Genomic DNA, 128,924 nt, shown 5'->3' on the forward strand with positions numbered 1-128,924 from the left:
GCTCTCTGTCTCTCTCCCTTCCTCTCTGTAAAAATCAATAATTATATATATATATAAAAGATGGAACCCCAGAAGGAAGCTCTCAGACCCCTGCTGCCAGCGCCTAGAGTTCTCTAGCTCTGTGAGGCCTGGTCACAGGTGAATTCCCTTTCTAGGAGTTTCACAGACACGTCTTCCTCAGGGTAGCGGGTCCTTACAGAAAACCTTCCTCCTTTTGCGGACCTAACAGCACTTAAGTATCTTGCTTATTTACCCGAGAAAGGGGGTTAAGAAGAAAAGAACGAAGGAGGGAAGAAAAAAGGGAAGGAAAGTGTTCCCAGTATATTAAGTTTAAAAAAAGCTATCATTTAATAGCATTTACCATCCAGTTTTAAAATGTGTAATATAATGTAAAATCTGGAAGCATATACATTGCTACAGAAAAGAAAGCACTAGCAGAGCCAAACTAGACACTGAGCATTGCAATGGAGAAATACTGATTATTTTATTATGAATGGCAACCACCCAGGAGAAGGGGAAGCTAACGCTCAAAAGCCCAAGCTCCTGGGTGGAGTATAGGTTACAGATTCTATAGGACAAAAATCACAAGACACCATGGATTAGGTTTTAGAGCTGTGCTAGGAGCTGATTGGTTGGAAGGGCAAGAAATCATTTCTTGAGGTCTTGAGGGCAGTTCTGAGGTTTGTACTGGTGTCCCTTTATCAGGTTCATGGGGAAAGTAGCTGGGGGGGTCGTTCCACCTTAGGATTCAGGAGCTAAAATATAACTTGGCGCCTGCTGGAGGTCCAGACCTTGTGATCATTAGTCAGGTCTGGGCCTCCGAGGTTGCTGATTATGGAGCGGGAGAGAGAGGAGGAGTAGGGAGGGAGGAAGGGAGAGAGAGAGAAAAAAAGAGAGAGAGATGAATTCTAGAGAGTTGGGATTTAAAACTAAATTTAATCATAAGGACCCTTATTTGTTTGTTTTTTATAATATATTTTATTGATTTTTTTTTTTTTTTTTTTTACGGAGAGGAAGGGAGAGAGATAGAGAACTAGAAACATCGATGAGAAAGAAACATCGATCAGCTGCCTCCTGCACACCTCCCACTGGGGATGTGCCTGCAACCACGGTACATGCCCTTGACCGGAATCGAACCCTTGACCCCTCAGCCTGCAGGCCGACGCTCTATCCACTGAGCCAAACTGGCTTTGGCAGGTCCCTTGGTTTTGACATCAAGATATTAACAGCAGTTATAGCTGAGTGATGATATCATAAGCATATTTTTATTTGGCATCAGTATCCCCCCCCCAAAAAAAAACAACAAAAAACAAGAATACAGTTTGTTTAATGTTTTAAGTGCAGTTCTTATTAAAAAGAAATCGTTTTTAAAACCACTATGTATCTTTAAAGAGACTGTACAGGTTGTAGAATGTCTCCAGAGGGAGCATGTGATTTGGTTGGGCCCCTGAGGCCTTGGAAGGTACAGGTGTCCCAGGAGCTTCTCCACGGGGCCCCTGGGTAAAGTGCAGAGCCTGGTGCCTGCAAGGAATGCTGACAAACAGGAGCGGCTGACTGCTGAGGCAGAGGGGAGCCAGAGATTTCACTATGGCTATTTGGAATCTTTTGTGGGTTCATATTGATGTTTGAAATACTTGTCCTGGTTCTGTGAAATATAACATTGGTATATTGATAGGAATTGCATTGAATCTGTAGATTGCTTTGGGTAGTATGGACATGTTAATGATGTTAATTTTTCCTATCCATGAACACAGTAGATGCTTCCACTTATTTGTACCTTCCTCAACTTCTTTCTTCAGTGTTTTATAATTTTACTTACTTATTTTGTTAATTCTCACCTGAGGTAGCAGCTTTACTTTGATGCGGTGTCTAAGGCTGACACCACATTTCTGTGTGTCTGTTAAAATTCAGGCAGATCTCAAACTAGAAAGGTGATAGGTTTCATTCTCCACGCTTGCTCCACGGTTCTCTTAGGACTCTTCATTTTGGGGCAAGTGGTTCTTCTGGAGCACTTACCACAGGAGAAAGCTTTGTCAATATGAATAAATTCTTGTAACATCTCCAGTGCCGGAGGAAGTGGTTCCCAGCTGAAGTTCCCAGTGTTTGTTTTGTAGGACTGTGGTAACAAATCACCACAAACTGGGTGGCTGAGAACCACAGAAATGTATTCTGTCACAGTTGTGGAGGTCAGAAGCCCAGAATCACGATGTCAGCAGGAAGACTGCTCTGGAGACTGTGAGGGAGAATCCGTTCTGCATCTCCCTCCTTGCTCCCGGCAGCTGCCAGCAATCCTCGGTCTTCCTGGCTGTTGAATCACTGACTGTGTGTCTTCATGTGCGTGGCCCTCGGTCTGTGCATTTCTAGTTGGCCTTCTCCTAAGAGCATACTTGCCATTGCACTTAGGGTCCACCCTAACCCAGGATCATGTTATCTTGATAGTCTTACTTTTATTACACCTGCAAAGACCCTTTCTCCAAATAAGGCCACTGGCATGAGTTTGGGTAGATAGATCTTTTGGAAGGCCTCAATCGAACCCACTACAAGAGGCGACAGAAGACGCTGTGCACAGATGGTCAGAGGTTCTGCTCAGATCTCCCTTTTGCTGGGTGAGGTGAAAAACCTCATGCTGGGTGCTATAGATGAGATTTCTCCCTTTGTGTACGCTGAAAGTTAACACCTCTTCCTTGAAGAGAGAGGCTCAGTAGCTCACGTCTGCTCTCCCTGGAGGGATTGTCAAAGAGCCCGGCGGAGGGGAAGTGGTGCTAAGGTTTTCCTGGGGAGAATATAAAGGACTTGCTAAGGAGGGAGAACGTGCGTGCTGTGGGATGGACAGATTGAAAGATAATTTATCTTAATTGTCATTTATTTAATTTTTTTTCTTCCCCATCTTCATGCCTTTCCTAGAATCAAAACAAACAAAAAAACAAAAAACTTCCCCCAAACCCATTCTGTCCTGCTCTGTTTGTTTATGTAAAAAGTCAGAAGAATAACAAATGTTAACTTTTTTTATTCTTGGTGGGATTTTTGTTTTGGTGGTTTTATTTTTTTCTATATTTTTACAATTAAAAAGGTAATTTGATAAATTTTTATAATCAACAAGAGACATCATAGATGTGTTATTAAGGAATACTATTTGCTTCTGTAGATGTTTATTTTTCACTATGGGCCTAGATTTCTAAGCAGTTAGATAATTGTATTCCTGTCTAGTCTGCTTTAAAAAAAAAAAATTAAAGTGACATCATTCTAAGAAAAGAAGTGTGATTACCCCATTGTTCCATCTATTTAGAGAACAACGTAAGTAGCATGGAAAGAGCAACCATAGCGAGGCTAGCAGGTTTGGGTTTGAGTGTGGATGGTGCTGTGCTTACAGAACTAAAAATATCTTATCACAGAGAAAATACCTCTGTGAAAAAGATCTTACCGACCCCATCCTTCAAGGCCAAAAATATGCAATATTTCTATATATAAAAAAAAAAAAACTAATATAACTACACTGCTCTGTGGGCCACATTTGCATTTATATTTTTCTGTCTCCCTTTAACTTTAGGCCATCCTCTCTTATGGCCAAAGAGTAACTTTATTTTAGTGCCAGAGTTGTTTAAAAAGCTATCTATCTATCCATTCCATCATTCTCACTCCACAATTAGAAAATGGAAATTCTTGCCCTAGCTAGTTTGGCTCAGTGGATAGAGTGTCGGCCTGCGGACTGAAGGGTCCCAAGTTTGATTCCCGGTCAAGGGCATGTACCTTGGTTGCGGGTACATCCCTAGTGGGAAGTGTGCAGGAGGCAGTTGATGGATGTATCATCTCTCTCATCAATGTTTCTAGCTTTGCCCCTCTCCCTTCCTCTCTGCAAAACATCAATAAAATATATTTTTTTAAAAAAGAATATGTTAGAATTAAAGGTCAATTTCACCCACCATATCTTATTTAATTCTCACAACAACTCTGAGGAGGAATTTGACTCAAGGTCTCAGTTCTATATGACACATCAGCCTAATATTGGGAAGGGTATAAGTGAAACTGGACGGTCTCTACAACTTCTCTGTAACTCTAAAAGTATTACAGAGGTGGATGTGAGTGAGGGGAGGCATCTGTAATACTTTCAACAACAGCCAAAACCGGTTTGGCTCAGCCTGTGGATTGAAAGGTCCCGGGTTCGATTCTAGTCAAGGGCATGTACCTTGGTTGTGGGCACATCCCCAGTAGGGGGTGTGCAAGAGGCAGCTGACTGATGATTCGCCCTCATCGATGTTTCTAATTCTCTATCCTCTCCCTTCCTCTCTGTAAAAAATCAATAAAATATATTTAAAAAATACTTTCAACAACAAAAAAATACATTTTAAAAAAGTATTTCGAAATAGACTCAAAAAGGGGTCCTCTGTTCTCACAGTTTGCAGGTAGAATATAACCTTTCCTTTTGCAGCTGCAGATACCGATGCCCAAGCTGACACTTGTAATCTCAGACCAGACCAGAGGTCCCCAGTTACCGAGCTGGTTCTTTCGCAACCCTGGCTCTGATTTGCAGGAAGTGTGTAGGAATCTCATCCTTCTGTTTAAAAAAAAGAAGTTTATCAGGAAGCCCACAGATTGCATCTAACTTTGGGAGCACATTCAGGCCGATATGCACAATCTGCTGCAAGGCCTAAATTCATTGTCTCTGTGAAACAATTTTTCTACCACATGATTATTCAAGCACAGGCACCTGAGGCGGTCGCCAGCCGTTACTCCCATCTGGCCCGTTTTATGGGAAGACACATCCTCCCTTCCTCTTGTTCTTCTGTTGCTTTTCTTTGACACTGCAGCCTTTCTTCACCTTCACTTGTTTTCCCTCTGACCTTTCTTCTTGAGTCTGCTGAGGGAGGCGGTGAGGGTCACACTCAGAGCAGAATTGCCAAGATGTGTGCTCCCCCAGCCCCTATCCTCTGAGAGACAGGGGCATAAGTTACCTGGTGTGCTTGCCTCTCAGCCTTGAGCCCTGGGACCAGGGGGAAGCACATTTCTTCAGGATGCTGCTGGGTGACCCTTCCTAAGGCAGCTGCTTGATATCATCCTATACACCAGAGAAGGCTGCAGGCGGACAATTCCTTCCTCCTGCAGTGTTCGCCACCTCACTGAGGGGGATCGGATTCTGATCTTTTCCTACTTCCCCCTTCCTGGGCTGACTTTGAGTGCTGATTCTCTTCTCACCCAATCCTGACCTCTAGTTTCAGTTTCTGAAAACTGCTGCCCTTGGCTACTGCCGGGTGACCCTTCCTATATGCCACTGTTGCTACTGAACATATATTAAGGGAAAGAAAGAAAAGGAGAGAGGCACTTATTATTGCATTATTATTGCCAGTTTTCCTACCTTCTCACAAAGGCATGGAACTTCAAAACCATTTAGGAGAAGAGAGAAAAATTAATTTTAACAACCCTATTTTTATATTTTACATGTTCTCTTCCAGTCTTGGTTCACATGTGAGAGCGCCGAATCCTAACCACTAGACCACCAGGGAACTTCAGTCTTGGTTCACATGTGTAGACATCTTACACAATTACACTGTAGAGAGTATACTTTATATTTAGCTTTTCCCCTTTTAATGCCAAATCATGTTTTTCCCATTTTGCTACAGTCTTCATTATGTTCATTTTAGTAGATTCATCATAAGTGTACTTTATGGTGTTAACTATGTGCCAGGTGTTTAACATATTATTTTATTATTTCACTAGAGGCCCAGTGCACAACATCCATGCACTGGTAGGGTCCCTGGAAGCCACCAGCTGGGTACTCCCACCCTTCTTCCAGGTGCCCCAAACCCTGGTGGAACTCCCAGACGAACTCCCAGCTGAGGGGGCAATTTGCATACTATATAAGATTTTAGTATATAAGATTCCCATTAAACCATACAGTCCAGGTATTATTCTGCTCATTTCACAAGTCAAAAGTGCTGTTCAAGGGAGGTGAAGTAACTTGCTCAAAATCATTCATCCTAGTGAGAGGGTAAGCCAGGATTCAAACCAAGTTCTGCCAATTCCAATGTCTGTGCTGTTGACTTGTCAGAGAATGGGCCGAGGACCCTCAAACCCCAAGCCCAGACGTGTAGCTCAGTACTCTCCCGTAAACCAGTGGCTCAGTGGTTGAGTGTCGACCTATGAACCAGAAGGTCATGGTTTGATTTCAAGTCAGGGCACATGTCCAGGTTGCAGACTCGATTCTTAGTAGAGAGCGTGCAGGAGGCAGCCAATCAATTATTCTCTCTTATTATTGATGTTTCTCTCTCTCTCCCTCTATCCCTTTCTCTCTAAAATCAATAAAAGTATATTTAAAAAACAAACAAAATAAAAACATTTATATAAAAAATATTGCTGCCTTGGTTTCATCTCAGAGAATCTAATATTATTGGTCTGGGGTGCGGCCCCAGGCATCATGGTATTTAAAAACCTCCCCAAATATTTTAATTTCCAGTGAGAGTTGAGAGAACTGCTCTCTATGACAGCTTTACTGTAGAGACAACAAAAGAGGAGAAACACAGTTAAATCCTACCCAAAATGAACGAGAATCATTTAACCACAAAGGTTTTTAAAACATGCCACACCTGACAACTTAGGACACTGACCTTTTCCCCCTTAGTCTGTCAAATTAAAAAATGACAACAACCAACACAACAATAGCCGTTTGGTGTGAACGAATCAAAATTATACCTATTCTTTTCAGTCAGATCGGCAAAAGAAATAACATATTTTCTGGCAGGCTGCAGAATGTTAGTAATTAGCTTATGGGTGCCGTGAGATGGAAAACGTTGAATATCGCTGGCAGAGAGATATAAAAGGAAGCCATCGAGGTAGGTGAGGTGGTGAGAAGCATATGGTGAGGAGTCAGGGCTGAGAACAGAGCTCTGGGAGAGAAGGTGGGAGAGACGGGCAGGAGGAAGAGCAGCAGAGCTATAGCAACGGCTTTCCCCAGGATCTTAAAATCCCAAGTGCTGCCCAGAGGCCAGAAGGAGGAAGTCTGAAAAAGCGACCATTGGATTCCGCAGTCAGTCCTTCACTGGGACCCTCACAGGAGACCGTGGTGGAGCGGTGCTGCCTGGGTAACCCAGATTTCAGTGACTGAAGAAGAGGCTACAATCCATATGGACCTTTTCATACATATTTGGTGTGCCGTTAGAATCTATTAATAGTAAAGTCTCCCTCAGCATCTGCAGGGTATCAGGTCCACGCCCCTGCGGACACCCACATCCGAGGATGTTCAAGTCCCTTGTATAAAGTGGCATAGCATCAGCATATAACCTACGTATACCCTCGCTTGTTATATACATTTCGGCTTTAAAAACGTATTCATGTCTTTTCAGCTGTAAGCATGAGAATACCCAATAAGGGTGACTTACACAACAGAGACCCTCCCATTCAAAGTGTGAGTACACGAACACACACACACACACACACACACACACACACACACACATACGATATATAATAAGCAGCCCAGATGTGGGTGGCTCACAGGCTTAGACTCTCGTTGGCTTCTCTGGGGAAGCTTTTGGCTGCTCTTCGTGGTCAGAAGATGATAAAGCCTCTCCAAATACCCTGGCAGCCTCCAGAGCAGGTGTCTTCAAACTACGGCCGGCAGGCCACATGCGGCCTGCAGAGGAGTCTGATCCGGCCCGCCAGGTTTTTTGGGCAGTGAGCGCAGCCGAGGTGTTACAGTAGGAATTAGTAGTTCATATAGTCCGGCCCTCCAGCTCTCTGAGGGACCGTGATCTGGCCCCCACTTTAAAAAGTTTGAGGACGCCTGCTCCAGAGGGATAGAGCTCCTCAGTGCCTCTCTTCCTGTCATCGGGAAGCAAACCTTCCTGAAAGCTCCCAACAGGGATGCCCTAGTGACTCCCCGGCTGTAAAACTCACACTCCACCCTCAGCTGCCAGGAAGTTTCAGCCAGTGAACATCTGGAATTTCCCCTCCTTCATACTGGGAGGTAGATTCTGCTTTCAAGGAAGCAGGGGAAGAGAAAGATGGCTATACAGACCACCAAGGGAGTATGGAGAAAGCTTTTAACTTAAACAAACAAACAAACAAACAACACCACAGTTGAAACTGAGCATGCTTAAATGCTTTTTGTAGGAAAATATATAATCATAATAGTGTGACCCCTGAAATTGGGGGTTGCAATGGGGTGTGAAACATGAGAGATGGACAGGCATCTCTCCCATTCTAATTGTAGGGAGGGAGGAATGAATGAGGGTGGAAGGAGGTGAATGTGTAGGTTTGTTGGGAGGTGAGGGAATTCCCATTCGAAGGCTTCCCTTTCTTCCCCGTGAAGTCGGTGACTGAGTCACCTGAGGAGGGGAAGGGAGTGTTGCCCAAGCAACAGGATTTCCAGCTGGTTTTAAAGCACGGCTGAGGGTGGCTGCCCTGAATTTAAAATTAATCAGGCCCTGAATTTAAAATTAATCAGGAGTGTGAATGATTTTTCCCCTCCAGCTGCGCTAGATACCTTGTCACAAGTGTTGAGAAGGCAGATAGATTAATATCTCAGGGGACTTTCTTCACAAGTGTGATAGAATAAATGAACAAGGGAAGAGAATATTATAAAAAAAAAAGCACTTGCAGTGCTAGAACACAGAATCTAAGTTGGGAGAAGGTGAAAACAAGGGAGTAGATTCACAGTGAGCAAGTCAAGACAACAAAGGATCAGAGACCATGAAGTTGCTGAAGGACCCATGAGGGTGGGAGGAAGGACTGGAGGACAAGGCATACCGAATGGTCTCTCTGGACATATTTCCAACACGGTGCAGTTCTGAATCATGACCAAGGTCAGAATGTTGCATTGAAATGAGTGGCGGAAGCACAATTAAAAATAAAAAAAATACGAGGAGCTATGGTATTTGGGAGGGTCATCTATATGGCCTGTGGCCCAATTTACAAAAATAGAGATGTACAAAAGAAGTGCATACAAGTCCTCTGGAAGTTATATTAAAATACAGATCCTGATTCAGTAGATCTGGGGTAGGACTAAAGCTCTGCATTTCTAACAAGTTACCAGGCGATTCAATTTGGTCTTTTGGGAACCACACTTCCAGTGGCAAGACACTGGATAACCTGTCGCTGACTATCTCACATACTATGTGTTTTACTTAAATGTCCTCTATCCTGCTCTGCTGAAACGTGTGGGCCTTAGAATAGATATGTCCTGTTTGTCCCAGCTTTAGCTGGTTGGGTGTGGAGAACCTGATACCAGTAGAAACCAACCCATAATCTGGATTCATCGGACCAACGTTTCTCATGTGAACCTGAACTGAAAAAATAGAGATGGGAACACTAAAGCAGTGGTGGGCAGTGGAATTTCAAGATCCATTTTCCCCATTTGTTCCCCCAAATCAAACTAAAGTCTTATTTGAGTTAAAGTTTTGGTGAGCAGTCATCATGATGAAATCGGTGCTTGTGGGGGGAGGGGCGGGAGGAAGAGGGAATGGAGCAGAGGCACAAAATTGACATGAGACAAGAGACCAAGCAGCTCTAGGAAGAGAGGGTGGTTATCCCTGACACCACCTCTCCTCAAGTGTACCCTCCACTGGCATCTGGTCTCTCTGGCCAGCCTTCTTGACTCTCTTTACCATGGATAAATCACACTCTTTTTCTTGGGGGGTGTCTTGATTTAGAAGGCTCCTCCAGGAAGCTTCTCCTGTCACCTGAGACTGTGGTGCCCTACATACACCTATAGCATCTCATAGTGTCCAGATCATAGCATTCATCAATCACTATTTATGACAACCCTTTGGATACTTATGTGCCATGTATTTTATATATATATATATATATATATATATATATATATATATATGAAGTTAGATATTCTAGTTTCATTTATTGTTTTCAGTCTTCATTTTTTACTTAAAAAGGAGCTCAAAAGAAGCTAGATAACTTGCCCAAGACCACACATAGCCTGTGGAATTGAAGTTCTATGGTTGCCTATCTTCAAAGTGTTTGTCCTCTTAAGTATTTGTGAATGAATGTTGCTGAATCTGAGTAAAAGGAAGTTATCTGTTGGGCCAATTAACTTTCTAACAGAACTGGGTAAATAATTCTGGGTAAAAAGTCCTGTTATAACCAAAGTGTCCTGAACAAAGAGGCCATTTACATAACTGGTAGATGAGATGTGCACAATACCTGATTCTAGTCAGTATAGTGACTTCCAAACCTACGGCTAGGGGTCCATCTTGTCCTTATCCCTTGTTCTAAATGGTGAAGGGACCACCTGGACTCTTTTCTTGGACTCTCGATGCCAACATGGGCCCTCTGTGCACACATATATCCATAGAGCTTTCTTCAGTCTGGGAGTTGGTGTGTCCAGGGACAGGAGCCTGCCTGTGTTGGTGTCCTATTCTTATAAACGACCCACGTTGCACAGCGATGCTACGTTGCTTGCCTAGAAGTGTATGCACCTCCGGTTCTTTGTTTTCTGTGAAGTGAAGAGGTTGACAGGCACACGTTCCCTGAGGCTGCAAACACACTTAGTCAGCACCTGCTCTGGCTGGATGAGTAGACCAAGTACCCCGCACTCATCACTTCCCGACTGTTTCTATGAGCCGCACAGGACCCCTGTCACAGGCCAAACCAGACATCCAAACCCTCAACCACACGTATCTAGGACCCCACTCCGTCCCATTGTGCAAACACGGGGGTGGCTGTGTGCTTCAGATGCTTCTGGCCAAATGCACAGCCAGCTTCAGGGCCTTTCTGTGCTCCGGCGGCGGCTCGCGCAGACGCCGAGGACCTGGAGGCTCAGAACCGTCCCGCGGGCTCCACCGGCCGCTCCGAACTAACGCTCCGCCGGCGGCGCCCGGCGCGCGGATTGGCTGCCGCGGCCGTGACGTGAGCGGGGCGGGGCGGGACGGTTTGCGACAGCGGCGCGGGGTCCCGGCCCGAGGCTCCGAGCGAACCGCAGCGCGGCTCCCGGACCCGACCGGACCGCACCGGCCCGAGCGCTCTCTCGGCGGCTCCGCGCCGCAGCCTCGGCCCCAGCCCGCGCGGTGTGGACGCGGGACCCGCGGCCCCGGCGCGGCCGGCACTCTCCGGCGGGCGGGCGGGCGGGCGGCCCAGAGCCCAGAGCTCCGCGGAGCCTCCCGCCGGGCGGCCGCGGGTTCCCGGAAAGGGCGGCCGGTCGGCCGGTCGGCGCGGGGCCGCGGCGGGACTCCCCGCCCGGAGCGCGAGGAGAGCGGCGGCAGGTAACGCAGCCGCCGCGGGGTCCGAGGGCCCGGCCTGCGCCCGCCGCGCTGCGGGCGGCTCCGCGGAGCTCCCGGCTCTGATCGCCCCCAACTTCCCTTGTCCCGCCGCCGGGAGCGGGGGCGGCGCGGGAGGGGTGCGGGGAGGAGGGCGCCGGGCTCCTAACGAATTCTCCCCGGAAAACTTTGCCCCGCGCCGGGAGGTGTGCGCGCCCGCGGGGAGGGGGCGGGGAGCGGAGCCCGGCGCCGAGATTTGGGGAAGTGGCGCCCCGCGGGGGGAAGGGGGCGGGGGGCCCCCGCGGGGAGGCGCCCCAAGGTGTCCCTCTCGCTTCCCCCGGCAGCTGCGGACGATGCGGCGGCGAGCGGGGCTGCGGCGCAGCCGCCCGGCCCCCCGCGCCTGAGCGCCCGCCGCCGGGACCCCGGGCGCCCGGCCGGGCGATGCGCGGCCCCCGCTGAGCCGGCGGCGCGGGAGCCCGGAGCGCAGCCTTCGCGGCGGGCATGCCGGATCGGCGCCGAGTGTGACTCTGGGGGACAGTGAAGGAGCCCCAACATGGAGGACTTTTCTACCAGGACCTACGGCACCAGCGGGCTGGACAACCGGCCGCTGTTCGGAGAAACGTCGGCCAGGGTGAGCGCGGGCGGGGCTCCGGCCCGGGGCTGGGGGTCTGTCTGTCTGTCGGTCTGTCTGTGTGTCTGTGTCTGTCTAGGCAGGGTCCCGGCGCGGCCCCCGAGGGCGCTGAGAGGCAGAAGGCTGGCTCCCCCACCCGCTCCCCTCCCGGGGTGTTGGCCCCGCCGCTCGGCTCCCTCTCGGGGGCGGGGGTGGCCCGGCGCCCTGGCGGCGGGAAAGTTGGCCAAGTCCTGGGCTACTGGGGCCCTGGAGTGGCGGGCGGGGGCGGGAGGTGTTTGCACACCCGCCGGGGAGCTGGCCTTGGAGAGGCTTCCGTACCGGGGCCCCCACCTCTCCCTCCCCGGAGGCGCTTCTCTGATTGCTGTGCTTCCAGGGCCATTAACGGTTCGCCGCCGCCGCCTCCAGAAGTGAGAGTTTCTTGTTGGCTTTTCCTCGCAGGAAGCGGTCAAGGGTCTCCGGACCCACCCAGGCCCCGTGGTTATACGTTATTTCAGGCTTTCCCCGAGTCTGTTTTTCTCACCAGCCTCATCCTGGGCTGTCCTGGGCCGGGCCAGGGAGAGAGCGCCCTGCCCCGGCCTCGGCGTTCTTGTTCGGAGCGCTTTGGGCCAGAGGAGCTTGTTTTTGTGTTGGTGGTGGTGGTGGTGGTGGTGGTGTTGGTTTCACCTGGAAAGTGGCACGGGCGGCCTTGGATCCCTGATTGCTCTCAGGCTCTCAAAAAGTCGTGTGCATGGGAACCCACGTCCTCTTGGGTTTCTCAGCCTGGGCAGGGACAGGATAGGGACCTGTACACCCCAAAGTCTGGGACGGGGCCCCGAATCTGGAAGCTGCCAGCCTGCTACAAGACTACCACTTTATTTATTTACTTATTTAGTTAGTTTTTAAGTTGATAATCTTTTCATTTTATTTTTTAATTACTTTATTGATTAAGGTATCACATATTTGTCATCATCCCCCCATTCCCATCCCATAGCCTCCCCATGCATGCCCCCACCCCCCTGTTGTCGGTGACCACTGGTTAGGCTCATATGCATGCACACAAGTCCTTTGGTTGATCTCTCTCCCTTATTCCCATTCTCCCTTACCTTCCCTCTGAGGTCTGACAGTCTGATCGATGACGACCACTTGATTTAAAAAAAAACACACACACACAACTCCATGTGGATTTTGTTTTCTCTTAAAGTGTCTTAAGGAAAAAGTGTTTTAAGCCTGAAGTCGAGGAGGATGCTCCTTGTCTGTCTTGTGGCTTTGCATGATCGCAGGCACCTGGCTTGAGAAGTATGGCTCCAGTCCAGTAGAAGTTTCTCTGCTCACATTATTGAGATTGTGTGACAGGCCCCAGGGTCCAAGGAACCCAGCGAGGCGGAGGAGACGTGAACAGTGTGATACCGTTAGGTGTGCGCTATGGATGGGGCATAGAGGGCTCAGAGGAGAAGCTGGTCACTTTTATTTGGGAAGCTTGGGGGAGACCCTAGGATAGCTTCTCCAGTCAGTGTCTGCTAGTCATGAGCTTTAGTCGTGCGCTATGGATGGGGCATAGAGGGCTCAGAGGAGAAGCTGGTCACTTTTATTTGGGAAGCTTGGGGGAGACCCTAGGATAGCTTCTCCAGTCAGTGTCTGGTAGTCATGAGCTTTAGATATGAATGCCTCTAAACTGGAGTTTGAAGAGGATTTGGAGCCTGGAGAATGGAGGCAGCTTGTTGCTTGAAGGGATCAGACAAAAAGCATCTGGCTGCCCAGCAGTTTCGACAGCTGAGAGGTTCACCGTTTCTCCCATGGGCCTGGGCACACCGATTGGGGTTCTGAGGAATGCAGGTTCTGACCTCACTTAGCCCCATAGCCCTGGGCACTGAGGTAGGTGACTTGGTTGGTAATTGACTTGTTGATTATTTATCCTCATCCGAGGATATTTTTTTCCCATTGATTTTTTAGGGAGAGTGGAAGATAGGGAAAGACAGAGAGAAATATCAGTGCGAGAGAAACGCATCGATTGATTGCCTCCTGCATGAGCCTGGACCAGGGCCCTGACCCGGGAGGAGCCTGCAACCGAGGTGCTTCACAGTGACACTTAATATTCTGAACTACTTTTGATGAGAAAAATCTAGAAAGGGGAAATCCCACTTCTTATAGTGTGACAGATCTTCTGACTTCTTATATCTACCTTATAACAACTGACCAGACATACAGCCTCTCAATTCTATTATTTTAAAATTTATTTTTTAATTAGTTTACATATGATGCTGTTCTGTATTAGTTTCAGATGTACAGCAAAGTGGTTAGAAAATCATATTCTTTGCAGAGTGGTCCCCCAGCCTGGCCCCACACCTATTTATCTTGGTGTTATTGACTATATTCCTTAGGTTGTAATCTATATCTCTGTGGCTATTCTGCAACTACCAATTTGTACTGCTTAATTCCTCAGTTTTAAATCTAGAAAGGACTAGACCTTAACTTTTAGGCAAAGATGACTAAAGCTCACAGAGTAGTGTAGCCTAGAGGGAAACTGTTCTTGCTTAGTGCCAGCATCTGCTAGGATTCAGCTTTCTTCCCTTTGATACTCAGATTCCTTGGTAAGATGTGTGTTGTTATTGTTGTTAGAACCAAGGAAGCTGAACCACAAAGCAGGTTACCTTTTTCAGTCACACAACTAACTCTGGTTAGGATTTACCAACGCCCTTTCATGAGTTGACTGGTATAACACTTCAAAAGCACGGTGGACATTCACTGACCTATTACCCTTTCACAGGAAATCGGTGAAGTGGCCACCCATGGTCACGGAGTGAGTGAAAGGGAGTGAGAGCTACTAGGGCCGAGGTCAGCAAACTGCGGCTCGCAGGCCACATGCGGCTCTTTGGCCCCTTGAGTGTGGCTCTTCCACAAAATACCACGGTCTGGGCGAGTCTATTTTGAAGAAGTGATGTTAGAAGAAGTTTAAGTTTAAAAAACTTGGCTCTCAAAAGAAATTTCAATCGTTGTACTGTTGATATTTGGCTCTGTTGCCTAATGAGTTTGCCGACCACTGTACTAGGGAATAATTAATATATAACCACGGGGCCCTGAGCAGCGCCCTTCTGGGCAGTGCCTGAGGGAACTTCTGTCTTCCTCTGTCCTGGCTGCACACAGTGATATCAGGCATTGAACTCCAACTGTATTCACTCTTTAGCATGATATTTAGGAATAGCTTTACAGGTAGAGTCACGGAAAGAAAGGTAAAAGTAGCCGGTTCTCTATTATTACATAACTACCTAAGGGATAAGACAAGGGAGGAAAGCTGTTCAGTTTTTCTAAGAAGTAATTCCCTTATTTCTTGATACCTTTGGGATTACATAATACTAAATGGTCAGAATACATCCTGGTCAGAATGTCTCAATGCTTTTTTTGCCTTTTGTATCTGTTTCAAGTTCTGGGATAGATAACCTCTCTTTTAGAAAAAAGCAAACCTGGCACAAATGCCATGGCAATCCAGGATATCTGAGGTTCTTAATGTGCTGTAGCTTCGCTTTTTCTAAAGAAGCACTGTCCAGTAGAAATATAATGTGAGCCACGTACCTGATTTTACATGTCTCAGTAGCCATATTAAAAAGTATAAACAGCCCTAGTCAATTTGGCTCAGTGGATAGAACGTCAGCCTGCGGACTGAAGGGTCCCAGGTTCAATTCCAATCAAGGGCACATGCCCAAGTTGCCGGCTCTGTCCCCCCAGGAGGGGATGTGTAGGACGCGGCCAATTAATGATTCATCATTGATGTTTCTTACTAATGTTTCTATCCCTCCCTTCCTCTCTGAAGTCAATAAAAATATCTATTTTTAAAAAGTAAGTGGTTAAGAGCATCGGCCTATGCACAAAAGGGTCATTGGCTCAATTTCCAGGAAAGGGCATGTTCCTCGGTTGCAGGTTTGATCCCAGGTCTGGCTGGGGAGTGTGCAGGAGGCAACTAATCCATGTGTTTCTCCTATATTGGTGTTCCCCCTCCTCCTCCCCTCTCTAAAAATCAATGGAGGATTAACAACAACAAACATTTTTTAAAGTATAAACAGATGAAATTAGTTTTAAATCCATACATCCAAAAGATTTTAATATTTAATCAAAATACAGTTGTTTTATTATATAATCAATATAAATGGAAATATGTAGTTTTACATGTTTTTTTTTTTACAACTCCAGTGCATGTTTTTCACTTACAGCCTGTCGCAGTGTAGACCGGCCACATTTCAGTGCTCAGTAACCACATGTAGTCAGAGTACTATTGTATTGGACAGCCCAGTCTTAAATCAAGTGAATTATTAGTTAGGGTGGCTCCATAGTCTGTGGGACTTCTCAGAATATGTTAAAGTGCTAATTTTCATTGGGACTCTAGTTGGAGAATAGTGCTTTTTGTACTGTTTTGGTGGCCAAGTCTTTTAGCACTGGCACAATGCCCTACCCAATTCTCATCTCCCCCTCCTCCTACCCAGGAGTATTCAAGGGACCCTTTCTAGGGTTTGAAAGTGTTAATCAAGGAACCTCCATCCCTGCTCCTCCTTTCCCTCCCCTAGTGTGAACTAAAACCTGGAGGTGTTCCCCCCTCTCTTGGCCAGGGCTACCTTTAGAAGTTGCTTTAGGACAGCACATCCTTGGGGTAATCTTTCTATGTGATGGGTAGGCATTAAGTTATCCTCAGGGCCTGTAAGGCGGTCTTGATTTCTTGACTTGCTAGCTCACTGCCCAGTCATCAGAAATCATTTCAGCCAGTCTGACTGGTGAACCCAGCAGGGGAAGCTTCTGTCTGGGGGAGAAACCTAGTGCTGTTGGTGGGAGGTAGTGTAAACCAGTTTGCAGACCAGCTTATTGATTTTCACTAGCCACCAAGTAAGTGATTCATCCTTTAAGAAGGTGGCGGCAGTTCTTATCCCTGTATTCCTACTTGGATGTGATATGAGAAGAGTGAGTTACTTTGGAGGAAGGCACATCACTGGACTCAGGTAACACTGGAGGGGAACCTCTGAGTAAGGGGCAAGGAATTGGCCTCAATTCTCAGGTTTTTGGTTGCAAGGCAAACGTTCTATGTACCCTTTCCTCCTCTACTGTATTTTGTTTTTGTTTTTTTGGGTTTCTTTTAGGTGTAAAGGTTTTTTTCTGATGTGTAGTCCAATTCAAGCAATTCAAACTTGGGGCATTTGATTTCTGCAAATACTAGTGTAAGATTAGAGGGGCTCCTTCTCGCCTTTTTGAGGTGTGAAGGGCATGGGGGTTGCTTAATTAAGAACAAAGCTGTGGTTCATATGGTTGAGCCTGCCAGCTGCCTGTTTCCTTGCCCAGTGCCCCCAAGGCTGTCCTCCCAAGGTTCCCAGCATCTTTCCTTTGGCAGAACTTGGGGTGATCCTCAGAGGAGAGCTAGTCACCCAAGGGACCAGGTCATGGTCCCCTTTCCTCTCACTTTAGTTGCAGTTTCTTGGGCTGGAGAAACAGTTCGGGCAGATGGTTGGCCATGACTTTTTTTCTGCTCTAATAGTATTCTCTCCCCACCCCAGACCAGAGGACTCTCTGGGGTTTGGCTCAGGCATCTGTATTTTTAAAAAGCTCCTCAGAGGATACTGGTGCAGAGGGAGGGCTGACATCGCTGGTCTCCCCCAGGCTCCGTGGAAGCCCAGTCCAGCCTGGCACTTCTTGTGCACCTCTTTCCTTTAGCTGCCTCCCTGTCTTGGCAAATGTTGTTCTCCTTTCTGTAGGTCCCTGTCTTCTCCAAATTTCTGGATTCTGCTCAGTCTATTCCCCACCTCAGAACCTTCCTTACTACCAGCCTGCAGCCACACTTCACTCCTACAAGCCTGGCAGTCAGAGGCCCCCAACACTTGCTCCTTGTGCTTTGAGGGATTTATATATAGGTGGTCTCAGAGTATACACTCCTTGTGGGAGAGGCCGTGCCCTCATTTCTCCATAGCACTAGGCACAATGCTTTGCCTACTTCTTGATTTATGTATACTAAGTTTACAGTGAAGTGAGAATTTAGCATCACCAAAAAATAACCTGCATTCTTGGGAGATCGTGGAACATCTGTAACAGATGGAAACTGGTGTTCAGGAAGAAACCTGGAATGCTGATACCAAAACTAGAAGTGGTGCTTCAGGCTCTCCTGCAGTTTAGGTCCTCACTCTCCCCTCTCCTTGTTGAGCTTCCGCAAAAAGGCCCGTCGTAGGAATACACACAATATTGTGTAAAAAACACTTAAACTGAGGTCTGGCCTTTCATAAGTGGATGGTCTGCTGGGTTTTCTTCTCTGTAGATGGGTTTTCCAGGTCTGTGATAAGAGGCTGGATCTACCAAATTGAGTCTTTTATTTTCCCTTAGGGTCAATCCATAGGCCATGTATAGGTGACCATGTTTAGTGAACTGCCCTAGGGACATGTGTTTCTGTGGAAATTACGGAATGCATTTTAAATTGAGTCTAGGGCATAGCACACGTCCTGAGGAGCCTCATCCCATTGGGAGATGGGCATTGGATGTGGTGGAACTAACACTAACACTGTATTGACAACTACTTGCCAATCCTCTGTTAATGTCTGTTTCTCTGTTCTAGACACTTTATGTGTAGTATTTCCCAATCCTTACAGCAACCCTGCATATTTGGTCATGTGCAAATATGGGGATTTAGGCCTGAAGTTAAGTGACTTTTGCAAGGCAGGCATATGGTAGGAGAATAAGTCATGTGTTATCTCCTAACCTCAGGGTCCTTTACTATATACCATTCATTCTGAACAGTGGCACATAAAAATAGGGTACTTCCTTTGGTTACCAACTCTAGGGATCATTTGCCCCTTAAAGATGTAGAATAGGTTTGTTTCCTATGGTTGCTGTAATCTTTTTATTTATTTATTTTTACAGAGAGGAAGGGAGAGAGATAGAGAGTTAGAAACATTGATGAGAGAGAAACATCAATCAGCAGCCCCCTGTACACTCCCCACTGGGGATGTGCCCACAACCAAGGTATGTGCCCTTGACAGGAATCGAACCTGGGGCCTTTCAGTCCGCAGGCTGACGCTCTATCCACTGAGCCAAACCGGTTTTGGTAATTGTTGCTGTAATCTGATTTTCATAAATGGTGCTTTAGTGAAAAGAATATATTTCAATAGCATGTACCTGTGAGAAAGAGAATCTGGCAGAATGGGTATAACAAAAACATTCACAATGGAAAGATACTTCAAAATGTGAATCTGTGGTATAAGAGAAACATGTAAAAATGAATGTGTACTTACTGTGTCGAGAGAGAAGTGAGGGGAAAGTTGTTGTTCAGGGCTACACAAGGCCGTGGAGGATGTGGATGCACTGAGGTCAGAGCGTGAGACTGTCAGGTGTGGGCGGCCCTGCATTCTCGTAAATCCTTTCTCACGTGTCCACTGGCACCGCTCAGTCTGGCATTTCTTTGGCAAGCCTCCAAAGGATAGAACCTTTGATCAGAGAAAATGTGTCCCCTCACTCTCCACCCAGTGGGTGCTGTTCCTAGGGTTGTCCCTGGTGCCAGCGTGAGGGGAAGCTCCTGCTGAGTTAGAGCCAAGTACCGCTGTGGACCCAGGTTAAACCCACTGGCTCAGCTGGGCCCAAACCCTCCTCCCACACCCTCTCGGTGGGTGTGTTCCCAGAGGGCTGCCCTTTACGCGTGCCATCCGGCCATTTCCAGAGCTTTCCTGAAAGTTGATTTGGAAGAAGACAAGGAAAATCATTTCTGAGAATTGGCCTTTTATTTATGGTATGAGAACCCTTATGTTTGATTGGGAAATGAAGAAGTTTGGACCCAGAATTGCACAATTGTTGGATGTGGCTCAAGGGTGTGAATCACTCCTTGAAGGCTAACAAAGGTGGGAAGGAAGGTCATGCCCTTTGGAAGTGTCAAACATGCTGAATAGATTGCTTTCCTTCTCTCTCCCTCACAAGACGGTCACCGCATTAGTAACCCCAAGAACATGTGGGCTAGAGATAACAGGGGCTAGGGATAATAAGTACTGAATTTAAAGGGATGAACCCTTTAATAAAAGGATGAGCAAAGTGGCAGGGAGCACGAAGAAGGGAGTAATTCCCCAGGAGACATCAGATCAGAGGGCTTTTGAATTTTAGACCTAGAAGCAGAACATCAGACTTAATAAGAGGAGGTGACCAGAAGTCCCAAACAGGAGGTCCAGCTTGTGTCAAAGGGGTAGGGGCTGGAAAGTATAGCAAGTGGCCCGGGGTTGTGATGGTTCCATGTGACTGGACTGTTGAACTTGGGAGGCAAGGTCAGAGGAAGGGTGGGGCTGGGTGGAGAGCCTTGAATGCCTTGCTAAGGAGTATGATTTTCTTCTGGAGGCTTTAGGTTCAGTGTGCATGAACTTTTTTTTTATTCAATTATTCATCATTATGCATACTTCATCTCGGGAAATGTGCTATGTGCTGGATAGTGTATCTTTTCTCATGGAGCATAGATGTACTGCAGGGAAGATAGGCATTAAACAAGTCTTTGTTCTTTCTTTCTCTTATTAATAAGCATCAGTCATCCTGGCCTTTTTTTTAAAGTAGTATTTAAAAAAATCTTCCTTCCTCCCTCCCTCCCTCCCTCCCTCCCTCCCTCCCTCCCTCCCTCCCTCCCTCCCTCAGATAGAAAACATCTTAGATCGGCTGCCTCCTGCATGCTCCCTTCTGGGGATTGAGCATGCAATCTGTGCATGTGTCTGAGATTAGGAATTAAACCAGTGACCTCTTGGTGCAAGGGTCAGTGCTCAACCACTGAGCCATACCAGCTGAATCTGGCCTTTTTTTCTCATTTAATTCCCAAGCTCACTTCTGTCTCAGGGCCTTGGCACTGGCTTGTTTGCAATATTCTTCTCTAAGGTCATTGCATGTTTCATTTATTTTTCTTATAAAGGCTCCTGCTCAAAAGTCACATCATCAGAGGAGATTCTTTTGACTAAAACTAAGCCCTCAATTTCCACCCTGGTTACTCTTCTTTTACCCTGTTCTATTGTCTTCCTAACTTCCTAAAACTTAGCATGTGAAAAAAAGTAGAGAATGAATGCTTAACATCCAAGTTGGAAACAGAATGGATAGAAGGTTCTTCTAATATTGAGGGAGTTGAGGTTTTTGAGGCCAAAACACCATGAAGGAAGAAATTCAGTGTAGAGATGAGAACAGGCATAATTAATTGAGCCAGAGAATGGGTGCAGGATTGGCAGAGGAATTGATCACTTTCCGGTCCTCTGTAAGCCAGAAGAATGAAAACGGGAGTTTTCCTTTTTTGTGTGTGGCCTTTTTGTGTGTGTAAGAATTTCTGCTGCTGTATAGTCTTCAAGAGTGGTACCAGGAACCTGTTTGAGGTAGTGCTTCTAACTACTTTCTTGAAAGAGACAAAGAGTCAACCCAAATAAAGGCCATGGAAAAACAGTGAAAGCTCAGCCAAAAACATGAATTCATGGTAAACTCAGTTAGTTTGTTCTTTTAGCTAACTATTGGGCATCTAGTCTATGCTGGGCACTGTGATTGGCCGAGGGAAATGACCAGTGCCACTTTCCACCAATACGGTGACACCTTTGTACAACCAGAAGAACATTATCTGCACTCTGCTCCCGTGTCAGACATGGCCCTTAGCCTCCAGGACCCTATAGAGCAGAGGAGGAGGCTGACGAGTAAACTGGGAGTTAAGAAGTTAGGACCGTCTGAAGGTTTCACAGCAAGGCTTCACCTCAGCATAGAAGCAACTGGGGTGTTGAGGGTGACTCTGGGCTGGGTTTTCAAAGCATCCACAGCAGCTGAGCATATCCACCAGGAAGTCTTCTGTGCATTGCTGAAACTGCTGACTCCACCCACGGTCAAAGATTGGGAGGGAGGCCCTCCGGTCAGAGGTTGGGATGATATAGTCAGTGGATGTGGGTGAAGTCCAGTTTCAGGCAGTAGAGCAGAGGGTTGGAGGAAGAGGGATGTGGCAAAGCAGGTGCTGAAATAATTGAGGTAACTGAGAAGAAGGGAATGAGACTGCCAGGGTGCATATGTTTCAGAAACTTGAGGATGTTTTATTCCATAGACTAGTATTTCTCTCGTGTTCTGGATGCTGGAAGTCTAAGGTCAGTGCCTGCAGGGCTGGGTGAAGGCCCTCTTCTGGGTTGGAGACTTCTGAGTGTATTACCACGTGGCAGTAGGGGCCAGGGAGCTCTCCGGAGCCTTTTATTTTTTAAATAAGGGCACTAATCTCATTTATGAAGCCTCCACCCTCATGACCTAACCACTTCCCTCCTAATACAGTCTCATTGAGCCTTAATATGAATTTGGGAGAGGGGTGTGACACAAACATTCACACATAGCAGAGGATATTACTGAAATCACCCTGTCAGCCTGGCCTGGGGGGCAGGGAATGCCTTGCCCCCCACTTCTGGCCCCGTGAGTGTGGGATGGACTGTGGGTAGCAGAGCTCTGTTGGGGAGAATGTTCGGAGACAGCAGCAAGGGAAATCTAGCATGGGAGGATGCTATAGCCCCAGAGACAGGGTGCTCACATGGCAGACTTTCAGGGTTGGGGTGGGGTGTAAAGACTGACCCCGCAGGACTGAGAACACCTGGAGAGGCGATGTGGGTCTATAGAGCTACCTGTGGTGGTGTCTGACAGGAAGGACTTTTATGGAGTCCCGGAGAAAGACACACAGTAAAACCTTTGTATAAAGGACTCATTCAGTCAAGGGGGTTTCCATTAAAGCTGAAAGTCCCTTATATAATAAAGTAGGTTTTTCGAATGCCTATGTTCAAAATTTGACAAATTAGTTGTAGATATAGTTGTGTAATTAAAATTAGGTATTTATGGCAGTTTTAATTTCACAGGGTTTTCTCTATATATTCTTGTACTTTTAAATTTATACTGAATAAGTCTAGTAAATGTGTGCATTTACCAGTCACTGCAAGTAAACAAATGCCCACAGCTGGGGCATGGCTTAGTATCACGTGAGAACATCACCTGCACCTGTTAAACTGTTTCAGAAAGTCACACCGTGTGACCACAGAGCCCATGCAATGTGATCATGTGCTAATCATTCACTGAACATTGTTTACAAGTGGTGACTTTTGGATTTAAATATGGATATACCGTATTTTTCGGACCATAAGACACACTTTTTCCCCCCCAGAAGTGGGGGGAAAAAGTCCCTGCGTCTTATGGTCCAAATATAGCCTACACATATACTTTAAAAAAAAAGTTTACTTGCCTGGCTCTGTGTGCTTGCCCGGCTCTAAAATGGTTCTAAATGCTGCTGTTTACTTTACAGGGTTGATTACATGTGTTTATGACTGTGATGTTGGGTTTTAATGCACATAAAATATTTTAGGACACTATTTGTTTCAGAATCTTTTTTTCTTCATTTCCCTTCTCTAAAAACTGGTGCGTCTTATGGTCCGGAGCGTCTTATGGTCCGAAAAATACGGTAGTTGTAGATATGTAATATTTACGTCAGCAAAAACTAAGTGTTTTTTCAACATATGGCCTTTTTGTTAAAATATGTTAAAAATAACAGGGACTTAATATTAACAAAAAATACCCTGTTAATTTCATTATTAGGCACACCTTGGTTAAAAGCCTTTTAAAATTGACAGAGTGTTAATTTTCATATATGGCATATGGACTGGAAATTTTGTCCGTTAAATCTGAAGTCCTGTAACACCAAAAATGGAGCTCTCTTTGTTAACCCTGCCCCACCTTCTCTCTGGAGTGTGGAGGGAATGTCTTCGTGGTGTTGTCCATGCGGGCTTTTCTCTTCTGCGAGGGCTTTTCTGTTTTGCTCCGCTTCTCCCCGGGCGTGAAGGACGAGCCCCTCAGCAGGAGTGCCGTCATGCCTCTGACACCGTGCTGGTCCTGCTGTGCAGAGCCCTCGTCACTGGGCTTGTGCTCAGGCTGGTTCACTATGGGTAATGTCCATAGAGTCAGGGGAGCCTAGGCTGGAGCCTCCATTAGATGTGGGCCTTCCTGGCTGGCAAAGGCATGTCCTTTTGGGCAACAGGCCAGGCCCTAGCCTCTGTGCTGCTGGCTGTCCCTCATGGAGCAGCAAGGCCACTCACTGCTGAGGAAGATGCGGAGGAGAGCAGCCTGTGTTGTGAGAGGCACTGTAAGGAAAAAGCTGTCTGTAGCCTCTATTTAACCGCCTTCACAGCACGAATGCCAGCAGTGTGCCACTCTCTCGGAGGGAAAACAGTAGGCTGTCTTCCCCAACCTCAGTGAACCGCCAGCCCTCATTGAAGAGACAGGCAATACATTTTATTTTGGTGCAAGAAGTGTAACATGGGTAATGTGATCCTGGAGCCCTGAGACAGGAACATCTCACGTCCTGAGGGGAGGGACAGGGGATGGTGCCGGAGGTGATGTTTGAGTTGAGCTCTGAAGGATGAGCACACATTGGGACTGTGGCATGTCAGCCATCCCACCTCCCCCCCCACACCTTATTCCTTTGGGAACATTATGCCTTTGGCTTTTCTATGGGTCAATAGAAGAAATGATTACGGATGAAGTGGCTGCACGTTCTGTCCTTGTATTTGCATAGACCCAGGCAACAAACTCTGCGTAGACCCAGGGGAAGTCTGCCTCTTGTGACTCAACATGCTTGCTTTTGGTAGTGAGAACTTACAAACCTCCCTGAATTTCCCACTTGGCTGCCAGGAATCTCCCTACTAACATGTGAACTTAAGGCAGAAAAGTTTTTTTTAGTGAAATTCTTTCCTATAAACTTCATTTCCCAAACCCCTTTAGAAATTATTTCTTGCCCTCTTTATTGTTGCTTAAACGGATTAAGAGTTTTACTATAGTAGCACAAGTCCATTTGGAAGCAGGCAGAACATAAATTGCTGTGGAAATAGAAGGTCAAACATGATATGACTTTTCTTAGCATTTCAAACTGCTGTCTACTAAGATGTTCCCAAGTTGCTGAGGATAATTGCCAGGTTTGGTTATTTTGGATTTTTATTGCCCAGTTCCTTCCAGGGCCATCATTAAATAGCTGAGCATTTGAAATCAGTTTGGGGTTTGCTGTCTTGTAGCAAGATGCTGGCTAATGACTGACCAAGCAAGATTGGGTGGGGTGCTTCTATTTTTTGATTACTGGGGAGTTGGCATTCTACTCTGGTCCAAGTGGTGATTGATGATCCTGAGCTATAAGCAGGAAGGGACCAGAGATCATTTGACTTGATAGACCCAAATGGGTTAAGGGATCCTTTTAAAGTTACACAACTAGCCTGTGGCAGAACTCCATGAAAACCTTGTTTTTGACTCTAATTTCAGGGATCATTTGTATTAGTGTAAGGATTCTTAGACCTTTGAACTGCTCGCTAGGCCTGCATTTTGCATAAAGCATTGGATAGGAGACCTTACCATTACCTGTGTCATTGGATCTAGCTACCCATTGGTAAATGGAGGTAAGGTGTTCCTTACTGGCTTGACAGGTAGAAGCCATTTGCATGTATGTCCATTTTTTTCTTCCCCATTTCAAAGGAAGATGAAGATGTGGCTCCTTCTCTTCCTGCTCTTCCCTCCCTGATGGCCAAGAAACCTCACTTCCTTTCTCCTAAGTGCTCTCTGGCGCTCTGGATAGTGTAAACTTCCTGACTTTAGAGATGGTTTTATTCATTGTTGTGTGTTTGCATCTGGAATATAGGTGGATTTTTCTTTTATTGAAATATAATTGAGATAATGTTTAAATGAACAAATGACTTATGAGGTTATATATCAGAATCCTCCTCAAGAATATATATGTAAATTTTTATGTCCATGTGCTCATATCTGCATGTATAGGAGTTGACTATCTCTTAACCTCTTGTTGAGAATTTGTCTTTGGGAAGGACATCCTGATTACCTCTCCTCTCCTCTGCAGGTAAGGATCAAGGCTGGTTTTGATCCTGTCAACCAACCTTCCTTGGGGAGTGAAAATAAACAATAGTATCAAGTTTAAGGCTCTGGGAAGGGAGAATGGTTTTGGTAGATGGAAAAAGGTGATAAAACTTTTTTAGGAGATAGCGCTAGTTTCTGTGAGAAATTAAAATAATAGGAACTAGCTATACAGTGGAAATAATCTGAGTTTCAGTTAATTCCATAAACAGCAAAGATTAAATTCAGCAAGTACTCTATTTCTGATTTGGAGCTTATCAATTCTAAAACTCATGAAATACCAATTGGCTGTTTAATTGTTCTCTATTCTTTTATCTTTGGAGACTGGGAGCTGGGGGAGCTAATAAAGCCCTGAAAAACAATCTCTGGGCCCAGGGGAAGGTCTCTCACCTTTGACTTGGACTTAGTCAGTATTCAAAATGGTTTCATTTAGAATCTAAACTTCAGAGTCATGCTTCTTAAAATTTTAAATGTGCACAAAAGGCACCTGAGTGGTTGGTAAGATGCAGATTTTGATTCAGTGGGTCTGGAGTGAGACCCAGTATTCTGCATTTCTCACGGGCTCTCAGCAGGGGCCGGTGTTGCTGGCCCACAGTACACACTTTGTGTAGTAAGCATTTAAGAAGAAAGAGCCTAAGAGTGAGAAGCCTTCCAAAGTTAACTGTTTTGGGCCTGTACTCATGGTTACTTTGATAGCAGAAGGTCTGAATCTAAGGTCTTGGCTTGGAGAAAGAATAGCCTGGAAGAAACTGTCCTGCCCTTTGCCAAACAGTTCATCCCATCTTGGGAGTCCAGAGAGACTGTGTAGATGCCTCAGCGTTCCATTTGGTGAACTGTCTAGAAGGCAAGTAGGGTAGTAGTCATTAGTTTAGATATATTTTCATGAGAGATTAAAACTAGTTAGACCTACATGGATAAGTCTGACAATCTGAAAAAAAAAAAAAAAATCACTTACAAGGAACTCTTCATTCCTGGGAGATAAACACTTCATGGTAATATCTTGCCAATAGGCTTTTTGAGGTGTTAACTGCCACTTGGTATCTTTGTCTAGACCAGCAGTAGCATTCTAGGTTGCTCTTCCAGTGAGGAGGATAAATGGAATCTGCTCTGTTGGCATTGAATCTTGTCTCCATCACTCATTGGTATTGAGAACTTGGGCAAGTTTTCAATTTCTCTGAGCCTGTTTTATTCTCATGATACCATTTCATCCCAGAACTTTTAGAAAAGATATGCAAAACCTTTTGGCATAGTTACTATTCCTTACCATTATCTCCCCCCCCCCCCCCCCCCTAAACACACACACACTTTAATCCTGGTTGGCAACTTGCTGTTCGGAGATGAGTGATTCTTGGCTACCTCTCACTTGAACACCTGCACTGGCCTCTTTCTGTTGGAAAGAGGAATGTTGGCAGGTATGTAGACTTCCTTAAGCTTTTGCAAATCCCTGGAGATTATAAAGAGATGGGAGCAGAATCTCTTGACTTCTCAGCGTAGACCATAAGAGTTTAGATGAACCTTTTTCACAAGGTAGAGTGGTAATAGACTATATACACATTTATGTTAAACACACACACATTTAAAATTTTGTGTTGTGCAGGGACCGGTTTGGCTCGGTGGATAGAGCGTTGGCCTTCGGACTGAAAGGTCCTGGGTTCAATTCTGGTCAAGGGCATGTACCGTGGTTGCGGGCACATCCCCAGTAGGGGGTGTGCAAGAGGCAGCTGATCGATGATTCTCTCTTATCGATGTTTCTAACTCTCTATCCCTCTCTCTTTCTCTCTGTGAAAAATCAATAAAAAATATATTAAAAAATATATATATATCTATTTAAAATTTTGTGTTGTGCCGGAGTAATAGTGACCAGCAGTTAGCCCCTGGGTCTCTTCTCTAAGAATGGTCAGCATTCTAGGCTGCTATGTGCTGTCTAGGCTCCTCTAGCTGAGGCAGTGTAAGGTTTGGTCTGAGCCTTCCTAGGTTAGAACGGGTGTGGTCGGTATTCAGTATCTTTTGTACCATACCACAGGGACTCGCACTGGCCTTGGTCTGGACAGTGCTTTGTCCTTGGTTAGATTAGGCACATGCCATAGAACTCTTGGCTTTCTTTCATGCTTGCCTTCCAGACCTGCTTGCCTCTTAACTTTGGATTCTTATTTTTCAGTATGAAATGAGTGTTTAGTTGCTGTTCTGTGCTGGTTTCTACACCTTTCCCATCTCCGAGCTTTTGTTTATTCCATATCCTGCTGTTCTCTGCTAAAATTTTACGAAGACAACAGATTGATTACTCAGCTTTCTCAGAAATAAGACGGCTTGGTTTTATTGGCCTTCCAGTAGTGTTTGCTCATCAGGTCTTAAATCCTTGACCTTATTCTGTAAACTCTACAAATAACTTCTGTAACTTAATACATATCTATGGTCTGCATAATTAATATTAGTAATGTATGTATGTGAAGTATTTAACTTTTTTAAGTCCCTATAACTGAAGCTAAATCTAGTCAGAGGCCCTGATTTAGGAACTCCATTTCAAAGTTGCTTCTAACTTGCTGAGTGACTTTAGGCAATATTTAACCACACTCACTGGCCTAAATGTACCTTAATCTGTAAAATTAAGATTGGATTCGACCAGAAGGTTTTGAAACCATTGTGGTTTGTTGGGGTGAGGATGAGAGACAAGGCAGTCAGGGGGGTTATATATTGAAGACTTTGCTCCAATATATAAGTTGGAAAAAAACTCATGATGGTGCTTGACATCACTATAGTCTGGTTCTTTTCACCAAGGATCTGGGCTGGCCATCCCAGGGCTCCTATCTCTGTTCCTGCTCCTACTGTTCTAGCAGCACAGATTTTTTTGGAAGCCTAATGTTCCCCACTGAACCCTTCTCCATCTTCAAAAGAGTTGAGTGTAAAAAATGTCCTATCCTGTGGATGAAATGGGGCCATATGTTAAACGTGACAATCTCAGGAGGCCTGTGTGTGGTGGCCTTACAAACATAGGATGGTCTGAAATTAAAACTTAACAGAAAGCAGTTTATAGTGGGTAGACTTGTCCTAGGCTAAAAAACAATCTCCCCTGACAAAGGTCAGTTTTCACCTTTACAATAAACCTGTTGTTTTTTTGCATAATAATCTACCTTTGGAATGTCAAAGTAATTTCCTTTATCCAGACCCCTCAAAGCAGAGCACCACTCTGTGGAGACCACAAATCCCTCATTGTTATTTGTTGACTGTTAACCATCTGTCATTTTACTATATATATTAATATTATTGATTTTTCACAGAGAGGAAGAGAGAGGGATAGAGTTAGAAATATCGATGAGAGAGAATCATCGATCAGCTGCCTCTTGCATACACCCCACGGGGGATGTGCTAGCAACCAAGGTACATGCCCTTGCCTGGAATCGAACCCAGGACTTTTCAGTCCACAGGCTGATGCTCTATCCACTGAGCCAAACCGGTCCCGGCTGTCATTTTACTTTTTGTACAAACCCAGAAGTTTCCCTAATTTGCTTTCTCCTGCCTCCCTAATCTGTCACAAATAGATTTCATGTAACCCCCTTACAGCTTCTCTTTTGATTGTAATGTATAAATTAAGGTGCAAAACTGGCATTCTCTGGAGCAGTTTCTTAATCTGTTGAGATTTTGCTTCCTGGCAATTATCAATTTGGCTCAAATAAACTCACAAAAATTCTCTATAGGTTTGAATATTTCTCGTATTGACATCGTGTCTTCCCAGAGTACCTTCCCCACTTTGGTGGCAGAGTACACTCTGCCTTTCTGGCAATCATGTATGTGTAAAGAGTGGGGCAGGATCTTCGTTTCTTCATTCTAATCGTGCAGTGCCTAGTGCTGTACTTTTCTGACAGTGCCATAGATCTACCAAATGGCTCAAAAACTCTTTTCTCTTTTAGGACCGAATCATCAATTTAGTTGTTGGCATCTTAACATCCTTATTGATTCTAGTAAGTATCTTTATTTTGTGTCTCACCCTTTTAAAAACTTTAGTATTGTGGTTCAATGAACTCTTCAAAAAAAAAAAAAATACTTAAAAGGGGGCAGCATATCAGCACATGAAACATTCCAGTCATAATTACATTAAAACTTTTAAATTTTAATACCACTTAAAATTGCAATTAGTAACTCGAGTAGCTCAATTGGTTTCCACCTGCATATAGTTGAATATTTGAAATAGTACAAGTCAAATAACTTATTTTTCTGAGTTTGCCTAGTAAATAAGTAACGTGTCAGTGTCTACCACAAACTCCCTTCTGTACATCCTACCGGTCCTCACTTTTTTTTGATAATATCTTAAGTTTACTTTGTTCCTTAAAGCACATTCATCATATTTTGGGTTAAAACTATTTGGTCATATTATGCAGCCTGTATAATACAGGTTAGTGCTATCACAATAAAATAAAAAACAAAGCTATTTCCCATAGTCTGAGAGTGACATTTCTGTGGTGCATGTTCATTAAATGTAAGAAAACTTGAGGCAATTTGTTAACAAGGCTTCTTAAAAAAATAATAATAATAATAATAATAGGTATATTGCGGTATCTATGGTAGAAACAGCCCTCCATAGGGCATTAGAAATCCCTTTCAGTAATTTTTCATAATGTTAAGCAAAAACAGTTTTGTTATATTTTTTTGTTGGGAGTATTCAGATTAACAAAAAGGTTAGAACTTTTCTCAATGTAATTGTTAATCCTAGCAATGAGGCTAAAATTCTTTTTAATCTTTGTTAATGAAGATATTATTTTGTTAATGAAGATATTATAGCTAGTTATATTGCTCTTTTGTCACCTTTCACAAAGAAGGAAAAAGTTAGAAAGAGGAAGTGCTAAATGAAGTAACAGTCAAGCAAGTATTTTATTAAACATTACATTAAATTAACATTCCATAAGGCAAATCTGGTGATAAGTCACTTTACAATGTGAAGTATGTTATATTACATTGTCTTAACTAAATTACTCCTAAGGCCTAATTTCTCTTCATACAGGTAACGCTGATCAGTGCTTTTGTTTTCCCTCAACCACCTCCAAAACCATTGAATATATTTTTTGCTGTCTGCATCTCTTTGAATACTATTACTGCCTGCATACTTGTGAGTACTGTTTAGAACGGAAACTGAATATCCTGGAGGGCTGAAAGTTGCTGTACCCGGACAAATTCCCAGCTCTGTGTCTATATGAAAGGGTATCTCTAATTACAACCCCAGCCCAAGGACGCCAGAATTCTCAATATTACTTGCAGGGTTTTCTTTTTTAATCTGAATTTCTTTTCTTTTAAATCCCAAAGTTGTAACCTTAAAGGGAAACTTCCCTTGGTGCTAAAAAATGGAGAAAAAAAAAATATTTAAAAAGACTTAGGTGACCATAGATTTGTTGTGCTTAATTCATCTTTCTTCAAGAACTGCATACTGGGCTCAGCAGACTTTGGGAAAGGACATTACTGTTCTTATGGGAAGAGAGACAGCACTAGCGCTCTGGGTTTATTTCTAATAATTAAAAAGCCTGTTTTAATTTCTGTGCTTACCTCCCAAATGAAAGTAATTCTCCAGGGGAACCCAGAGCTGTAGTTGTACTTGTCACTTCAGTTTTGTTTTAAAATATATTTTATTGATTTTGTACAGAGAGGAAGGGAGAGAGATAGTGAGTTAGAAACATCGATGAGAGTCATCCATCAGCTGCCTCTTGCACATCCCCTACTGGGGATGTGCCTGCAACCAAGGTACATGCCATTGACCGGAATCGAGCCCAGGACCCTTCAGTCCCCAAGCCGATGCTCTATCCACTGAGCCAAACTGGTTTCGGCTGTCACTTTAGTTTTAATTTTACTACAAAGCTTTTATTTTAGGTTGAGAAATAAAGATGGTGGTAGGCCTCAGTTGGGTATTTGCCAAGTGTTCAGTCATTCATTAGTTGGTTATTGTTTCATTTCCTTTGATAAGAGGCAGAATCAACACAGTAAGCCCCTTATATTTGTTTTGACTCACATAGGGCTTAAAATCATAATAGCAATATGCTCATTTGACTTAAGATTAAACAGGATCTCCAAACTAATGCACTGATTCTGCTGTCCTGTGATCTGAGGGCAGGACTGGCCACCTCACTTTAGGAGCCTTTGAAACAAAGCGACCAGAGACGCTCTCCTTCCACTCCCAGCCTAGAGCCAGAAGTGACCGACAGTAATTTAGTTTGAACTAAACACATGCATATGTAAGCCCAATTTTGTACTGGCAGCCTGAATTGTATATAAATTAAGTTGTTGCCCCTTCCAGAACCTAAAGGAACTGTATTTTTTACTCAAATATGAAGGGGTGGGAAAGATAGGTTTAATTGTTTAGATGGAGAAATATACAAAAGAATAAACTCTGGCATACTCTTAACTGCAAACCTATTTTTGCCCACCCTGTATTTAAAACATCCAAAAGGTACACATTTTTGAATGCTTGCCAAATGATTGGTGGATGCTGTGGTTTGAGCATAGAACAATGTTAACTGAGCAAACAGGAACAGTATTATTTTGGATGCAGAGACTTAGTGGTATTACTTGAATGATAAAGAATAAGAATTGAATTCTGGCTGCATTAAGTCTCAGGAATGTATATTAATACAAAATCTGTCTCATCCAGGGGAAAAATAATTAGTTATATTTTAAATACTTGAACCAATGGTTATTACTTAAATTTTTAATTCTTCTTCTTTTAGATCTACTGGTATCGACAAGGAGACTTAGAACCGAAATTTAGAAACCTAATTTACTATAACTTATTTTCTATCACCATGTTATGTATATGTGCAAACCTGTACTTCCATGATGTGGGAAAGTGAGGCTGCCAAGGAGAAAATACTTACCAGGTCTCTTCAAAGCTATACATTAGGACTGTGAATAAAAGCTGGATAAGGTATGCTGAAGAATCTCCTGCACAAGTCTGATACATGATTTTCATGTTAATTGTAAATCTAAATCCCCTTTTGCAGGGGAGACATTATATAGATCACTTTGCTTTTTTAAGGAGCTGATGTTGCACTTAAACATTCCACATTCCAACCCTTAAAGCTCAAACAGCACAAATGATTTTCACTTTTGAAATTGAAATTTTTTATAATGTAACGCATGGCGAAAGGCTATGTAACAATCAATCTTGCATTTTAAGACAAATATTCTTTTATTTCTGTTAAACTGAATATACAATTATTGTTCCCTAGGCAACCAACTCTTGCTTAAAAGTACAATTTGTTTTCACATTAACAAAACAGACGGGTGAAAAGACAATTTGATTGTGAAGATCTAATTACAATAATAAATAAAATAATTTATACAAGGTTTTTTTTTTTTTTGTTTACTTTTCTATAGAGTCATATATGTTAAAGCTTTAAGAGGCTAGTTTTGGTTTAACCTTTTCTAGTACAGGAATGACTCTTAATTTGTTTCATTTCATTACAGAAGCAAATTTTGTTTTTTAAATTGCCCGAGAGGGAGAAATTTTATCACACCCTCACCAGCTAATGCACTAAGTGAACAGCAAACTCTGATACCCTCCTTAATTATTTTCGGGGTACTTTATATTGCAAAATACGTAAGAAATGGTCATAATATAGGACAGGGAACTTCCTTCCCATTTCATTTTACTTCAAAGTGCTAATTTTGTAAACTGATGACAATGGGTTCTGAAGAAGTGAAAACTGTGTTTTGACACAACCACTATCCATAGTTCCTTTAAAGTAATAATAATAAAAAAAATCCTGTAGTGAATATTTTTATCTCTTAATGCTTTCTTCTCTACCCAGCTTGACTCAGCTCCCAATGCCAGCAATCAGTAAAACCAAAGGAAACTGCAGCATAATCATCTCCTAGGTCCGTGTCCTTGTCTACTGGTCAGTCTCAAGCTAATGATTCTCTTTTTGAAGAAGGTCACTGGTAACTCCAGACCATGCTGATGAAATATAAAACAGGTTTACTTGGGACTAGTCAGAGATTCATATTTGATCATCAGAGATGAATATTACACCATTTTTAAAACATAGTAGTGAAACTTTGGTGATTCAAAACTCTTCTCAGTGGCTGAAGTGAATAAAATTCCCTGCTAATAGATGGCACTTACCACAGGGATCTATGGACTTAAGACCTCCCATACTATATTTCCATAAGACTAGACCTCAGATGACATATTTAAAGGAGGTAAAAAGTCATAGCAGCAACACTTCATGGCTTAAGCACTGTATGTATTTAAAAGCCAGAGGAATGGTAAATTAAGCCTCCTGGGGATTGCTCCTATTTCTTTGGGGATGTTGTAGTTAACAGTGTGGCTTCTTTGCCTGAACTACCTGTTTTTAAGAATTACCTAATGACAGTTTACCAAATCTTCAACATCCTTTGAGTCTTCTGAAATAGGACTGCCCAAAGATGACCCAATGATATTTGATTCTTCTCGATGATGTTGGAATATGGGATCTGTAATGAGTTAAATTTCAAATTAGTCTTAAATGTATATAACATATATATCCTAACCCATGTTAAGAATCTAGAGTAAGTATTCTACCAAAGTGCAAAATTTAACAAGAAGACTAATCTTTATTGTTGGACCAAGAAAGACTAAAACAATTGGATTAATTATCTGCCTGATTTTTCTTCTTAAGACTTATCAGGCACATGATGGAGATGTATTACAGTACCTGTTAGTGTTGTCAACGGCAAGACAGATTCCGTATCTATAACATCAGATGCCTGGATAAAGCCATGTGGTGAAGGAACAATAAGTATTGTTTCATCATCAATTGTTGTTTGATCAACTTGTTCTTCTATAGTAGGAGACTCTAAATCCTAAATAATTTAAAAAAAAAGAAAAAAAAAAGAGATTCTGACTCAGATTATTAGTTTTCCTTAAAATCCAAAACATGTTTAAGTTTGAAAGGACTTAACTTTCAAGTATCCCATCCTATATAATAAAAGCCTAATATGCTAAGTGTCTGGTGGTCTGTTCAACCAATCAAAGTGTAATATGTTAATGATATGCTAAGGCCACTCAGCTGCTCACTGTGATCACCAGGGGACTGACGCTCCAACTCATAGGTTAGCTTGCTGCTGTGGTCAGGCTGATCAGGACTGAGTGGGATGGGATGAACATGCCCTGGAGCCTTCCTTTGCCTTCCCCAACCCGTTGGGGGATGTTGGGAGAGCCAGTTTCAGCCTGATTCCAAAGGCCAGGCTGAGGACCCCACTGGTGCACAAATTAATGCACTGAGCCTCTAGTTTTAAAATTAAAATATAAAGAAATGAAAGTTAAGGTCTTAAAATGGACAAAAGAACCAATTCAGTTATAGGTCCCCTGATTATAGAATAATGCTCTTCTGTGGCATGAGGTTCCTAAGCTAAACCACAAAGATCTATATTAATCACCCTCAGGAAAATGCTTCCATGGGTTCCAGCAGATGTTTCCAAGGGAATGCTTTTAGTGCGGGACAGTGGTAAGACGGAGTAACACTGCTGGGCGACTGATACTTGTGCGGTCAGAGGTATGGGTTTGCACTTTATTTTGTGTCTAAAGAAAAGCCATATCACAGGATAACATATATATCCATAAATTATTTCTGAGCTCATTCCAAACTGCAGGTTTGAAGCTCAAGGCAAGAACCTATAGGCTGTTCACTTAAGTATAACTTACCTCAGTAACGTAAGTACAGGCCAAATGAGAGTGTGATTCTTCCTCTTGTTTAAGGTCTTCTGTTCTGACCATAACACTATTCATCAGTTCTGTGCTATTTTGGTCACTGAATTTGGATACACGAGCATCATTAAATGATGGCTCTACAGTCACCTTAGGCTGATGAATTTCATCTGGGAAAGTATCTGCTTCCAGGGCATCTGGAGGCTCAGGAAAATCGGATGAGTGAATATCATTATCTACTGTCAGTTCTGCTTGGGATATGGAAGAAGTGATGTCCTCTGAGGCAACTGTCTGAATGATGACTCTCGGTGTGTGACACTGCACTGTGACATTGTCACTTGTGTTCAACAAATGCTCTGGCTATAAAATGTTAAAAAAAGAGATCAATGACGAAATGAAAAAGTACCTTTCATATTCAAGTTATAGGCAACAAGTGACATTTATAGGTGCTAATATGAGCTACTGTTCCCTCCCACCTCTCATCTCTGGAACTGCAGTGTTCTTATCACAATTATTCTAGAAACCCTGTTCTCTGCCCACTTGGGCCTTTGCTCACCTAATATTCCTATTCCCCTAATACAAATCCATCACATGTAAAGATTCACAGGGAGAGAGGGATTTGTCCCAGTGAAGGCAGAATCAAGATGTAAAACATTGGTCCTGGGACAACAGTGATAGGGAGAATGGTTTAAATACCGGTAAACTAATCTTGGTCTCTTTTAACAGGTATTCAAATACTTGAACTGAACTCAAAATAAACCCCCCTCCCCTCAGAGAGCTTGTTATGGAAGGCACATGGGTTCTAGCATAGTGTTAAAAACTAGAAAAACATGGAGACACTTGTCAGCCAATCTTCTCTACAAAAACTAGAAAACCCAAAGAGTTTATGTAAGGCAACATACAGATAAAGCATGGACAATGATCTGTTCAGGAGAAGCAGGCGCAGCAGCCGTCAGGGTTACTGTGGGACTAGCAGTCAGAGTGAGGGGAAGGCCTTGGCTTGAGCTTGTCTGAAGCAGGTAGGTACCTGGAGTCCCAGTGGGCTGTAAATGGAAAGACTAAAAGAAAAAAAGCACATCAACACAGATACATAGACTACTGAGTTAGGTAAGTAGACTTACTAGTACTCATTAAGTCTAGCTTTGTATCCCAAACGGGGACTAATTCACTAGCCACAAAAGTACATACCAATTGTGTAGGTGTAAAATAAGTAATAAAATGAAGGTTATAATATCCTTTACTGTGTATCCCTCTTAAGTCATTACTTAGCCTAGAGTTAAAAACAGAGAGGCAAGGCCTTTATCCTGCTGTCTACTTTCTGATTTTCTGTGCTCTGCTCTTGTTTCATGGGACTAAGATGTGGTAACATGAGCCACTGTTTCCCTTGTTATTAGCACATAAAAACTATCATTCTCCCAATTTCAAAAGCTTTACATTTTTGAAAAGGCCAGTGTTACTTGAATAGGTTTTTTTTTTTTTTTTTTTTTTGGTTTTTTTTTGTCTAGAATGATTTTAGCAAATATTTTTTATATTAAGAGGAAATGTACAGATATAGCAATTAGCAGTGTTCTGCTAAAGAAAAAAGAAAATTCCCATTTGAAAAGCTGGTAAATGGACAACACATTTATTTTTTTGAGATTATAGAAAGATAATAAACTATTCAACACTCCTATACCTTTCATGACCATAAGCTTCTATATAATAATTTAGTTTATCCTAACACTCTAAAGTATTTGCATGTTCTTTAGTCTGATGGGATCTTGTGGACCTAAGCCACAACTGCTCTCCTGGGCACAGACCAATGTTCACAATTATTCTTTATCAATACACTATTGGCCTGATGCACACAATTCATGCACATTAAAAGGGAAGAGACCCAGACCCGGCTGGCCCCACCCGGCCGGCCGGCTGGGGACACAGCATCAAGTCGCTGCCCAACCGCGCCTGCCGCCTCCTGCCCTGCTGATCAGTCATTACGGCATGAGGGCATCATGACCATTAGCATATTAGCTCTATTATATAGGATTAGAACTATAAATATTTGATTTTAACCCGATGAGTAAAAACTTGAAACATACCCCAGATATATGTGTACACATTGTTTATTTAGTCAGGGGGAGTAAAAGGTAGCAAAAAAGAAGAGTTCTGTTTTATACTATGAAAAAAGATCTTTATCCCTATTTTATATTTATAGATTACTGGGTTAGGTTTAAATAAACTAACAGAAGTTTGTTCTCAAAGAGAACTTTTTGCTATGTTGGCAATTCTTGTGAGATTTGGCTGTGGAGCGTAAACTCTTGCACTAACAGTCCTTATGTTCACAATAAATAAATCTTAATTTAATTAAAATCTATTTTATATTTTCTTCATGAAAATTGAACGAATTCTGGCTTTACCCTATTTAAAAAACAGGGCAAGAAGTGCGAGTTTTTGTTTTGTTTTTTTAAATATATTTTTATTGATTTCAGAAAGGAAAGGAGAGGGGGAGAGAGAGAAACATCAATGATGAGAGAGAATCATGGACCAGCTGTTTTTTGCATGCCCTCTACTTGGGATCAAACCTGCAACCCAGGCATGTACTCTGACCAGGGAATCGAACTGTGACCTCTTGGTTCATAGGTCAACACTCAAACCAGTGGAGCCACACCAGCGGGGCGAGAAATGGGAGTTTTTAAATAAAACTTCCATTTCCCCAAAAGAAACTTCCAAATTAGCAGCCATAGGCTTTCCTATTGATATTTTGGAAGGCTCAAATAAATTGTAGTTAAACACTATATGGTATTTCCAGTCTAGTTTCTTTCACTTAATATGTATTCAAGGTTCATTCTGATTGTAGCATGTATATAAATACTTTGTTCTCTTTTACTGCCAAGCCGTTTGTAGGCTTTAGGACATTCCATTTACCCATTTATCAATGGATGGACATTTGGGTTGTTATTGGTTATTGTGATTATGAACATTCATGTACAGGTTTTTAGACATTTCTCTTAGGCACACCTGAAATTAGAATTGGGTTATTGGTTATTATGAATATGAACATTCATGTACAGGTTTTTAGACATTTCTCTTAGGCATACCTGAAATTAGAATTGGGTCACATGGTTTAACTATATTTTTAATCTTTTCAGAAACTACAAGATTCTTTTCCAATGCCATTTAGCACTGTGACTTTTAAATTCTGTATCCTCAAATGGTTAGTACAATGTTTACTGAATGAATGTTGTTAAGTAATTTATTCTACAAGCCTTTTCTCAAATAACTAATATGAACCTTTTGGTTATATATTTACTTATGACTCAATACAAAGTTACAGCATGCATGTGCCCTACTCGTTAGCACTGTCATTTTCATATATAAAAAGAACATAATGTTTGTTTACATACAGGTGGAGAAAAGACTAAAGTTAATTATAAAAGTGAAAGCTAATTTATGTTGTCTTCTAAATATCTGGCCTCAAAACCATGGACATAGTTGAACTTAATGCCAGTCATGTTTTCATACTTCATTTGCTTATATGTAGCATTTCCAAAACTGATACCGCTGACCTTTCTTATACATGAAAATGGCAAAATGTACTTTGTGAAATATTACTCACTGGAAGGATCTCAAACGTTTGTAGTGTCCCACTGTTTAGTGTTATTGTTTCCGAGTCAACTGGAGCAGCAGGGGAGTCTGTTGAAGCTGTGGTAAGAGCAAGGACAACTAAATACTTTGTAAATTTAAATTTTACTAGTGTACTTACTTAAGCCTGAATTCATTTAAATTTCTTTTGAGATATTGAGAAATGGATTTTTCTGGAATGTAGCATGTATATAGATCAGGGATTGGCAAACTGGCCCACAGTCAAATCCCTCTACCAGTTTTTGTAATCAAGTATTACAGGAACACAGCCACGAGTTTCTTTTCTATGGTTGCTTTTGCCCTACGATGTCAGAGTTCAGTAGCTTGAGAGAGACAATATTTACCAGCCCCTCGTATAGGTTGTAAAATATTTCTAGTGTTAGGAAGTAAGAGGAATACACTGAGGCTAACTTGTAAAGAAATAGGAAGTTGGAAAAAAGAAAATTTCCTAGACATTCTGATAAGCGGTACAGATGTCTAAAATGGTAGTCCCAAACACTAGGTTTTAGTTTTAGTGGCGTCACCTCCTAGCAGTGTAAACCTGGGAAAATACTTTAATTCATACTAAAGTCCAGAGACTTTTATCTGTCCTGCCTACTTCATAGTCATGAGGATTAAAAACATGAAATAAATATAGGCATTGTTTCAGAACAACCATGTTTGGGAGACTGATCAGCACTTTAGAGATTAGATAGTATAATCTCTTTAGGGGTGTATCAACTGAGACTCAGACTTCATCTACTGTCTGCTGAAGGTTTTAAAATATATATATATATTATTGATTTTTTTAAATAGAGGAAAAGAGAGAGAGACAGATAGCCAGAAACATCGATGAGAGAGAAACATCGATCAGCTGCCTCCTGCTCACATCCCACTGGGGATGTGCCCACAACCAGTACGTGCCCCTGACCGAAATCAAACCCGTGACGCCCCAGTCCGCAGGCTGATGCTCTATCCACTGAGCCAAACCAGTTTTGGCTATCTGCTGACGGTTTCACCTGGAACTAAAATTTTACTATAAGAAAGATCTCTTCTGATGCTTTCAGTTGCACCTGTAGGTAAATCCATCTGCAAAATGATTTGGAATTGACTCTTCGTGTGTAGTGTTTATTCTAAGTTTATTATATTCTGACTATAACACTTTTCAGTTTGAAAAAATACACTTCATTTGGGTTATTTCTCTTACTATTTGAAGTATTCTTAAAGATCATACCTAGAATAATTTGGAAATGATTCCTGATAAATAACGTAAATATACGGTCAGCAAACTGTGGCTTGCGAGCCACATGCGGCTCTTTGGCCTCTTGAGCGCGGCTCTTCCACAAAATACCACGGCCTGGGCAAATCTATTTTAAAGAAGTAGTATTAAAAGAAGTTTAAGTTTAAAAAATTTGGCTCTCAAAAGAAATTTCAATCATTGTACTGTTGATATTTGACTCTGTTGACTAATGAGTTTGCCAACCACTGACCTAAACCAAAGGAAAGCAAACTGACTATAGACAAATGTGCCTCAAGGCTAAGCTCTGCTGTGGATAAATATTAAGGTATCTATACTAATAAAAGATAAACATGCAAATTGACCATACCTCCATGACGCCCACCGGCCAATCAGGAGTATGCAAATTAACAAAGATGATGGGTTAATTTGCATATGCAGACCAGCTGGGGGCTGGGTGGCCGCTTGTGCATGCGCAGGCACCAAGCAGCCTGCACCCAGGGATAGGCATCCTGGGGACAGGCATCCGGGACCCAGGCTGCTCTGAGCTTATAGGCCTGGAGCAGCCAGGGTCTCAGCATGCTCTGTGACCTATGTAATTTGCGCTCTGGACCTAGGCGCTCGGGGGAGGGGAGCGGGAGCACACGGGAACGTCTTCTGCAGCAAGTGAGCAGACAGCAGGGCCTTGCTTGCCCCTGGCTGTGGCAGTGAGAGGCATGCAGTCCCCCGCAGGGCCCCCACAGAGAGCAGAAACCAGGGCCCTGCTTGTCCCTGTGGCGGCGAGCCAGAGAGCAGATAGCAGGGCCCTGCTTGCTCCTGACCCTGGTGGCTAAGGGCAAGCAGGTCCCCACAGAGAATAGACACCAGGGCCTGCGGTGGCATCAAGCAGGCAGGTCTGTAGAGAGCACAGAAACATGGGGAGCAGGCCTAAGCTGTCAGTAGGACATCTCCTGAGGGCTCCCAGATTGGAGAGGGTTGAGGGACCCTCCCCCCATTGCACAAATTCTGTACACTGGACTCCTAGTCATTTGTAAAATGCTATTTTCTAAAAAATTATTGCTAACACAATAGTCAATAAAAATTGTGACAATCTCCATGCCAAAAGTAGCTCTTGTATTTATTTATGGTAGACTATTAATTTCAGGTGCTTTGCAATTCTCAAGTATAAAAAGCAGCAGTGCCCAAGAAAAATTCTTCAAGCTTTATTACAGTGATAGAAAACTAAGGCAAATAACCAAATTTAAATTAGAACTTTAAGAATAAGACAGGAATGCTTAATTTAAATGTCTATCAGGCAACTTTGATAGTCATTGCATATACAAATATATAGTGTTAATTACATAGTGATTTTTAAACAGGATCGTAGGGTACATTTTCAAATGTAAATCTGTAGGGTGTTTTTTTTTCCCCCTTTAATGACTGGAAAGCACTACTTGCATTCCGTGGGTGAGGTCAAGGGACACTGATCATACTGCAGTATGTAGGGAGTCCTGCCAACAAAGAACTGCCCCATTCAAAATGCCAATAATCCCCTGGTTGGGAATGACACACAGTGACTGGTGTACTCTGGGCAACGACCTTTTCACAGTCAAGTTGCATTATGTAGGGGGAAAAGGTAATGTATAAGTAAAGAATAAAATGGTCCTGAGAATTTTATATTCATTGTTATGCTAATGGGAAGAAGGTAGATGATAATCTTGGCTTAGGTCTTAAGAAATATATTTTCCCTGCCTACAACAATTACTAGGGTTCTCATAATCTCTAAGCCCAAAAAATGTCAGGGGCTAAGGAAAAGATGGTTAAAACAAGAGTTCCCACATAAAAACTGGCTCTTTAGTCCCTGAAGAAAATCTTTTACAACTTCATCAAAATCCTTTCTTTTACATACCACTTCAAATCCATTCCTAATTTGTGACCTCCAAAGAATTACTACAAATGATATGCCACCTTATGGTCTCTGTTTCCTTGCTCAATTGACTACATGAGGTAGTTTTCTATTAATCATTAACTTCTTTATAACATCTAGAAAGATAATTTCATATTGTCTACAATGGCTGGCCAAAAATGGTTACCAGCACTTCCTATCACAGCCATCTTTTGTGCACGTATTCAGCTAACAAAATGCCGTAGGTCTCCTTTAATTCATCAACTTGGATAAATTTCAACATTCTGGAAGATTGAATAGTATCAGAGCCATTAGCCAAATTACATAGGTCACAGAGCAAGGAGTCTTGAGGTCCAAAACACTTACAGACATGGGTGATCTGGACAGGAATCTGCAAGGCTGCCATGGGGCTTGGAGAGAGAGCTGTATTGTCTTCCAAGCGGGCCACTCTGATCTGAACGTGCTGTACACTAGAACTGGAATTACTGTTTGGAACTCCAGATCCCGATTTGTTCTCCAAAAGCGGTGGGTTGTTTTTTTGATTCTCATGTAACTGTTTAAGACCTTTTATTAAGACTGAAGGGAGATGGGTAGACAAAAAGAACATTGATTCTCCGACAGACCACCATCTAAGCAGCAAGGGAGGTGGGGGGTAAGGAGGGAAAGTATTTGGAATAAATAATTGTATGCTGGATGTGAAATCTTACCAAAATAATAAAAATATTTTAAAACTACAGCCTGTCTGGGAATTTTCAGAAACGCCCTCCATCACAACAGACTTAAAAAATTCATGACATAATATTTATTGTCCTTGCCATTTAAGATGCATTGAAAATAGCCATTGTGAGGAACATGGAAATAAGACATTTTCTGTGTCCTAGGGTTTCTTCATAAAATTCTTACTGTTCAGTACAAGCATTGATAATGCTAAATAGCTTATTTTCATTTTTAAATGAAAGTGTACTCCCCCCCACCAAGGACTCAAGGGCACTTGAATATTTAGCCACTGCAAGAACATCAGCTCATCAATTCCAAACTAATACATGATAAACTACATCAATCCTCCAGGTGGTGCTGCAGTCTGGCTTGGTTCATGTTACATCAGTATTCATTCACTGTTCTGGGGTTTTATCAGATATATACATTTGTAACAGGGTATTTGTTTTAAAAAAACCACGTTTTCCTCTAGAAAAATAGATGTTGGAGAACTATATTAAGGGAAATAAATTTAATTACCTAATTAAGCACACTTAAAACTTAGTAATTAGTGCCTGAGTGCACAGCAGGTAATAAAAAGTATGCTATGCCTCACTTTTAAGCAACCCCAATATAACATTTCTAGGTTTATATAACAAATGATATTAAAAATTTACAGATCTATTTGGTACAAAATAAATTATCACAGAATTTCTCTACATAACAAAAGTTAAGATATATGAAATTATTCAACTCATAAAAGTCGATTACAATTCAGTTCCTCTTCATAGTTTGTGAAAACAAGTATGTGTGTAAATAAATGTGTGCCTTGAAAGTACAAATAACATCAACTCTTGTTTTCCAAGAAATAGGGCATCAGAGATTTAAGTGAAAATCTATAACTCATATCTTTTTAGCTGAGACAAAGAACTTCTAACCTCTAAGCCCAGAAGCAAATATGGTTAAGACAAGGGACTTAAGCAAAAAAATACATTACCAGGGAATGAAACATCTTTATGGTTTGCAATTTGCCTTTTGATGGTCCACCATTTACTTCGAAGCCACTGTGGTGAGCGGACACTGCTCCATCCCTCTGCTAACAGATCCCAGTTTATGTCATTTTCATCAGCTACATCAAGTTCTGCTATCCTATAGTTACAAAATAAGCACCAGTTAGATGTTAGTTTATTTCTCTATAATTTCCCTTCTCATAATGACACTGGTGGCAACAGGTATGGCAGGTTATGTCCTTGAGATGCTATTGTTAAGTTCACGGTATGGAATTCCAGGGGTGCAGAGCTGCTTCCAGAGGTAAAAGTTACAAAATGTCACCAGCAAGGGACTTGTTAATGGTACAACCAATGGGCAGAATTGTAAATGAACCAGATAAAGCACCGTGAAGGAGAGAGAGTAGCTAAAGGTCAGAATAGGGTAAAAACAGGTTTAGTTGTATAGTGTTCTGCAATGTTTTACATATAGTGTGTTACAGGAAGTTATTTCCAGGATCTGAGCTTTCTCATTTGTAAAATTAAAAAGTATGTAGAAATTAGCTATTTATAAAGACTAGTTAAAAAAACCACACATAACTATTAAAAACAAAACTCAAAACAAGAATGACAAGATAAAAACAAGATTCCAGCAACAACCCAACCTCCCTACAAACAACTAACCCTGGGGTTTTGATGGTTTGTTTTCTATTGGGTAGCTTTAACTGTCGGGCTGATTTTGATTTTCGGTAATAGTCACAATAGCTTCTATTAATTACTTCAGTGTCTCAAATATTTTCTTGTTTTTTGTGGGTTTTTTTTCTTCTTTTTTCCCCCTCCATTTGAGTCACTGACTCTTCATGGTTAAACCAACTAATTAAAACAATAAGCTTAGGATATTACCTTAGTTATTTTTGGATATGTATGAAATGCAAGTGCCTGATCTTGTCCAGTCTGAAGGTGTGTGGTAACTGCAGTCTGGGACCCCTCTTTGGCATTCCTACCACAGAGGCCAAAGATCGAGGGCATGGAGACTGAACAGCCCTCTCACCTGCAGTATGGCCACCCAGCCCAGGACTGAGGCACACTGGGGAGACAGTGGAAAAGCTGCACTGCCGTTGCCTGTGCCACACTGTTCTGTGGATATAGAGAACTTCAGTCTCCACGCCTTCAATCTGGTACTTTGCATAAGCACTAACCTCACTAAGAAGGAACAAAAAATAAAACAAAAAAGCGCTCAATATGGAATATGGGAAGGATGCTTTTCAGACATTAGGCATTTAGGCAAACCGAAAGAGGAAAATCAAGGCACCAACAGCAATTAAGGAGCTTTTGTCATTAAAAGATTTAGGACACAAACCTGAGGATGAGATTGATTTCATCTTCCTTGGTCCACTCAGTCCCTCCACTCTGCTTCCAGTTCAGGTAGTTGAGCCATTTAGAACGACACTGCTTTTCTGAGCGGGTACCTACTCGTTCTGCCACAGCTGCCCAAGACACACCCTGTGTGACAATGTCACCTGGCTCAGTGCTGGTCAATTCATGAACCACCTCTGCAAGTCTCTTTTCTTCTTCTTCGGTCCACTTCCCTGAAAAAAAGGAAATCATCCAGAATGCTGCTTCCTCCCCCCCTCCCCTCCAGATCAGACTCAGCCCTCTATTTGTAAGGACTGATGGGAAGTAGGCAGTCATACTAAAAGTATTTTTAATAACCCTCAGGTGTGAAACTGCTTATAATACCTACTAAGAGCTGCATTTTACTAGCCCAGTCAGGTTCTTAGTACAAAAAAAAAATACTACAGACTACAAATACAAAGTACACAGTGACTAAGAAAAGCTATTCAAAGCATAACTAGAAAGAATTATGTACTCTCCAGTTATACCTGGTCATAAATGGAAGGAGCTTCACTGATGGCCTGATGGACACAAAAACTCATAGTTTGAGTTTAAAACAAATACATACGAACTATTGGAACACAGCTTCTTCCTAAAGTGGGAACTGGTTAGAACTCAAGTTTTTCATAAACATGTTGATAAGCTGTTATTAACAAAAGTTCAACAGTTAGATGACCTTAAAATTACTTCCTGTATATATGCCTTAAAAATCCCTGTGTGTACTAGTAATCCTTAAAAATACTTTCCCAACTACAGCAGTTTTGGATTGCTACGAAATGGAAACACGCTTGACTTAAAACCTATGAAACTGAAATGTTGTGTCTCTGTGAGCAATGCCACTTTTACACAAAAGCACAATAATAAAGAACTAGTTGGGTCTATTAAGCCTGAAGAAAAAGACTAGGAAATAAAATTTCTGAACAAAAATCTCTTTCCAGAACAGAAGGGAAAGTGGACTCAGGCCAGGACGCTCAAATGTGACCAAAAATGAAAACAGAGAAGAAGCCCACCAGCAGCACTCACAGTACCTGTGTTGCAAGTATCCTTCATCAGCCGGCACCGATCTTTGACGGAAGATGCACTTCTTCCTAGCGCCGCCCCTATTGTTGCCCAGTCATTGCCATGCTTTATCCGGAGCCTAAAACAAGAGTCTGCCAATCAGCATTGGGTTCAACTGTTTTCTCCCTTTTAATTTCATCATTTATTCTTCATTCTTCTTCTTCCCATTTGACTGGTTTGGAAGTTGTGGGCAGCAACACTTTGAGAGTCAAAGTTTGAAAGTGTGGCCTTTTTTTGGGGTCCACAGTTGTCTGTGGGTGAAAAAAAAAAAAAAAAAACAGGCAGCAATTGCCTTTTTCCTGGGTCAGAGAAGAAATAAGTAACTTGGATATGTGTTCAAAAAAGACCAAAATTCCCCTCAGGTTATCAACACAATCTCCCAGATTTTTCCCTTTTGAATACTCCTAACAAGCTCTTTTCAGATATCTGAAAAAGTTTCATAAGTACTTATCATTATAAACAGGATCATCCTTCAATTTTTTCATTATATATATATATATAAAATATAGTACATTAATCCGTACTTTATGGTTCTAACTCAATGAAGCAAAATTGTATTTCCTGCGAAAGAACCCAGAATTTAAGTGAAACACTGCCAAGTCATATTCATATTCTAAACTAAGCATGTAGCACAACCTTGGTTTGATCCTGGTATATAAGTCCCCTAGATTTAGACTTCAGGTCACCAAGCATGGCCATCTGATCCCTTCTATAACCCCTAACAGTGGTCTAAGGATGCATTTCATTTGTTAATCAATGACAGGAGGAGACTAAATTTACGGGCATGGCTACTCTGTGCAGGTATAGATCTGATAAATTTTTATGGTCAATCATGCTTAACAGCAGGATTAAATTAGATCAGTCTACAAAAATCTCTTGATATTTCAAAGTATAACTTTTAAAATACAAGACAAAATAATAATAAAACCCAACTATCAGAATTAATGAATAAAAAATTTTAAACTTACTCCTTGAGCTTCTCAATTTCTTCAGGTGTATATCTAGAAATTTAAATAAAAAAAATCAATTAAAACAAAGAATGCTAGAAACCTTAATAAAAATCAGAATTTCACTTAAGGGGTCCAATGTTAAAATAGATAATATTTTCAAGGTAACCAATTTCAAGGTAGAATAATAAAAATTAATACTTCTACATTTAAAAAAAAACATTGATAATTTTAGCTATAATAAAAGTGAGCACTTTACAATTTTCTCTAGAAAATGCAATATTTAAAATATATTTGCTCCTATGCTGCCTAACTCTTCCTTTAAAAATTTGGTTAATGCCTGGCTGATGTTGCTCTGTGGTTGAGCATCAGCCTATGTCAAGGCACATGCCCAGGCTGCAGGCTCAATCCCCAGTATGGGGCATCTAGGAGAGAGCTCATCAATGATTCTCACTATTGAAGTTTCTATCTCCCTCTCCCTTCCTCTCTGAAATCAATAAAAATATGTTAAAAAAAAATTCAGTTCAGACACTCTAATGTCATAGCTATTCTGAAATACTTATCGATGACATTGTAAACCAGAGCTAGGAAGAAAATCTATGTCACAAGGCACTAAAAAGTTAAAATTATCTTCATTTTCTCTACCCATACATGTGCACTGATATACTCTAGCTCCAATGAAAGGCTCTTTTTTTTTTTTTTAGTGGGCAAGTATGCAATACAGTCAATGCAATACTCTTCTAAAAAACAGTATTCAGCCCTGGCTGGGTGGTTTAGTAGGTTGGAATGCCATCCCATACACAAAAAAACACAAAAAAAGTATCTGATAAGCCATATTATCACCACCTAAAATTCCCAAAGAGAAATAAAAATCATGTCAAAACACCATATAAATAATTGAATTGGAAATATGATGCCTTCCCATGTTACCTATAACAGAAACCTATGCATAGTATCCAAATATTTAGTTACTTAAAAAAAAAAAGTCACTGAACTAGGAAATGCTATAAACTATAAAAATTAATAGGAAAAAAAATGATACCAATGAATCTATAGAGTTCTCTTCATACTTCCTAAATCTTTAACCACTATTACAGTTTTTATGTTATTACAAAACAGACTTTGAGGTAATAAGTCAGCTAAGTTTTAAATCAAACTTATGTGAGGTAATATATGTTCTAATTTCCAAAAGAGTAATTAATTATAATGAGGTTTCACCATATTCAGAACATGGACCTGGAGAAACATAACCTAATAAATAGCTGTCTCCAATTAAGGCTATGATAATAATTCAATTTTTTAAAGTAGTTCTTTAATATTTCTCCTAATTACATGAAATAATGCAACAATGCAAGTTTCATACTTTCCCACATGGTTTCTGTCATCATACATGCGAAGCACTCTTCTATAAACTGCAAACAAAGGCCGGTTCAGACCCCATGCTATCGTCCTGTAGAAATCTTTTCTTTCATCTTTTGACATCTCAAAGATGATTTCTGTAGCATCTTTTATTCCGCGTGCCTAAATGGGTTACATTTCTTTGATTTAGGGATTTCTGATAAAATACATATGAATATACTATACTTTTAAATCATTAAAAAAAAAAAGATTAACAATGGCATTTTGAAAACTAATGTTGCTAATTCATTTAATGAGTATAAATTTAAAATGTTGCAAGGTAATAGTGATACTTAAATATTTTCAAAAATAAACTGTATAAAATTCAGAAAAGTCAGTTTCTGCCAACCTTTTAAAATGATAAAAAATTAAGATCTAAAGAAAGTAGATGGAAGAAAATAATAAGAACAAAATTAAGAGAATCAAAAATAGAAAGAAAAAGCAATGCTAAAAATTGATTCTTTGAAAAGATCTATTGAGACTAATAAAATATAAAAAGATAAACTTATGGCAAGAGTAGTGAAAAAAGACAAAACAGCAATATTAGAAATGAAAACTTGGGCCTTCAGAGAATAGACAAACATTATGAAAATTTTATGGTACTACATATAGAAACTTGCATAAAATAAATAAATTTCTAAAAATCTTACCAAAACTGATTCAGGAAGAGAAAAAAATATCTACCTAATAAGCACGCACCATCAAGAAAATTTAATCATTTATCAATAATGAAAACCATAATGAAATAATGAAAATCCCAGGCCCAGATGAATTTATAGATAAATTCTATCAAGCAAAAAAACAAAAAACAAAAAAACCCACAAAACATAATTCTGACTTTAAACTATTCTAGAGTAGATAAAAAAAAAAAAAAGGAGGAAACACTTCTCAGTTCATTCTATTAGGCTAGCATAGCCTTAATATAAAAAACAGACAAGGACGGTCTTAGAAATTAATTTCCAGGCCAACCTCATCCATTAACACAGATCCCCCAAATCCTTAAAATAGTTTAGCATGCTTATAAAAAGGTTAATAATTAATGGAAAAAGTGAGCTCATTCCAGGAACACAAGTAATCAGCTGAGTAGATTTATGGAAAAGAATATAAAAGCTTAGTAAGTGTGGATAGAGCATACAAAGAATAAAATATTCATATATGATAACACTCCTAGCAAGTTAGAAAGCATGAAGCTTGGAAAAGAAATAATTTGCAGATATCCCAAAAATCTATGAAAATTTTGATTTAAAACAGTAGGAAGTTAGGAAGGCTAGTGGTTATAAAACCAATAGATGGTCATTTGCATTTCTATACAATGCTCATAAAAAAGTCTTTAAAAGTTCTCATTTACAAAAGCACCACAATTAGAACTAAATCTTACGCAAGTTATACAAGGAAAATATGAAAGTATTGAAAGATTAAAGAGGAACTAAAATGGAGGGAGCTATACAATGCTCTTCAAAAGGAAGATGGAGTTGTAAAGATGTTAATTCCCCTGAAACTGATGCACAGATTCAATGCAGTCTCAATAAAAATTCCAAAAACTTTACATTCTCTGCAAGTTGATTCTAAATTTATAATGGAAGAGCAAAGTGCCAAGAACACTCATGAAGATTAATCTAGGTCAGAATGGACATTAATTTTGATATTGAAATAACACCTAAAGAAAAGATAGGCCACTAAATTGGACAAGAGCATCTGTAACACAACCAGAAAATCATTAGGATCTGACATACTTTAAGTACATCTAGAAAAAGGAAAATCCCACAGAAAAATTGCTGAAAGACAAACAGGAACCATAAATGTCCAAATATGCATATAAAAACATGTAACCAGAAATTAAATCATAATAAAATAGCATCTACACCTACTAGATTTGTACAAATTAACAGCAAAAAGAACCTGTTGAGGGACTGGATAAAAAAGATGAAGGGATTTGCCCTGCCTATTGTAGTTCAGTGGTTAGAGCATCAGCCCACACACCAAAGGGTCTTGGGTTCGGTTTCTAATCAAGGGCACACACCTGAGTTGCAGGTTTGACCCCCAGCCCTAGTCAGGGCACATGTGATCAGATCCCCAGTCCGGGCACATGTGGGTGGCAACCAATTCATGCCCATCCCCCCCACTCCGACTTTATGAAAAAAATGTCTTTGGATGAGGATTAACAAAACAACAACAACAAAAAAATAAAGGGATTAGTAGTACAAATTGGTAGTTACAAAATAGTCATAGGAGATGAAATACAGCATAAAGAATATAGTCAATAATCCTACCTAATAAAAGAGTAAAATGCAAATGGACCGCACCTTTGCTACTCCCAAGCCATGACCACCAGCCAATCAGGGTGAGTATGCAAATTAACCCAACCAAGATGGCATAGAAAGAAGCCAAGCTGCAGAGAAGCAAGCAAGTGGGGCAGGGGAGAGGGAAGACAAGTAGGCGGGTAGGTGAGAGTGCAGCAGGAAGCCCTATTGCAGTAATCTTCCTGCAACAGGCAACTAGTCATAATAATAAAGAGCCTTAATGTGTAACCACCCATTGCAGGAGGTGTTGCTCTGGAGATGGGGCGGAAGCCGGGAGGCTCCCAGAGGAGGTGGGACCAGCCTGAGGCAACTTGAGGGACTGAGGGTGGGGCTCGAGAAGGCCAGAGGGGAAGGGGCTGGGCCAGGCTAGTTGGAGCTCTGTGTGGAGAGGTTTGGGTGTCATGGCAGGGCGGTGGGTGGGCAGGGCCATGTGAGTTCACATGCTGGGCTCCTAGTATTACAATAACTATGTATGGTACCAAGTGGGTACCAGAGGTATGGGCTCAGGGGAGATGTAAGTATATGACTGTGATGTACATCTGAGGGATCCCGATTGGAGAAGATGCAGGCCAGGCTGAAGAACCCCCTGTCCCCCAAGCGCAAATTTTGTGCATCGGGCCTCTAGTAGTTAATATAATGGACCGAGGTAGTGTTGGGGATGAATCAACAGCTTGAGCTGGTACAACTAACCACCAGAGTGACTAAAAACACTGGCAGGGTAACCTCAGGGTATCACATAATTGGTTATGAATCTGTGCAGATCATGTAAAAATGTGTGGTTTCTTTCACTCATAGGTGCCACCCAGGGGCAGCACTGAGGCTGCTGATCTGCCTTCAATGGCAACTAAATCCTGCACCACGCCTGCCTCTCCCTGCCCTGAGCACCTCATTGCCCAAAGCCCTGTGGGGCTGTGGAGTGGAGAGGCTTTTGGTGCTGCCTGTTGGTAAAGGTGGGTGGACAGATACTGTCTTTGGTTGGTTGATTGTTGCAATCAATAAACAAGAATAGAAGGAGAGAATTTCAGGTTCTTCTACATCACTCAGTTCCTATTCCCAAAATTGTTTTCCATCTTTTTCAGGCAAGCAAAGAGGACCAACAACTGGTGGAATGTGAAAGTCAATAAAAGTAAAGTTTCAGAATGACAAAGATGCTCACAACTGGGCCCAGTTCAGGATATAAGCTACTTTAAAAAACAAGGTTTTAAGATTGTGAGAGACTATTAAGATTCTGTCTAAACTCCAGAGTGTTAACTAAAGCAAAAAAGCTATTTCAAACCGAGAATTCAAAATTGGTTTAAAAATATACTAAAATCATACACCTTCGAATCAAGTTACATTAGCCAGTCATCCATTACACAAATTATTAAAAAGCTTCTAAGTACATATTTTATGCTGCTTTGATGTTTCTGCAATTGGCAGTGAACAAAATTACTGAAACAAAAAAATATGCCATAAGATACCTTCAGGTAGCGTTCAATATTGTTCATCAAAATATCAATTTCTTCCTTGGACCACATCCCCTGCTTCCATTTATGTCCTTTGAAAGAAAACAAAAGTAATATTATAGAAAATGTTATTCCTTGAGAGGAGCACATTACTAAAGATTTGCTTTCTGAGTAAATATATTATCTATGAAAATAGAATGTAGCTAATCTAATTTCTCATTCGCCTGAAACGTGAAAGATCCCTAGGTAAAGTTGCTTTTGAAACCTCTGGTTTTTAAGAAAGAATATATTTGGCCCTACTAAATAAAGACAATGGTAAGGAAAAGATTTTTAAAATGTTACTTCCACTTAGTAACTTTTCTTACCCTTTCAGAATCTAGCACAGTGGTCGCCAACCGGTGGTGTGAGAACCACTGGTGGTCCGTGAGGTCCAAAAGGTTGGCGATCGCTGGTCTAGGACACTTAAAAAGACTTATAAGCATCAGAAAAGCCCAACTGTGCCAAAAATTTGACGAAAAATTTCTTCAATGAAAAATAAACTTTATGGGCAAAATAACATATACAAAGATTCTAAGTAAACATAATACACCGGATACCAAGTGATCAGTATATTCTAAATGTGTACTTACAGTGGTTAAAGACAATTTACTTACTTTGTTTTCTTTTCTTACAGTGGCACATTTACAACCCCCACTCTCTTGTAGCAGCTTCCTAGCAATTCTAATGAGCACCACGTGACCATGAGCCTCTAAGCCACTTATCAGACCACAGTAAGTAGATCTCTGAAAACTGATTTCCTAGTCCCAGAAGCAGTAACTGTACTGTACTGTCTTTTAAATGTAACCGTTGTCACCTGTCAGAATGATTACCATCAACAAATCAACAAATGACAAGTACTGGTAAGAATACAGAGAAAAAGGAACACTCCTGCACTGCTGGTGGGAATGCAGAATGGTGCAGCCACTGTGGAGAACAGTATGGAGTTTTCTCAAAAAAACTGAAAAAGGAACTCCCATTTGACCCAGCAATCCCACTGGTAGGACTATATCCCAAGAAATCAGAAACACCAATTGTAAAGGATATATGTACCCCTATGTTCATAGAAGCACAATTTATAATATCTAAGATTTGGAATCAGCCTAAGTGCCCATCAGCAGATGAATGGATTAGAAATCCATGGTATGTCTACAGAAGGAAATACTATGCTGCTGTAGAAAAAAATAAAATAAAAAAATTACCATATGTAACAGCATAGATAGACCTAGAGAGCATTATGCTAAGTAATATCATTCAGAGAAAGATAAATATCACATGATCTCACTCATTTATGGAATATAATAGATAACTTAAATTGATGAACAAAAATAGATCTAATGACATAGAAGCATGGAACAGACATCCAACCTCAGAGGGAAGGCAGAGAGGGTTTTGGTGGGGGGCGGTGTTGGGTAAGAATCAACCAAAGGACTTGTATGCATGCATATAAACATATCCAGTCAACACAGACATTAGTGGGGTGAGGGCATGTGCTCGGGGGTGGGAGCAGCTGGGGAGAGGTCACTGGGGGGAGGGGAAGGAGATATATGTAATATTTTCAACAATAAAGAATTTAAATTAAAAGAATAAATAAAAATAAATAAATAAATGTAACCATTATCCATTTGCTCAAAAATTAACAAGACAATATCTACTTCATTTAAGAAAAAATGATCGCCGAGACCGGTTTGGCTCAATGGATGGAGCGTCGGCTTGGGGACTGAGGGACCCGGGTTCGATTCCGGTCAAGGGCATGTACCTTGGCTGCGGGTGTATCCCCAGTAGGGGGTGTGCAAGAGGCAGCTGATCGATGACTCTCTCTCACCGATGTTTCTAGCTCTCTATCTCTCTCCCTTCCTCTCTGTACAAAATCAATAAAATATATTTAAAAAAAAAAAAAAAAAAAAAAAAAAAATAAGAAAAAATGATCAATTATTGAAAAATGGTTTCATTAGCTCATTCAGAGCCAAATTTAATTCAATGAGGAAAGTTCAAGTTTAATTCAATTAGAAATAAGCCAGTCAGAAAAGATTAAGAACCATAAGATTTCACTCATATGTAGAATATAAAACTGAACCTCATAGCCATAGACAACAGTATGATGGTTACCAGAGGGAAAGGATTGGGGTGGAGTAAAGGGAGAAATACATGGTGATGAAGAACAATCTGACTGTGCGTGGTGGGCACACAGTACAATATACAGATCACATATCACAGAAATGTAGACCTGAAAACTATATGATCTTATTAACCAATGTCTCCCCAATAAATTGAATAAAAATAAATAAATAAAAAGAAATGCTCAATTATTGTAATGGCTTAATCACAATTTTGAAGGTCCAACTCAGAATCCTAATGATTATAAGTTCTCAATTTTTTCCAGTGGACACTAAAATTCATAGTATATTTTACCTTTGTTAGTCAGAGAATCCTTATCTTCTTTAGTTGTAAACCATGCTTGGCTAACTGCTGAAACTTCCTCGTTACCCAAGGAAGATATTTCATCTAGTTGCTCATTCTGTAGAATCTTGAAAAGGTAAAAATATACATTTGTATATTTATATATTTAAGTTAGTTCATACATACAACAAAATGGAAATGCTGGGGTTGAGTTATGATTTTTAATGTCCTCACAGGTAGTTTGCTATCTAAATATTTAGTCATCTGTAATGTAATCTGTTAAATTTAAAGGATTAACAGGCTAAATCAAAAGACATTTTACAAAATTATGGTCTGCTTACTGTTCACTGACTACTTTATGGTAGCCAACATCTAGCGTGTCATAACTCCTACCTTCATAAATGTACCCCTTCTCCTCAAAGAATTGTATGATACTACTTTTTACTATTATCGCAGCTAAAACAGTCTTTATTGAGAAACATGGTCAAAAAATAATTCACACACCATAAAATTCACCCTTTAAAAAATATAATTCAGTGGCTTTTATTATATTTATGCAATTATCACTGGGCATATTTTCAATGACATACATACTTAATCTAGCAATATCTGCAGGAACAAAGCCACTTTTAAGAACTGGCCTTGAGCTAAAGAGAGCTTTAGTGTGAGGAAAATCTGACAACAGTTCTGCTACATGAGGTTTGACATTATCACAGGCAGACTAAAATAAGGGGAGAATTAGCTGTCTAGTGATCACTCAACCTTGTGCAGTCTCTGGATTGGATCAACTACTAAACTATGTCACTGGCTGGAGGTAAGTCCTAACAAAGACCGAACTATTTCTTCAATAAACAAAAAAATGAATTTCTAACTTCCACAGGAAACAAAACCCATCTCAAGTGGTAAGAGAGAAGCTGTCATTGAACCACCAAAACACAATATGGGGAAAAGCCACACCTTTATTGTTACTTTTTTTTTATGTTTGGTTATTAATATATTATATTCATAAAAGCAGTTTTTTAAAAATCCCTGGGCAAAAAGAAAAATAATCACTGGTCAAGTATGAAAAATTTTACAACTCTATGTAGCATACATTTTAGACTTTTTTCTTTTAAAGATCAAGAGACCTTTGTAAAGCTGAGAACAGAGACTAGACAGATGGTGTCTAAGGCGTCTTGTAATCTGAAGATCACATTATTGCTGAAACTTTTAACTATGCTGATTTTCACTAGCAGCTAATGTTAATCTTATTAAACATATATTAGAAATTATTAAAAGCTTTTCATTCACTAAAATGGTAATAACAAACCAAGACGCTAATATTAAATAACTCATTAACTCTTTGGAAATAATGCAAACAAAACAACCCTATAACTTGACTACTAACATTGCCACTGCTCAATCTTCTAGCTATGTTGTAAACAAAATTATACGTATGTATAATTATTTTTACTGCATTGAAAACAGAATGGAAGTGAAGACTACCTAGTCTTTCGTTTGTGATCTATTTTGTTCTGAACCTGAAATGAATTTGACAAGCCCCATTTTGAAGAAAGGATGTGCTCTATTGCTTCAGAAAGCTTGGAAAAAATTCCTGTCCAAATCACCAGTTGATACCCGAGGGCAAATTATGAGGAACTGCAGCCTATCTCAAAGCCATTTAAGCACTTCTCAGATGCATGCTTCTGGAAATCCTATTGTTGCGGAACCACTTTGAAGCACTCTATTGCAAAAGGTTCACAGTGCACCTAACATTAGATGTCCTTAGTCCTTGATGTTACCTATCAATTTACAACTCTTATACTTAACTTAACAAAGGTCACTGAGATGCTCCACATTAGAAAAATAATGGTATAATGTCTCTACTGTCTACTACTTCAAAATATTTTATTAAATGAAGAAACAAAAGGACAAGCTACTAAAAAGAAAGGCCAGGGATAAATTTATAAGTAAAATAGATTTAAGTTTTAGGCTAAGAAAGCAGAGAATTCTGATTACTTTTGGGAGAAATAACTTATGAGACAGAGAAGTTCACATTAAGAGGAAAACAATAAGACGGATTAAAATCCAACTTCCAAACACATGGTAAAATGTATTCAATCCTACAAGCACCAAAAGGAACTACCATAACTATAACTACCCTAACTAAAACCTATCCGTAATGACTAGTTTCCACTGACACAGAAGAGAGATCATATGCAGCCATTCTAAATCAGTCACTTCAGTTAACTGCTGGGTAAAACTACCTCAAAAAGCTTTTATATCCCAATTAATACCTTCTATAAGATAAAATTTAAAGTTATTTAACAGATCAAGTGAGATCACTCCATGTAGATAAGAATGTACAAGCATCACCTATTTCAATAGATGTGAATCACTCTACAGGGAATGAATTTTAAAATTTTACCTTTGCTTACAATTCTGAGATTCACATATATGTAGAGGCTTGGAAATCTGAATGAAGTAATGAATCTTACCCTCAATTTTGTGGTTGCTACTTTGTCAGACAAAATATGTTCACAATATTTCCACCTAAGGTATGTGTAAAGGATGATCCTCTTGTAGCCAATAAAAAGAGTCGGCCCTGGCTGGGTTGCTCAGTTGGTTAGTGTCATCCTGATACACCAAGATTGTAGGTTTGATCCCGGGTTAGGACACATACAAGAATCAACCAATGAATGCATAAATAAGTGAAACAACAAATCAGTGTTTATTTCTCTCTCTCTCTCTCATATCAATTATAAAAAAGTAAAAAAAGACTTACTATACCTGAATCTGTGTCACAGTTCCCTCAGTAATCTCATCATCTGCCACCTCTGTGGTTGCAGTCATGGTCACCTCAAAGCTCTGATCATTTTCTGAAACTTCAAGGAAAGGAATAATTCAATTCTAGAATAGCAATGGCAGGGCCTAATTAGTTTTTAAACATCCATGGAAAAAATGGGAACATCTAATTTAAACATCCATGGAAAAAATGGGAACATCACATTCCTTGCTCATATATATAAATATATGTATATTTTTATATCTATGCATTTAATCAATATTTATTGTGCATCTAGTACCACAGTGGGTATCGCTGTTATTGGAGATAGCAGTGACCAAAATCTGGCTTTTATGGTGCTTATATTCTAGTGGGTTAAACACAAAATGATATTATATTGTTAAACACAAACACGATATTATATTGGATGATGGTAAGTAATAAAAAAAAAAACATAATGTAGGAAAGGGAATGTATTGGAAGTGAGGAAGGGTATTTGAAATTTTAGATAGGAGGCCAGGAAAAGTAACTAAGACTTGGAACAAAGTAAGGAAGGGAACTAGTTACTTAGGTGTCTTGAGAAAGAGAAAGTGCATTTCAGGCAGCAAGAAAGCCGAGTGCAAAAGCTCTGAGATGGGGAGATGTCTGAATTTTCCCAGGAGTAGCAAGGAGGGCAGTATGGCCAAAGCAGATTGAACAAGAACAGTAAGATATGTGTGGTAACTTGTAGGCTGCTATAAAGACTTGCTTTAAATCTCTGATAGGAAACCAATGGAAGACCTAGAGGAATGATATAATCTTGTATTGTAATACTGGAGGCCCAGTGCACAGATTCGTGCACCAGAGAAATCCCTTGGCCTGGCCTGTGGGGATTGGGCCGAAACTGGCTCTCTTTTCCCCAAGGGTCCTGGATTATGAGAGGGCGGTTCTCGGGTGATGCACCCCAGAATCGGGCTCCCTCCTCAAGAACCGCAGCTGCCGAGACGCTCGGCAGCTCCTGCGTTGAGCACCTGTCCCCTGATGGTTATTATGCATCATAGCTACTGTTCGGATGGTTGGATGGTTGGCCAGTTGCTTAGGCTTTTATATATAAATGATCCCCCTGACTGTTATAGGGAAAATAGCCTAAAGGGCAGCAAGCTAATTCAATAATCATGATAAAAGGCCAGTGGCTTGGACCAGGGTGAAATCAAGTAAGGGTGATTGTAGTTCAAATTGTGGGTATTTTGATGGTGGAGCCAATAGAATTTGCGGATAAACCAAACATGAGAGAAAAGTCAAAGATGATATTACATGTGGGTTTTTTGTGTGTTTTTTTTTTTAATCTCAGCAAATGAAAAAAATGTACCTGCCAAAAATGAGATGGGGAAGATTGTAGAAGCAAATTTCAAAATTTATGAAGTTTCAGGAACTGAGTTTTAAACATATTAGTTTGAGATACCTACTAAACATTTAGAGTTAAAAGGAGAAGTCTCGAATAAATCTGGGAGACAACACAAGAGACAGAATTTAAAATCATCAGTTTTAGGGATGAAAACAGGAAACAGAAGCAGTCTAAGGACTCAGTCCTGGGGCAGGCCACATTTAGAGATTTGAGAGATGTGGACAAGTCAGCATAGGAGACTGAGAAGAACTTGGACAGCAATTTAGAGGAAAACTAGAGAAATGTGTTCCCTGGGACCCATGTGACAAAATGTTAAGCAGGGGAAGAGGGAGTGATAAATATTATCAAAAACTGTGCATAGATCAAGCAAGACAAAGACTGGAAGAAAGAAAAAAAAAAGATTATCATTGGATTTAGTAAAAGGAGGTTTCTGGAGACCTAGGAAGAACAGTTTTGGTGAAGCAAGACAGGTAAAAGCCTGACTGAAGGAAGAATGGAAGAAGAAATGGAGGCAATTATTTCAAGGTATTTTTCTCTTAAGGGAAGGAGAGAAACTGGATGGGAGCCAGAAGAGGGCTAATGGGATTTTTTAAATAATTATAATATGTTTACAATGCTAAAATGAACAATGTTAGAGAAGAAAAAAATTGATGTTTCAAGAGAGAACATCAAGAATTGTTGTAACAATGTCGGTGAGTAGGCAAAGGGATAGAATCTAATAAAATGAAGAGTTGGCTGGCCTTAGCTAAGAGAAAAAATAGAAAATATGGACATAGGTACTTATATGTGTGTATTTGTGGAAATGAAAACTTATAGCTACTTCAATTTTCTCAGTAAAGTAGTAAGCAAGATTATCAGTTGAGATTAAAGAAGATGGAGAAAGTATTAGAGGTTTTGAGATATAAGAAACAGTCATGTCAGACTGGGATAAAGAAAATTATAGTGAAGTATGTATGATGTGGCTGGCAGGCAACGTCATGAGCCCACTTTCAAGATAATGATGATCAGTTTCAAGTGGGACCAGTCAGTTTGCCTGAGCTGTTTTTCTCCCATCAGGTATAGACATAAGTGGGCAGATGAATTTAACCAAGGTTGTGGTTTCACCAAAGAATAAGTGAAGGAAGGAAAAAAAGACCTGACGGCAATTCAAGACAGTGATTACAATGACTAATCATGAAAATGAAATTGGGTAAGGAGGAAACAGGATACAAAGTGGAGAAGGAACAAAGAAGAGTGGTAAGATTAATGGGTGCCAGTGAGGCAAAGGATCATAGAAGTTTAAGAGAATTAGAGAAAGTAAGTTGGAAACATAGGAAGCAGTGGTAGCAAAACAAAATCTGAAACAGAAAACAGATGGACTCTAGTTAATAGGTAGTAACAAAAGTGGTAATGGTAGAGATAAGGCAATGTGAAGAACAAAAAGAATTGGAGGCCAAGATACTGCACTTATCTGAATGAGTAATCACCAAGAGCTATAACTATGAATAGGGACTGGAGTCAATGTGGTGGTAGATGATTGCAAAAACAAGTGGTCAATTAGTGGTCTAGATTGATTACTATGAAAGTTAAGAGGATTTTAAGTCTTAGAAGATAAATTTTATCAGTTTTATAAAACATGTAAAAATATGAATTTTAAAATTAAATTTTAAGTTAAATCTTTAAAAATTAATATTCGCCTCCACTAAGTCCAGCAAATGACTTGCTCATTCAATCAGTCCTAGATATATGGGACTTTATGCTTTTTTGTGAATTTTTTTTAAATATAGAAATTTTCCTAAGTTGATTTATCAACATACTTTTTACAAATGCAGAAAACATGTAAATACTTCAAGCCTGCTTTTCATGAATTCAGTCTTATTGTAAATACTAGCCTTCAGAATCCCCTGCGTACATGATATGCTATGATCCAATATCAAGTAGCTCATGTATTTTATAACGTTCAATTCAGACAAGCACCATAAAATAGAACAAAATATCATGTATAGTTTGAACCTACAATTATGATAAAGGCACGCTAATGAATTAATCAGTTAATAATAATATAATATATATTTGAAAGTTGTTAAAGAGAGCAGATCTTAAAAGCTCTCACTACAAGAAAAAAATTCTGTAACTATATTTGGTGATAGATGTTAACTAATCTTACTGTGATTATTTCAGAATATATAAATATACCAAAGCATTATGTTGTACAGTTATAACTAATATAATGTAATATCAATTATAGCTGAATAAAAATAACCTGTAGCTTAGAAAATATCCATATAGAATTTTGTCTGTAATACAGATAGGTTAATCAAGTTTTAAAGTGGAATCACAACATAATGACAGTCAAATTAGGAGTTTTGAAATATCATATGAATCATCATTAGGAGGAAAGATCACTTAATTAGGTCATTTAATTTAATTATAAATAGATTGTATTTGTACAGTCACAACTGGAAGCAATATTAGCAACATGAACATTAATGCTGTATTTATAAAGTTTCACAGCAAACTAACATAAAAGGATTTCTTTTCTGTAAATTTAACAAGCCATTAAACTCGAAATACAGAGTATTTACCTACTTGTGAAAACATAATTTTCCACAATGAAAACCCACTGGATAAAGATGTGATTTTGCTTGATGTGAGTGCAAAAGGAAAGTTCTGAGATATGGCAAGACTCTCCTTTATGTACAAGAGCCTTGTATCCCAACCCCATCAGCATGGACTAAGAAACCTATTTGACCTTTCTGGGGACACCACAGTTCAACAAGATTCCCTATTTTTTGCTAAACACGTTAGAAATATAATCTAACATTACAGTTGTTGTGTTGTAGTCTTTTGCCAACAATACCAGAAATATGATAGCTCCTTAGAATCCAGTATACTCTAAATGATCTTGAAATTTAAACATGTTAAAACTTTAGTGAGAAAAACTAATCAGACTCCTATATAACTTCCAGTTAGCTATTTACCATATGAAGAGGCAGTACAGCATTGGGATTAAGAGTATAAATTATAAGAACCAGAAATGGCTGGATATGATCATTGACAAGTTATCATACCTGTGCTTTAGTTTTGTCAACTATAAAATAGAGATAATAATAATCCTTACTCTAGTCTAGAGCATGCTTTCTCATTGAGTTGGGCAAGCGTGCTTCATGAGTGTTGTGCATGAAAAAAAATGTTATTCTCTTTATTAACAAAGCAAGACAGCACATTTAAAAAAGTTCCTGGGGGAAAGCGTGATCAGGGGAAAAAAATGTTTAAAAAGGCTCCTGGTAGCGGTGGCAGTGAGGGGGCAATAATAATAATAATAATAAAAGATTAAATTAGACAATATATGTAAAAGCATTTATAATCACTTGTGGCACATATCTAAGCACTTATTATGTATTAATTAAAAAGAGGGTTTATGATGAAATGAAGAGAAAAATAATCTTGCAACCTAAATTTTAATTTTAAAAGGAAACTCTGCTTTTAAACAGTGACTTACGTGGAAGTGCAACAACTGATATGCAAGGAGCAGAATCATCAATACTCTGATCATCCTCAGAAGACAGACAAAGCCTTTTATGCAGAGGTTCAGTACTATCTTCTGAGTCTATTTCATCAGCTTCTGATGAAACAAAACAAAACAAAAATCTCAAAACGTTCAAAACAATGAGGTAAACAAAATCTCTTCAAGTAATGACTGTAAAACAATCTTCTTCCTGATTTGCTCAGTTAACTAAGCCAAGTTGTTTAAGTGGGACTCCAAACAATACTGCTTTCTCAGTTTCTACTGCAGCACCTAAGCTTTTATTCTTATGGCAAGGGGAACTATGACAAAGGTGCCGCTTTTTTAAGGTGACAATTTTGTGCTGTCAACAATCTGGCTTTCCAAGTATTTCACATGCAAAGTCAATTCACTCACAAATACTGAGTGCCTTCTAGGTGTTAAGTGCTTGGAAAAGAACAATGAGAGAGACACTGTGACTGTCAAGGAGCACCCAGTGTGGAGGAGATGACTAAACTAACAATTTCAAAATAGTGTAATAAGAGCTATGAAACGGCTAATAGGAGCAAAGAGGAGAGGCATTTAATTTGGACTAGAAGTGGAGGGAGGTTTCCTGGAGAAGATGTTTCTAACTTGAACAGAGCCAAAGGAAAATGAGTATTATTGGCAGTAGGAGTAATGTAAGCAGTGACACTGAGGCATAAGGAGCTTGAGGTATATTAGGAAAGTAAAAACAGTCATTAACTGCTGGAACATGGCTAAGTGAAATGTGGTGAAAGTGAGTCTGAAAGGAAAGATGCGACGTTGGGAGGCTATGTGCCAAATTAAAGAACCGGATTACATTCTAAAAACCACGGCACCTTTAAACACCTTCGTATGCTGGTGGGTATCCTGACCAATGTCTTTGTAGTTTAAAAGATGAAATAGAGGTGGGGAACTGGTTAAGGGCTGTTAGAGCCACCCAGGTGAGAAACTGAAACAAGAAAGGAGAACTTGAGAAGAGAGAAGGGAATAGATTCAAGAAACAATTTTATCAATAAATCTTCGTAATAGAATGAATGTGGGAGATGAGAGGATTATTCCTATCTGGTTATATTATCTAGGATACTAAAACAAGTGGAATTGAATGAGAAAGTAAAAACTAGGTTGGGGGATTCTGTGAAATAATTCAGTTTGAGACATGTGACATTAAAGGTGCCTCTGAGAAATGGAGAATTCATAATAAAGTCAGAAGTTTGAATCATTTTAATACGTAGAGGGTAGTTAAAACAGCAAGTTTGAATGAAATAACCTGGAGATTAAGTATGGAGTGAAAAGAGAAGACAAAACTTAGGTTGAGCAAAGATGAACTTAAAGCAAAAGAAACAATAAATTGTACACAAGAAATAGGTTGAGAAAAATCACAAACCCCAAGAGTGTTGAATCTTGATCACAGTAAATCTTACTCAGTTACATAAAATTCTCTAACACAGGTTCTAGCAAAAAATGTTCATTTATTTGTATTGGCATGACTATATCTATATATTCTAATGTACTACATATACTCTGGTGAGGAAGTATATTGTGTATAGTTAATTGATCATTATCTTAGGATGCTCAACAGATTTTATTAATAAAACAGCTATTCATCAAAGGTTAATTAGAAAATTTAAGGTAAATTAGAAAATATACCAAGGGATATTTTTTAAATATAAAAATTAAGATTAATTCATGAACCAAAGAGATAACCTTTCCTACAGTCCTGGCCTAAACCGTCCAGATGGATAATAGAGATCAAAGGTGACATAAAATCGGGAAATCCAAAAAGATTCACAATTATGCCTATAGGTTCTCCTACCATTCTGAGGGCAATGAAGAATGAGGGTCCCGTCTGTGTCCCGAGTCAAAGTTACAGAGTTCACAGTTTCTACTGTTACTGTGTCAGAATCCTCTTCAACTGTGCTCATACTCAAATCTGTGCAAGAACATATTTTAGATTAGGATTAGAAAATTATTTCCAAATATGAACTTAAAGTAGCCCTCTAATTTTCCTACCTCCTCCTGCAAAACCCCCACAATGCGTATCTGCCTACAGCGTTCTTCTGTGTGAAACTGCGATGCCAATTCAGATTTTAAACACTGTTCTTCAAAAGTTTATAACCATTATTTAGAATTAGATATAGCTCTGGCTGGTGTGGTTCAGCTGGCTGGGCGTTGCCCTGAGCACTGAAAGGTAACGGGTTCAATTCCTGGTATTCAACATGCCTGGGTTGCAGGGTCGATCCCCAATTCTCAATAGGTGGTATGCAGGAGGCAGCCAATCAATGTTGCACTCTCATATTGATGTTTCTCTCTCTCTTCCCTCTTCTCTCTCCAAAATAATCAATTAAAAAGTAAAATTAGATATAACAATCTGTAAGAATTGACTGCTATGATTAAAAACCTACAGTTTTCACTTTTTAAAGAAATGTATTTTACCACATGCAATGAAAGTCATCATGTCAGCAAGTCTCACCGCTTTTTAATTATTTTATTGGCAGCTTTGTGATTTATTTAAATGTATTTAACTTTTGATTCTTTAGTAGAAAATTCATTAAAGCTTTTGTCTTAATCTAAGAATTACTTCTCCAAAACATTTTTACATGTATTAAGCTCTATTATCTGACAAAAACACTAAGTAGTTCTTTTAAAGTTTTTTTCATTAATATTAAACAAGTGCATACATCCATCATTGATAAAATTGTTTTTCTAATAGAGATCAAGCAATACCTTCTTCTGAAATAGAGAACCGTTTTTGTTTAAACTGATATTTTACACATATAATATTCTTCTTTTGTTCTGACAGACTGATCAACCTTAGAATATAGTATTCATGGTTAATAGGGGAAAATCTATTGAATTATAATTAACTAGAGGCCTGATGCATGAAATTCGTCTAAGAATAGGCCTTCCTTCCCCCAGCTGCCGGCATCGGCTTCCCACTGGCATCCAGAACCCAGCTTCCCTCACAGCTCCAGTATCATCCTGAAGGTCATCCAGGCTAATTAGCATATTACGCTTTTATTATTATAGACAGGCTGATTGAACTCTTCAGGCATACCTTATAATGTTCAATGAAGTTCTTGCCTCAATACTCAATTTTGGTCTCGTCCATGTACTTTTTACCAATTATCATAAGAAAGGGGACATAAGCCTTGGTGTATATTAAATTATTCACATATTATTTGGCTTTTACACACAAGATATTAGTGTGTTCATATATTTACCATTTACACATATGCACTTCCCCCGGCAGAACAACTTAGGATCTACTAAAATTTTACATGGTGAAGACCCAGAGAGACTCACTAAAGTTTCATTATACAAATTGCTATTTTAAAAGGACATCATTCATTTTACAATGGTAAAGATACCATTCCCAAATTAAAGATAAGTGGGAATCATGATCTAGTATGATTAAAATTTGCAGTTATTAAGTGAGGTCCGTGGAACAAGGCAGGCTTACCTAGAAAACAGGTGAATCAGCTGTATCCCTTCCCACAGAATCTAGTCGCCTTCCCGTAGCCACCAGCATCACTTTCATGTTATCCAGATTGTTTTCCCCCCATGATTCTATAGCTGCAACACTGAAAAAATAACAGCATTACACAGTAAGTCTTGTAACTACACTTGTGTGCTAGCAGTATGCTGAAGACACTCTAGCCTCCTGTGTCACGTCAACTAGAAAAATGACAAAACCAGAATTCTCAGACCTTTAGGAAACCAGCCTCTAAAAAGTATTCCGAGTGAAGGGCAGAAATGATGAGTTTCTGATGCCCACTGAGTTAATTCAAAGGCAGTCTCTCAATCCATTTGTCCCTCAACAGGCAGTCAAACATTCTTGGAAAAAACAGCTGGAGATGTTAGTGCTTCTATGAATTATAGACTAGGTATATATAACATGACCCATGATGAACCTCAACTAATTCAGTACCCTAAATCTGACCAGTATCTTTTCTTTATAACAATTACCACCAGGGAGCATTTGAGATCTCGCTCCCAGCATACGTTATAATTTTGGCTCAAATAAACTCTTATAGAAATTAAAAAAAATAGTAACTAATTCCACTCTTTCCCTAATACCTGTTTCATCTTGAAGCATTAAAAATACATATCTGTGAACAATCCTTTCAAGGGATCCGTGTATGGGTGGGTGGGGGAGAGGGGGGAGAATCCCAAATAATCAGGCTGGAAAAGGTAAATTTCAAGCAAGCTTTTGAAGGCAATATGAAACTTACAAAACCTGAAATAATTTTTAAACTTTTTTTCCAGAGTCTACAAAGACATTTAAGACAGCCATGACTTAGAACATTTGGAAGTTCTTCTGGGAATATGATTTGGGGAAAATGTGGTGAGAGGGTGAGACCCAGCAGCCCATGGGCAGGTTAAAAGATGTGCACCAACTCTCTGGGGTGAATCCTGCGCTGACGTTACGCCAAGATGTGTGCTTGGCAGCACCCTGAAGTCTGAGTGGCTGGAAGGCCCAAGGTTATTTACTTGGGGCCCTTCTTCTTTTTCACAGGTGCCTTATCTAGTGCTTCACTGCTGCCTCCACTTGCTTTTGTCACTTTTCCTTCTCTTTTTTGGGCTTTGGAGGTAAGTCCTGGTCATTAAGTGGCACACATAACCCTCTCCATCTCAGCAGAAGTGTCATAATTCCCATCCCAATAATGGTCTCTGCTGCTGCTCAATTTGGCCTTTTTTTTTTTTTTAGTTCTGAGTTGGGTATAATTTTCCACATTTATCTTTTGCCTTTTCTTTCCTTTCCCCTTTGGTCTCTGGAACATAATGCCCTGCAGCCATGACCTGTAACTTGTTCTTTAGCTCTGCCAGCTGCTTGGCAAAGCACTCCTGGATGGTGAAGGCACTTGTCATAGTGGAGGTTTCATTCCCATCTGGAGCAGCAGAACTGGAATCATCCTCAGGAATCTTCTTACTCTTTTCCCAAAAATGCAGTCAAGATCTGTTTTGCTTTAAGATGACAGATCCTTCCCTTTTGTGAATTTCTTATAATGAATGTGGGTTTTTGGAGATTCTGGATTTTTCTTCAAGGGTGAAAGATTTCTTTTCCTTGTTGTCTGAGGAGGAATCACCATGCTGTTTCCAGTCCATGGCAAGTGTTCAGTTCAGCCAGAAGCTGGTTAAAATCATCCTGATGGCAATCCAGGTGGTTATTTTTGACTTGAACTTTAATATGACCTGTGGCTCCTTACTCTTGATACCCTAAACTCTTTCCTTTGGGCCACATCATCTTTTTTAGCATGCTCTGGTCAAACGTGGAATCATTACTCCACATGGTGTTTCTCAGATCCATAGTCCACTTCTGTTTTCTCTGCCACTCAGCCATCACTGACATGTCACAGAGCCTGTGACGAGTGGCCCTCTGGACCTAATTAACAGAAGCTATGGAGCAGACAGCTAACAGAGAAGTTAGGGAAATGATTGGTTTTTAAAGGTTTCTTTCAATAGGCTTCTCATCTTTATCCCAAAGGGTCAACCAAAAGTTCAAAAAAGCACAGCAGGTGTTGAGGTTTAAGGGGGATAGTTATATATGAGAACTGCTATACATAAATAAAGCAGTGAAAAAGGTACAGATCCTGCTAGGGAAATCTTCAGTCAGCTATTATATTTCATGCTGTCCTTATTTCTGAACCCATTAAATGTTTTTTAAAGCTGGTTTGCAAGTAATACCTACTGTAGAAGATGGAAAAATAGAAATGTTTTTAAAAGCTAATATCTATAAACTTACCAAAACCAGAATTTAGTGTCTTTGGTGTGTGGGTGTGAGAGACAAGACTGTAGGGGATAAGCAATTTTATATCCTGCTACTTGGAGTTCATTCATATTGAAAAGTGAAGGAAACCATGGTTAAGTATTTAACTGAAGCTACCTGTATCATTTAAAACTTTTACTGGATAAAAAAATATATTTAATAATTACCCTATCACTGGACTTTTATGATGTTCCCAATTTTTCACTTCATTAAAACATACTAAAACATTTATTTTATACTCTATTTCCTTAAATAGTAATTAGTGAAAGTTATTAAGTAAAAAAAAAAAAAAAGAAAGAAATGAACACCTAAATCACCTTACAATCTATTTTCCAGAAAGGTTGCAAATTTATATTCCAATCTTTGAGATGTAAACTCTATTCCTGGTAACCTTGGCAGTATTTTTATTTAAAAAGGAACTACAAAGCAAAAAGAACACAACTGCTCATTTGATAGGTACAAAATGGTTATTGGCTGAGCATTTAATGAAAGTCATCTTGGGACCCAAGTTAATCTAAAGCTTAGGGAAAAAATAAAACAACAAAATAAAGACATGGTGAGAAAGTAGCACAAGAAAAAAGGAGTATTGGAAAGTAGAGGATTCCCATGAAACCTTTAGTAAGGTGAAATGGTTAAAGCATACCAATTACCTTCCATTAATTTACAGGAAAACATTTTTGAGCTTTCCCAGACCCAAAAAATAATCTACCAAATCATACCAGATACAGGCATACTTTATTTTATTGTGCTTTGCAGGCATTTTTTTTTTTTTTCAAGCAACTTAAGGTCTGTAGCAACTATGCTGAGCAATTTGATTGGTGCATACTTTTTGCAGTATACTGTAATATAAACATAACCTTTACAGTATACTCTGGGAAAATAAAATGTGTGACTTGCTGTGCTGCAGAGGTCTGAAACTAAATCTGCAATACCTCCAATGTATGCTTCTGCACTTAAGAATGTCCAGTTTTATACTAAGTGTCAAACAGCCTAACCAGCTCTTGGGCTTTTGAACACCCTGGGATACATCTTGCTAATGGATGCACAAAATAGAGATAATGCACAGATGCTCACAGTTTTACGCTATGGCAGGTTGATGTGGAGAAGTTACATTACTTGAAGAGACTTCACTTGCAAGTATGTGACTACAAGCCAGCCAACTAATAATAGCAAAGTTCTTAAGGTGGGACTTGATTTGGCAGAAATAAGAAAGAAGGTTAGACAGAAGATATAATTTGGAAGCAGTGTTGATAGAATTTGATGAATGAAGATAAAAATGATGGGAGCTATTAATAGTTTCAACAGTAAAGGATTTAAAAAAAAGAAGATTCTCAGGCTTTTGGCTTAAACAGCTGAGTGCATTTGGAGACACTAAGAATATATTTCATTAAATATTTTTATTACTGTTTGTGTTAAAGATATGAGGCATCCAAATGAAGATGTCAAGTTGATAGTTGGAAGCTGAAATTCAACAGGTGTGAATTAGACCTATAAATGTGAGTTAGAGGAATCCAAATTGTTTTAAAGATCACCTAGGGAGATTAGACAGTCTAGCTCCCAGTCCTGGAACATTCTAACACACGTGTCAAACACAAGGCCCGCGGGCCAAATCCGTCCCGCCAGGCCTTGCAATGTGGCCCACACCACGCTGTCATCACTGCACTCCGCTGCGTTTCCATCACAATGACAGTTTATGACTGTTCAGTAAACCATTCGGCCCGCGATTTAGGCTGGATTTTAGATTTTGGCCCCTTCTCTGATTGAGTTCGACACCCCTATTCTAACAGTTGGAAGTTAAGCGATACATAAACAAAGGAGTTGGAAAAGGACCAACAAGTAGTATAGGATGAAAACTAACAGGTGTGATGCCCTGGTCAAGGTGTCTCAGTTGGTTGGGTGACGTCCAAGGAACCAAAAGGTTGTTGATTTGATTCACATTGAGGGCACATGTCCGGGTATCAAGATTGGGGGCATAGGAGGCAGCTGCTCTCACACAACCATGTTTCCCCCTATCCCTTCCCTCTCTAAAAATCAACAAAATTCTTAAAATGAAAACTAAAAAACTAACAGGTGCTAACTAAGAGGCCCTCAGTGTTTTCAAGTGGTCAACTGTGTTAAATAGGACTGCTTTGAGGATGACTATCTGATTGGGCAATATGAAGAACATTGGTGACCTTAAGGGAAGCAGTTTCAGGGTAGCGGGGACAGAAGCCATACTGGAATACACAGAGAATTGGAAGTAGGGAAGTCAATACAAACAGGTCTTTTACGCGGTTGGGGTTTAGCTTTCAAGCTAAGGAGGCAAAGAGAATACTAGCTTCCATAGTGTCAAGACAGATGTTATTTAGAAGTGCATAGACGACCAGTGACTGAGAAATGTTGGGTGAATAAACTGACTTAAAGATAGTAAGATACAAAGTTGAATATTTTCATGTGTTGTATTCTAATTATACACGAAACTGGACTGTTACCCATTTGATTTATCAGAGAAATATGTCAGGAAGATCTCCAAATCTGTAAAATTTTGGTTCTCTTTGGGGCAAATAAGTACACACCACCAGTTCATTTAGATCTTCCTGTCTCTGTCACTGAGTTATAGTTATACCACATGTACTATTTTTACACTAACTAGAAATAAGTGAGAAAAAGGTAATAGACTTTTAACTGGTGAAATGGTAGTCATGTTTCTATCGTTCTGTGGTTATATTAAACAGAAAAAAATTACCCCAATGAAATATGGTACAAAACATTTACAATGGAGTATTTACATATATTCACATTTAAAGGAGAAATACAATTTTTATTTATAATGTCCAATGAACATGGTGACACTACCTACTGTAGAAAAAGAACTCTTGAATATGTGAACACAGAATTAAAGAAATGAATCCTTCATCCTACTCTATTACAGTATTGATGTAAAACTTTTATTCAATGGATTATTTTATGTATCTCCACCTATATTGTTACAATTTTCTAGGCCAGTGGTCAGCAAACTCATTAGTCAACAGAGCCAAATATCAACAGTATGATTGAAATTTATTTTGAGAGCCAAATTTTTTAAACTTAAACTTCTTCTAATGCCACTTCTTCAAAATAGACTCGCCCAGGCTGTGGTATTTTGTAAAAGAGCCACATTCAAGGGGCCAGAGCCACATGTGGCTCGCAAGCCACAGTTTGCCGACCACGGTTCTAGGCCAGTGTTTTCCAAAGTGTGGTACGCGTATCCCCAGGGGTACGGGAAGAGTTTGGTGGGGGTACGCGTTGTACCGGAGTTTGGTGGGGATATGCACTGCACTGTGCTTAGCTGCGTTAGGAAAATTATAGAAGGGATACAGTGTCAAAAGTTAGGGAACACTGTAAATCTAGGCAATTAAGTGACATGTATCTTCTAAAAACTAGAACCAAGTGACATTTCTTCCTACTTTTAGGATTAGTTCTGTAGATACATTTGTATCAATCAGTTCCCAAGCACAGTACAAGTACAAGGGTAGATTCTATTAGTGAAGATCATGAGCAGCACAGAAATTTTACTAACTCTAGGTGCTTGGAATTTATCCTACTTTGAAAAATGGGATAAGGCCACATAGTGTGAAAAAAATTCATTATAAGATACTTTTATAAGGGGAAATCAAGCAAGCTGCAGAATATACAAGTATAGCACCAGAATTTTACTGGATGAGGTAAGAATTAAAAACCACTAGCTAAGACACAGTTTTGGGCATATACTAGTAAAACAGTAAGGATATGTTTAATTTTCAGATGTTTTTCTGACCCAATATATTGGCAGAAAATTACTCTCTTTTGTAATGATCACCCAAGTCTTTTATTCGTGTATTAACATATCTTTTTTTAAAAAAATTTACAATGAGATCCCATTGTCACATTTTTTGTAACTTTTTTTGCATTAGGAACATTTTCCAATATTACTACTTACTCTGCCACAGCTTTTTAATGAATACATAGCATCTCAATTTACCTAACCATTAACCTATTACTGAACATTTTGTTTGAGGTCTTGCATTATAAAGATTCCCTATTGACCATCATACCTATCTTTGCATATACTAAACTAGAGGTCCCATGCACAAAATCTGTGCAAGGGGCTTGGCCCTGGCGGCCCCAGCTTCATCAGGAAGGTTGTCTGGAAGGTTGTTCAGCTGTGGGGTCTAATTAGCATATCTTGCTTTTATCATTATAGAATCCTTAAGAATTGTAAGGGGATTTCCTTAGTATTATCTAATAATATAAAAGATGTGTTTTAAGATATTTTTATTTTGAAAGAGAACAGATAAAAGCCTACATCCTGAACACAACTACATAGAGGGGTGTAAAAAAAAAAAGACAAGGCCACAAAATAAATCTTAAATATTGATTTTATTCAAGTTAGGAATAGGCAACATGTGATACTTGAAGTTGAATGCTTTGGGCTATGGTCTCGGGCCCCAAGGGATTTGCTCTTCTGTATACATTGTGGAAGTTTGAGAAGCAGAGCTATAAATGAACATAAAACATACCGAATTAAGGTACCTAATTAATGCTCATTATAGCTTGGTTTTAAGATGGCAAAATATGACTGTACACCATAAGAACTCAATAATGATGTTAATGGAGTTTATTATAATATACTTTACTTGCTTAAGATGTTGATTTCAATTATCGATTAAAAACGATACCATTATTTAAGAGAATTACTTGATAGTATTACAAGATGTAGCATTTTATATCAATGTTAAAAAAGCAGCCTCTCTATAGAATATTGAAAAAAGTGGAACTCTTCCTAAACTTTATTGCTGTTCTAAAGATTTGATGTCTTTGCAACACATACTTTCAAAACACTCCCAACCCCCTCAATATTTTAACATTTATGCGCTAGGATGTGAATCTCTAAGGACACTTATTTCACATCATCTTATTCATCCTCACAAGTGTTAAGTATTAAAAGGTGCAGGACAAAAAATAACAAGATGTTGTTTTCAGAAAAAATTTATTACATTAATAAAAATTAGGCCTGTAGACTTTGGAGAAATAGAGCAGAAAGATAAGCATTAGTCCTAGCTGGTTTGGCTCAGTGGATAGTGTTGGCCTGCGGACTGAAGGGTTCCGAGTTCGATTCCAGTCAAGGGCACATCCCCAGGTTTTGGGCTCAATCCCCAGTGGGGGACGTATAGGAGACAGCCAATAATTCTCTCTCATCATTGATGGTTCTATCTCTCCCTCTCCCTTCCTCTCTGAAAGCAATAAAGAAATATATTTTAAAAAATAGAAATAGTAAAATTTGCAACACAATGGAAAAATATGTTCTTACTTGGACCGGAACTTAAAAAGTTAAATCAAGCCGGGACCGGTTTGGCTCAATGGATAGAGCGTCGGCTTGGGAACTGAAGGGACCCGGGTTCGATTCCGGTCAAGGGCATGTACCTTGGTTGCGGGCATATCCCCAGTACGGGGTGTGCAAGAGGCAGCTGATCGATGACTCTCTCTCATCGATGTTTCTAACTCTCTATTTCTCTCCCTTCCTCTCTGTACAAAATCAATAAAATATATTTAAAAAAAAAAAAAAAAGTTAAATCAAGACTATAGTGATAATTTGCTGTATTAACTTTAAAGTGGTTAACTCTCCCTTCCTCTCTGAAATCAATAAAACTATATTTAAAAAAAAAAGAATTATATGGGAAGGTAAGGACTAGTTTTGCTGTTATTTCAATACTAAGTAGTATAGTTCTCTCTCCTGCTGCCTTGAAGTGAAACAAGGTAACCTTTCTCCATCTTAAAAAAAAAAAAAAAAAAAAAAAAAGTATGCAATGCCCAGAACTTACTGATTTAACTGTTGATGAAGACAGGGCAATAGCATTTTGGCTCCACCATCTAGTTCAACTGCAATCAATTAAAGAGATTCATGCTGAATATGCAGGTCTACATTAGTCATAAATCTCACATCGTGGGCTAGCCTAACAACTAAAATAGTAAAAAAAAAAAAAAGGGTTTGGTGGCAAATGAAAGCACCTAGTATATATGGGAGATAAAATAATGAGATAAAATCACCACAAAACATGAAATGTACTTTACCCAAAAAACCGTAACAAGTACTAGTAATGTCTTTTCAGGAAAAAAAAAAAAAAAAGGAAAAAGTTTATTCTCCCACCAGCCTGTTTTTATTCTTCCAAACATTCATTCAGTCTGACCATTCCCGTAACATTAAGAAACATAACTTTAATGTTTTCCCAAATCTTAACCTAACGTAACAAAATCTTATCCCTACTACACCATCATAGTAACGAGCTAAGCTTTCGTTGTATTATCACCAGGGTCTTTAACATTAAAGTGCTGGTAAATTATGCAAACTACTAAAAAAAATAATAATAGCAATACACAGTTATTTCGAAACACAAATTTAAAACCAGCTCAAAGAAAGCATCTCAAGTAATGAAAAAAAAAATATGGAAATCCTTAACTGAAAAAAGAAAAAAAATAGATTTTTGTTGGTAAAATGTGCAACACAATGGAAACAGAGGTTCTTACTTGGACCGGAACTTAAAAACAGTTGAAATCAAGACTACAGTGATAATTTGCTGTATTAACTTTAAAGATCTTCTGATGCTGCTTTGCATCAAGTGCTCAGTTTAAATGGTATGCTCAGTAACTTAAGGTATAATTACTAGTAAAAGACAAAAAAATTCCGCACGGGAAGAAGAAGAAGAAAAAAAATCCCAGTGGTCTTCTTATTCCACGCTTACAACACGGAGGCGGCGCGGGGCGATGGATCCAGTTAGGAAAACCGCCGGGACTGAATGTGAATCCCCAGATGCGATCGGGGAAAAGACAGGAGAGTCCTGACTCTCGTTTCATTGAATGCCCACCCTCTCGTTATCTACATCCAATGTGTCTACTATCAACACTCACACACGCTACAGTATCCCTCAGCGGCACCGAGAGGCGCCCGGACTCCTCTGCCACCTACGCCGGAGACTCGGCTGGAATCACTCCCTCCATGTCCCCGAAGAGATGATACTCCAAGTCCATGTTAAAGGACCCATAGCATAAAAAATAATAATGTACACGCTTCCTCGGGACTCGGCAGAGGTCGGCAATGTCTATTTGCCGAGGCGCTTTACGGTCCCCCGGCCGGTCGGGACGGTCTGTGCTCCCGGCGCCCAGCCCATGCCTCCCCTTTTCTATGAGACTCGGGCTGGGCCAGCAAGCCGATCCCCTCGGCCTGGGCATCCACGAATCGGTGAGCGGGAGGGAATCCAAAAGGTCGGGAAGAGACATCGAAGATACAAATAGGGTAAGAAAAGAAAAAGGGGGGGAAAAAAAAATCAGGGGGGGGGGGCGAGACCCCCTCTTCACCGAACCACCTACTACGAACGCCAAGGTAACCATCGCAACAAAGAGACAGAAAAAAAGAGTCAGGCTTCCCGGTTCTCCGTACCATCCCCGGGCCCAATTCTCCCCGCAGCTCCCGGCCACCCACCCCACCCCACCCCACCCCACCCCACCCCCAGGGGTCCCGGCGCCATTTAGCTCCTCCGAAGCCGCCGCCATTTTCCGCCCCTGCCGGGTCTCCGCGGTGCCTCGGCGGCTGCTGGCTCCTCTCCTCGGCAGCCCGAGAGGCCGCCGCCGCCAGCGGCCCGGCCCCGAGAGGGAGGCCCCGGCCGGAGCGTGCGGGGACGGCGGCTGCAGCGTCCCCGAGGCCCGGCTCGCACCCGCCCGCGGTGCCCGGGGGGCCGGCAGCGGGCGCCGGCCGGCGGCGGAGCGGGCTGGGCAGCGAGGGGGGCCGGACAGGCTCCGCTGGGCGGAGCGGCCCTGGCGGCGGTTGGGACCTGAAGGTTCCATCGCACTTACTTCCTGTTTTGGGTCCGGGCACTTTGGAAGAACCAGGATGAAGGCTCCAAAAAATACCAGGATGGAGGAAGCAGCCACGGGCAAGAGTGGCTACAGCTGGAGTAAGCGAGCGCGGCGAGCCACCGGAAGCGGAGCTACGGCCTCCACCCCGCCCCCACGCCCCCGCCCGCTCTCCCTTTCCCTCGGGCGGGCCCTGCGAGCCGGGCGCACGTCACTTCCGGGCCGAGTTGGAGCGCGAAAAAGGGTCTCTCTTTATTGCGCGAAAAAGGGTCCTCGGCTTGTTCGGGCTGCAGACCAGGTCTAGCTAGGGTCGGCTTGTTGTCTTCCTCTGCTCTTGCTAGGAAGGACTCCGTACACGGATTATCTCGCCGCTGCTGGTGTAATGGAGGCAATGGAGCTCTTTTATTTTTTATTTATTTATTTATTTTTCTATGCAACCGTGCGGCCCTTCTGGCTTGGCAGAAAGGTGGGCTCCGCGCGCAGGCCCCGTGTGCTAATAATGCTCTGGGGCTCGGAGCGGAGGAAGCCGCCGGTGGGAGCCGCTTGGAAGCGGGGTCTGAGTGCGGAAGAGAAGCTGACATGGTGTGTGTCTGGTCTTCCGCATTCGGTCGGCTCTGCTGTAGACGCTTTGCGGGCCTATTTGGACAATTGTAGGTTGCAATTAGTCACTAATTATTAGTTGGGGAAATGTATCTTGAGTGTGGGAAGATGCTCTCCTCTTAAAGCGCTTGAGACCCAGGCAAGGGTTTTGTTTTTTAGAGGTTCCCAGGCTTTGGAAATGGAAAGGTGGTGTGGTCTGAGCCCTGTTACTGCTCTGATGATTCTGACCTCATTTTGCTTGTTTATAAAACTAGATTTATTGTACTCTGCTTTCCCTTACGAACCGGGAGTATAGGAGTGTCAAAGTTAGACTTCGCTGAAATAAGTGCATCCAACAATTGTGTGAAGACACACACTACATGGTCACCATCAGTTGTAAACATCAACCGAAGGCTATCAGGAATGACACTTGGGCAGTTTGTTATGAAATTAAACATGTCCTTACCCTATAGTCCAGCAATCACACTTTTTGCTATTTACACAGCTGAGCTGTAACGTTATGTCCACATAACAACCTGTACACAGATATTTACAGCAACTTTATTCATAATCTCCAAAACTTGGGAGCAACCATGATGCGCTTCCGTGGGTAAATTCATAAACTGTGGTACGTTTATACAAGGGAATATTACTTACAGCTTTTTTTTTAAGCTATCAAACCATGAAAAGACTTGGAAAAACTTTAGATGCATATTACTAAGTGAAAGAAGTTACTGTATAATTGTAACTATGACCTTCTGAAAAGGCAAAACTATGGAGATAGTGAAAAGACCAACAGTTGCCAGAATTTGGGGCTGGACAAAGAGGAACAGGTAAAGCGCAGGATTTTTAGGGCAGTGCAATGATATGACCAATAATGGTAGATATATGTCATTGTACACTTATCAAAACCCATAGGATGTACCATACCAATGAGAACCTTAATGTAAACTATGGAATGGACCTGGGTGTTAATGATGGGTCAATGTTAGTCGCTTGTAACAAATGTATCACTCTAGGGCTGAATGTTGATATGCATGCACCTGGTGGTCAGGGTGTGGGGAGGGATAATTATATAGAAAATATCTATACTTTCCCCTCAATTGCCCCCCCTCCCCTAAATTTTATAGTGGATCTTAAACTACTCTTTAAAAAGTCTATCTTGAAAAAGAAGTATGAAAGAGCTTAAAAAAAGACTGAATTTGGACAACGGGAGCCAACATTTTTTGAGAGCTTATGTGTCAAATGCTTTACATGTATTAAACTCATTCAGTGTTTGCAAGCACAAAATGCATAAGTACAGTTATGACTGTTTTAGTTAGGAACCAGAAAGAAGTGAAGGAATATGCTCAAGGGCACACAGCAAATAAGTAGTCAGAATGGAAGCCTCAGCTCTAGAGCCTATGATCTGGACTGCCCTTCTGAACCTCACAAAAGACACTTTGGCAAGTCTTCATAATGAAAACAAAGTATTACAACTGCTTTTCACTGTGTAAACTGAAATGGAAGATGGACATGTTTGACTAATTTTCAAAAATAAATGCCAGAAGCAGCAATTTATTGCATCTAACTTTATTACCAATTTGTAGCACTTTCTGCATCCTATTGTAGTGATGACATATATATAATGTATAATTCAATTTTTAAACATTTAAAAAAATATATATTTTATTGATTTTACACAGAGAAGAAGAGAGAGGGATAGAGAGTTAGAAACATTGATGAGAGAGAATCATCGATCAGCTGCCTCTTGTACACCCCCCTACTGGGGGTGTGCCCGCAACCAAGGTACGTGACCTTGACCGGAATCGAACCCGGGACCTTTCAGTCCGCAGGCCGATGCTCTATCCACTGAGCCAAATTGGTTTTGGCTATAATTCAATTTTTAAATGAGTACATAAGTAATATATATGTAAGGAAAACCAAGAGTCAGGATAGAGTTGTGATACTGATGTTGGAATTAAACCTGAGTGTGACTCTCGATTTCACTGCTTAGTAGTGAGTAGGGTACTTCTCTAAAGCTTCATTTGCTTTTGAAAAATGTGATCATAATATTTATCTCCAAGAATAATGAATTCAACATGTTTTACACAGAGCCTGACATGTTTTAAGCACTTTAAAATGGAAACTAATAAATTTCTAACCCAGAAAAGTAATTAAGCTACTCAAAGAGCAGTTGTAATGAAATAATCACCCATATAAAAATTAACATTTATGAGAAAGTGATTCCTAATTAGCCACATTTTTTCAAAAAGCATAACCATATAGGATTCTTTTCACTATAGCACAGAGAGTGATATTTAAATTATAGTGTGGCTGCCCATTCTATTCTGCAAAAATCTTAGGTCAGCCTGCACTCTGCTGTTAATTCCCTAAAAATTCAAGTGCATCCTCATAATTCTCCCTACCTGGTGAGTTTCATAACTGCCGTTCCCAAGGTCAGTTCCTATTTCCTTGAGGAGGACAAATATATATTTAGTATTGGTTTAATACATAATTTAAAAAGTAAATTAAACTTCTCATTATGGTAAAAACTAAGTGGGTATACAGGAAATGTACCTCAACTTAATAAAGGCCGCATGACATGCCAACAGCTAACATCATACTCAGTGGTGAAGGCTAAGAGCTTTTCCTCTGAGATCAGGAGCAAGAGAAGGATACCCACTTTCACCACTGTTATTCACCCCAAAGACTCCATTAAAAAAAGCTTAGAATGGATTAAAATATTCAGTAATGCTGTACACTACAAAATCATTTTATAAAAATCTGTTGCAGTTCTATACACTAATAAAAACTTTAAGAGAAGAAAATCCCATTCACAACTGCATTAAAAAGCATAAAAATATCTAGGAATAAATTTAGCCAAGGACCTGTATATTGAAAACTATAAAACAGTAATTAAAGAAATTAAAAAAAGCCGAAACCGGTTTGGCTCAATGGATAGAGTGTCGGCTTGGGGACTGAAAGGTCCCAGGTTCGATTCCAGTCAAGGGCATGTACCTTGGTTGCGAGCATATCCCCAGTAGGGGGTGTGCAAGAGGCAGCTGATAGATGACTCTCTCTCATCGATGTTTCTAACTATCTCTCCCTTCCTCTCTGTACAAAATCAATAAAATATATTAAAAAAAAAATAAATTAAAAAGAGCATAAATAAATTGGAAGATATTCTGCACTCATGAATTGGAAGAATAAATATCAAAATGTCCATACTATCCAAATAATATACAGACTTACTGCAATCCCTATCAAAATTCTAATTGCATTCTTCACAGAAATAGAACAATTTCTAAAATTTGTATGGAACCACAAAATACCCCAAATAGCCAAAGCAATCTTTAAAAGAAGGAACAAAGCTGTAGGCATCAAGCTCCTCAGGTCAAACAATATGAATCTGTAGCAATTCAAACGATATGGTATTTGCATAAAAACACACATGACACTATAAAACAGAACAGAGAACCCAGAAATAAGCCCAGGCATATTTAGTCAACTAATTTATCACAAAGCAAAAAATACACAATCGGGAAAGGACAGTTTCTTCAATAAATGGTGTTAGGAAAATTGGACAATCACATGTAAAGGAATGAAACTGGATCGCTGCCTTGAACCATACTGTTTTCCATAGTGGCTGCTCCAATTTACATTCCCACCAACAGAACACAAGTGTTCTCTTTTCTCCACATCCTCGCCAACACTTGCTAATTCTTGTCTTTTTTTTTTAATATATATTTTTTAATTTATATAACCCTGCACCGTGTGGCTCAGTTAGTTGGATGTACTGAAGGGTAGCTGGTTTGATTCCTGGTCAGGGCACTTGGATTTTGGACTTGATCCCCATTGGGGGGCATGTAGGAGGCAGTTCATTCTCACATTGATGTGTCTCTCTCTCGCCCTTCCTCTCTAAAAATCAATACAAATATTAAAACCACAACAGTATGGAGATCCCCTCAAAAAATTAAAAACAGAACTACCATAGGATCCAGCAATTCTATTTCTGGGTATTTATGTGAAGAACATAAAAACACTAACTTGAAAAGATAAATGCACTCACATGTTCATTGTGATATTACTTACAATAGCCAAGATATAGAAATAACCTAAGTTTTTTCCATGGATGAAAATAAAGAGGGTGTGGTATATAAGTAGAAAGGGATATTATGTGGCCATAAAAAATTTGCCATTTGCTACAAAATGGATAGACTTAGAGGGTATTATAATAAGTAGAGTAGACAGAATGATGTATACTCTATGATCTCTCTTATATGTGAAATAAAAAAAAATCTCATAGGATAGATTGGTGTTTACTACAATGTTTTTTTTAAATAATTAAAAGTAAATCTTTTAATAACATTTGCATATCTGTGACTTGCATATCACTGGGACTATCCATGATATAATTTGAATCCTAGATCAACTTTCTGCAGTTAATCTTCTAAGTTATTCATTCCTACCTCACTTCTAAGTCAATGTGTGCTTAGGGAGAGCATGAGGTATTTTATATTATCCTAGGATTTACTTAATTAGGAATTAAATATTTTGTAGAAAAATAATGAGAACTTGTTTTATCTAAATTTTTTATTACACTTTTATGAACTTCATCAATGATAGAATGTTGATGAAATTACCTTTCTTTTATGAAAGGACTAGAGGCCCAGTGCATAACATTTGCCTTAGGCCTGGCTGGCAATCAGGGCAGATCAGGTTCCCTCTTCCCACCTCCCTCAGTGCCCCTCCACTGCCACCGCCTAGTGGTCATTGAATATCATAGCGAACAACCGAGCTCCCAGTCTCCCGGTCAAACTCCCCAGGGGACACTTTGCATAGTAGCCTTTTATGTATATAGATGATATATTAATATAAAATTCTTTCAGATACTGAGAGGCAGGTTCTGTTGTTTATGATAGTCTCATGTACTGGATGCTATGATTCAGAAAAAAGAAATGTTTGTAAAGGCTTTTACTCAAAGTAAATGAAAATACAGTTGCCGAGAAGTCCATTTCCTTTCTACACAGGCTCTGCGTCCTGTTAATACAGCTAATGGGTATACACTGGAAAGCCTTCCAGAACTTCCAGAGAGCTGGTGAGGATTCCTATGCTATTAGAAGAATGAGCAAATTGTCCCTAGTTAGGGCCACACATCAGGCTGTTCCAGCTCCTCTTCTGACTCGGATTCCTCCTCTAGGCTTTTCTCTGGGGCTATGGCACTCATTCTTATCACCCTTTTCCTGCCCTCCACTTTGTGTCCCCGTCTCCTTTCCACACTTCCTTAAATTTCTCAGCCTGGTCACTACCTGTCCAGACCCTCTTCTCTTCCTTTTCTTTTGCAAAGGATCTTTATTGAGACCCATTAATGGAACATTATAAAAAATCAGTTCCTTTACAGTAATGGAGTGAGGTGTGGTAGGGCATTTGTTCAGCTAATGCAGGAGTGTATTTGTAGAAAGCAACTGGCCCACATCCTCTATAATAAAAGGAAAATATCCAAATAAACCGAACGGCAGAACAACCGAACAACCGAACAACTGGTTGCTATGACGAGCGCTGACCACCAGTGGGTGTGTGCGGAACATAGTGGGCATTGGCCGTGGTGGGAAGGTGGAGCAGGTGAGCAGGAGCACCAGACCAAGGCAGGGTGTCGGTTGCTGTCATCAGGGCGAGCCTCTGGTGGTTACTGAAAGTTCTTTGCTCCCACAGGCTGTGGTCCCGTCTGGCGCCCACACCTGCTGCTGGCACCGGCCCTGCTCGCACCTGCTGCCAGCGCCGGTCCCAATCGCCTGGTGCTGTCAGTCGGTTCAAGTGGTGGCTGCCGGCCCCAGTTGCCCCTGAGGGCTTCTTCACCTCCCCCAGCTCCTGAGGGGTGATAGGGGCTGGCAGCAGCTCCATTACCGGCTATGGGTGTGAGCCTTCCGCAGCTCGGGGCCCACAGTTCCTTTCAAGATGCATGAATTCGTGCACTGGGCCCCTAGTAATATTTATAAAATGGTAAGGACAGAGTATTGGTATGTGGTAGGCTCAGTCCCTCACAGACGTTAATTGGTTTAAATTCACTCCTCTAAGGCTGGAGATTAGCACATGCCAGAGATGGCTGGACCATCTGCCACCTCTGCTTTGTCTTATAGCTTCAGTTTGCCAGAATATGGCACAGTACCATAACTTATCAGACACTTGAACGCCTATTGAGATAAAAGATAATTCAATGTCTTAAATCAGAAGATCAGGAAGCTAGCCATTTCTATTCTTTGGCAATAGTTTCTGATTAATAGGAGAGCTTAATTATTTTTTCAGATAGTGTCACTATTTGAGCAACTCTGGAATGAAACAAGGAAATGTGACCTTTATTACAACTCTAGTGGAAAGAGGTTATTTTAACACAGTGTCACGTGTTCTTAGTGTTACTCTCAACTTTATAGCCCAAATCTCTTTATCCATCTAGATGCAGTATTTTAAGGATAGAAACATTACATTTTAACCAGCAGATGTCCCTATTCAGCAAGGTTTTTGTTTTGTTTTGTTTTTTGTTTTTTATTTTCTTTTCAGAGTAGTAGCTTCAACAGCAGATGGGAATTCTGTGGCTTGAATTTGTTAGTGATAAGCTATAGTAGACCAATGACAATAATAAAAGATTCAACAATAATAAAACCAAAGAGATTATGCTTTGAAATCCAAATTTGAAAGGTCTACTGGCATTTAAAGACTTGTCATTGAAAAATCTTCTCTTATGCAATGTTTTATCTAATTCTCTTGAGAAGAATATGCAGGGACAAAGAAACGGGGAGCCTGTGTAACTTTTATTGCTTTCAGAAGTTTTCACATTTGTGATATTCATTCATTCCTTTCATCCAATAGATCTTCTAAGCATGAACTTTGTGCTGAGCACTATTCTAGACAAAGGGAATATGGTAGAGAAACAAAGTCCCTGTCCTCAAGGCCCATATATTCTAGTGGAGAAACTGGAGGAGCTTACATTAGTGTGTGTCAGTGGGTCTTTGTACAGAACTCTTGGTTAGAGGGCCAATTTACTAAAGTATTTTAATTGTCCATAAAACTTGTTCATGATGAACAATTTAATGAGGGATTAAGACAAAATCATGAATCAATTAGTATCATCAGATTAATCTAAATTGCAAATATTAAGAATGATGGACCAATGTTCATTAGTCTTGCTGAAGCACTTTGAACAATACCTTACAAGTAGTGAATGCTCAAAATGTCAGATATTATTATTTGTCCTTACATGTCATAACTACAAAGAATAAAAAGCAGGAAGGAAATAATTCTCTATGCAAAGTGTTTTATGCCCTAGAGAAATTATATGGCCTCTTACTTGCAAAATCACCTTCTACTGGGGTTCACTGGATATTCTTAATGTACATGCAAGTTGCATATAAACAAAAACATACAAGCTAAAGGTCTTTCTTGTCCTGGAATTGTTAGAGTTAAAACCCAAGCTCAACAAAAAGCACTTTTGATCAAGCAAGCTGTTCTTCCCCCAAAATTACCTGAAATGGTAAACTGGTCTTTTAACAACAACCTAATTTAAATATTTCTACCTTATGTTAAATATAACCAAATTAAATTAAATTTCAGAGCATAATAGCTTTGTTATGATGACTGTATCCTAAGTAGGCAAACCGAGTGAAGACCAAGTGTAGTCATATGATTTTCAATTTAATGAAATTAAGAAAAACAGCATTAGGAAAGCACAGTTTCTATGAGCCATCTGTTCAGACTTGAGGATATTATTATATATATATATATATATATATATATAATCATATTTTATAATTGCAGCTTTTGAAGCACTATTGTATTGATATTAGCAAACCTAGTGCTAGGAAAATATGTAGCTCCAGTGCTCACAGCATCACTAATATATTTTTTCTTTTGTTTGTTTATATTTCCTACTAGGAATTTACCTTTATGCTGAACTTTGATCTGTGTTGGTTCAACTTGGTACATTAAAATATGAAGCTATTACAGCCATTGTCTGAAGGTAAAACTAATTTCTCTGTTTCCATAATAACTGGATACGCTTTATTTATTTATTTTTTAAAATATATTTTATTGACTTTTTACAGAGAGGTAGGGAGAGAGATAGAGAGTTAGAAACATCGATCAGCTGCCTCCTCCACATTCTGGGGATGTGCCCACAACCAAGTTTCATGCCCTTGACCAGAATCAAACTGGGGACCCTTCAGTCTGTAGGCTGACGCTCTATCCACTAAGCCAAACACGTTAGGGTGGATAAGCTTTATTTTTGTTGAATAGGAGTCCATTTTCACATGATGCTTCAGTCTTTTCTTTCTTTTCCTTTGCCAAAGAACCATCTGCTATGGAATTATTCTATATTGAGAACACTCTTAATATTGAGCCTGTAATAAATTTTCACAATAATTTCCTCTGAGAAGGAACCCAGGCTGTTTTACTATTGTTGACCAATTGCAGAAAAATATGTGATACAACATCTCATACATATTTACATCTACACTAATAAAAGAGAAACATGCAAATTAACCATCACTTCACTGTGTCAAGCCATGCCCATCAGCCAATCAGGAGCAAATATGCAAATTAACCCAACTAAGATGGCAGCTGTCCACAGAGCTGGAGCAAGCAGGAGGCTTGGGTTGCCCTCGGCGATGGAAGAAGCCAAGCTCAAGGCTACAAAGTTTCAACTATATAAAATAAATAAATCCTAGATACTTACTTCCAGTCAGCCCTGGCCTCTGTTCAAGGAGGCGCTGAAAAAAAAAAAAAAGAGGTTAGGAGTGTTCCTTCCTCTTTGATTTTTTGGAATAGTTTGAGGAGGCTAGGTGTTTTCTTTTGAATGTTTGGAAAAACTCCCCTGTAACCCATCTGAACCAGGACTTTTGTTTGCTAATAGTGCTTAGATTACTGCTTCAGTTTCCTCAGTTGGTATTGGCCTATTCATGTTTTCTGATTCTTTCTGATTCAGTTTTGGAAGGTTGTATTTTTTTAGGAATTTATCCATTTCATCCACATTGTCCAGCTTGTTAGCAAATGGTTGCTCATAGTATTTTCTTACAATCCTTTGTATTTCTGTAATGTCAGTTGTTGCTTCACCACTTTTCTTTCTGATTTTAATTATTTGGGTCCTCTCTGTTTCTTGATGAGTCTGGCTAAAGGTGTAACAATCTTGTTTACCTATTCAAAGAACCAGCTCTTGGTTCTATTGACTTTCTTTATTTTTCTTTTTTTTTAATTTTTTCTTTTTTTAGTCTCTATGTTATTTATTTCTGCTCTAATACTTATTATTTCCTTCTTTCTACTTACTGATGGCTTTTATTGTTGTTTTCTGTCCTAACATGTAGTCTATCTTTGAGAACGACCCATGTGCACTTGAGAAGAATATATATTTTGCAGTTTTGGGTTGAAATGTTCTATAAATATCAATTAAGTCCATCTGATCCAGTGTGTCAGTTAGAGTCACTCTTTCCTTGTTCATTTTTGTCTGGCAGATATATCCAGGATTGGAATTCCAGTTTACAACACTGTACCATAGGTAATGGAAATGGGAGAAAATGGGTATCTGGAAGTTACCAGTATTTCTGGAAAATAAGCACTCAAACAGAGTGCACTCCAAGACTACAGAGCTGTCTCTGGGTCCCCAAAGGCTGGAAGGGGAGTATCCATCTGAGTCACTTTCAGGGATGGAGCTATTAGACTATGGTAACAGGGCACTGAGGTGGTAATTGGCACAACCCGGAGACATTGAATACTCTCACAGGAGATAATCTTTTGTTAGAAGTTGAGAAATTCTGTTACATATTACTTTGAACATATTAAAATATAATTGACATAAGCACTTACAAATCATGATGTGTGTAGAAAAGGGATATTGTCTGAGTGTAATAGGTATTCCCATATTTATTATACTGCTAATAATGTAAAATATTCATACAAATTATTTGAATTCTACATATCAGCAGTTAGTCACATAGAGGTTCCCTGAACATTTGGGCAGAAAATTGAAATACCTGCCAGTAGCTCGAATAGGTCAGGGTCATGTTCTGCATTTCTTAGTTGACCAGACATTTTCCAACTTTTGTTCTCCTACAGCTTACACAGTCAAGGCAGAGCTAACTTGTTCAACAAGAAATTTCTTCTACGAAGGGCCTTCTTGTGGTGTACCTGGTTGACATCTGAAAAATCACCGGTAAGCTTACTCAGGGTTTTCTCAGTGACCCTTGGTTTAGGTTTATTTGGTTCTAAATAAACTTTCTCTAGAATTTCTACTAGTGATGAGCCTATTCAACAGTGAGTTATTTCGTAATCAGGCACATTGCAGTCTAGAAGAAGAGCACAGTTGCCCATGTGCTCTATCATTTCCACAAACATTACAAACTACGGTCCATTTGGATTCTCTTGAAAAGACAAAAAAATTGGCCAATTCACTACCGTTTCCTTTACTGATGCCTCAGTGTCAGTACACAAAATGTGACTGAGAAGAAATTTAGGGGAAATTCTTAAAATCTGTGGTGGTAACAGTTAGCCTACATTTCAGTTAAGAAAGTGATTCATACTTCACGTCTATTTTCAGTTGCTGAACTACGCTATGTTAATTTAAGCCTAACTAAAAGTTCTCTCAAATTGCTAATTTTATAGTTGCTATAAGTAGCATAATTAGAAACTCTACACTGCCTTTTTTTTTTTTTTTTTAAAGAAACCATGTTTTTTGATTATGCATAATTCTGACTCTAGCACTCTTGTTTGTTTGGTTTTTTAAAAGTTATAGATTTAAAAGGAACTGTAGCCCTACCCAGTCTAGCTCAGTGGTTAGAGCACTGGCCTGAGGACTGAAGGGTCCCTGGTCTGATTCTGGTCAAGGGCACGTACCTTGGTTGCAGGTTCCTGGCCCTGGTCAGGGCCATGCAGGAGGCAACCAATCAATGTGTCTCTCTCTCACATCAGTGTTCTTCTCTGTCCCTCACTCTCCTTTCCAGTCTCTAAAAATCAATGGGAAAAAATATCTTCAAGTGAAGATTATAAATTAATAAGTATAAATAAATGAATAAATAAATAAATAAAAATAAAAGGAACGGTGGTGGCACTCACATGTCAGCTAGGGCCTCCTATCTCCTGTCGTATGAAATCAATGTAAGATTGCATTAAAAGCTCAGTTGCAAAGTACAGTTATGTTCGCAACTTTTGATTGTCTTCTTAGGTTTTCGGCATTTTACACAATGATGACTCTTTTCCTCTAATTCTTGCATCCAGGCATATACTCTATTTTGCCTTAAAAGAATCACTAATTTTTTCACTCGATACCACAGAGCTTCACATTCCAAGAATTTAGAGGTTATATGAGAAAGTTAAAGGCTTCAGAGAGAAGTCATAGCTTCCACCATTTTCCTGGATTCTTTCTCTCCTCTCCTGTTCTCTCCCCCTCCTGTCAGGAGCAAAGCCAATTCCTTTTCTTGCCTTGTAAATAGTGTTTTAGCTAATGTACTTAGTCTTACTTGTGGAAGAGACTACTGTTGTTTTCCATATTTGTTCCTCCCTTTTTTATAGTAATAGTGGAATATTTGAGTGCCAAGATAACATTCCATTTTGTTAACCTCCTTGTGCAGCCAGGTATGATTGAATGACTATCACTGTGGCCAATGTGATGTAAGCAGAACTCATTAGTACAACATCTGTCTCTTGTCCTAAAGGAATGACCCTGCTCTCCTTTTCACTTTTCCTTCTTCCATCTGGCTGGAATGTGGATGTAGTAGTGGTAACAAGTAACCTTGAACTGTGCAAATAAGGGCAACAGGAATAATACAAGCAATAAGACGGGCTGATACAATGGTATCCTTATGCCTGTCCTTGATTGAGTATGCCCTGATTGTTACATGCTAAGAAGAGAAAGTTTTATCTTCCTACTGTATTTATATTTTGGGTTTCTGTTTCTACAGTGGAGCCAATATCCTATTCATGGAGTACCTACATAAATTATTTGGAATTACTTTGCGTGGGAGATCTATTTCTTCCTCCCCATTTATTAATCTATTCAATGATTTATTTGTATTAATATGGACTCATAGGCTTTTATGATATACTTTGGGTTATAATCCACTGCTTCTTTTTATTTTGTTGCTCAAATTGTCTCAGCTTTGGTGACTGGAAGTTATTTCAGTTGGCTCTTGGATCCCTTTGATATACCTCCATCAAATCATAGGCCAATGTAGCCTAGAAAGCCAGGCAACACAAGTATAAGCAGTAGGTGGCATAAGGTATAGAAGACAAAAGGGGGAGCTTCATGAGGACAACTGAAGGGCAGTGTGAAGTAAAGAAAGGCTTAACCTTTTTTTTTTTTTTTTTTTTTTTATGAATTGGAGAAAATAAGAAGAATTATCTCATTAGAGTGGATTTCATGGCTGAAGATAACATCAGAGGAAAGCCAGATGTTGACTTTTTTTTTAGACAAATTTGAAGGTACAGGGAGTTTTTACAGTTGAACAGAGATGCAATAGAATGCAATGGAAGGAGCTAGTAAAGTGTTCAGCAGAGATAGAGGATTATGGAAGAGGCGGGAGGAAGGTGGAGATTGAGCCTTGTGAATCAAAAGTGTACTTATGATACAATATCTCAGTGTGAGCCCCAGACTAGAGATTTGGAAGTTAAATAAATGAACAAAAATACCTTCTGACAAATGGCAAGTTAGTTACTAATAATTGCTAGCTCCTGTAATTATTTGGAGCAAGAATGAATGAAGAGCATATGCTACTTTTTTTGAGTTATCCGTACTTAGATGAGCTATTGACAAAAATGAAAGGATTTTAAATTAGAACTACAGTCTTGCAGAATGTAGTCAGAAAATACTGGAAACACTGGCACTTTAAATATTCACATGGAAAAGTCATAATGCAAATGAATTTTTACAATATGTGAAAAAATTATATGATGATATATAGGCTATGTCATTATATACTCTTAGGTTGGGAAGAAAGAAATATAATGGTTCTCTCTTTCTCTCACAATACTCTTTACATTTCCCAAACATTTTGGTATCCATTCTTCACTTTGGATTGTCATTTGAGAAGTGAAAGGTAGGAAAATGTTCTGAAAAAGTGGAGACATTTAAGTTGAGGAGAAAGAATACCCCCCTTTATTTATCATATCTCACCTCCCTACCCACCATCTCCAGGCTTTCCTGACTGTTACAATCTTCACAGCAGGGTTCAGCATCTGAAGGAGGGGCCGATGCACAAATGAAAATGCTACACAAAAAATATGAATTTAGAAGGCATTGGGGGCCAGGTGGAGCCTCTTTCTTGAAGAGACACACTGACTTCTGGCCTGGTCTGCTATTCATTTACTTGAATACACATTTTCCCTTTAGCAATGCATACAGGCAGATCAAAGATAAAGTTTGGTAAACAGTAAAAGGATTATCAGGGTAGGGAATTGCCTTGAGCCACCACTATCTCAATAGATGAGATGCTTAGCTTCAGCTTTGCTAATGCCCAAGGTCCATCGGCCTTCTGCATTCCTTGGTGCACTGATAGTATTGACAATCCTGGCTTCTTGCACCCAACTATCACTGAAGAATTAGACTTGGACAACGTAAGATCTCCACGAGCCTGCTTTGAATAACACAATGAGAATAGAATCAGAAACTAGATTTAAACTCAACTTTGAAACAAACATCTGAAATATTTGAGATGAAGAAGTGGACAATTTAAAATCACCCAAAATAATATAATAGAATTACCTATTGCAGGGAGAAATCTTTGTAAATTTGGGCCAGAAGTTTGCATCTGTTATTTAATGTTGCCTGTGTTACTTACTAATTACCTGTCCTTGGGCAGATTAATTCACACCAAAAGTTTTTTGTTTTTTTCCCCCCCATAGGATTCTGGAGACTTAAATATGCTATGTGTATTGGTTTCTCTTTCTATTTTTAAAAAAATCGTCACCTGAGAATATGTTTGTTTGTTTGTTTGTTTAATATATTTTATTGATTCTTTACAGAGAGAAAGAGAGATGGATAGAGACTTAGAAACATCGATGAGAGAGAAACATCGATCAGCTGCCTCCTGCACACTCCCTACTGGGTATGTGCCTGCAACTAAGGTACATACCCTTGACCAGAATCAAATCCAGCACCCTTGAGTCTACAGGCCAACACTTTATCCACTGAGCCAAACTGGTTAGGGCTAAGGATATGTTTTTATTGGAGATGGGGGGAAAGAAGGGAGAGAGAGAGGGGGGGGGTGGAGAACAGGAGAAAAGAGGCTGAATTTTAGTTATTATTGTTAAGCTTCAGTTCCAGCAGCCCAAACCATTTCCCAACTGATACACTTACCCTGATCTCTTTCTCTTTCATCTTGTTTGGTTAAGAGTACAGTATTTCTAAACCCAAATGTTTAGAAAAATTCTCAGTAGTTATTTCACATGACATTAATTGCCTGTTCTTAAAGGATATTCCATAGAATATTAATGTTATAAAATAACTTTATCTTTAGATAAAATAGATTAGCCTTTTATGTATGACTAATTATACATTATTGAGAACTATAAGTTCGCCCTAGAAATATACACTTTACTCATGTCTCAACTATTTCTTGGCCACTGAAGGTTTTTTTTTGTTTTTTTTTCCAGTGGTGCATCAGGCTGAATCTGAATATGATTTTGGAGATATCACTGGAGGTCAAGTGTGAAACTTGAAATGAAATCTTAACTGTAAACAACACCTTCCTGTTGGGATTTTCTATCTCTCCCCCCCACCACCTCTTCTCACTGTCAAAAAGGTATGTAACTTGCTTCAATTTGCTGTCATGAGCCAGTCATGTGTTCCCTATCTTGGCAGAACTATAGAAAAGCTCCCTAAGACAGAGAGTATTTGGATTATTGGAGTCCTCTTTAGTGCAGTGGCCTCACATCTTCTATCCTGCCAGTTTTGCCCTTCTCTTTTCAGTCCCTTATTCTTGACGATCTGGGCCTCTGACGTGCCTCTCGTGTCCAGGGCCTCTGTCAATACTGGACATGTGCCCATCAGACTCCGGCAGGCATCACTCACTTACACAGTGACGTGAAAAGTGCCTTCTGGAATGTCCAATGGGGCAGCCCCAGTCCTACTCTGACTTTTGGTTCTTGCCTATACCCGTTTTGTGACAGTCTCCATATTCTAGGTTTCACTGTTCATGAATTGTGACTTCTTTCACATTTCTAGTTTCTGTCTCTTCTTGATCTTCTTATCCTTACTTTCATCTTATGTATGTTTTTGAACTTCTGACCCATTGTCCTGGGAACTGACTATGGCTAAAATAAACTGGTATCCCATATCTAAGTACTAACACTTCCCAATGTTCTCCTTTGCCTTACAAAATGCTCTTCTGCTTAATAGTCTTTTGCCCACAGGATACTTTGGAGATAAGTGAGGGAAGGCTAAAGAAAGACGCATGTCTGAAATTCCAGATCACATGTATTGTAAATCTTTGGGGGTGAAGGTGAGCTCCTTTTTTCCTCAGTAGAATTTCCTAGATTACCTGTTGAGATTTAACATTTTTAAGGGATTATAGGACAAAATGGCAAAATTGTCTCTAAAGAGAAAGAAAGGTTGCCCAGCAGGTAACATTGAACTATAACCTGACTGAATACATTTAGTAGCTGATGAAAGAACAGGTCAGATGGTGTGGAGGCTTGACTGGCCCTGAAACTTCAGAAAAAGAAAGACCACAAAAATTCATTGTGCCTATGGATAGGAGATCTTGGCCCAGAGAGAGCGTATAAGTGACATCAGTCATTCTAAGGTTATAATCCCCCCAAAACCTTTTGATTGTAAGTTAACTTCTGATGCTGTGTTCTTATGGGTGAAGAATGTGTGGGCCATAACTATGAGTGGCAGTAAACATTTTCTTTTGCAAATTAATATACTTGAATTTGACTGTATATATCAATCTTTGGGAGCTGGATTAGTGGGATGCTACATAGTGGTTTGGCAAATCAGGTTTATGAGTTTTCAAGACTGACAGCTATGAGGAATCTACCATGATAAGCTACTCTGCTGGCAGCTGAATGAGTAGCTAGTCCCTCTTCCCTAGTCATTTTTCTCCCAACCACTGCCAAACATGTGCTCACATTTTTTACAGATTTCTAGTCCATGTAACATGGATTAATCTAATGTGTCAGTATTTAATGGCTTACCAGTATCCCTGTACTTTCACAATCTCCTTCCTGCTTCCATTTTGGGATGAATGTATCTGTGGAAAACAGAGGGATATTATGAACACGCAGGAAATTAGATAAAAGAAAGGATTTCCTAACAGGTGTGTTTTGAAAGTTTTGTTTCTTTTTAATTTTTATTTTAATGTAATGTGATTAATTAATTAATTTTAGGAAAAGAGTTTAGATATCAATTTGATTGAAATATATATATCTATATATCTATATATCTATATATATATATATATATACACACACATACATACACACACATACACACACACACATACACACACACACACATATATATATATATATATGTATATATATATATTGCTTTTGAAAAAAAGGAGCAAGTTCTGATGATCTCACTCTGTTTTGTCTAGTTCAGAGATCCTAAGTTTTATTGTTCCCTTTGATATTAAAAGTGTTTTTCTGAGCAAGGATCTCTGCAAGGTGCTTATTCAGGTTTGAGGCTTAGGTTTCTCTCACAAAGTTAGGTGAGAAAGTAGGAAATTGATATGTTTATTTACTTAGCTTAGGTAACATCCCATGAGTATTGTTGAATAGGGTATGGATAGGAAAAACCTAGATAATTTCCTTTTATTCAGCCTTTCTCCATGGAAACATCTGAATCAACATGTTTGAATCACTGATGTAGATTACCATCCAATCTCTTCAGTGCCATAATTAGTGTTGTTTATAGATGGCCAAAATAATTAACTTGGCTGTTATGCCATAGTATTCAGTGATATTTTATGACTGGAAGCTTCCCAGGAAGTGCAGTATTAAATCCTGAGGATAAAACCTATATTATGCAAGGCAAACTAGAAAAATAGAAAGTCTTTGATGACATATAATAGATTCTTTTTTGTATATTACATACATTCTACAACTTATTTTGTAGAATGTACCGTATTTTTCGGACCATAAGACGCTCCGGACCATAAGACACACCAGTTTTTAGAGAAGGGAAATGAAGAAAAAAAGATTCTGAAACAAATAGTGTCCTAAAATATTTTATGTGCATTAAAACCCAACATCACAGTCATAAACACATGTAATCAACCCTGTAAAGTAAACAGCAGCATTTAGAACCATTTTAGAGCCGGGCAAGCACACAGAGACCACACAGAGCCGGGCAAGTAAAAAAACTTTTTTTTTAAAGTATATGTGTAGGCTATATTTGGACCATAAGACGCAGGGACTTTTTCCCCCCACTTCTGGGGGGAAAAAAGTGCGTCTTATGGTCTGAAAAATATGGTATGTAATACAGCTTTAACTGATTTCATCTGTATATAAATGTTGGCATGGGAAGGAGCCACTCAAAATAATTGGTGTTTCTTGAGTCTTAGTAGTAGTTCTGTTCTCATCTCTCCCTGACTTCTACCTCCCACTTAGAATTTTGAAGGACTTCCTGAAAGTACTAAGTCCTTACAATTAATTTATTCTTATATGAGTTCTACTATACTTTCTTCATAGGGAACCAAGGTAAAAATTTGGTCAAAAAATTTTGTTGAATAATGATTATCTATTTTAAAATAGATCTTAGATTTTCTTTTTAATTATATGAAGAAATGACTTCTTGTAATCATTTCTTAAATAACCATACTTGGAAATTTGTCATCCCTAGATTCTAACTATATCAACCATGAAAGATAATTTCTGCTGAGAAGCATGGCAGTCATTAACAGTTTGGCTTATCTCCATTTTTTGGTCCACACTCTCATAGTCTCCCTCATTCTATTTCCAGTATGTTCATGTTTTCCCAGAATAGCTATGAAATCATGTAATTAGCTTCCAATCAGCATTGCTGACACAGCCATTGGCATTAAGTACAGAAAATTGATCAACTTATTTTAAAGAAAACATTCCAAAGGACTTAGGCCTATTTCCTAATGCCCGGAAGAGTCTGATCTGTCTATTAATACTATGCTTCTGTCATTACAACACAAAATGGCTACTGAAAACTGTCCCCACCTGCCTCTAAGAATGCTTGGTCTCAGATGCAGTAAATACCCAGTTGGCCAGATTTCTGCACATGAACTATAGTTTGCCTGTCATGAAACCAAAGGAGCTGGATCCAGAGGGGTCAACAGCCTATAAAAAAACATGTTTAAAGGGGAAAGGTAATCAGTGGTCAGGTAGGTGGTATATGGGGGTAACAGTGGATTGCCATTCAAAAAGTTTTAAAATAAGGGAAATTGGTTTTTCCATTGAGATTTAATCTATAAAAGTCAATATATAATGGATAGATTAGACATATAAGATACTACACAGGAAGACAGGATGAGTTACAATTAAAGACTAGACATGCTGGTGGCCTAATTGGTGATGTATACGTGTATATTTGTGCATATATAAAGTGAGTCAATCCAATTTTTTCATCTGAACAATGCAAATAATAATATCTATTTCACAGTTGTGATGGTTAAAATCAAATTAAGCATTTAGTACAGTGCCATCTATAATAATAAAAGCATAATATGCAAATCAACCAAATGGATGTCTGGACATCTTACCACAGGATTGAGGCAGCCACTGCAGCTACAAAGACCTACTTTTGCATGAATTTCATGCATTGGGCCTCTGGTTACACAATAAGACCTTAGAAGAGGCTGAGAAGGAAGGAGCAGGCCCAAGGGCACACAAACAACCCGATTGACCTCTTGTCTGCACTGAGGTCTTCCCAAGAACCAGTGTAAGTGCTTTATATATTTTAACTCCCCTTAATTCTCACAACGGGATCTTTTAAGTACTTTCAAACACTTATCTCCATTTCACAAATTAAGAAACTGGCACCAAGACATTATTAAGCACAATATTACCATCTTTACAGAGTTGGTAAATGGACAAGTGCTGGAGCCAGGCTGGACTTCAGCCAGTATGTGCTGTCAGCTCTATGGAGTGAGTGTACCAGTGCCCTCCTGGAGGTTCTGGTGGTTTATAGGGCTTCCTACTTTTGCCCAGAGGCTTTCTCCCCCCACCCCAAATATATTTTTATTAATTTCAGAGAGAGGAAGGGAGAGGGAAAGAGAAATAGAAACATCAATGATGAGAGAGAATCATTAATTGGCTGCCTCCTGCATGCCCCCACACTGGGGATCAAGCCCACAACCCTGGCAGGTGCTCTGACCCAGAATAAAACCGTGACCTTCTGGTTCATAGGTCAACACTCAACCACTGAGCCATGCCAGCTGGGCTCCCAGAGGCTTTCTTATCCACCATTAGTCATCTCATAGTTTTTAGTTTGTTAAACTGCTGATGTAGTAAAATAAATTTGCATAATTATATTGTAGATTTACAGAAGATCTCTACATTCTTTAATCTTTCTACTTGCTTCCAGACATCTAGTGATTCTAGTTTTTCTTAAGATCTATTTATAAAAGAAAGTGGTGCCCTAACCAGTGGTTAGAACATCGGCCCACAAAAGGTCATGGGTTGGTCATAGCACATGCAATAGGCAACCAATTGATGTCTCTCTCACATAGATGTTTATCTCCCTCCCTCCTACCTGTCTTCCACTCTCTGTAAAAACCAATGGAAAAATATCCTTGGGTGAGGATTAACAACAACAAGAAAAAGAGCTACTTAGATTTTGTGGTTCTTTCAATGCCTAGAATTTTAGATTTTATCTTAAACATTTTGAATATTATGTTATGAACTTCTGGGTCCTATAAAAATCCCCTGGAAATGGTTGATTTTAGTGCTGCTGTTTTAATAGGCAGTCAGCCTGATTAAATTCAGACTACAAATTCTGTTTTCTATGGGCAATGGTTTTGGTTTTAAAGTCTTTACAGATATTGTGTCCTTGGGTGCCAGAGTGGGACCTGGTGGGAGTCGTTATACTGTAGTTCAGTTCTAAAGCCTTCACTGTGCTGTGTTGGATCTCTTTTGTGCATGCATATCTCAGGGGTGCCTAAGACTTTGGGTTCCTACAGAGTTACATGAATTGAAAGGTTCTCCTTCATCCCTAGCTGGTTTTGCTCAGTGAATAGAGCGTTGGCCTACAGACTGTAGGCTTCTGGGTTTGATTCTGGTCAAGGGCACATGCCCAGGTTGCTAGCTTTATCCTCAGTCGGGGGCTTATAGGAGGCAGCTGATCAATGATTCTTTCTCATCATTGATGTTTCTCTCTCTCTCCCTCTCACTTCTTCTCTGAAATCAATACAAATATATTTTTAAAAATTCTCCTTCAGATTTCTCCCCTGTGATTTCCTTAGCTCCAAGAATCCCTTCCGGTCCCCTGACCAGAAAGCTGCAGTTTCTCTTAGCGTTTTAGCCTCCCCACTCTGTTGTGCACTTCCCATAACTGAGGTATAGGAGCAAGAGAAAACAAAAAAAATATTCTGGATTTCCCCCATGCTTTTGGGGGTGGGAAGTAGACCCTTGCTTGTATTTTCTGGCTGGAGATAGGCCTTTTTCTCAGGGTTTTAGGAATCTGTGCGACCATAATCGTCACTGCCCTCACACTTTGAGGGAGCCTGGAATACAGAAAAAACACCACAGCACAATAGCGATTTCTAGCACACCATCAGGCAGGCTGCTATTTCGTCCTCTGATCAGAAAGAGAGCATTTCTCTTTGAAATTTTCATGTCCATGCCCACTGCACAGTTACAGGATTTGGGCTACCCTCAAGCCTAAGTTGGGAAACTGCTGTACAGATTGTTCCTTGAGTTTTTATTTTCTTGCCCAGTGAGCCTGCTCTTATTTTCAGAGTCCTCAGATATTGCTTTTTGTATTCTGTTGCAGCAGTTTTAGTTGTAATCATCGTAAGAATTAGGGTGTAATGTGCTTATACCATCTTAAATTGAACCAGAATTTCCTTAGTTATCTCTGAAACTGAGATATCCCATTTCTGTGTAATCTGAAAAATGCAATATGCATTGTTATATAAGGAATTTTAATCCACCTAGAGTTACTTATTCATTAATTTATTTATTCACTAAATACGTGAATGCCTACTGTGTTCTATGCTCTTAATATAAATAAGTCTCAATTTCTACATAAAATTTTCATAGTCTGATACAGAAGACAGATAAACTAGAAATTGTGGTACAGAATAGGTGCTATAGTGGATCTTGAATTTTATTTTATGTTTTGCAAATTTTAAATAGGGAATCTCAAAGGTTAAGTTCTTTGGAACAGGTCTTTTTCTGGTTTATCTTTTCCTCTGATAGTTTTCTATTTTCTTAAAAATATAATCCAGAATGGTTGGTTCCAGGAACAAATTTCTATTTATAAAGAAATTTAAACACATGTATCTGAGTAAAATTAAAAGTAAATTCTCACTTTACTGGGCTTTGAGAGAAAATATTTATTTAACACTTGGTGCTAGCACAACTAATAAGAAAATAAAATTGCATCCCAACATTTCTATATATAAAAGTAAGTTCTAGCTGAAAGATTTAAATATAAAAATTAAAATGTTAATAATTTTAGGAAAAAAAACACATAGGAAAAAAACATATACAATCTAGGGAGAGAGAAAGACCCTAATAATAATTTTAAAAACAACTCTAGGAGCTATTTTGAAAAATTGACATATCTGAATATAAATACTAAATTTTTTGTATGCAAAATTAACTCTAAGCAATATCTGCACTCACTAGATTTAGAACAAATATTTGCAAAGCAGATGAATTTAGTAGTAGTTAATAACTATAATATATAGAGAGTGATTAAATGTGGGGATTGGGGTTGGGATTGGAGGGGTAGAGACGTGAATAAGGAAGTAGGGAGTAGATCCAGAAGGGCAATTCGACAAAATAAAAAAGATAACTCAATAAAAAATAAAGGTTATGAATATGCATTTCAAGAAGAGCAAATCCAAGCAGTCAATAAATATATTAAAATATGCTTTAATGCAATGGTAGTTATAAAAATGCAAACTAAATTAACATTGACATATTGCTTTATACCTTCCACACTGGCTAATGTTAAAATAAATAAAACATTAAAAGGTAAAACAGCTATTGCAAGCAGGGGTAAAGGAACCAAAAGTGCAGTTACTATGCTGGTCAAAGTGAATTTTTATAGTCCACCCTTTTGATATCTAGTGTCACATATTTTATTTCCATTTATATAACCATTTTATTCTTTCTTCAAGGTTCAAGGTTGCTCCGTGATATTCATTTCTCTTAGCCAGGTCTCGTGTTTTTTAAGGGCCAAGTGATAAAATTAAAATATGAGTTATTGGTTCTCAACACAACATAAGCAATTATTAGGAAATAGCAGGAAAAACTGCAATGTAAGCTTTCATTTGGAAAGGGAAAGTAAAAAACACCTAGCTGTCACTTGTCTATAGCACATAATCAAGCCCTGGTTATCAAGAGTGGCAAAAGAACTCTGGTGTCAGGAAGTTCTCTTTTCTGGGAAATCTCTCTGTAGGTCCACTCCATAACCTCTGGTAATTACGGGGGTGGGAGTATGGACTCCCCCTTGTCCATCACATTTCAGGACCAACTTGCCCAGTTGTAATAACTTACTTCTAGTTGGTGAGTGTAGAGGCCTGAGGGTGGTTCTAAAGGCTGGTTAATGGAACCATCGATTCGATCCTGGGATTGGGGTTGGGGTTGGGGGACATGGATAAGAGAGGAGTGGGCAGACCCAGAAGGGCAAAGAGTTTGTCATCTCTCAGAAGATGTGATGAGTTGTGTTAGAGCCCAGACCCCCTAGCTCTTTTCTGAGCTGAGGTGGTGGGAAGGACCAGAGCCTCAGTGGGTCCCTTCAGGTCTGGGTGGGACATAAGAACTGCAGTGGCTCCATTAGGTTGAACACAGCTGGAGAGCATGGGGAGAGTTTACGTACTTTTTTAAGTTATGTAAGTCATTTTGGGTCACTTCCCTTCCCTGCCTCCAATCCCAGCTTCATAAGTTTTCAGCTGCATATAGAATAAAATGTAAACTCATTTACATCAACTAAAGACATTTCACAATTTAAAAACTTTTCACAGTCTGCCCCTGCCTGCTTCTTCAAGGTTTCCTACCATCTCCTGTAGACATAGCTCACCACCCTGGCTTTGTGCTGGCCAAGGGTCTTAGAGGGGATGGCTTTCAGGTCTTATTTCAGCCTATCTAATGCAGCTTGTCCATTAGTCTGTTTTATTTTCTTTATAGCACTGATGACTATCTGTAAGTATCTTATTTATCTACTTTCTGTCTTTCTCCTCATCCACAAGTAACTGCCATGAGAACAAGAACTTTGTCTTGTTCCTCTATGTCAAACCATCTAGAAAAGAACAGTGCCTGCCACATAAGAGGTCATAATACATATTTTTTGAATGAATAAATAAACCTTCTCAAGGACACACATACAAACATACATACACATGTGCATACACTTTAAGAAACATATACCAATGGGATCATGCTATCCTGTTTAAAAAAATTAGTTATGTGTCTTGGAGCTTTGCCCCCCAAAACATACAGATATCTAACTAGTACTTCTTATGGCTTAAGGGTCTTTAGGATATAAAATTTAGTTAAAAATAAAAAACAGGGCACAATTAATACTATTTTGTGGATGTACTGGATATTTTGGTTGATTCCAGGGATTTTTCCGTTTCAAAAATGCAGCAGCAATGACTATAATCATAATAGTGTCTTAGAATACTTTTGTTTTTCTCTTACTTAAAAATGTTAGTATTTCAGATATGTTCACATTTCAACATTTTATCAGAATCATGATATTATGTGGTTGTTGTTATGTTTTTAAAAAATACTGCACATTAAACAAATAAACAAATAAATATTCTCAGTGTTAGCTTGCTATATTAAATTCTTAGCCCATTGGTAGGAGGGAGGCATTACTTGTTAAAATTAGTACCTAAGGATTTTCAAAGATCAGTAGGATGATTATTAGGGAGGAAAAAAATATTTTTTGGGGTTGCTTTAGTGGTAAATGGTGTAGTATTGAACTTTGAGGTTATAAGGAAATATAGAAAGTTTTTAACCTATATATGATAGGTTATATTATTATATAAGCCAAGTTTTAAATGAATTATATAACCTATATAACCTATATATGATAGGTTATATTATTATATAAGCCAAGTTTTAAATGAATTTCCTGGAAAAGAAAGAAGCGTTTTCCTTATTACTCTGACTTTTTAAAAAATTCACAAATTGGTTAACTTCTCAAGTATAAAATTCAGCAAAGCTCAGGCCTCCTGACCCATGAGGAATTTCAAAAGGCTGGCTAATTGGCTAATGCATTATTGATTGTACTTTTAAAATCAGTTCTAGGAAGTGGGCAGTCCTTGAGATGAGGTGGAGAGTACAGGACTGGAGTCAAGTCACATTATGTCCCCTTTTCTGCTCTACTGGTCTTGTTAATCTAGTGCTATTAGGTCATGAGGAACACAGCCTTTCTAAAAGGGCTGTGGCCTGAGGATGGTGCAAAAGAAGTGAGAACTGAGCTTTGTGGGTAGGAATAAGGTGCACTTAAAAAAAAAATGTGTGTGTGTGTGTGTGTGTGTGTGTGTGTGTGTGTGTGTGTGTTTAATTTATTGATTTCTGGAGAGGGAGGGAGGGAAGGAAGGAGGAAGAGAGGGAAGGAAGGAGGGCGAAAGGGGAGAGAGAGAGAGAGAGAGAGAGAGAGAGAGAGAGAGAGAGAGAGAGAGAGAGAGAGAGGAGAGAGAGAGAGAGAGAGAGAGAGAGAGGGGGGGGGAGAGATTTTTGTTGTTACACTTAGGCATTCATTGGTTGCTTCTTGTATGTACCCTGAGTGGAGATTGAACCCATAATCTTGGAGTATTAGGATGATGCTCTAACCGAGCTACCCGGCCAGGGCTTAAGGTGCACTTTTATAGCATGTTCCTATGTAAAGATGTAAGCCTCAGGTCTAATTAGCCAGCAGAAGCAACTCCTACCTCACCCCAGGGCTGCTTCCTTGAATTAAAATTCATCTTTCAACAAGAGCAGAGAAGGTGAAGGGCAGATGGCCCAGGTCAATTTATCTGATCCGCATATCAATGATTCCAAAGTCACCTATGTACCCTAACTTAACAGGGTTTATTTTAAAGGCATTCATGTAAGCCTAAGCAGGAACTTCCACTTACTGCTCCCAACACCAATCTGATCTTGTTATGTCACCATCCTCTGGGAACCACAAGTTATAGTAGTGAGAAGCAATGACCAACACCCTGAGACCTGGCAGGACCTGCCTTTCTTTGGTGGCAATGCCTGGTCTATTTACACAACCAACCCCAAGTAGAAAGAAGGCCAAGAGAGAACATGTGTGCACTCTATGCATTTTATATGCACAGTGAATTCATGCACTTTCAAGTTTGGCCAAATGAGTATTTTGAGCCATATCAATCTGCTAGCAATTTCTCTTTCTTGAGGATAAGAAGAAAAGGGTTGGACTAAAGTAGGGAGAGTAGCAGATTGGTTTTCTATATCTGGATTAAGTTTAAAAAGAGATGTTTTCAAGTAGAAGTGCTAGCACTCAGTTTAAGCAACAAAAATCTGAAGATGGGAAAAAATTTTTTTGTAGATCTGGGAAGGCTCCGTGTAGATGTAAGTAGCATCTCTGGTGATATGATGTCAGGAGTGTTATGATCTATCTTTTTCCAGTCTAATGGCTAAGATTCCAGGAGATGCTAGAACACCTCAGAAAGAGGTTGAGACCCTCCACTCCCCAACCAAGGTAATAGCTCAGAAATATAGATGAAAACCACATTGTGAGGTCCCCCCACCCCCCATCTTTATATATCCCAGTGCTTACTATGGGAGGCTTTAGTGGTAAATGGTGTAGTATTGAACTTTGAGGTTATAAGGAAATATAGAAAGTTTTTAACCTATATATGAACTTTTGCTAGAATGTTTGCCTTTGAGCCATGCCTGACCATATCATTACTTATTCCCATGATTCCAGTAGAGTGGTTTGCACCCAGAAAAAGTCCTGATTTTTAGGCCACATAATTTGGGGCAATAATTATTTTTTTCTGTTATATACAAGGAGAGATTTCCAAGGAACCTGAAGAATCAAAGAAGTAGACTTCATTGCCCTGGTTTTAGAAGTCAAAGGCTCAGGGGGTGTTCTAGAAGGACTAATTAAAAATGAGAAGATGAAATCAGAACTCTGATACCAGAGTTATGGGGGTATTAGGATTTACATATATCTAAAGTTCAAAATATAGAGGCTGATGACCCTTTGCAGGTCTGCCTTTAGTGAGAAAATTGGCTTTAGGCATTCTGGTTCGATGTCAATTGCTTTTTTATTGTATAATACAAAGTTGGCATTTGATTTTTAATGCTTCAGTCTCCTGGGTTGGTACTATGAGTCCACCCTTGGGAGATGGCAGTGCCAGTTACTTAGTTTTTATCATTTTACTCCGAATTTTCCCTTTTTTATTCTGCTTTGTGATGCTATAGCTGAGACTTCCCAAACTTCATTTCCCAGAATTCTTTGTTAGGTTTAGTGGCCAGCAACCTGTCTCCCCTTTGCCCCCCAAATGGGAAGTGAGGAGGAAGGGATTTTTATTCTTTTTTTTTTTTTTTAAAGGATTTTTATTCTTTTTTTGTTTGTTATTCTTGTTAGTAAAGTACAAAAGCATTTTGCTCTGGGTTCCAGCTTCTTTTGGTATTTTGCTCGTTTGTCTCCTCAGAGGTACCTGAAGCAGCCAGGTCTCCTTCCTCTGAGCTTCTTGTCTCTGATAAACTCTTCTTTGAATGCCCCTGTCCTAAGGGGTGATAGCTGCATTTATCATTTCTGGGTAATCTCTCAGTGTTTCTGTTTTGCTTCTTCAGCTCACCTATATCTGTGTAACTAATTCCTTACATTTAATTTCCTCTTGAAATATTTATTTTGCTCCCTGTTTCCTTGACTAGATCCTAATCTGCAGTAATAGGAGTAACCCCAAGAAACATATCCTAAAAGACAGAATTCTAGAATTGGCTCATTTGTGCTCTTGGCCTTGAATACTCTGCTTAACTTCCTGGCAATAAAAAATGAGTTATTAATAACCCATGTCATACATTGGTATCATGATCAATTAAATGATTGCTGGTGGCTGATGGTGAAGTGTTTACTGAAGCATAGGTCTTGAAGACCAAGTGCCTGTCATACATATCTTTTTCAGTAATAATGAAAACTGCCAAAACTAGAAGGTAGAGTAACTTCTTTGATTGCTTACTGAGAAAAAAAATGATAAATTCAGCCTTAAAGTTGCCTTAAAAAGGGATGCATAGCCTTGTCAAGCCTCTCATGGCCTCGTAACTTGAGTCAGAACAAGTACAAAATATGACTCAAGGGGGGGTTATAGATATGCTCAAAAGACATGAAAAATTTTGCTATTATATATTAGCAAAAACCTGGTGAATTTATGTGGGAATGTATTTTCTGGATGTTGGATGAAGGTAGATGAAATATAATAACATTAGATCAGGCTAAATCTATTGATATGAATTCACTGAGAGTCTGAACTTAATATATTAGCTCAAGCAGCTGGAAGTGGTTGTAACAGTTTGCTTGGTTGATTTAGACTTGGACTCAGTGGTTCTTTACATTTAATGAGGTTGAGTTGCCAGAACTTGGGCACATGTGAGGAAGGAATTCAAAGGTTTAGGGTGGTAGGAACTTTGGAGTGGATTAATCAAATAGTCTCACGTTGCCCCACCCCCTCCACTATAATACTAGAGCGGGCCTAGCTATTACTCCCTTCATTAAGACAATGAGAAATATATAAGTGAGAGGGGCTCTAGCATAAAACAAAACAAAACAAAACAAACAAACAAACATCAACAACAACAACACCCATGAGGCTGTGGTGGCAGATACCTGGAGATTAGGGACAATGGAATCAGAATGTTTGGGCTCGCTTTACACAGGAAGATACTTAGGCTCTCCTACCCCAAATTTAAGTTTGTTGGAACCGAAGGTAGAACTGGAACCCATATCTCTTGACTTCTGGTCTGAGACTCCTTCATTAAACCTCATTTAGGCCAAAAGCCATCCGTTAGTTTTGGGGTGCACGTCAAAACTTAAGGCCAGATTTATTCATGCAGACGTGTTTCTCTCTTTCTCTCTCTCATGACTCGTGGTTAGAAAATGATGAGACAATCCTATAAAATTGCAAACTGAATGCATGTGTATGATCCTTTCAAGTTACAAAGCCTAAAGTGTTTACTATGTGGTCTTTAATGGAAAAAGTTTGCTTACTCCTGCTCTAAGATTAAAGCAATCCGGATAAAGCTTAAATTCCTTCTGACCACCCTCATTTGTCAGTATAAACTTAACAATATTGTGTTTTCATGTTTGTAGATTCTTTGTAGATTTAAATAATCTATGGTTTCTCTGGTTGGAAAGATGGGTGAATTTTCTAGAAGACAGAATTTTTACAGGTAACTGTTACAATGCAAAGTTGTCTCTTGATAATTAAGAGGTAACTCTATCTTTTCAATTGTTAACATTCACTATATTTTAAAAAACTATTTGCTCTGTAATTTTTAAGTTTTATTAATTTGTCAAATTGAAAAGTGATACACATATATTATGTAGACTGAGAAAAATATAAAAAAGTAGAAGGAAAAACTCTCTTGACTTAACCAATTACCTAAAGACAATCATTGTTAACAATTTGGTTTTTTTTTTCTTCTTAGCATTAATTTCTAGAAAAGAAAAAAAAAACGATATATTCATTTCTTTTTCCTTTTCTTAAAAAAAAAAAGGAGTTTATTTGAACTAGGCGACATATGCAGGGGCGAGATCTTGAAATCTCCCTGATGTGTTCATTATTTTCAGATTGTTTCTAGTTTGGCCACAAATGTAATATTTATAGACTATTTAGTCAATAAATAATTAGGTGTCACCTGCCTCTTTTTTTCTTATGAGATGTAGGATTGAATGTGTTTTCCAAATGTCAAGAAATATATCTAGGACAGGCCATTATTTCCTAAATTACCAACGTCATTCTGGAGATGGAGTTATTTAGAGATGATTGATTTTTTTATTATCCCGCCAGCCTAAATACTTACTGCTGTGTTCCTTTCTCACCATTCACATTTTAAAAATCTCGCATGGAAAGAGAAACATAGAAAGAGGGAAAGTAGGGGAGAGAGGGGGTAAGGGGGAGAGATCAACCAAAGGACTTGTATGCATGTATATAAGCCTAACCAGTAGTCATGGACAACAGGGAGGTGGGGCATGCATGGGGAGGGATTTGGGATGGGAATAGGGGGATGAAGACAAATATGTGATATCATAATCAATAAAGACATAAAAAGAAAAAAGCTGCTAGGAAACTTCTCCATTCTATGCCTGTCTTCCCAGTGGACCTCGGCCATGGCTTCTGCATCCCATTTGTCCTATGGGGAGCCTCCATGTTGGAATGCATCCTGCTGGAGGAACAAGTGCCAATGTGTCCATCTGAAGACCTATTTCAAACACCGCTCCTCGTGATTAAACAAATATACTGATGTTTTCAGCCTTGCTTCCCTCCCCTAAGATTATGTTCAAAAAGAAATCTTCAGTGAACACTGTAGTAGTTTCTTATTCCTGCTGAAACAAATTACCTCAAATTTCATGGCTTAAGACAACAGAAATCTATTATCTCTCATACTTCTGAAGGTCACAAGTTCGAAATGGTTCTCAGTAGACTAAGGTCAAGGTGTTGGCAGGATTGGGTTCTTTCCTGGAGGTTTTGGGGACATCTGTTTTCTTGTTTTTCTCAGTTTCTTAGGGGCCTCCCACCTCCCTTATCCATCTTGAAAGCCAGCAATGGCTTGTCTAGTCCTTCTTACATTGAATCCCACTGACACTGACATGCCTGCCTCTCCCACACTGAAGGCCCCTCATGATTACATTGGGCCCACCCTGCATAATCTAGGATAGTCTCCCAGGTCAAGATTCTTGACTTAATCACAGCTGCTAAATCCCTTTTGCTGTGTGAGGTAGCATGTTCACAGGTATGGAGATTAGGACGTGGGCTTCCTTCTGGTGGAGTGCATTCTTCTATTTACCCCAATTGTTTTAACTCAAAAGAGTGGATAATGTTTGAAATGGGCCAGAATTATTAGGGATATACTGTTTTCCTTTTGCTAGTTCTCAATCATGCTCGTTTTACTACTTCAGCTGTTCTAGTATAAAATTTCTGTCAGGAATAAAATTTATATTCTTATGTGCCTTTTTTTTTTTTTAAGGGCTGGCTCAAGATGAAATTGTGAAGCAATTTGTTTGGTCTGTCATTTTTTTTTTTTTTTCTCTACACTTCTTTCTGCTCTCTTTTCTTACTCCAATCTTAGAGTAATCCTGTTAAGGTATTTTAAAATAGGAGCTAAAAAAAAAAAACCCTTTTGAAGATATTTTTACATTATCAAAAGTTTTTTTTTAAGTTAAAAAATTTAAAGACAGATGTTTTAAAATGATCATGAGAGACTGATAGTAAATTGTATTAAATATATATTAATCCTCACCCAAGAATATGTTTTTATTGATTTTTTTTAGAGAGTGAGGAAGGGAGAGGGAGAGAGAGAAAGAGTAACATCAATGTTAGAATTGGAAGTGAGACAGAAACGTCAATCGGTTGCCTTCTGTATGCCCCCCTCTGACGAGGGATCAAACCTGCAACCTGGGTGTGTGCCCTGACTGGGAATTGAACCCTCAATCCTTCCATGTACGGGATGATGCTCCAACCAACTGAGCCATGCCGGGGGCTGTATTCCAATATTTATTCATTACATATGCTAGTCACTGTAAAGATTCAATGATAAGCAAAACTTAGTTGTCATTCTTAGTTGACAGTCTGGTCAATTTAAAATTTGTATTACTGAATCAGAAAACTTTCAAACTACCCATGTAGGTTTTAGGCTTCTGTAGGTATATTATTATTCACAGATATTAGGGTTCAAAAACTAGAATTTTTCATTTAAAAGTTTAACTTTATTTCTTTATTTATTAAATTATTATCTGTGTACATATTAAAAACTAGAATTTTTCTTATGGAATTGCCATGAACCTATCTTTACCCATGGTTGCAAATTTATTAATACAGTGTGCTAATGAAATGTACTCTTAAAGTTTCCCATACCTTCTGATAGCAGAAGTGGGGGAGGAAGAAATGAGATATAAACTGTTTGTGTCTGCATAAATTTGCCAGTGTTCCATATCTGCTGGCTTAAATATTCTCTTTTGAATGACTCAGATTCTTAGACTTCAAATTTATTTTCTCCTTCTCTATATCTTTCCAAAATAGTATCTGATGTATGTATTTAATGTTGAGGCTTATGGGACCACGTTGTTACAGAAAACCGAAGAACAACAAAGCAATACTTAGAAAGATGGAGTTACATTTATTATGCACGGGTCCAGAGGAAAATGTACAATATCTCTAAGAATTTACCTTCTTTGTCTCCCAAATATGGAATGTTTCTGGCCCCCTTTGCAAGTTCTTAAAGAGCCCGTATCTGCTGGGTATTGAGACTCAGCCAGAGGTGTGGACTGGCGCCAGCACTGATATCCTTGTCTGGGGAATGTTTAATTTACAGAAGCCAAATAGCAGGGTTAAAATTTCATACAGCAGTTTTCATACAAGATGGATGCTTCAACATGATTATAGGAGGATATTCAGGAGCTTCTGGTTTTTAGCTGGTCTCTGCTGTAGAATAAACATTTTGGTTTTCTTCCAAGACTATTGAAATGCCTGTGTGGTCATTTGGACACTATGTGGGCATATACGCTGATCCCATACATATATTTCTAGAGGTGACACCTCCACATATTAAGGCCTCACAATCTCAACTCTAGGTTCTTCAGCTCTCTCAGAGCCTCATACCCCTTTATCAAGGCATGTGGGAGCCTCTGGGTCCCTTGTGTCTCTTGTGCATGCCACAAAAGGCCAGGACAGTTGCTTCAGACTCATCTGACCTTCATGCAGAAGTATTACTGCTTCTGTATCATGCTGGATGTGCACTCCCTCTGGGAGCATAAAGTGTTCCAAGCTGCGCTTGGGTGTTGCAGATAAGATTGCCAGGAGACCTCTCGTAAGGAGGAGATTTGCATACAAATGTTTATTGAGAAGGGTTCCCAGAATCTGCACCTTTGGAGGAATGATGAAAGCAGGATTGAACTGTGATGGGATGCAGCAAAGGCTCTGCAAGTCCTATGGAGAAGCTCTGAAGCGGAATGAATACAAATGTTATCCTGAATTACTGCAAGGGTGCTGGGTGTGTTTAACTCAGTCACTGAATGAGAATTGTCCCACCTCCCATCCCTCTGGGGGAATTCCCTTGGCCAAGGAAATTCTCTTTAGCTGGGAGCAGTTTCCTGACAAATATTTAGCTGTGAATTGTCAGATATTAACACATCCATCAACTGGGGAAATATGTGCTTTAGTCTTAAAGGAGGAAGGAACTGGGACCTCACACCACAGCATCCACTATCCTGGGGAAGCATACCATAGCCTCTCCGGACTCCCAGTTGACATTCTTGGGGTCCCCTGTACCCATCTGGATATTTCTAGTGGATCTAATGGAGATTTAGTGGACTGTGTGGGCATTCCAGCCTGAAAGAGGAAGAGGGGGCATAGTTATTTGATCTTATTTCTGTATTTCCTTGTCATTTTTGTTTCCCACATTCTCCTTGTACAGTAAGATGTGGGATCTCCTGTCCTCCTCCTCTCTGGAGTGGACTTTGACATCATGTTGTCAAGGACTGTCAAGGGTCTGAGATTTTACCCTGCTCTCAGGCTAACAGGTTAACCGGCCACAGTTTTAAGAATGCTAGACCAGACTCCTGAGTCATAGACCCAGGGCTTTATTACTCATGGCGTTACACACAGCATGAGCTTTTTATTAGTGCCCATTTTCCACTTTCCCCAGACTTTTTCAGTGGGTGCCATCCTTTGGCCAGCTGTCTAGCAGAGTACTGAGAACCATATGGAATGTACTAGAGGTCAGATCAGAAAGTGAAATATATCACCACCCATTTGAAGTTGTCCAAAACTTGTTCATGACCTGGGAAAAGGTAACCTTTCTATTTTCTCTGTCATATTCTTTGGTAAAAATTTGCAAGAGGACCTGAAAAGACACTTATCCAAAGAGAACATACAGATGGTCAATAGACAGATGAAAAGACGCTCAACATCGCTAATCATCAGAGAAATGCAATTTAAAACCACAATAAAATAATTTCACCTGTCAGAATAGCTATCACCAATAAATCAACAAACCATAGGTTTTGGCAAAGATGTAGAAAAAGGTAACTCTCATGCACTGTTGGTGGGAATTCAAACGGTTGCAGTCACTGTGGAAAACAATATGGAGGTTTCTAAAAAAATAAAAAATGGAACTGCCTAATGACCCAGCAATTCTACTTCTGGGAATATATCCAAAGAAACCCAAAATATGAATTCAAAAGAACATATGTTCCCCTATGTTCATTGCAGTGTTATTTATAATCAGTAAGCTTTGGGGGCAACAGTAGACAAGTAGATAAAGAAGGTGTGGTACACATATAGAATGGAATATTGTTTGGCCATAAGAAAGAAAAAAATTTGTGACAGCATGGATGGACATAGATGGTATTATGCTCAGTGAAATAAGTCAATCAGAGAAAGACAAATACCATATGATTTCATTTATATGTGGAATCTAAAGAGCAATGTAAATGAACAAACAAAACAGAAACAGACTCATAGATATACTGTGTTTCCCCGAAAATAAGACATCCTCCGAAAATAAGACCTAGCACATGGAAAGATAAGATATCCCCTGAAAATAAGACCTAGTGCAACTTTGGGAGAAAAAATTAATATAAGACACTGTCTTATTTTCGGGGAAACAGGGTAGAGAACAGACTGTTGATTGGCAGAGGGGAGGAGGGTTGAGTGAAAAAGGTGAAGGGATTAAGAACAAATGGGTAGTTATAAAATAGTTACAGGGATATAAAGTACAGTATAGGGAATATAGTCATTGATATTGTAGTAATTATGTATGGTGCCGTGTGTGTACTTAAAATATCAGGGGATCGCTTTATAAAGTAGAGTAGAGATCCGGTGTACAAATTTATGCATAGGTGGGGTCCGGCCAGCTCACCCTGATGGGTCAGGTTGTGGGGGGGAAGGGCCGAGGGCAGTTGGCCTGCTGCGCCCCCCTCCCTCCCCATTAGAGTGTTGGGTACTGGGCCGGCCAGGGGGATGGAGCTGATGAGGTCCTGAATCAGGCTAATTGCCGCTGTGTGTGTTACAGCCATCATTAGTTCTGGTCATTCTGCTATTTCAGTCACTGGGCTTTTATATATATAGGTGGTTGTCTCACCACTATGCTGTACACCTGAAACTAACACAAAGTAATATTGAATGTAAACAGTAATTGTAAAATAAAATTTAAAGAAAATACAAACACAAAAAGAATCTGCCAGTCAACAATATTTATTGATGATCAGTGTGGTGCATATAATTTTATTAGGCACTGTGAAAGTAAAAAGAGAGTCAAAAATTTCCATGCATACATATAGGAAATGGATTGTCTTTTTAAGTCATTCTGTTTAAGGATAAGTTATAGGTTGTGTTCAGACTTCATTATGAATTAGTTACTATTGAGAAATTGGGAACAAATCATGTGTAAATTAGTGAATGTGTCAGATTACATGTTTTCTGGGTTCAAATTCTAGGTGCCTAGATCTCTGGTAGTGATTGTAGATAGTCCTCCATGTTCAACAACTGAAGCAATAGAATATGGTTGGCTAAGTAGAGTAGGAAATTGTGTATAGTAGGATAATTCTTTCCATGAACATAAAAAAGGATACTACATGTTAAGCAGTGAGTAGCATCCTAAACAAGAATGAGGTTGGGACTTGGAATCTGGGTCATGAGAAAACTATATAAAAAAATAGACAAGTGATAGGACACAATGATTGTTATCAGTTGGCAAGGGCTGTATACAAAATCAAGGGGGAGGGGTGATTATTGAATATATAGTGATGCTAGCTAAAGAAAAAAATATATAATTTAGAATTAATATGACCTCCTTTTTTTGTTGCAACAGACTTATAAATATATTTCAAACAGACTTGGTGACCTTGTAATTATGGAATTAAAGCAAATTAAGCAATTAATTTTTTTTTTTTTTGAGGTCCAATTTTGTCCCCTTACCCCCATTCTTTTTGTTTGATAATCCTCACCAAAGATATTTTTTCTATTGATTTTTAGGGAGTAGAAGAGAGGGAAAAACAAAGAAACATCGATTGGTTGCTTCCTACATGCACCCTGACCAGGGCCAGGGAGGAGCCTGCAACCAAGGAATGTGCCCTTGACCACAATCAAACCTAGGTTCCTTTGGTCCACAGGCTGACACTCTGTCCTCTGAGCAAAACTGGCCAGGGCCCCTATTCTTATTTTTAAATGATTCAGATGATCAAGTGGCACAATGATGGTAATAGGTAACTGATATTTGAATGTAAATTATGTAGGGTATGTAGGGTACCCCACAGGCACTTTTAAAATAAGTTTATTTTAAGTTTCATGAGGATGCTCTGAGGCAGGCATGGTTTTCCGTGTTTTAACAGAAGGGAAAACTGAAGCCCTGTGAAGTTGAATGTCTTGATGAAGGACCCATGACTAACTAATTGTGGAACTGGAACTAGAAATCAGGTCTTTGGGTATGGGGTGTAGCTGAACATTGTAATGCTGATATGAATATATAACTATTGTAGTCTCTGGTTGATATTTTGAGTATTTTATAAAACTGCGTAAGAGAATAAAGATTGCTTACTTGAACTCTGCAAAAGAGGTAAAAGGAAGAAAAGTGAAATATTGAAAAGTTGAAAGGTATTGATTTTGGCATCACAGAAAAATATGTGTACCCCTCACTCAAGTGTTCATACGCTCATTCTCTTTCTCTTGCTTTCTAATTTATATCTCATCAATTTCTAAAAGAGGATTGATGGAAACTTTTTGGTTGACTCCCAGGAAAGTCAATAGGTATTAAAATTATTTTAACATTTTTAGCTAAATAGATTGTTTGCCTTGAGATTGATGAAGAACTAGCAATATTGATAAATGAAAAAATGTTATGTGCTTCTTTATATGAATGGAAACATTTCATATATATTTTCTACAGCTTGTTCTTCTGTTTAATATTATAATATTCACGTTGTGTAATGCAGCTGTAGTTCTTTAATTTTGTACTGTTATTTGTGAAATTCCATGTATATATCACAGTTTGTTTATCCTTTTGAGTTGAGGCCTGGTGCATGAAATTCGTGCATGGGTAGGGTCCCTCGGCCTGGCCAGAGATCAGGGCTAATCTGTAAGGCAACTGGTGGGGCAATCAGGGGACCCCTGCTGGCACCCACATTGGCTGGTCTGGGGCCAGTGGGTTAGGGGCAGCTCCTGCATTGAGCGTCTGCCCCCTGTTGGTCAGTGCACATCATAATGACCAGTTGTCCCACTGGTCATTCTGCCGTTTGTTCAATTTGCATATTAGGTTTTTATCATATAGAACTAGGTGCATGAAATTTGTGCATGGAGGGTGGAGGTGGGTGACCCCCAGCCCAGCCTGCACCCTCTCCAATCTGGTACCCCTCAGGGGATGTTGACTGCTGGTTTAGGCCCGATCCTTCAAGGATCGGGCCTAAACTGGCAGCCAGGCATCCCTCTCATAATCCAGGACTACTGGCTCCTAAGCACTTGCCTGCCTGGTTGCCTGATTGCCCCTAATCACTCTGCCTGCTAGCCTGATAGGCCCCTAACTGCTCCTCTGCCAGCATGATTGACACCTAACTGCTCCCCTGCTGGCCCTATTGCCCCCAACTGCCCTCTCCTGCTGGCCTGATCGCCCACAACTTCCCTCCCCTGCTGGCCTGGTCGCCCCCAACTGCCCTCCTCTGCTAGCCATCTTGTGACAATGTGGGGGTGGCCATCTTCTGATGATGTGGGATGGCCATCTTGTGACGACATGAGGGTGGCCATCTTGTGATGACTTGGAGGCAGCCATCTTGTGACATAAGGGTGGGAGGGTCAATTTGCATATTACCTCTTTATTACATATGATAGGTTTATTACTTAGGATTGTTGACAAGCATTTGGGTTGTTTCCTGATTTTTGCTGTAAGAAACAAATACTGGTATGAACATTCTGATGCACATATGCAAGTGTTTCTATAAGAGACATATTCTTGGGGGTATAATTGCTGGGTTTATAGGTTAAATGTATCAGTTTTATTAGATAATGTCATAGTGTTTATCCAGAGTGAATGTTGTACCAATTTATACTTCCAATAGCCATGTAAAAGTTTTCATTTACTCCATAACCATACTTTATATTTGTTATTGTCACTTTTTAACTCTTGCCTATCTGATAGCTCAATGTACTTTGAATTTGTATATTCTGAAGTACTAATGAGATTAAACATAATTCATGTTTCCACTTCTATTGTTTTCCAGTTCCTTTGCCCATTTTCCATTGAGTTATATATCTTTTTATTATTGATTTGGACAAGTGGTTTTTAAAAAAATATATATATTTTGGATACTAATCATTTGACAGTAGTTTGGGATGCAAATTTTTTCTTTCAGTTTATGATTTATCTTTTCATATTTAAAATTGATTTGTTTTATAAACATAAGGATTAAATTTTAATGCAGTTAAATACATCATCTTTTCTTAAGTAGCTTAAACTTATTGTGTCTTAGTTAAGAAACGCTTTCTACCCTAAGGTGATAGTCTCTTATTTCTTCTTCAAAAGTGTTTCTTTTTTAAAAACACATTGTTTTCTTAATATATACAGTACGATTTAGGAATATAATTTTTTTCCATATGGTTAACCAGCTAGAATCCATATACTCTCCACCAAATTGGGGTGCTACCTCTGTCATATCAATTTTGTGACTAATATAATAAAAAAGCCACTCTCCATTCTTTGATCAGATTCAACATGTGGTTATGATTAAATGTGCTTTTATTAAAAAACAAAGTGTGGTTAAGGCAGATTAATCTAGACTTGGTAAGCAGGAAGCAGAAAGGGTGTAAAAGAGAACTCTGGGCCTGGCTGGTGTTGCTCAGTGGTGGAGCGTTGACCTATGACTAGGAGGTCACAGTTCCATTCCAGGTCAGGGCATGTGCCCTAGTTGCAGGCTGGTCCCCAGGAGGGAGTGTGCAGGAGGCAGTCTATCAGTGATTCTCTCTTCATTGATGTCTCTATCTCCCTTTCTTCCTCTCTGAAATCAATATATTAAAAAATAAATAAAAAGAGAACTTTGAAGCAGGGAGACCAGTTAGGAGTTTATCACAAGCTCAAGAAAATGAAGGCTGAATTATAAAAGTGACATGGAAATGGAAGGACAAAAATGTGAGAAAACTTGCAGAGGATGTATTTAGTGAAAAATTGACTATGGAAAGCAAAATAAGTTAAGTGACAAGCATAACTATAAGTTTTGAGTTTTAGTGACTTTTTTTTTTTAGGAAAAACAAAATTATTTCAATGTTAAATTTATTATAATTGATGTGGCCATAGGACACTGAAGTAGAGATTTAGGAAATATTTGTATATAGTTGATAAGTTAAATATATTGGAGGATGTTTTTAATAAACTTGGTGAGTTTCCCTATTCTTATTGTTTCATAGGAATTCTTTATATATTTTGGATACAAATCCTTCTTCCAGAAATATTTTTTTTTTAGAGTTTGTCTTTTTGTTTGTTTTTAATCTTTTTATGGTACCTTTTGAGAAACAGAAGTTCTAAATTATTATGTAGTGGAGTCTATCAATCATTTTCTTTGCACATTTAAAAATATATATTTTTATTGATTTCAGAAAGGAAGGGAGAAGGAAAGAGAGATAGAAAAATCAGTGATGAGAGAGAATCATTGATTGGCTGCCTTCTGCACGCCCCCTACTGGGGGTTGAGTCTGCAACCTGGGCATGTGTCCTGACAGGGAATGGAACTGTGACCTCCTGGTCGACACTCAACCACTGAACCACACTAGCCAGGCTGTTTGCATATTTTATCTAAGAAAATTTTCTGTGCAGCGAGGTAATGAAAATTGTTTCTTATAGTGCATTCTAATTATTTTATTTTTAATTAAATTGAAATTGATTGTTGTTTATGGTATCTGGTAAGGAAAAACATTGTCAAATTTTCTCTTTATGGTTACCAGTTGTCTCATCACCATCTCTTGAAAAGTCCATTTACCTCTTATAAATTTTTAAGACCATCTTGGTCATATGTCAAGTGATAAATGTATGAGTCCATTTCTAAGTTTCTTATTGTGTTTAATGTTTCTAATTGTCAATTCGTGTCAATACCACCTGATTTTAATTTCTGTAACTTTATGATAAATTTTGACATCTAGTTGAGCAAGTTCTCCCACCTTTTTTCTTCTAATTCCACAGTAGGGGTGTTGAACTCAATCAGAGAAGGGGCCAAAATCTAAAATCCAGCCTAAATCTCGGGCCGAATGGTTTACTGAACAGTCATAAACTGTCATTGTGATGGAAACGCAGCGGAGTGCAGTGATGACAGCACGGTGCGGGCCACATTGCAAGGCCTGGCGGGACGGATTTGGCCCGAGGGCCTTGTGTTTGACACATGTGTTCCACAGAATAGTGTCTTCACAATCTTGAATCTTGAACCCAATTTTGATTTTAGACTCAATATGTTAATTAATACCCACATAAACACACACTTACGGAATTTTTATTGCCACTGCAATGAATTTACATAACAATAAAGAACTGTAATCTTTATGACATTGACTCTTTTAGTTCATAATCATGATATAGTTCTTGATTATTAAGGTTTTCTTTAGTGTATTTCAGTACAGTTTTATATATTTGTCCATAATGTTTCTGCATAGTTTTTAAATTTATTTCTGAATATTGCACATATTTTTATTTCAGTTTTAAATATTCATTTTCCACATCTGTGTTATTGGTGTATTAAATGCAATATCTTTTTATATGTTGATTTCATACTCTGCAAATATACTAAATTATTTTCTTATTCTAGAAATTATCTGTAGATCCTTTTGTATTTTTTAACAAAGCATACAACTTGAAAATAATGATATTTTAATTTCTTCCTTTGTATTCTTTTCACTGTTTATTTCCTTTTAGTACTGCCAAGAGACTCCAGTACAAAGTTGAAAAAAGTAGGCATTATGTTAATTGTTCTGACCTCAATTGGAATGCTTTTATTATTAGCTATGATGTTTTGTGGATACTCTATTAAGTAATTTTGTTAATTAAAAAAAAAAAATCAAAGCTAAATCATTGGCTCCAATCAAGGGAAAAGGAAAGAGAATGGGAAAGGAGAATCTATTGAGTTTTATTTTCATTTTTAAAATATATTTTTTTATTGATTTCAGAGAAAAGAGAGAGAGAGAGAGAGAGAGAGAGAGAGAGAGAGAGAGAGAGAAACATCGATGAGAGAGAATTGTTGATTGGCTGCCTCCTGCATGTACCACATAAGGGATAGAGCCTTCAACCCAGGCATGTGCCCTGACTGGGAATTGAAACCGTGACCTCTAGGTTCATAGGTCATGCTGGCTGGGCTAGTTTTTAATCCCAATTATTCTATTTGTAATTTATAAATGTTCTATGTACTTACTTCTTTCCTCCCTTTCTTCTTTCTTTCCTTCTTTCCTCTTTCCACCCTCCTCCTTCCAGCCTTCCTTTTCTCTTTCTCTCTCTCTAAACCAGTTTTGTCTTTTAAAATATTTCCTTACATTCAGGCCTTTAAACTAAAAAAAAGTACTTACTATATTTAATATTTATTATTTGTCTTCTAATTCCAATATCTGAAGCCTTTTGCATCAAACTTTGCTGTCTATTGTTTCAACTACTTCTCATTCTACTACTTGTTTCCTCATACATTTTGTGAGTTTCAACTACAAGTTCATATCTGTTAGAGTTTTATCTTGTTCAAAATTTTCAAGCCCTATATTGGCAATTTATGCCTCCAGTGACTATTTGCTTCTGCCAAACATTGGGAAAACTCATCAATGCAGAAACACTTTAAATTAAAATTTTTTTTTTGCCTGAAGTTTTTTGGATATACCCAGGTAATGTGAGATTGGGATACAAGTTCAGGGAGGGTCAGTTTGTGGATATCAATTTCAAAGGGTGATTTTATGTTTCCTTCTACCCAATGCCACATTTTATAATAAGCAATTTCCCTTGCTGTCCCCTGGATTTATTTTTAGTTCACATACACCTTGAGGGTTTAGGACTTTTGGGTGCCTGATTTATTAAAGCTTCTCCTATTAGATTCCCCATCTTGGTCAGGTGCCTCCAGGATTTATTTCCTGTTGGCTGTGAATACAGAAGCTCAAGTTCACCTTCATGGGTAAATGTTCTCAAAGTGAAAGCCAGATTCAAGGCTCAGCTTACCTCTCTGGATCCCTATGGCTTTTGAGGATACTTTCTTTCTTGCCAATACATTGATGTATTTAAAAATATTTTTTACTATTTTAATTATTTTTCAGTAAGAGTGTTGGCCACAGTGTATAGTGTGTCATATTATTGGAAAATGGATTTTTTTGTCATTGAAAATAATTTATTCCTATAATAAATTTAAGGTCAGCATGAAAAGGATGAAGAGGTCCTTCATGAATGATAAGACAGTATAAATATAAGATCATGGACTATATTACTCATTTATATACTGTTATACCTTTTTACTGTACACTCTGTTATGTGAGGTGTTGTGTTACATTATCAGAGATGTCAATAAGTATACTGAAAGCTTCTCAAATTTGAAAGGTAATTTGTAATTTATAGATATAAGTGATACATTCAATGAGGGTGGTACAAACTAAATATTCATACCCAATTGAGGAATTAAAGCAAATTGTAAAGAAGGTTCTATTTTATCTCAATCTATAGGGTAGACAGAGAGAGATGAGTAGAAGTTTATTCCAGGTAGAAAACAAAGAGCATAAACAATGGTGTAAAGGTAAAAACAAAACAAAAAAACACCTAAAAAACAAGGAATGGCTTTAGATACTGTATGTTTGATGGATTATAAGCTATTTTAAGGAAATAGTTAATGATAAGAATGGAAAGTCAGGCAAAGGCTTGAGTATGAAGAACCATAAGTTCTAGACTGAGCAATTTGAACTTAAATTAGTAGGGGGACTGAGAGTTACTAATATATTATAAACTTTTAGTTTGATACAGTTTAAAATGGGTCATTTATGGGAGGCTGAATATAGAATCAATATTTATTCACTTAAACTCTAGCAATTATAGACAGGGGTAAATGAAAATGGGAGGAAGCTTGGGAATGTGAAACAAGTAAAACACTATTTTACTCAGCGTTTTTGATATGAGTAATCTCCATTCTGATGATGGCTTGATGTTGTTTACATAATTACTTTCTTCCATTACTTAGAAAATTATTTATTTATTTTCTGAATAAGTTTGAAACCACATCTTGGTGTTTCCTTTCATGCGTAAGAATGAATCCTGAGTCATAATTCGAAGGACACATTATTTAGGAACTAATTTCTCCCCTTATTTTAAAGAGAAAGAACTAGACTGGTTTTTGCTCACATTGATTTGATCATTTTATCTATTTTTCAGTGGAATAGTGCATCTCTATACATTTCTTAGGCCACCTCATTTTGTTAATGAGACAAAGGATAATTAAATGTCAATAAGGATTTGTGGTATCAAAATTCAAGGTCCACTTTATAAATGCTAAGGATCAGAAAGTTATCCAAGGGACACTATAGGCATATTATGATGCAATTTTTATTTCTGAACTGAGATGAAAAATGGGAATGTGTGTCTTTCTTTACTCTAATACCAAAACCTCATTAGGCTTGGCCAGCATGTGGGGAAATGACACAGCTGAGGCTTTCTCAGGCAAAATACATTAACATTACAAATGAAATTTGGTCTGAATTTATCTCAAGGAGCATTTCTCTCAAAGGTATAGTAGGAATTACATTAGCAGTGCAGTTATTAAGCTTTGTTGAATAAATCTGTTTTAGAAAAGGAAAGTGACCTTTTGTATCTCTCAAGGGGTAATAGCATTACATATGTATTTAAAATAATACTAATTGGGACAGGACGTCAGATTTACAAAAATATGGGAGGAAATTGGATATTCAGTTAGAAAGTATAAAGTATCTTAAACAAAGCATTTCATAATATTAAATATCTGACTTTTATTACTTCCTAATCAAACAACTCTATCTTCTGTTATAGGATGTAGATGGAGAGTGAAGGTCAGAAAAATACTGTTGAAAATCCTCATTTTTGTACTTGAAATATGGGCACAATTTGTAACCTAAACTCCTCAGTAATTACTGTAACTGTTGTTTTTCTTCAATGAACAGACTTACATATTTTTCACATTTTGACATGAAATCTTGTGTTCCCTAAGAAGCAATGTCAAAAAATAAATACGTCCTAGTTTTTATGCTTCTTTGTGGTCATTTTCTATGGGAGTGATAACACAGTCAGATGTGCTAGCATTCAGATGCTTGAATTAACTTAAATTTTAATATCTAATGCTGGCTCAAATATTTTAAAAAGAGATAACAATGTAATATAGAACATTAGTTTACACAAAGAAAGACTATTAAATGCCAGATAATGAAATCAAAGGCGGTTGCACACTGCCAAATCTGTTGAAGATATTATGACATTTCAAAGCTAGGAAAATTGTATAACAGATTCATGGGCTTACAGGATTATTACTCAAGTGCCAAGCATCCATCTATCAAACGGACGACTTTCAAGAGAAGGTAATTTACTTACAGTGATGGGAAATTCAATTAAGGAAAAACTGTGACTATCAGCTTAATCAAATAGGAAATGCAAACAAAACCCTAATATTATACTGCCAATCTTACAGGTACCCAAGAGGTCAAGAACAGAAGCATGGATTATAAAAAGCAACACGTCGTCATGCTGCATGACCAAAATCAACTCAGAAGACTGAGTGGGAAAACATTGGAATTCAAATTTTCATTTTGATGATGTTATAAGTTCTATACCTTAATTGCATGAATAAAAAAACAGTATTTATGAAAATGAAAACAATTTAACATATATCTAATTTGGTTTCGTTTCTGAAAACATAATAGAAACAGAATGGTAATCATTAAGTTCCAAGATGGATTTATGATCTCTAAGTTACTTCACACTAATATAATATCTTTTTTTTTTTGAATGGGCCACTAAATTTGAGCTAGGATGAGCAATCTTTATTTCAGTGGGACACTTAACGAATTTTATTATATTCTTGTGGACAAAATGGAGAAATACAGCCTAGATTAGACTATTAGAGGTTGAATGACTGGGCTGATGCAGTCTGATGACAGGATTGATGGCATCTGAAGAGAGGTTTCTCATGACTCATGGATGACTGTTTCCTAGGCATTCTATGTAATGTAGTGTTTTGGTAACTTGTAAACAGGGACACTTTCTGATAAGATTTACAGTTATAAAAAAAGTATCATGGGTAAAAACACTTTAGATGATCAAATCAGTATCTCTAAAAATTTTGAGAGCAGAGTAATGGACTAAATCCAATAAGGGATAAATATAAAATCCTTAACCTGAGTATATAAGCTTGATCATATAAGCTAGTTCTCTGTTTCTAACAGTTTTGTTATACTTCTCAAAGACTTAGTTTCCCTATGTTTAAAATGGGAATAATAACACTAGCTAATTAATAGTTTGAGGTAAGGGCACAGCACAGTTTTGGCATATTAGTGAGTGTTCAAAAGGTGTTAGTTACTTCTTTTCCAGAAATCCTGGATCCAAATTCTGTTACTTATGGGGTACTTGACCTTGGGTAGGTCAAATTCTTATTTTTTCTTTTTTTTTTTTTTTAAATATATATTTTATTGATTTTGTACAGAGAGGAAAGGAGAGAGATAGTCAGAAACATCGATGAGAGAGAGTCATCGATCAGCTGCCTCTTGCACACCCCCTACTGGGGATATGCCAGCAACCAAGGTACATGCCCTTGACCGGAATCGAACCCCGGACCCTTCAGTCCCCAAGCCGACACTCTATCCATTGAGCCAAACTGGTCTCGGCAAATTCTTATTCTTTCTAAACCTCATTTTCCTCCTTTGAAAGTGGCGATAAAAATAGTACTTACCTCATAGGTGGTTGTCATGAAAATTAAATGAGATGATACATGTGGGGTCCTCTTTGAGGTACATTAGGAACATATTTAGTTACTAATGATTGTTCGTAATTGCAGTCACCATTAGTTCAACTTCCGGAAAGTCTACCTAGACATTCTATTGCAAAAATAGAACCAATAATTGTTCTAGAATAAGGGAAATTATATTTCTACTTTATTATAGACTAAATCTATGTTATCACTTTAGTTTAAATGTATACTTTTAAGAGGAACATTGAAAATTGAAGTGAACATAAAATTAAATCACATGAAAAGTGATGAAAGAAACTGGGATGCCTATTCTGGAAAAGAGGAGATTAGGATAGGAGGAAGCTAGCTGAAGGGTTGTCATTGGAGAGAAACAAGGTCCTCAGAATTAGATTGATGGCAATGAGACAGATATTTTGCTCCCCTGAAGAAACACATTCTTAACTGTGAGAGCTGTCCAAAGGTGTGAGGGCTGGGAAGGTAGTCATTACTCAGTCCCTGAAGGTTTTTTTTATTTTTTTTATTTTTTTTAAGTTTGTAAAGTCATTTGAGAGAGAGTTGCAGAGAGCATTCAGGGATTTGAGATGAGATTTGGCTCAGTGATCTTTAAAGGCCAGTCCTTTTCTGAGGTTCTGAGGTTCTGCAGCTGTTGACTTCTTTATGATGCTTAACATTTAACACCTTTTAAAACCCTTCTTCCAGTCACATAGCCTTTTCTTTCAAATTATTTGACAGAAGCATCTCACAATAAGTAAGAATTGCATACCCTTGACCTTTAAGAGCTAAAATTTATTTCCTTCACTGCTCTTATCCTGAGATATCTGGGTAAATGGATTTGCAGAATCTGTGCATGCCAGTCATACTTGCATTTCTTTTAAAATGGGAAAGTTGATAAAATGGTAAAGGAATTTTCAGGACATAGGATCTTTGATGGCTCAGCTTCAATAGCCAAAAATGCTCCTGTTTCAAGTAATGTAAACATTAGTGAGTAGACATGCAAATATTGAGTATATAAACAATATTGTTTCACAAACAAGCTTGTTATTGCATGCATTCTTTGAACAATGTGTCTCATAGGAACATTTTTTATTGACATTTGCTATCTTATTTAGCATAATATTCTGCTTGAAAGAGATTTAATTTTTCTCTCATTTTTAGTTCATGCTTCCTGGCCTTAGAGAATTATGCATGGAAAAACTCAAGGACCATCCCTCTGCTGTTATATTGATTAGCAAATAAATCATGAGTGGCTCTGAAAGACAATGGCAAAGGGAACCACTCCAGTAGGCACGACTGTGTGGTGAACCTTGCCTGGGAGACGGTGACATGGTATCATATCTCCACCAGTTCACAGGCAGTAGCTAAATTTTGGCCATATGGTGAAGTAGTTGGAAGGAACAGGATTGGAGGTTTGCTGAACAGGATGAAGTTTGGGGAAGGATTAGGGAAGATTTATGAGTGACTCTCTTGAAATGGGCCCAATATGTGGGAGTATTAAATATCCTATGTGAATTTTCACTAAATATTTAATAACCAGGTAAACCAGATGACATCTCGGCATACTTCCCCAGTGACCTCACTGTGTCAATGAACTCTTAAACAATGGTCCATCATATGAAGAACGTGCATACTTTAATGAAACATTGATTGTCTCTTTCCAAGACTAGCCTGGACTCCTACCATTATTGAATGCCTAACCTACCAGCTGTAGAGACAATGAGCTCTCTATATAGCATGATATAATGAGGGGAACAGCCTATCTCCGGGGTTGATTATGCTGGGTCCCCTCCATTATGGAGCTGACAGTGTTTTGTCCTCACTGGAATCAACACTCTTGAAATGGTTTGTTTTCCTGGGCCACAGTGCTGCCCCTGTTGACTTAGTGCCTTATGACATCATGTTTTCTTACACAATATTTCTTTTAGTCAAGAAACTCATTTCAAGCAAAATAATTAAGGCCAGTGCTCTTGGGGTTCACTGTTAGTCCACAAAACCTTTACCAGAAGTACCCAGCTATTGAATAGCAATGATGTAAGGAACCCATTTACTGTGTCAGATGGGAAATTACACCCTTTGACGCTGGGGTGGTCTCCTGTAGAATAAAGTATACTCTGTGAACTAGGACTAATATATGATGTGGTTTCTCCCCAAACAAGAGCACACTGGTCCAGAAAATGAGGAGTGAAGCAGGGGCGGTATTTATTATTATTATACTGAATGATCAATGCATAAACATTTCCATCCCTTGTTTTTACTTTAGACTTTGCTAGTTTGAAGGGCTCAGTATGCAACGGAGAAGTATGTCACCAGGGAGACAACTGACCTGGAAGTTGAGACTGTCATTGGCTATTTGGGTTCCTCCTGCCAATGTTCTAGGAAGAAAAAATTAAAAGGAAAAAGTATACTATGATGGCTCCTCTGGAGTGCCTCCTAGTATTGTGACATCCAGTGATAAAAGTTAATGGGAAACTACAGCAACCTGTATAGTTAGGACCATCAGGGGACTAAGACGAAGACCCATAGCCAGTTGAGATGCTGCCTGAATGCAAAGGGAATTTGGAGGAAGAAAGTTATTACCAAAGGTAATCTCAGAAGTAGTTGCAGAAATAAAAATTATTGTCCCTGATCATATTTTGTTCCTTGTTTTTCTATGTATACAATAATATATCAATGTTTTTCCTCTTGTTTCCCTAGTTTTTTTCAAAATTAAATATTCAATATCTACAAACAACATCCTGTCAACTTTATTTTTTTATTTTTTAAAATATATTTTATTGATATTTTTACAGAGAGGAAGGGAGAGAGATAGAGAGCTAGAAACGTCGATGAGAGAGAAACATCGACCAGCTGCCTCCTGCACAACCCCGACCAGGGATGTGCCCGCAACCAATGTATATGCCCTTGACCGGAATCGAACCTGGGACCTTTCAGTCCACAGACTGACGCTCTACTACTGAACCAAACCGGTTTCGGCTCATCCTGTCAACTTTAGTGGCTGACAATTTTAGTATTTATTAGGTTGTACTTACCTTAAATATATATATTTTTAAAATTTTAAATTAACATACAATAAAGAGGATTTTTGGTGTACAGTTCAATGGATTTTAATGCATTGACTTGTGTGACCCCATCACAATCAAGACACAATTTGATCACCCTCCAAAGTATCCCTTGAGTTATCCTTTGTAGTCACACTTCCCTACCAACACCCCTAACCCCTGAAAACCACTGATTTGATTTCTATCATGATAGTCTTGTCTCTTTAAGAATGCCATATAAATGGAATCATACAGTGTATACACGTTTGAGGCTTTCTTCCCTTCCTTAGTGTAATGCCTATGAGATTCACCCCAATTATCAGTGTGCCGATAGTTCATTCTTTTTTACTGAGGAACAGTAATCCCCTCGTTTTTACTATGTGGTAGATTGGTGGTAGTTCACTTTACAGTTTATCTGCTGGATTTTAAGATAACAAGATGGGATTGTCTCTGAGCTAGAAGAGAAATTAACATCACCCAGAGGGGAAAGTTTTAATGCAGGAATAAGAGTGCTTATATATATTGAGTAGCAAGAGAGTGGACTGCTGCAGAAATTGCAGTTTGACTCACTTATCCCCAATCGGCCCCATTTTTAGTATGCCTTTCTGAACCAAAATGGTGAGGTAGCTAAAACATTCCCAAGACTCCCTTGTGACCAGATTCCAATAATTTAATTAAAAATAAACAAGAAACAATAATAAAAAACAAAACTATTAAGTTAACTAGTAGCCCTGCGCCAGTAGCTCTGCGCCAGTAGCTCTCTGCGGGACCTGGCCACTCTGTGCCCACTTCCCAGAGGCCCTCCATGGCTGGGGTCATTTATACCATAATCTGCTTTCAGTTAAAGAAATAAAGCAAATCTATTTGTTTAACATCATTTGGATGTAGCTACAGCTTTTGTTGATTGTTAACATAGTTTGGTTTAATTTTTAGGTACACACTGAATTAAAGTGGGGGAAAAATCTATAACCATCTGGTAACTTGAAACTTTTTAACCCTTTATAGCTTATCCCTCCAATTCCATTAGGAATTAAAATTTTTATTATTAGAGTGCTTTTTGAAAAATTAGACTTTTAAGGGTAAAATTATCGATCAGGTAATCACAAACCATTTGAATAGCCTGCTGTTAGAATATAAAATAACAGGAACAAAGGATTCATAGAGTTTTCATTTTATTTTATTGATATCTTTTCCTTCCTTTGTAAGTCTTTTGCTGGTTATAATTACTCAAGATATTTGCTATAGGTAAGACTCCTATGAAAAAGTTATTTATTGACAGTGGCAAACTGTCCCCCTTGGGAAAACCTGTAATTGTTGTTTAACTAAGGTGTATTGATCTTTATTTTTACAAGAAAAGAAACTATTTTCAATCCACTTGCCATGCTGCTAGGTCTTATTTAGATGACAAAAGTAATAATATAACTTGACTCAAATCCTAGGTGGATTAAATAATAAAAATGTATGAAAAAGAAAAAATATAGATATTTGTATACTCTTACATAGGTATAGGTACCTGTGTTTCCCTGAAAATAAGACATCCTCCGAAAATAAGACCTAGCGCATAGAAAGATAAGACATCCCCTGAAAATAAGACCTAGCACAACTTTGAGAGAAAAAATTAATATAAGACACTGTCTTATTTTCGGGGAAATAGGGTACCTCTAAACATAAAACAAAGGAAGAAATCACAAAAGAAAATGTTGCTATATTTGAGTTCATAAAAATGTCAATCTTGCAGAAAAAAAAAGTCACCAGAAACAAAATTACTGGGTGTACTGGTTAATAATGGTGAATTTTGTAATTAAAAAATACACAAGATAATTTCAAGAGAAACATAAAAAGTGTTTTATTCCAAGTAATGTCCATTGCTAGCTACACATTTCCCCATCTTTTAGGTAATTTGTGGATACCATCCCAATAGAACTTTTCTTGTTTTGAGGCAAACCATTCAGAGACCCAGTTTTCCACTTCTTTGTATGTTTTGAAGTGCTGCTCAGAAAGGGCATGTGCCGTCGATCGGCACAAATGGTAATCTGAAGGAGCAATAGCTGGTGGATTAAAACTTTCCAGGCAAGATCTTTTAACTTGTCTTTAACTGGGTTTGAAGTGTGTGATGATGCGTTATCATGAGGCAAAACTACTTTGCCGTATCTTCTGGCCCATTCTGGTCACGATCAAAGCGTGGTTCAAATGGATTATTTGTTGTCGGTAGAGATTAGTATTAATGGTTTCACCTGGTTTTAGAAGCTCATAATACACCACACCTTCCTGATCCCACCAAACACAGAACATTGTCTTCTTTCTGAAGCACTTTGGCCTTGCAGTCGATGTTGATGGATCAACCCATGATTTTGTGCATTTGGGAGTCTCAAAATAAATCCACTTTTCATCACCAGTCACATTCGACACAAAAAAGACTTTCTTTTGTGCCACTGAAGCAACATTTTACTTATGCCTTTTCGGTTTTCCATTTGTCTTTCGTTCAGTTGATGTGGCACCCATTTTCCTTCCTTTAAAATCTTTCCCATTGCTTGTAAACAATCGGAAATTGTTGGCTGAGCTACATTTAATCTTTCTGCAAATTGTTTTTGAGTTTCACATACATCTTCATCCAATAATGCTTGTAATTGTTGGTCTTCAAACTTTTTTCGGTTGGCCTGGACGTTCTTTGTCTTTCACATAGAAATCTTAACTCTTAAAGCATTTAAACCAGCACTCACAAGTATGTTCACCGTAAGCTTCCTGAAGTATACAATTACTTTTTCTTCAAAATAAAGTAATGAATTAAAACTTCCTGCAAATCCTCTTTTTTTTGCATGAAATTTGACATATTTAAGGGTAAAAATATCTATGATGTTAACACCTTCAGCAAATTTGACATACGAAGTTTTGAAGCTTGTGAATACAACAAAATAGCATACATATCAAATTGCATATATATCAACATATCTGTAAAGCTATCTATTGAAAAAAAAATCTGCATTATTCATTGGTACACCTCGTAAAAGGAAGACTACAAACTGAGAAAAGTACTTGTGACATAAATGGTAAATAAAATTGTAATACAAAGACTTTATAAAGATTGCTTTACAAATCAATAAAAAAAGATGGAATTTCTTTAAAAAATATTTTATTGATTTTTTTACAGAGATGAAGAGAGAGGGATAGAGAGTTAGAAACATCAATGAGAGAGAACCATCGATCAGCTGCCTCCTGCACACCCCATACTGGGGATGTGCTTGAAACCAAGGTACATGCCCTTGACCGGAATTTAACCTGGGACCTTTCAGTCTGCAGGCCAACACTCTAACCACTGAGCCAAACCGGTTTTGGAAAAAAAAAAAAAAAAAAAAAAAAAAAAAAAAAGATGGAATTTCGATAGAAAAGTGGCCAAAGAGTACCAGTGGAAAATACACACACACTGACAAGAGATGGAAATATATAGACCGTAAACACATATGAAAAACGATTCAATATTACTAATTATAGAAATACATTAAAAATACTAATAAGATAACACTTTTTCTTCTACCAAAATGGCAAATATTTGAAGTATAATAGTACCATAAACTATTGGTAATAACTGATACACATTTTTTTTGGAGGGAATTTATGCAATATTCATTAAAGATTTTAAAAATAGATATACCACATGATGCAACAATTTCGATCCTAGAAAGACATCACAGAAAATTAAAAGAAGATGTGTGCATAGATTATATACTAAGGGCACTCATTCTAGCATTATTTATAACATTAAGTACTTGAGAAACAATGCCTTATATCAAACAGAATGTTATACAATTGTTAAAGCTGTGCTGTCAGAGGCTTTAATAAATTGAAAAAATATTCCTGTTGCTAAAGAAAAAAATAAGTGTGGGCTATAAATTGCAATTCTAGATTTTCAGTGCAAACACATTTAAAACACAGGAAGGAAACTCCTCAAGATGCTAATACCATTAGTAGTGTCACTTCTGGGAGGTGGGATCAAAAATTTTTATATGCTTCCTGATAGTCTTGAATATTTTCCAAAATATTTACAATAACAGTGTGTTA

The 128,924-nt window shown here is 39.0% G+C and overlaps 2 protein-coding genes, 1 long non-coding RNA gene and 1 pseudogene across 13 annotated transcripts; 2 read left to right on the forward strand and 2 right to left on the reverse strand.

Annotated features, from left to right (window-relative positions):
* Positions 1-11,090: 11,090 nt before the first annotated feature.
* On the forward strand, positions 11,091-51,993 carry TMEM243 (transmembrane protein 243). 4 transcript variants are annotated; one of them, XR_006740983.1, is made up of 6 exons: positions 11,091-11,207; positions 11,546-11,832; positions 29,589-29,639; positions 30,677-30,781; positions 32,388-32,584; positions 33,471-37,100. XR_006740983.1 is itself a non-coding variant. In XM_045578493.1 (6 exons), exons 2-5 carry the CDS (start codon positions 11,755-11,757, stop codon positions 51,796-51,798), a joined length of 387 nt encoding a protein of 128 aa, XP_045434449.1. In that variant the 5' UTR covers positions 11,091-11,207; positions 11,546-11,754; the 3' UTR covers positions 51,799-51,800; positions 51,930-51,993. The 4 variants fall into 4 exon arrangements, 2 of the variants coding, with proteins under 2 accessions (XP_045434449.1, XP_036285453.1); XR_004986551.2 differs by lacking the exon at positions 33,471-37,100 and adding an exon at positions 32,889-33,004; XM_045578493.1 differs by lacking the exons at positions 32,388-32,584; positions 33,471-37,100 and adding exons at positions 51,646-51,800; positions 51,930-51,993.
* On the reverse strand, positions 32,368-76,134 carry DMTF1 (cyclin D binding myb like transcription factor 1). Of its 8 annotated transcripts, none has more exons than XM_045578489.1 (18): positions 76,000-76,134; positions 65,848-65,968; positions 64,201-64,317; positions 62,361-62,483; positions 57,501-57,595; positions 54,744-54,858; positions 52,311-52,387; positions 48,516-48,673; positions 47,174-47,206; positions 46,175-46,284; positions 45,112-45,340; positions 43,763-43,914; positions 42,436-42,645; positions 38,943-39,028; positions 36,250-36,390; positions 35,345-35,707; positions 34,356-34,503; positions 32,368-34,134 (listed from the first exon to the last, which is right to left on the reverse strand). In XM_045578489.1, the coding sequence occupies exons 3-18, from the start codon at positions 64,307-64,309 to the stop codon at positions 34,025-34,027; spliced, it is 2,259 nt and encodes a 752-aa protein (XP_045434445.1). In that variant the 5' UTR covers positions 64,310-64,317; positions 65,848-65,968; positions 76,000-76,134; the 3' UTR covers positions 32,368-34,024. The 8 variants fall into 8 exon arrangements, with proteins under 8 accessions (XP_045434445.1, XP_036285447.1, XP_036285449.1 ...); XM_036429554.2 differs by having other exon boundaries at positions 36,250-36,405; XM_036429556.2 differs by having other exon boundaries at positions 36,250-36,405; positions 65,848-65,960; positions 76,000-76,127.
* Positions 65,944-69,727, reverse strand: LOC118714590 (annotated as a pseudogene).
* Positions 76,135-117,409: 41,275 nt separating the features above from the next.
* On the forward strand, positions 117,410-120,751 carry LOC118714346. The gene is made up of 2 exons (XR_004986552.2): positions 117,410-120,448; positions 120,559-120,751. It is a non-coding gene; the product is annotated as an uncharacterized LOC118714346 (long non-coding RNA).
* The last annotated feature ends 8,173 nt before the right edge of the window (positions 120,752-128,924 follow it).

The sequence above is a fragment of the Pipistrellus kuhlii genome, unplaced genomic scaffold, assembly GCF_014108245.1.
Source record: "Pipistrellus kuhlii isolate mPipKuh1 unplaced genomic scaffold, mPipKuh1.p scaffold_m20_p_10, whole genome shotgun sequence".
In the NCBI taxonomy this organism is placed as follows: Eukaryota; Metazoa; Chordata; class Mammalia; order Chiroptera; family Vespertilionidae; genus Pipistrellus; species Pipistrellus kuhlii.

Coding starts and splice junctions, on each gene's coding strand:
- DMTF1 (XM_036429554.2), bottom strand. CDS start 64,309: ATGAGCACAGTTGAAGAGGATTCTGACACAGTAACAGTAGAAACTGTG. Junction 39,029..42,435: donor TGTCCAGATCACCCATGTCT/GTAAGTGTTTTG, acceptor CTCTTACCACAG/CTTCAACAGACTCCCCTGCT. Junction 34,135..34,355: donor GCCGTTGACAACACTAACAG/GTACTGTAATAC, acceptor AACTCATTACAG/ATCCCATATTCCAACATCAT.
- TMEM243 (XM_045578493.1), top strand. CDS start 11,755: ATGGAGGACTTTTCTACCAGGACCTACGGCACCAGCGGGCTGGACAAC. Junction 11,833..29,588: donor TCGGAGAAACGTCGGCCAGG/GTGAGCGCGGGC, acceptor TTTCTCTTTTAG/GACCGAATCATCAATTTAGT. Junction 29,640..30,676: donor TAACATCCTTATTGATTCTA/GTAAGTATCTTT, acceptor CTCTTCATACAG/GTAACGCTGATCAGTGCTTT.